The sequence below is a fragment of the Lagopus muta genome, chromosome 1 (assembly GCF_023343835.1).
Source record: "Lagopus muta isolate bLagMut1 chromosome 1, bLagMut1 primary, whole genome shotgun sequence".
Taxonomy (NCBI): Eukaryota; Metazoa; Chordata; class Aves; order Galliformes; family Phasianidae; genus Lagopus; species Lagopus muta.
Genome location: NC_064433.1, coordinates 191,019,161 through 191,141,056, shown reverse-complemented (window position 1 = coordinate 191,141,056; position 121,896 = coordinate 191,019,161). Strand labels below are relative to the sequence as shown.

General features: G+C 44.2%; 4 protein-coding genes across 5 annotated transcripts; 1 reads left to right on the top strand and 3 right to left on the bottom strand.

Annotated features, from left to right (window-relative positions):
* Positions 1 to 473: 473 nt before the first annotated feature.
* On the bottom strand, positions 474 to 61,013 carry RSF1 (remodeling and spacing factor 1). The gene is made up of 16 exons (XM_048933332.1): positions 60,784 to 61,013; positions 40,433 to 40,524; positions 36,208 to 36,300; positions 35,721 to 35,926; positions 33,639 to 33,793; positions 28,302 to 30,022; positions 25,676 to 25,873; positions 24,672 to 24,776; positions 23,227 to 23,306; positions 19,046 to 19,100; positions 17,770 to 17,879; positions 15,076 to 15,143; positions 13,747 to 13,954; positions 12,212 to 12,435; positions 9,897 to 10,088; positions 474 to 8,122 (listed from the first exon to the last, which is right to left on the bottom strand). The coding sequence occupies exons 1-16, from the start codon at positions 60,977 to 60,979 to the stop codon at positions 7,557 to 7,559; spliced, it is 4,269 nt and encodes a 1,422-aa protein (XP_048789289.1). The 5' UTR covers positions 60,980 to 61,013; the 3' UTR covers positions 474 to 7,556.
* Positions 61,014 to 61,266: 253 nt separating this feature from the next.
* AAMDC (adipogenesis associated Mth938 domain containing) lies at positions 61,267 to 68,862 on the top strand. The gene is made up of 5 exons (XM_048933345.1): positions 61,267 to 61,373; positions 62,455 to 62,519; positions 63,732 to 63,882; positions 67,062 to 67,157; positions 67,892 to 68,862. Exons 3-5 carry the CDS (start codon positions 63,751 to 63,753, stop codon positions 68,030 to 68,032), a joined length of 369 nt encoding a protein of 122 aa, XP_048789302.1. The 5' UTR covers positions 61,267 to 61,373; positions 62,455 to 62,519; positions 63,732 to 63,750; the 3' UTR covers positions 68,033 to 68,862.
* An 845-nt stretch (positions 68,863 to 69,707) lies between these two features.
* On the bottom strand, positions 69,708 to 105,924 carry INTS4 (integrator complex subunit 4). 2 transcript variants are annotated; one of them, XM_048933334.1, is made up of 23 exons: positions 105,800 to 105,924; positions 104,385 to 104,579; positions 100,392 to 100,509; positions 99,559 to 99,665; positions 98,871 to 99,056; positions 97,367 to 97,417; positions 96,196 to 96,284; positions 95,817 to 95,937; positions 95,277 to 95,348; positions 94,493 to 94,667; positions 92,113 to 92,318; positions 90,014 to 90,156; positions 88,071 to 88,186; positions 85,383 to 85,516; positions 84,378 to 84,535; positions 82,667 to 82,760; positions 80,734 to 80,814; positions 78,323 to 78,453; positions 77,767 to 77,826; positions 75,916 to 76,075; positions 75,466 to 75,609; positions 74,632 to 74,752; positions 69,708 to 73,029 (listed from the first exon to the last, which is right to left on the bottom strand). In XM_048933334.1, the coding sequence occupies exons 1-23, from the start codon at positions 105,851 to 105,853 to the stop codon at positions 72,836 to 72,838; spliced, it is 2,910 nt and encodes a 969-aa protein (XP_048789291.1). In that variant the 5' UTR covers positions 105,854 to 105,924; the 3' UTR covers positions 69,708 to 72,835. The 2 variants fall into 2 exon arrangements, with proteins under 2 accessions (XP_048789291.1, XP_048789290.1); XM_048933333.1 differs by having other exon boundaries at positions 105,761 to 105,898.
* An 8,276-nt stretch (positions 105,925 to 114,200) lies between these two features.
* On the bottom strand, positions 114,201 to 117,546 carry KCTD14 (potassium channel tetramerization domain containing 14). Its single transcript, XM_048933341.1, has 2 exons — positions 117,351 to 117,546; positions 114,201 to 115,049 (listed from the first exon to the last, which is right to left on the bottom strand). The coding sequence occupies exons 1-2, from the start codon at positions 117,408 to 117,410 to the stop codon at positions 114,378 to 114,380; spliced, it is 732 nt and encodes a 243-aa protein (XP_048789298.1). The 5' UTR covers positions 117,411 to 117,546; the 3' UTR covers positions 114,201 to 114,377.
* Positions 117,547 to 121,896: the final 4,350 nt, after the last annotated feature.

Here is a 121,896-nt window from a genome sequence, read left to right as displayed (position 1 = left end):
TCCTCTTCTTAGTACCACATGGAAACCTCGGGGATGTCTGCTAGCAAAGCCTAGCAGAGGACTCCATGGCCATGGCAGGAAGTACTGCTAAGTGCTGGGTGGGCCCTCACCTTCAAGAATTCACCACTGGCAAATAAAAACCACGCTGTGGCCTCAAGCAAATGCTGAATTCCATCCTCGCTCCTGGTTTTTGTCAACTGACTGCAACATCGCCCTGAAGTCAGGATTAAAAATGATGAACAACTGCAAGAATCGTTCCATCAGGTCTTCCTCATTGTCAGTCAGAGCTGGGCAAGGAGAGGAGAACTGGATTTTAACAAAATTACTGCCAACCATGAATTCTCCATTCCCATGGCAGCCGTTGAGCCACTGCTGGGAAAACGCAGCAGCCATTTCTTGGTGCTTATGTTGAAAGAAATCCCTCCTGGATGGAGGTGACCACCATGAAAGAGCACTCGTTGCTTCAATACACATTATACTTTGTACATCCAGTTATTTCTTTTTTTTTTTTTTTTATTATGACAATTTACATGTCATATTTATATGAAAGAAATGACAGTAGATATTATAACAAAAACATTATGAAAGAAAAGTTACACAATTAGGCCTACAAGCTATAAAATGGCTTCAGGCCCAGCTTATACACAAAGAGTTCTGACCAGACTGTAGTGAGACAACGCTGAACAATTCATTAACAAAAATATTGGCACCAGCCTTAACATTTTTTTTTTTTCTTTTTTTACTTCATTTACAAGGAATACAGTATTTAAACAGTTGTGTACTGCAAATCTAAAAACATGAGCTGTTATTAAACTGCAGTGAACCCTTTGAGCACTGAGGCCACCATGACTTCCGTTATAAAGGTTTTAATGCATCGTGTTTCGCATGCACGTGGTATTTCTGGCGAGGGGGGGGAAGGACAGTGACAGCACCACCCAATTTATGTGCAACAACGACAATTCCAGTTTTTTCAACGTCTCTCTCCCCACCTCCCGCACACACAGTGTGCGTCCCCTCGGTCCTTTCCCTTTGATATTGGAGCAAGTCACGATGGAAGAGATTTAACAATCGAGGTTCAGGACTCTGAAATGCACGGGTTAAGCTCTGCACAGAGCTCGGCTTGCGGGACTTCTAGAGAAAGAAAAGAAAAACGAGGCCAAGCGTGAACGAGAGTGATGTTAACTCCAGATTTCTCTGTGAACGTACAAACAGCACACAGGAGTAAGACAAGACTGTATTTCGTGTAAGCGTGTCTGAGATTTTAACCTATCCGGCAGTTTCGATCTAATTGTGGCAGGAATTGGAGGACAGCCGTTCTGCTAGCAATTACCTGGTCTATGCTATCTGGGACTGTGAATAAACCCAGTGCTTGTCTAGCATCCACCTAGAACTCTGCTCCTATTTGAGAACCATCACACTGCCAACGGTGACATCAGGTGTTTGAATCAGTTGAATGCCATCTCATGGCTGCTGCAGATCTGTGAAGCAGGGCTAGCAACTAGCAACCTGACTGGCATGAAAAACAAATCGTGTTAGTGCAGGTTAGGGGGAGGAGTACCATTGTAATGAATACAGCATAGGCATCAGATACTGTACAAGACTTTAGAGTCCATATAATGAGTATGAAATGGAAAACTAAACAAGGTATATAGCTGTATGGTTCGATTTCCTCTTCTACCACTAACTTGAGTAGCAGATCTGCTAAGGACTTTTAACTAACAAACGGTGCACTGGTAATGAGGCCTATTGCATGTTTTAGTAAAAGGACTTTATCCCCTCAGGATCATTTAAGTCAAGTTCTGACAGACTAATCTAAGTATCACTAATCAGTTTAGTCATGTGGGACGTAAGAAGAGGAACAAAGGACAAAGGAACCTGCGTGGACTCCAACCAACATCCCCAAGGCAAACATTGTCACAGTGCTCTACTGATCCTGATCTTCTCCACGCCACGCTGTGCTGGTGGAACTGCTCTCAAGGAAAGAGACTGTGAACAGTTTGCCTGTTGCTCGGAAGGTCACGATGAGAAAAGGAGGTGTCAAGATGATTCTCCGCACGGAGACCTTCCATTTGAAGTACAGTCTTTAAAGGGCAAATCAGAAGCAGTTTTCAGGCCTGTCCAAGACCCATCTTGCAAATTGCAAGGGCTTGCATCCGCATTTTCCCATTCCGCTTCCCTCCACCCATTCCCCATCTCCTGTTAATGGAAAGAGCATTCCAACAGCAGGAGAAACCAACTCGGTCTGCACCTGGGGAACCAGTGAGACTGACTATACACAAAGTGCTGCCAAGTGCACAAAGTAAACCAACTGAAGGAATAGAGCAACTCTATCTTTCAGTTTTCCTTAGTAACCTTTGGGGTTATACGTAGCAATAGTAGATCTATTTGCAGACACACCTGCCTTCATTAAGCACGTGTCCTCTCTAACTTCTGTATCATCATCCCCTCTCCTGATCACAGGCTCAGGTGCGGAGTGTCAGCATTTACAAAACGACAGTCAAAAACCCAAGCTGTGGGACTTGCTTTTAATTGCAGTTATACCTGGAGCCTTTACACCACATCCTCCATTATAAAAACTTCTTCTCTACTTAAGAGTGTCCTATTCTTTCCCCCAGAAGCTGTACACATTTCTTTTTTAAAGTAAGTGTCATACTAAGCAATATACATCTTCTGCAATATACAAAATAAGTTAAATTATTCCAAAGCACTGGGACAAACAACTCCCAAGCACACGCTTCTGCCATTTGGAACGATCTCATGAGTTATACCTAACCTAAAATGAGAGCTTGGTAAGTGATGCACATTATCAGAAATGACCAGTAATCCTCAGTACCCCGACTGCTGTGTGTCCAGCTGCAGGGATAAGCATTTCTGAAGCCAGAGTGTTCCGTGAGATCCCCAACTCTACAGCATCACAGAGTGGTCACTGAGGATTGCAATTGCTTCAATATATGCTGGATAATAAGTTCTGTTTCTGTTGTTGTTCATTTTCTCTCTTCTGACATATTGATATCATCCCTACCCCACTTGTTCTAGAAGGGGAGGAGGAAAAGATCCCAGGAAACGTGGGCTTCATCCCGCACATTGCAGACAGCAGTCCTAACTGCTCCCATAGATGGCTTAAACACTAGAGGAGTTGCAGTGCTGTGCTCTTTCTGCATGAATTGCTGCAGATCTCCCCACCATATCCAACAGATTTTGTTTTCCAGAAAGTTACCATTTGAAGACATTTGATATTTGTACATACATTTATACACGAAAGGATTTTATGTACCCAGAGAACTGAAAGCAAACCTAAATACGTATCCAAGGCTGCAGGTTGGATGCTTAACACGAGCTTGTGGATAGCATTCACTGCACACGGACCAAAACCAATTCTCAAGGCCCATGCGTTGCCATTTTGAACTGGATGACACAAATCCCTTGCCACCAAAATTCCTCATTTACTTCCCATGGAGAAAAAAAAAAAAAGAAAAATGGTGAAAATAAGTAATTTGAAACAACTTGCTGAAAGTTTCGACCAGGCCTTCCTACTGCAGAGCATTGAAAACCAAGCTGTAAGCACCCGAAAACAGAGCTGTGCAATGGACACCCTGACAATGGACTACTGAAACCATTGCACAGATACCAAACAGCTCAAGTGAGAAACATGAAGACAAACCAGGAGAAGGGCACTGCTACCATAGAGTTTTTCTTTTGTGAACATACATTTCTGCCTCAAGGTTCTTTGAGTGACCCCTCAGAGCGCAGGCCAGCACTCGGAAAACAGCAGTTGACCAGGAAAGAAGAGCTTCACTCATCAGCTCCCACTGCCTGCAGAGCAATCGAGACGTTTCAATCCACAGAAATCTCGCGGTGACGTATTTATACATGAGCAATTCAGAGAAAAGGCATCTCTGTTCTTCCCAAGTGCCATTAGAACAGAGCAATCGCTTCATTAAATGAATCAGGAAGATACAGTAATTTTATAAGGTAATTTGACATGTAGGAAATCAAACTGTCTAAGAGCTCAGAGACTTTGTTCAGTACTCGACTTTCTACAGGCTTTCAACATTATGGGTTTTTTTTGGTAGCTTAATGATGTTGTTTTCCATTTTTAAATCAAGGTTTAGAAGATTCAGTATCTAACCAGAAGACAGCAACCGCAATGGAATTTTGCCTTCTTAATTCCCCACCCTTCTGGTTGGATCAACGCTCTGCATTCCTTAGCACAGAGTGGCCCTACTTTGCACATCCATCCCATGCTCGTGGCAAAGCCATCCTTTATCTTTGTGGCACCCAAAAACATCCATTCCTCAACTCAGTTTACAGTTCCTTCCCTTCTCCAGTGCTTCTTAAGACTCACGCAACCCACAGAAACCGGTTCCCTTTCTTCCTCATCAGTTATACTCTGAAGGATCCGCAGTTAAAAAAGACACAGCTTTCGGTGTCAACCTGTGTGCACAGCACAGCTCAGCCAACAGGTGCTCCTTCTTCTGCTGCCCAGTCCATTGTGTGATAAACCCCTGGCCAGAATGCATTCTGTTCCTTGCACACCCTGAATTTCTGTTTGCCCAAAGCCATGCCTGAAGATGAGCAGTCAAAGACGTGACTTCTGATCTCACAATGCATACAGGAGAGCACAAGCTGCTAAGGACACCACAACACCTGGAGGATCCCACTTGGGATCACGTACATGTGACACGACAGCAGAGCCACACACGGCAGCCAGCCGGCCTCGTGTCTGAAAACATCTTGCCAAACAGATTCACATTTCCGACCATGCTGGAAGCCTTAGACAGGAGAGGAAATGGAAGTTTTAAAATCCTGGGCTCTGTAGAACATCTAGGCAGATTTTCCTTGCACAATATTCCCAACGGACTAACGGGACCCTGGGATCCCAAGGGATGAAATATCCCAGCTACCGAAGGTGACTTCTCAGAAGACAGAGAATTGTTTTGTAAAACCCACCAATAGAAAGTAACAACCTGTCTGTCCACATTGGTTAAACCTGATGCTCTTGACATAAACTTCAGTGCTTCACTTCTGCTTTCTGCTCCGCTACGTCACTCCCGAACACAGTGCTCAATTTCTTCCTGGTTGGTATGTTTGCTGTTTTAACTGCTTTGTATTTTCCTACGTTCACAATGACTCACCCACTACATATCCAGCATTTGGGGCTGCCTACAAGCAAGAACGTTTGCTACAGCACTGATCAGACAGGAAAAGGCTCCATGTGGCAGCAGAAAAGGTGATGGCACTGCCAAAATAAATGAGGAGTCACTGATTACACAGTGTCGCTGCATGGGAATCAAGACAGTTTGCACTGCAAATAGTAAGAATGCTCAGCAATTATTAACAATAGAAAGTGGAAGCCATGTGTTCTTGCTTGTTTTAAAACACAAGTATACTAGAAATGGAGAAGCACTACATTTATGCATCACCTAGGCAAAGAAAAACATTGTAGTAGCTAAAATGCTACATACACTTACAAGAACATTCTAAACCCTGTTTTAATACCTGCTTGTGAGATCTGTTAACAGTTAGCATTGGTAAGGTGGAAAGATATTTAATCTTTAATGGTGTTCAGTTCTCATTTAGAAAGAGCGTGATTTCTCTTTTTTTTCTTAATCACAAGCTTGCTTAGCAGCAGGCAATGAACGAGTTCTGTCTGTCTTGCAGCTCTGACGATTCTAGTTGTAGGTGTGCACTGCTAGAACCCAATCGAGTAACAGTCACGGAGTGGTTCTGATTGAACTCGTGGAGAGACAGGTGGGGAAACAAAACCAAGACTTTCCAGGCCAGAAGTAGGTGTTTTTGGGTGTAGGTACTCTAGAGAGGTATTTAGCAAAGGCCTAACGCCGGTTTTAGTAGAAGAAAACAGAAGTGCTTCATGACTGACTAGGAAATACAATATAATGGAAGGGAATCAGGTGGGGCAGGAAAGGAGAACTCACTCCTCAGTGGCAGCAGCAGTTTCGGTGCGTCCATTGCCGGCAATGGACATCAACACCAGTCAAAAATCCAAATCTCAGAGCAAAAGGAGAAACAGATGTGACCTCCTTGGATTTCAACGTTTGGCAGATCTTTTCCAGCTGTGTGCTACAACATGTACAAATGCTACAGCCTGCATCTTAATTCCAAATGAAGAGAAAACTCAACACCACCCAAAGCAAATGTCAGCTCTGCTCTTTCTTATGTGCCCACATTTGTTGGTTTTGTTTGCAGTCTCCTTTTTTCTTTTTAATGAAAGCACACATCACCTCAGGCCCACTCCAAAGTTGATGAGACGTCTTGGAGTCGAGTGTTTTCTCTCAGAAATACTGCCTTCTTGAAATCAGTTTGGTCACATGACAATTATTAAAATGTATTTTAAGAAAATTCTAATGGCCAAAGGCCAACACTACATTCAAAACCTGCTAATACATCCAGGCAGATAACTAAAATCAAAACAAAAACACACACAAACCCCAAACAGAAAACCTCCAAAAGGAAAACTGTTCCATTTGTTTACTTCAATTTGAAGTAGATACTAAGGACATGAATGGACCAGTCACGGTTTATTGGAAAATCCCTCCATCCTCTGATGCGCTGCAATTCTGTGGTCAGTGCAGTTTGTACAGACACGTTCCATTCCGAATGCTCCAACAGAAGGTGAAACCCAAGTGGCCAGGCAGCTACTGCAGGATTCTTTTGTCTGTAAAAGTTTACAGCACGCCAAGATGCCATCCTGCTTACAGACCAGCTTCGCATCGCTGCGTCCTCCCACTGGACACCGTGCACAGAAGACCAGCTGATGAACTACGCGTGGGATAGCTTTGCAAATTCATTGCTAGCGTGTTTCAACTGTCAAAAACTTCATTACAGTACACTTTACTGTACAAACACTTTAAAGGATGTTTATTAGGAAAGTCTGCAAGTCATAATGGATAGTAGAGTTCTTGTTTATGGTACCTTCTCGGCCTCTAGTAATTCTGTTTGCCTCCTGTATTAAAATCAAACTGCTTCCATGAAGGTGATTACTAATGAGCTATGGCATGTTAACCTACAACTCACAAAATGCGACAGTACAGACGTTAAATTTGAGACTGTCTGTTAAGTTGTAATCTAAGTTGTGAACATTTAAATATAATATATATCTCATATGAAAAAGCTAAAGCACAAGTGCTTCTGCACCCCGCCCACCCCTTGAGCCAAACCCACCCCAAATTTCGGTTTGGGCCCTGACCGATTTGGAATGCTTTCTTAGGCCACCCATTTCCACAAATTTGTATGCACTCAGGAAATATAAAGCCAAAAATATACAAATCTCTTGTTGTGATAAGGTATTTGTGAGTGAAATTACCCAGGACCATGGACTTGGAAGGAGAAAGGGGGGTAAGAGAGGGAATTTACAGCAATTCTTCTTCAAAGTTCAAAACTGGTCACTTCACAGAAAGACTGCAGGACTGGTGAAATTCTTGCTTCTAAAAAGTGATACTGTAGTGGAGAATTTTCTAGGAAAAATAAAACAGCTTTTAATAACTGGCCCGCTGGTATGAGCTACCGTGGAATAAATTAGCACAAAAATGGAAGTCTTATAACTGTTCACTGTTACAGACGTAATCAACAAGGTCAGTCACTCTCAAAAGTTCATCTTCATCTTCCTCTGGCCCTACCACTTCCTGCCCGCTCCCCGTCCCGTTGGGCGCCAGGCTGGCACTGGCTGTGCTGTCCTTGGGGGCTTGGGTCTTCTCGCTAGGTTTGCCAATCAAGTTCTCAATGGTTTTACCTGGGCTCTGTCCGTTGGTGGAAGGCAAGTCCACCAGGCTGTAGTCCAAAGGGCTCTCTACTTTCCCCACGTTATCAAAGTCATCTTCGTCGTCACTTTCTATCCGGTAGCAGTGCTTCTTGGTGTTGTCTTGAGGAGCCTGTGGTGCCGGCAGCTTATTTGCAGGGTTTTCTGCCTCATCGTTTGCATTTTCGCAGTTATCTTCATCGTCTGTTTCAATTCTATTGAGCCGCTTGCGGACAGGCCTCTCTTCATCTTCCTCATCCTCTCCTTCCTCAGAGTAGTCATCCGTACTTCGCCGACGCTTTCGAATCAGTCGCTTCGACTCCTTTGTGGAATCGTCATCTTCGGAGTTCTTGGATGCGTAGCTCTCTGGAACAAGCAGCAGACTTAAAGCCGTTAGCAAATCTGAGGGCACGCGGAACAGCTACACTCCTATTCTTTAATGACTTACACTCATCAAAACGCCATCTCTCCCTGTCTCTCAGCACACACATTTCAGTCTCCTTCCTCAGTCCCCCAACCATGTCAAAACTCTTGCGTACTCCTCACATGCTGAAGAAACTGCTCAAACAGCAGAGTCCAGCAATCTGTTGGTATTCTGCTCTCAGCCTGAGCGTTACGGGAGGCTTTGGAGGCTTCTGCTAGAAGTTAGGAGTGCTGACTACCTCAGGAATAGCACAACGTTACAGCCTTCCAGAAAGTGAGGACCCTCTGCAGAGCCAGGACTTGGACTCGGTGATCCTCACAGATCCATTCCAACATGGGATATTCTATGCTTCTATGAAATAATGGCTGCACTGCCTTCAAAAATATATATATCCATACATATTCATGCACACAACCGCACTCTCCTCCCCTCACCAAATTCTACAGGACTTCTTTCAAGTCATGAACACTGTTTGAATGTGACTGGAAGGCTGCTGTCCCTCAGTGGAAGGCCTTTTCTTTGCAGAGTGGCTTAGGTGAAAAAAGACAAACTGAAAAATCAACCACTGGCTTTTCTCCTTGCTATTTCCATTAGAAATGCATGCAAATTGCCATTTTTAAAGGTATTATCAGTGTGGGTTCAGGTTGCTAGAGACTTCATCAGAGTATTTTCAACATAATTACATTTCCAGTAACTGTTACACACTTTTTACATTAGAACCGTGGGAAACTACTGGAATGGTACTAAATGGCATTGGGTTTAGTATGCAAAAAGCCAGTACCAAAAATACCTGAAGGAATGGGTTTTCATGTACAAAAGACACCATCAATCAGGCATTGTTTAAAGTCACGAGTGCAGGCAGCAAAGAAAATATCAGCCACCATATAGCAGATCGTGAGTGGACAGCCTATATATCCTATCTCTGAGAGCAGACTGTATATTGAAGAATGAGATCAAGTTTTCAAGATACCATACGGCTGCGTTACATACTTGCTTCCCTTCATGGAAGAGGATCCTGTAACATTTTACAGACTCAGGCCAGCACTTCCAAAACTTACCTACAGGTGCCTTGGCACCCACTGCAACCTGTAAAGCTCAGCACATCAGTGCCAAACGGATGGTTCTCATGAGCTGGGCACCAGAATTCAAAGGACCCAAAGCCAGTGGCTGTGTTTGCACAAGCTAATTTGGTATTTAAATGCACATCAGTGGCTCATGGAGTGACTGACAGTACTGTGAGCAGGTTTTCTGTTTGTCATACACACCTGCACTGATTGCAGCACCTTCAAACAGGAGGCTGCATTGGAAAAGGCTGAACGACCACAGAGGAAGGTAGGGTGGCACACCGACCTATGAAAACAATCAGGGCACCAGAAGGCAAAAAAGAATCTTTGAGCATTCGTGGAGAAGGCTTTGTGGCCTCTTAACAGAGAAGTGGCAAAACAGTGACATCAATTACAGCTTCGAAATGCCACCAACTCATTGCCAGACACAGTAAAGTCAGACCCTGTGAGGCCAAAGCAGGGACAGTGAGTCTGAGGAGTAACCATAATGGCACATCACACAGTGGGCCGCTTCACAAGGAAACGAGTTTCTGAGAAACGTCAAGGAACTCTAGAATGAAAAATTTCTGGGCATCTCTGAATTAGACACAGTTCTCTCCTTAGGCTAATGCAGACACACACCAGCTCCTGCAAATCAGACTGTGTGCTTTACCTTCACTATCTGAAGTGGAGAGCCTGCGTTTATGAACTCTTCTCAACTCCTTGCCATATCGGACACTTTTCTGAGAGCCATCACTTTCTGAATCCTCCTTGTAGTTGACTTGCCTCTTCTGATTCCTTCTTGATCTTCTCCTCCTGGTTTCCAGGTAATCATCATCACTGTACTCCGTGTAATCACCACTCTCTGTACAGAAGAAAACAGCCGTGTCTGTTATTCCAGGAAGACAAAACTGTGCTATTTAGATAAGCTTTAGACCAGTGCAGATAAAACCAGGCACATTTCCAGCAGAGGACAGTCTCAGCCATCACACCTCATTAGCCTGACCTGTCCCAGGCTCACGCATCACTTCTCCCTTTTGCTGCCAGCAGCGAATTGCTTACTTTTAAAACACAAATTCTTCTCCATCAATCTCCCCCAGAGCAGGTTTTCTTCCCATGTTTTCGCTCCCTCATATCTACTGGTGCCAAAGATGCTTCCTCTACAATTCCTGACAGTTGAAGTGACCTGAGTCAATGACATATACATTCCCATGTCCAGGAAAGCCCCTTCTTTTTTTCATTTTGTTTTCAATTTAAATGCATTGCACTCTGCTCAAATAATTCTCAGAACAGGTAGATGAATAGAAACAAAACAAGAATCCAGGTAAGATCTGGCTTGGGAGTATTAAATGATTTACAACAAATCTAGGCTTAAAAGTTCACTTCCAACAAAAACTGTGGAGAAGAAACTTACCATCATTCTCAGTTCTTCCTCACCGGACTACTGCACCTATTGGCTTCAAGAATTGAATGTATTTACATTTTTAACAGTTAACATCAGCTCTGAGTCAACTTCTGCTGCTTTTTCACTGAGCCATGCCAGAGCAATTATCCTGAGATCACAGTACATTCCTATATGCAATCCATGCTGTTCTTAAATTACTGACTGACACCAGGGACAGACTGAAGCAGCAATCCTCTTTACCTCCTAAAATATTACAGAAGGGGTCACAGCCAGGCAACCAAGCACTGCCTTCAGAAAAAGCTCCCATCTCTGGAGATTGACAACAAAGTCATTCACAGGGAACATTGCTTCTTTAACTCAAAACAGAGCTCAGGCAGGATCCTGAGGACAGCAACAGAGGTAAAGAAGAACAGCTATGAATATGCAGTTATACATCTAAGGAATTACGTTGGAATCAGTGAGGCAAGGCTCTACCAACCAACACTTTGCTGCAAAAGTAAGAAAACTACACTGCATTCAGTGTTTCCTCTTCCTGCTCTTTTTTGAAACAGGATGCTTCTGGTGGTACAGAACGGGGCCTGATCTTCTTGCAGATACGTGTTCACAAAGAAACAAACTTGCTTGTAGGCATTATGGAGTAGATGGCCAAATTCTCTGGATCTTCAAGGTTCTGCAAATATCTTCATTACTAACAGCTCACATTTCGTGCAGTGATGCGTTCAGGACAGGAAGACAGCAACTAGTGCAAGTGCATGTGACTATCTTGATCTGTTCATGCATTAACCCTCCTTCTGGAAGCCAGAACTTCAAATCAACCTACTTCAACATGATCCTGTCTACATTCAATGAAAACATTTACCTACAATTTACAATTACAATTTATCTACAGAGAAAACAGAAAAGGTAACTAAGCTCTAACAACTGAATGCCACACAAAACTGACTGCAGCTGAAGGAATTAAGTTTTCTACACAAAGTGAGGAAAAATGCTTCTTTCAGAAGAGGATTTTTAAGTTTTTCAGGAGGTCTTTAAGTACATAGAAAGAAGAATATTTCTGCCTCCATCCTTTGTATTCCCTGCAATCATGTTCCAAACAGATCACAGAATCACAGAATGGCCAGGGTTGGAAGGGACCTCAAGGATCACGAAGCTCCAACCCTGCTGCCACATGCAGGGCCACCAACCTCCACATTTAATACCAGACCAGGCTGCCCAGGGCCCCATCCAGCCTGGCCTTGAACACCTCCAGGGATGGACGGGGCATCCACAGCCTCTCTGGGCAGCTGTTCCAGCACCTCACCACCCTCTCTGTAAACACACTGAGACACAACATAACAGGAGCATACATTTAAATATAGACTGATTTTAAATGCCAAGAACCTAGTACTCAGGAACAGTTTCCTTTAGAACACTCACAGCAGAACAAGCAGCAAACAGCTTTACAGACAGGAAGCAAAGATGACACACACGACCAAAGGAACCAAAACCATTAGCGTCCATGTCATGCCAGGAAACTGAGACTTCCACTCTTCCTCTCTCCAGCACAAAATATTCCATACATTTAGAAGACCACTTATACTCACCAGATTCTCTGCTTGAATTGTCCTCGGAATCTTCATCTTCATCATCTTCAGAATATTTTTTCTTGGCTGTTTTCCTTCGTAGCCGCCTGCTTTGCCTCATTGGCCTGGAGAGGTGTCTCCTGGAGATGCGGGCACAGAACTCGGAATCGCTGTCTTCGTTTGATGGTGGATCATCTTCACTTTCGTCCAGGTTTTCCTCTGAGATAACAAACTCATCCTGAGATCTGAAACAAAGAAACGTTACCTGCATGAACCTACCTCTGTTAGGTGCAAAGCAAAACTGCACAGATCTCACAGAAATGATGTGTACTGAAGATCCAGAGCGAGCAAACTGCCATCACCCACATGGAGCTTCTGTTTTCTCTTGGAAGACAGCTTTACAATGCATGACATTACACAGTGGATCAGAACAGTGGCTGGATATGAATGTTGCATCAAAATGTGACCACAGGTGAGATTTAAACTGGATAAATTCTAGAGTGTTCACACTGTGCACTTCAACTTAACGCTCACATAGCAACGCCTTTGCACAGGCATCACTTGTGAGGGAGGAAAACATGTTCTTCTTTTAAAAGAACAGTGGAACACTGCAGGTGCACAGACACTTGCATTTGGTTGCCAGCTGAATGTAAATCCCAGGATTACATTCAGAAGGTATTCAGCAAAGAACTGAGTTGAAAATGCTTGAGCACAATTTAACAGACGTATGTGCTATTAATTCTGACAGACTTCCAAAAGCTCCAATCACAGGTTGGATATTTTCATCATTTTCTGCCTGACTATTCACCATGTCACTGAAAATTCCTTCATGTGGTCATATGAGAAAACAAAGCTCAAGAGATATTTGCATCTGTTGTGTAGGTCACCTATAAACTTTGTACACTGAGTGTTCTACTGCGTAAAGCTCTAAAAGCTTTAAAAGCTCAACTATGCCTCTTCATTGAGGCATAAAGAAAATCTAAAATTATTATTTTTAACCTTACGTGTTTCACAGTGTGAAAGATTAGAAATTCCAGGGAAAAATAATTTCAGTGAACCAAAGCAATATTCATTCAGTCTGTGAAGCTTTGCATAACACACATTTGTTTTCTGCAGTGTAACCCTCTTTGGCTGTGTTCAAACCTTATCTTTTAGAAAGCAAAAGGCAAGAGCCGATTCCAGAACCCAAAAGTCAAGTCTTGTATGCTGGAGAAATGGAGAAATTTTACTTTCCTGATTTCAAAACGGCAACCAGGCCAAATAAAGATCCCAGAGAACAGGACATATTTTCAAAGAACCCTCCTCACTTTAGCTGCATTTTTGTTAAGGATAGGTTTTGCTTAAAATGGAGTTTGGATGACTGCAGCACATGGATTTGAAGTATAGTTTTTCCAGCACAACTAAACTCAACTAAGCCAGGAGCATTTTTGCTGGCACTGTACAGCGCCGTTCTGGATCCGGACACATTCCCCCACTGACCATTTTAGGGGCACTGCAGAGTCACAGAAACCCGAAGCAGGCAGTGACTGGAGGTAGAAGCTGAACTGGAGACTTACCCATCACTGATCTTAAACTCATCCTCGCTCTCTTCCTCATCCAGATTACTGTCACTATCCAGGTCGTTCAGTCGCCGTCGTTTCTTGCGCCGTGCTGCAGCAGCCCTTTGGGGTCGCTTGTTTTCTTTCCTTTCTTCCTCTAGGATTGTGGAAATGTCTTTTCCACGATGTCCTGTGATATTAGACATGTCTTTGCCTCTCCCAATGCCTGAATTCAGTCATAGAAAAGGGAAAAGAAGAGAAAGATTATTTTTGTTTAATTTTGCTCCTAACTTTTTTCCATGCCTCCTGCTTCAGATTGTTTTCTGTAATAGAATCATTTTTTGATGCTGTCTGGAGCCTCATTCCTGACAAGTCAGCCCCAGTTGTGGTCCCTGGGAAACACTGAGGTCAACACAGAAGACAGAAGGTAAATGTTGGCATTCTGCTACTTAACCACAAAGTACATCGTCCCCAATGACAGTGTTCTTTGAGTAGGGCAGGTTACAGAACATACATCTTCTTTCTAAGGCCTTCATGCTCTTCTTGGGAGTTTTGGAAGTGTTTAAGCTGCTGTTTGGCCAATAAGTCGACTTTAAGAAAAGCTGGCTTTACTGTTGAGGATTTAAGTTACATTTATTAAGGTCTTCTGTAACACACCACAGACACCTGAGTTTCAGACTGTCTGCATACATCTGCTGGCCTTCTGAAAACTGCTGTCTCTGTAGAGATGCCATGTAAGGAAGGGATTAAGTTTCACAGCAGTTGTCTCCACAGAAGCCAAGGTGATGCAGAAGCACGGATTCATCAGTCTCAGGTACTTTGGAAGATCTCTCTTCTGTTCCCTGTGGTGCCTCACCAAGCAGCAACGAGTGCAGCTGCACTTCATTCATGTATAACTGGGAAGTGCTCAAGGATCTGCATCAGCACTTCAGGACTGTATTTGCAGACCCAGCCTTCAAAGGGTCCAAAGGTGGACAAGTTTCTGAGCCCAATATTTACAGGTGTTAATGTCAGTGGTGCTAGCTGAACTCTCAAGTTCAAAACATAGTGAATTAATCTCAAAAACTGTCTTGTCATGATTATTTACTTTATTCACGTATTAAAACATGTACAAGTTGAATTTAACTATCAACACCAAATGCTTTTTGGCATCTTCTGGCAGCTTGGCATGGCCATTTCCAAGGGAAATTATTTAGTGTGAGCCTAAAAGTGCAATAGTAAGAACTGTAAATTACACAGTGTGTAATGTGAGGGAGAGGACTCCATTCATTGCCTGTCATACCAAAAGAAATTTGGTCTCAATCTTCATACCACCACCAGAATGAAAAACAAACGTGAGAAACGTACCTCCTCCATCAGCTTCCTTGATGTCATCTTCAATTGCCTCGTCAATTGCCTCATCAAATTCATCAAACCTAAAAGTAACAGTTTTTTATGATTTTATGACATCACAGAAACATACCCCAAAATCTACAACTGCTTTAACCAACCATGCTGCACAGGTGATGGGCTTCATGAATAACACAGACAAAGGGGCAGATGTGTGAGAAAACAGCCATTTTCTAGAAGATCTGTTTATTATTTCTATTTGCAAAGTATTTGTCACTGACAGACCTGTTGGTTCTGATTTACACAGACAGAAAAGCTCTTCAGTTTTACATGGCACACTGCTGAATTTAATGATACATAATTTGAAAATTATTTGCAATGGTATCAGCGGCACATTTCACACCAATGTTAGCAATGCCCTCACACCTTTTGCAGGGATGACACACACACTGCCAATTTGCAAAACAGGCTTCCAGGAAAGCACCTATTAAAGCCAGGGGATAATTATCCACCCTGTTGAAATTTGCCTTCAGGATTTGTATGATGCAGCTTCATTCATTGATGGTTGGACTGGATGATCTTACAGGTCATTTCCAGCCCTTGATTCTATGATTTCTCCTTGGAGTAATTACACCTTATGGACTGGCAGCACTCTAAGCTGAACACAGGAGATGTACTGTACAGAGCTCTCCACAGCAACGCAAATAAACCATAAGGTAACGTTACATAACTAAATGGGAAACAGAGAAGCAGTTTGCTTTTGTAAGCCTGCCTCAATCCCTGCACATGGAGTGGCTCACTGAAGGGGAATGGCAAATGGAGGAGAATGAAGCCAGTCCTCCTACACAGAAGATGACTTCTTTAGATGGTTTCTGCAGTTAGGAATTGCAGTTTTGTAACAAGGGACTGTTACCTGTGTTACCCAAACCCTGCCTTGAGAAATTACATGCAAAAAGTACAACTTGTGTTATCTTTGTAGGAAAGACATTTTGTTCAGATTATTTTCTTCTCATTTCTCTGTTTTTAAAACAGAAATGACTGTGCATGGGACAATACTTTCATCAAAGATTTGTCTTGCCAGGCACTAAAGAAAGATTACTGGTATGTTTATCTCCATCCTCCATTGTAACCTCCAGCAGAAGAAGACAAGAACAGATCTGGTATTACTCTATAACCCAACAGCAGCCATAAAACACCTTTTAAAATGAGGTGACTGATTGCTGGTCTTTCTGTATATCTTGAGAACAGCTGTATGTCACGTTGAAGGCAGCTTTACACAGTAAGGAAGTAAGTCTGAAATTATTCCATCAATAAGGCTTGTCCCACATTACTCAAACACGGTTTTCCCTCTAGAGTGCTAAAAAAAAACCCTTTAAAATGTGAGAAATCACTTAATGCTCTCAAATCACAAATAACCTGAAATCCAACATGGGCTGACAACTGCTTGTCAATTAGCTGTAATGACACATCATTTCTACTGCTGCTGCTGTATTCAGAAAGCAGGGTTTTGCTAACCTTCTCACAAAAGGAAAGCACAGATGACAAAAAAAAGGAACTAACCTGTCTTCAGAGAACCAGAATGCTACACAATACAGATTTGTCTGTAAGCAGAACGAGACATTTAGCATTTATTTTCCCCCTCGGAAGGAAAGCACGCACAGTTCTCACTGACACTAATAGGACTTCACTGCAGACACACAGATTTGAAGTGACACACTGACACGTGCAATGCTTTCACCAGCTCAAAGTTACGTGCGTGATGCAGGCTGTGAGACAGACTGCCATTTTCTATCACAGACTGATTTGCAGGAGCAACATTACAATAAACATTATTTCCAACAACAGTTATTGCCTCTCTATAATGTGTGTCCTGCTGAAGTCATGCCAGATATCCTACAGGTAAGACTCCTGGCCAGCTGCTGCCTGACCTGCTACAGACATAGCAGCAAATCTATCTAACTGTGTCCCTGGCATCACGTTCCTTATAGAGATACTTAACTTCACAAGCCAGAAATGACATTTTTGTTAGTGTGGCTTCTGCTGTTAATTTTAAAGTTACAGAAACTCAATAGCTGAGTAAGGTCAGAATGAGTTTGTAGAGCAGGTTGAAAACCCAACACAAAGGTCACATCTCTCCTCAATGGCACAACCAGACTGAGTTTAACCATGGTTATTTGCTGGAAAATTTTGGAAGTTGTAACGTTCTTGATTATTATGATAAGGGTCTACAAAGAACAAGCACTGTGGGAAAGGCAGGACTCCTTATATTCCCAATGCAGCTGGGACAAAAAACACAAGCTCTTAGGCAGCAGTTCTCTTCTCCAGTCCCCAAAGAGGAAAAAAAGAGATGGGAACTGCAGGCCTTTAGAGAGAAGCAAAAGTTTTTCCTTACAACAGAAAGCAGGAGTGTAATCCACTTGCTTTAACTTACAGCAGGAGCTGCAATAACACCATTTTTTCTCCAGCATTGCTGAACAAAGCACCACATGTGTTTTAACTTCTTATGCATCCCATTTTCAGTATACACAGTAATAAGCACCTCTGTTTCACAAACATCCAGCATAACTGGTATTCAGAGGAAACAACACAGACACTTTAATTTGGCCTCTCTTTTAAATGTGAAAGTGTGCATGAGAAGCAGGAGGTTGAATGAATGAGAAGGAAAATGATGGTATGCTTTATTTTTATAAGCTGCTTAAACAAGCTGCCTACCTGTAGCTTATGCATTTCCGGGTTCTGGTAGACCTCCTTTCAAGCAGCTTTGATTTGTGCTTTTTGGAATCTTTCTTTTTTTCTTCTTGACCTTCAGGGATTTCTGGCTCCTGTTGACATAAGACAGAAGTATCAAGAAGTTCTCTTCACTCCCTCCAGATTTCTCATGCCTGTGCTCACACCAGCACAGACACGTCACTCAAAGGTCCCACTGCACCACTGTGTTAATGCTACAGCAGCCAGGTGATGCTCCCAGCACCTGTAAATGCAGCAAAGCTGAACAAACTGCTCAGGTCAGTCTCTGCGTACAGTGACTCTGCCCCTGTGCCACCACACCATTCTTTGACCCATACAGCCAACAGCATGGGTGTCTTGTGATGGGGCTGGCTTTGGTCTGAGCCACTACAAATGCCCTTACATGGTGCAGCTTTGATGGAATCCACACAGTTTAATTTTATGACGTTCTCTCCAATTTATTCATTTCTTAAAAATCCGTGCCTGGGTTGAGTTTCAGACTCTCAGCCAGAGTCTCTTGCAAGTCTGCAAAATCTGTTACCATTTATCTGCTATCCAGAGACAGAGGGAGAAAGCTGGCTTTATTACTGTCAGAGAGGAAAGTCTATACCTAAACAGAAGTTTTGTTTTAAACTCTCATGGAAGAAGAGATGACATAATTTTGGATGAAGGCATCTGACTGACATGAAGAAATTCACTTGAAAATGTATTCAAGAAGTGAGAAAAGGACAGTCTCCACATCAACAAAAAGATTTATTTTCTCCTTTTCTGTAAAGTCAAATCACATGGGAGCATTTGTTACTAAAACACAAAACGTTGATAGTTTTTCATCAAATGCAACTTCAATATGCATCTCTGGGAGGGAAGTACCTCCCATACCTCTCCCCCCTGTCAAAAGCCAGAAAACACTCATCTCCCTCCATTGCTTCTAAAGGAAGGCTGTGACTCCAGCTCAGACGTGGATACCAGAGTTGATGAAACTGCATACCTACCCTTCTAACTCACAGAACGCCAATGGATTCTACTGACATCCCAATTTTGATGGGAGAAGTTGATTCTGAGATTCTTCACTGATGGAGGGTCCCAAAGCCCCTCCGCTGAACTCAAGTTCAGACTAAAAGGAAGACTCTGGAATTGTTTCTGTCCTACAAATACACTCATCTTTCTTCCCAAGATACTCTTCTAACATGCCGTTCAGAACCTTCTTCCTTGAGAAGTGTAGAAAATAAAAGAATAATACAACACAGACACAGTCACTTACCTGTGGGGGAATGATGTTCTCAATGCTGATACCCACGTACACCAGTCGCTCTTTTCTTTAGGAGAGAAAAAAGAAAATAAGCTCACAGAAAGATTGCTGATATCCAAAATAACACTGCAGTTAGCACCATAACCATCCCAGGAGGATGCACCAACTGAAAAGTTATTACTGTTGGAATTACATATTAAATCCCATGGTATTATATTTTCCTGTATGAATATGGTAAGTGATTTCCAAAGAGTCCTCACAAAGAATGGAGTCTGAAGATGCACGGTGGTTGAAGGATGCATGGGCAAGAGAACAGCCTGCAGGATAATGAAGACATTCTATGATGAGCTGGTAGGAATTACTGGAGTGCAGGAAAAGCTGAAGAAGCATGGACACCTGGTCCAGAGAACCAGGAGAGAGAACAGTGCTCAAATATAAGAAAAACTACTGCAGGCTGCCCTTATGGTCCACAGCAGCTCACAGGATTCAATCAAAGTAAAACTGAGCTCAGGCAGTAGCAGCAAGCTCAGCTTAGCAAGCATCCACTGCCAGCTGAATTGCCATGTCTGGCTCCTGGCCTTTGCTTGCTGCTCCAGTGGGACATCTGTCTGCCCCAAGATGCCTCAGACATCCTAGCACCTCTCCAACATCACTGGGTTCTGATCTTTGGGCTAAGTAGGCAATCTGTGACCTTTTCCATGAACGTGAGAGATAATTTAAATAAATGAAAGTAACAAAGAAAGCTGGTGAACCTGCAAGGACTCTGAAAGTGATCGATACCTCTATAGATTTTAACATTATTTTGAATAAAAGTGATTTAGAACACAGCTGCAGCAGGGACAAGGGATGAACGAGACATTTGCCAGAAGGCCTCCAGCTTTCAAGATCTGGTGAAGCGTCACCACGGTTGAAATGAAATCATGCAAGAACCAATGCTAAACTTTAAATTCCTGATTTCCTGAGATAAAGATTCTGCATTAATCAACTTCTGCAGTTACCCTGCGAGGCTGCACTGAGCACACACCCAATTACAATGGATTTGCAATAGGATGCACACAAGTCATCCACACCTCTACCCAATTGCCCTTCATCCCTGGAGGTGTTAATAGCCAGGTTAGATGGGGCCCTGGGTGACCTCAGCTGGTGACTGGGCAACCTGACCAACGCAGCCTGCAGCAAGGTTTTGGAACCACATGATCTTGGAGGGCCCTTCCAAGCCAAGCCATTCTAGGATTCTATGACCCAACACCTCTGCTTCAAATGTGCATCATTTTGTGCAAATAATTACAGGCATCTGTGAGTAAAAATTTGGTTTCCAATACTTTGATTAATTTGGAAATCTATGTCGATTTTAAAGTAGTTTTCGCAGCAGCCTTCTGCACTGTATATTTTTACACAACAATCTTCTGGAGAACTATCTACTGAAAGAATCCAGCATCATATCTTTTTATTAAATAACACAAACACATATAGTTCCTAAAGTAATACTAACGGAGAGTACAAATGGATTTTAGGTTATTTTAAAGCCAAAAAGACCATAAGCTTTGACAACTCCGTATCATGTCTAAATAGAAAACGTTGGTTTTCTATTAAAGTATTTGTTTGTGCCTCCTAATATCACCTCTCCAAAGTGACAGACCAAAAGAAACGTCCATCCTGAGCACCATGAGAATAATTGGATGAGGAGGAAATTTTACCCTTTGCAAAGTCCCTGTGTTCTAAAAATGCGATCAAGTAGCACCTTGAGGAAAGGAATGCAACTCCTAAAATCAGAAAGGAACTACAAATGAAAACATTTAAATATACAGTGAATGTCTTTGATGGTCTCTTCCATTTCTCATTTCTTTTAATGCAAAGCATGAAGAAATGGGAGGGATGAGAAAAATTCAGCTGTTTTTAAGCATGATCCATGAAGGTTCTGAGATCTGCTTTACCTCCCCTGGCTTAGGCACTCACTAACACTTCAGTAACACCATCCAACAGTGTAAACATCTTCACCAACAGGTTTGGAACTGTTGGATGCTGATGGGCCCCAACTCTTTACAAACACATATTATAAGGATCTAGAAAACACTGCTACAGGGAAGCTAGGAGTACATGAAAGGAAGTGCTCTGCCTGACGTGGCCTGCAAGAAGTAGAGAATCCCCAGTAGGATTTTCTATAAAGAAGTCTGAGAGTCTCTACTAAGATTAAAAGTGGCATCCAGAACAGCTCTGATGCCTATTCTGGCTTGTCATAGCACATGACTACGGGAGTTTAAGTGCAGACACCTGAAATTCAGCCAGGCTGCTGCAGCAGCACCTCCAATTCAGGAAGGGGAGGAAAATAAAGGCATGACTTTGGTGTAGTTATTTGTCAGAGTCGTCACGAAACTGAAAAGTTTTCACTGAACATCTGTGGCACTTTGGGGATGTGTAAGAACACAGCTGAACAGCTGAATCAATTTTAATCAGATTCCTGAAAGGTTGGGAATAACTGCACAAGCACAGCAGTGTCACCAGTTCAGAAACCAACAATGAGTCTGATAACAGTACAAGAAGCTGTTAAGTGTGAGTGCCCATGGTGAGACAGTTGTTCTCCCCAGCAAAACAGACAAGAGGTACTGTGTGATCTTATAGAAACATTAAAGTGTTCCTGTGCCCCAAACAACCAACTGTAATTTACACAGCAATAAAAAAGAGCAGACTGTCATTTCCTCTAGCATCACAACTCTTGCTCTCTTCAGCCTTCTCACCTGGCAATTTACTAAAATACACCACCATTAGGTTGAAAAACTTCGATATTCAATTACTGTATCACAAAATCTTTACAACCTAAACTCACTTCTCTCTTTGTAAAGGAAACCTTTACAACAGAAAACATTAGGTTAATTTGGAATGAGGATCAGATTGCAAAATGGTTGTGAAACATCTGTTTCAGACACTGAAGACTGCTACTGTATTGATTGTGTGCTCTCCTGTAACAGTTAGAAAGCCACATTCCCATGCAATACCACTGAGTTCAAAGAAGTACGACAGGATGGAAAAAAACTGCATTCCAAGTAATGGTTGCCAGCAGAATATTTACCAAAGTAAGACCAAAAATATTGTTCACTAGCAATGAGATTTCCCACCATAAAACAGAGCAGCAGATACAGTTCTTCTGCATTCCACACTCCTGCACAGATGGAGGCTGTTTGTAAGCTGAGCTCACTCACAAAATCAGCTAATTCCTTTGTTCTCACAGCTACAAATTCACTAATTGGCAAACCAAGGGTAATTTCACTATAGTGAATTTTACTAGATCCGCTCTGAGCAGAAGCTGAGAACAGTTGGTACCTGATCTGCCACTGTCACTGTTGCTGCTACAACAGCAATCACAGACAGGAGGGCTGACAGAGGCTGAACACAAGCATGGATTCTGCTCCACTCTCCCAAGCACCAGATCACTGTATCTCATGTGGTGTCAGTGTCATGCTACAAATATAAACCTGCCCAATTACTGTATTAAAGACGTCTCATCTTCAGGTGAATTTTGCCTTTTAAGATACAATTAATGCAAAATTGTGCTTAATAATGCATACAGATGTCACTGAACGTTACAGAGTGCTCAACACACAAGCCGTATATTATGCAAATTCTGTTTCACGTCCCTCTTTACCAGATCTGAAAACTGCAGGTAGGATGTTCAAGCACTAAGGATGCTGCCCACAAACACAGCAGACTGGTTTGCACTGAGCCTTTGGAAATGGCTGGAGTGAATGCAAAATGTCAGCCAAAGCTGTGACTCAGATGCACTATGGCAACTGCACCATCTTGTAAAACAGGTGAAGTTTAACAGAATCTAAAGCAACAAGATTCAGAAACCACACTAATCTGGATTACCTTTATACCAAAGGCAGAGCTTAACCTTGCTGTCAGCAGGATATTTACACGTGGATGACAGTACTAACAACATGCAGCTGAACCAGTGCTGAAAACCACTGAAGTACAGCTGTGGGAAAGCCAAAATCACCTCCTGACACCTTGACCCAAGTTCAACGCAAGCTATTTATCTTTTCTAATTATTGGACTTTTCCACCTTTCTTGTAAGCCCTCCCAGCACTGCACCACCAATAACCACTAATCAGTGTGAAGACAAAGCTGTGCTGGGCTCCAGTTTCCCTTAATGCACGTACAGTCAGTGTGCTGTGAACACAGCCCTACAGCAGTACCTGCGTTCTGCACGCTCCTTCTTTTTTAAGACGACGTCCAGATCTTGTAACTGTTCTTCTAATTTCTCACAGAGTAATTTCTAAGGGAATGAAACACAGGATTAGGTTCTTTCAGAACTGTTTCCATCTCCTGCTCAGACGCTTTGTGCATTATTTATTCATGGCAACATGAATACAAACAAACACGAAGCTTTGTTAACAGTGCTATCTGGTATTGATCTTAACCTTTGGAGAGATGTGAGTCTATGGACACCACAGATAAAAGGTTCCAAATATTTTTAACCAAATATTCCATATCATAGAATGCCATTTAATAATCCAGGAGCCATGTGGAACAATGACCTTTTATGGACAAGCTGTGCCTTGTTTCATGTCCATACCTCATCACACTATTTCCAAGGATGATCATCATCACACTTGCACAAATCTGTGATTTTTCATGTTAAAAATTACTAAACAGCAACCAAGCAAGGAGATGACTTAACTGCAAGCAGCAATAAGAAATTGTTTAAGGAAGAAAACATTCTTGAACATTCTCGCGATTCAAGATCACGACGACTTAACCCAAACTACTTCTCAGAAGACAACTGAAAGCCAATGCACAATACAGCTGTGTCACACCATTTTGCAGAGCAACAGCCATTCTGACAAAGGATTCATCTAAAAGAAAGGAAGATCAGAGATCTTCAGGCAGACTATTCTGAAAACGTGCATAGATGGTTCCCCATTCATTTAGCAGGAACAGCACTGCACTCTCTCTGGCTTATCCTTCCAAGCATCACCACTGCAATTCCTGCTATTTAGATGTACTTAAAATTAAACAAGACATATGCACAACATTTTTTTAACCTTCTTTTTTTTTTTTTTTTTTTTTTTTTAAGAAGCAGCTTGTAACCTTTGTGAAAGTGCTCATACCTGTCTATTACTCAGCAGGGAAAACATTGGGTTTTCTAGGAGATGCTAACCAGAAATGGCAGCTTTCTTTACCAGCTTCTTAGCAAATGTCTCTGAAGGAGGAACAGTACTTCAGAAACAGCTGCTTGCTTTGATCCCTGATTATTCCTTGCTGGACTTGATCCTTAAGGCTCCCTTCCAACTCGGGAAATTCTATGATTCTATGCTTCCCCCTCCTGGATGACAATGTGATGCTTCTTAGGATAAAATTATGATTTTATACTGTTAATGCTACGTTATTCTTTAAGTTGCTTAGCATAAGAAAAAAACAGCAACATGCAGTATTTGTCACTAACAGAAGAAAGAAAGGGAAAGGAAAACCACCTCATAAAACAGTTTTACTAATGGCTAAGGGGGAAGATCAGCATCTCTACGATGCATCACAGTCTGCTTTGTAACAGAAAAAAAAAAGATGAAAGAAGGAAACTGTTAAACTCCCAACAAATCTCCACAACCACAGTGCTGAAAGTGAAGGGGAACAGGAACCATACGTGCTGGCAAGGTGGGCAGAACCATTCTCCATCAGGGATTATCATCAAAGGAGGGCGAAGGCAAGCTGTATGGTATCCACTGTCACAGGAGTCGCATAACAAAATCTGTTGAAACAAAACAAATCATGAATATCTTTTGGCATTCGCAACGTGTAACAAGCTCCAGAACTATTTTCCCTGCCAACACAGAAGCACTTCATAAATACTTTGGACTGTGCCAAAACCAAAAAAAAAAGTCCTGTATCACTTATCACTGGATGTTTCCAAGGCCACGGGTGGTTTTTATGAGCAAGTTTATGTATCACAGTTTTCCACTTTAGCACCAGATTTCATCTTGCGTTGTATTCTCAGGCAACTCAGCACTACTGGATTACACAGACTGCGTACACGTACTATGGAATCCTGTAATGCTTTCCAGACCCTGGACTAAGTAGAAAACTACATCTGGACAAGATGTGGTGGGAACTGTTTTCCCTGTGCACTTACATCCACATGAAGGAAACCTGGCCATGCAGGCCAGAAGGGAAGCACAGCAATCTTAGGCAGTTTCCTCAGCTGTGGTGTTCTTATGTCCAGGGTGGCAAAGACAGACTCACAGACTCTCTGGGGTATGCAGAACCAACTACTGCGATTCCTCCTTAGTTGGGAAAGCTATTTCCACTAAAACTGAGCAATAATGCTCACATAAACTGTGTGACCATCTGGTGGAATACACATCTCTAACATTTTAACTGTCTCAACCGTGCTGGGATATCTTTCACGCATCTGAGAATATGCTCATTTTGTGGACTCACTGCAAGGCTGTATATTCTTCTAATAAGAAGAATCTATGACAGTACGTACCAGTGATGAACCAGGACCATAAACATCAGAAGCACTGAAAGCTTGTTGAGCTTCTACACACGGCCACCCCAAAGACTGGTGTATCAATGGTGTACCTTCAGACACTCCTCTGATCAACCAGAACTGCCTGAATCACTCAGAAGGTTTCCCCCAAAGCCTACCAGCTCAGGGTGGTTGGGAAGGCCACACTTCTTGCACGGTTCATCATCGTCAGCAGGTGCAGCTTCTTCTTCCTCCTCTTCTTCCTCTTCCTCCTCTTCATCTGAGTTTTTTTCACTCTCTGAGCCTTCACTTTCTTCATTGCTTGAGTATTTCCACCTGCCACGTGTTCGTGTACCTGTCCACCGAACTTTGCTCCTCTGAGTGATACCATTTCAAAGAGAAAACACAAAGGAAACTTACAGTTTCTTTCCAGATCCTAAAAGATATTTTTCTCTACAGTAAAGTGATTCATCTCAATCAGAACAGTTGCAATAATTTCACAAGAGAACATTTCAAGGAACAGACACCTTCAATGAGCCCTGAAGTTCAACAGGATACTAAAGGGAGAAAACTACATATCTACCTGCAGAGAAATCTTCAAATGAGATCTCAGACCACAAAGACAGATCAGTGACTGAGGCCTCCTTGTGAACATGGTGAATTCCACATTTGATGTTTTTTTATGATAGTTCTCCATAATCCAAACTGAATATATGTATACGTATAGTTGGCTTTTTTTCTTTTCTAACATGCACTTCATCTCTTTCATTTTGCTTTAGGAAACATGCTTACACTCTAACAAGTACATTAATTTCAGTGTTTTTGAAGCTCTCTTTTATGACAGGCAGAGTTTTCTGAAAGAAAATCAGTGCACCATGTAAGGGCACAGTCTGCTTTCACAGTTATACTTTTCCATTCTTTTTCATAAGGAAAAAAACGATTCATCAGATGCTAGTTGAAAAGGGCATTCACCCCTTTATATCATACCTACCTTAATAAAATAACCACATGTCTTACCAGTGACTTATTTGGACATTTATTTATTTTAAGGACTGGAAAAATGACTTCTCTCATTTACTATGTGAAGTGTTAAGTTTTATCAGACATTTGTTTAAGACATATTTTGGATGAAAAACAGAATTCCAATTCCAATTCAGAATCCCATTTTGCATTAGTTAAAACTACTTCCTACAACCAGGCTATTTTAACTTCACAATAATATACCAAAAATTCAAGTTCTCACAAATACTTTTTACCCTCCAGAAATTGAAAAAGGAAAATACCCTCCCTAGGCTTTTCAGCTCAGAACACTTTTCATTTATGACCAGGTTACTCGCTGTTCTGAACCAGCTATCTAACCAAACTGTACAAAACATTCTGCAGGACACACTCATACTGCAGCAATACATCATACTGGTAAAATTTCATTTCAGGTTCTTATCGTGAACTTCTGTCTCTTTAGTGATGTCATTATTCACTAAACTTTAATAGAAAACTGTACTTTAAATCCATGAGAGAATTAATTTAATTTGAGGCTTCATCATACGTCATCTTTATTTTGAATCTATCTTTAAAGAACCTCTTCAAGAAGAAAAAAAAGATAAATATTCAGTAAAACTGTTCATTTTATGAAGGTTATTCAGAACTTGCTGAGTATGTGCATGTGTTGGTAAAACTACAGGAACAATAAGGAAATGCACAGTAGTGAAATATGAAGAGGATTTCAAGTTGATAGAAAAGAGCATACTTGAAAATACAGGCTGCTTTTTCCTCCTTGCTTTTCTTTGGCATTGCACATCCAGAAACATCAGGAAGTTAAATGAATAAAGCTGTTGATCATTACATTGATTTACAAGCACTATACAGATGCACATTTAACTTTTTGTATGAAAAAGACACCTCTGCCCAGAGCAAATTGTGTATCCCAAACGTAAGAAGTCATAATATTTTGTTTCATAGAGTCATAGAATCATAGAATCACCAAGGTTGGAAAAGACCTAAAAGCTCATCCAGTCCAACCGTTCACCTATTCCCAATAGCTCCCACTAAACCCTGTCCCTCAACACAACATCCAGCCTTTCCTTGAACACCCCCAGGCTCAGTGACTCCACCACCTCCCTGGGCATCCATTCCAGTGCCTGACCACCCTTTCTGAACAGTAATACTTCCTCATGTCCAGCCTGAATCTCCCCTGCCGTAGCTTGAAGCCATTCCCTCTGCTCCTATCACTGATGACACAAGAGAAGAGGCCGACCCCCAGCTCACTACAACCCCCCTTCAGGAAGTTATAGAGAGCAATAAGGTCTCCCCTGAGCCTCCTCTTCTCCAGGCTGAACATTCCCAGCTCCTTCAGCCTCTCCTCATATGGCCTGTGTTCCAGACCCCTCACCAGCTTTGTTGCCTTTGTTGTTTCTTTGCTTACGCTCATTCTCAAACTGGCCAACCAGACACCAGCAAGCATCCACCTAGAAAATCCACAGCATTTTCTCCATTGGAAGAATGGAAGTCTCCATTCAGCCACACAGACTGACTCAGGTCTGATCATGTCATGTTTTAAAAGAACTCACTTGGACTGGTTTGGTCTTTTTTGTTTGGCTTACATGAAAAATGTTAGAAGCTGCTAAGTCAACAGATATTAGCACTCTCTTAGGGGGTGGTTTTAACTTGGTTGAATCCACTAACCAGACTGCAAATCTAGCTCCAGGCAAAGGCTGACCAAAGGGAAGTAATCCTTAATATTCTTATGTAAACACATACTCCTGTTAGGAAAGACTGCGGCAACGCCAGACAGTAAAACTATATTACCTTGTTAACCTTAGAATTTGACTCCTTCTCCTGTTTTTTTGCATCTTCTTTTCTTTCCTGTTTATGTGCAGGTTTCTCCTCTTCCTCTTCAGATCGTTTTTTGTCAGATTTCTGATCCCGAGTCTCCGCAACTTTCGGAGTAGGCTTAGATATCCTTGGGGATCTCCTCAACGTGCGGCCAGCAGTGACGTCTTCTGGCGGTGTTTCTGCCTTTCTCTTCCTACTGGAGATCCTGATAGTTAATTTAATCCCTTCTTTCTGTCTTTCAGAAGTTATTTCTTTATTATCTGTTGTGCAGCTTTCTTCTTCAGAAACTAGTTTATACTTAAATTTGCTTTTAGGTGTTGGGGAATCCTTTTTACTCTCGGAGGAGTTCTCTAGGTTGGACGCATGGGCATCGTCTAATCCCTCTGGCTCTGGCTTGGCAGCTTCAGGCTCTTCCTCTGGTTTTTCAGGGCTGGATTTTTCTTCTCCTTGGCTCTCCTCAAGGAGAGCAGGTTTAGCATCAGAGCCCTCCGCTTCCAAAACAGACTTCTCTAAAGTCAAAGGAGAAGAAGATGGAGGAGGTGTCTCAGCAGCTTTGGGAGAATCAGGTTTCTCCTCAGGCTCGCTTCTGCTTTCCAAGGTTTCTTCCTCAGATGGTGCAGGCTTGGGCAGTTCTGCAGGAGCAGATGCATCTGTGGGCTTCTCCAGCTTCTCTAAACATTCTTTGGGTGGCAGTCTGTCCTTTTGGATTATGGTGGCTAGTTTCTCTTCGGATTTTTTGGCACAGTCTTCAGAGTTTGAAGATTCTTCCACTACCATCTCAGTAGCTGGACTGTCAAGGTTCTCTTTCTCCACGGGACTAGATTCCTCCTTTAAAGGCACTTTCTGATTTGAAACCTCAGAGACCACAGCTCCTAGCTCTTTCACCACAGTTACTGCATTTTTCTCAACCTCACATGCTTTTATAATTTTACTAACAGAATTTAGGGAGTCTGATACCTTTTCCCCACTTTTACCGTTTTTCTCTTTTAATGAGCTGCTGTCTTCCTTTGCACCAACCGAGTGCTCAGACCGATTATTTTGTATGACACTTGGGGTTATTTTTTCACTGCTAACCTCTCCATTAACCAGCACTTTCCCATCGGGACATAAAGCAGTAATTGTAGGGACTCTCTTAAAAGTTTCTTCTTCTGGTTTCCCCTCTTCCTTCAAGACGTCCTTCGTTGGAGTCACACATTTACACAGGGACCCCTTTATAGGACTGTCATAGTCATCTGTCAGCTTGATCTCTCGCTTTTTAAGGGGTATTTTTGCCTGCTGGTCATTTTTAAGTTTCTCGCTTTCTTCTACAGATTTCTCCACAATTTCCTGGGGAGTTTTGACATTAACACAAAATTCTAACCTCTCAGGCTCATGAACTGCTATTTTGTCAGTAGAACTTTTTACTTCCTTTAGGTCTTTTGGTTCTATTTTGTTTTCCTTCACCTCTGCTTTAACAGGCTTCACATTTTCTTTAAAGGAGTCGCTTTCTTCTTTGACAGTTTGTTTCTCTTCGTTGTATTCCGAAGGCTTCTCTAATTTTACTATTACTGGCAATTTTATAATTTCTTTTTCTTCAGCCTTCTCTATTTTCATCATGTTTTCATCCTCTTTGACCACAGGAAGAGGAAGACTTTCCAATTCCTTTGACTGTTCCTCCACCTCGTCTTTTTCTTCTTTGATTTTTAATTGGTTTTCTGTTGACAGAGAAAAACAGTGATGAAACAACCAGGGGACCTATAGGATTACAAACAGTATCCATCAAAATGAAGGCATATCTAAAAAAGTCAACAACCCAAAGCTCCCTGCAAATAAATATTCTTTCCTGGAATTATTAGGAGCCTGGCTTGTCTCAAGCTGTCATTAAGCAAGGAGGTTGCCAATTTTTAGCTACACAATCACCATTTGGCTTAATTACTAGCCAAGATAAACCTAGATTTCAGATGCTTTTAGCAGAATTCTATACTTATCCTCCTATCCACCTCAATTCCCTCTTCAGTTGTAATACAATACCTTCAGAGGACAGATACAGAAAACCTAAGCACAGCGTGCAAGGTTTTGCTCAATGCCTGCTTTGCTCAAGCAGTTTTGAATTAACGGGGCCCAAAGTATAGTTACAGCACTCAGAAGAACCCTTGCATTTATTCTGTTGCTCTGTATTTCATACAATTATTTATCATCGCTGAAGCTACTTAACATCTCAGGTGTTTTATTTTGCCATGCTTTTTGAGTCAGGTAGGGACAGAGCTAATTAGAAAAAGCAAAGATGATGCAGTACAGATAGTGTAACAGCATCTTCTACCAGCTGGAAGATGCTGCAGAACAGGTGCCATAACTCCCAACAAAGCCATGTTTTCTGTCTTCTACCTCTCCCCTCTCCCTCCACACTGGTGTGATTCTTTTCCAAGCGGAGAGCTTCCCAAAGTGATTACCAACATGAAAGGCAAGAACGTGAATTAATTACATTTAGAGAAAATAAACGTTTTACAAAAGAAAAGAGTGGTGAAGAAGCAAGTCATATATTTTAGAATGTTTCTAAATACAAAGAACATACCCAAATAAGCCTCAGCAAGTAGCAAAGGGTGCAAGATGCATCCTCCAGATGCAATAGATGCAACCAGAAGCAATAACACTTTGAAGGCTGAAGGATGCTTGTTTCTCCCTTCGTAGAGGTAATCACCACTCTGAGCTCTTGTAACATTAAAGCCACCTCTCTAAAGACATTTGTCAGCATTTGTCAGTGACACATTCACCATGCACGTATCCTTCCACCTTCTCTTCACATCTTTCTGGATTGACTTACTTGAACCATTTCTTCCTATCATCAACTGCTTTTTCCCAAACTAACATCACCAGAACCCCAAATCTCCTCCTGCGCTAATAAAGCAATGGCTGTGCTAAGATCTACTTTCTAACTCTCCCAGCTGCTCAAAAAGCACTTGATATGCCACAGTGACTCAGCAGGTGCACAAACTGTCTTACAGCAATTCAAGTTAAGAAGGCTAGGTTAAAAACAAAACAAAAAGGAAGAACTGGATCCATTTATTTTTGAAGGAACAACTTTAATGCTATTTGGAAAGCTGTCAAAGCAGCTTTCAGTCCTTCTGATAAATTTTCACTGAACCTTTGAAGGGCTTTTATGCATTCCTAGAACTTGAGGACAGTTTGATGACTAATAGGAAGAATTATTAAACTTAATTGATCAAAGTGCTGCTCTGTGAGTATGTTGGCTGCAATTAAATCACAGCATATATAAATAATGTCATTAATCATTAGGTCTGTGGGACTAGTGCCTAAGAATGATCCTGCATGGCAGCAGAGCCAGTGACTCTGGTGACACTGGAGTGTGCAAAAGGACTTTGGGACTTGCCTACAGCGGAGACTTTAGTTGTTATAAAATGAATTATTTTGACTTCAGTAAAATCATATTCCAAAAGGAGGTCTTGATTACGTTACTTAAGCTGACCTGACTAATTCTTAGACAAAAGCAAGATCAGCACTCTAGAATGAATTCTGCAGTATCAGTAACCACACAGATTGTGTTGTCACATGCATGCAAAGGTAGATACTGGTCTTAGATGGAGACAATTCTCACAGTGTTCATCACAATTTACTGCGATTTCTGCACTTGTCTTTTAACACTTCCAAACTCAAATTATACTTATCTAAACGTTTCATTTATTTCTTCCATTCTACAATGTTTGTTGTGAAGAATAGGAACGAGAAGCATTTCTCTTTGATATTGAGAACCAGGACAGATCTTGCTAACTTTGTATATCCAGTTAAACTGCAGAACCACAGAATGGCACAGGTTGGGAGGGACCTCAAGAGATCATTGAGTCCATTCCCCTGCTAAAGCAAGTTCCCTACAGTAGGTGGCAACGGTAGGTGGATGGATGGATCTTGAATATCTCCATAGAAGGAGACTCCACCATCTCTCTGGACAATCTGTCCCAGGGCTCCATCGCCCTTACTGTGAAGAACTTCTTCCACATGTTAGTATGGAACTTCCTATGTTCAAGTTTTAGGCCATTTCTCCTTGTCCTATTGCTACACACTACCAAGAAGAGCCTGACCTCATCCACTTACCTCCCACCTCCCTTCAGATAAACATTTATCAGATCTCTCAGTTGTCTTCTGAACATACCCAGGTTACTCAGCCTTTCCTCATACGGGTGGTGCTCCAGGCCCTCTCTCATCTTCATGGCCCTCCTCTGGACTCCTTCCAGGAGATCCCTGACTTTTGAACTGGGAAGCCCAGAACTGGATACAGCAGTCTAAATGCGGCCTCAGCAGGGCAGAGTAGAGGGGGAGGATCACCTCCCTTGACCTGCTGGCCACACTCTTTTTAATGCACCCCTGGATCCCATTGGCCTTCTTGGCCACAAAGGTTACACTGCCGGCTCATGGCCAACCTGCTGTCCACCAGGACCCCCGTGTCCTTCTGTGCAGAGCTCCTCTCCAGCTAACAGATTAATTACACAGATTTGAAGAAGCACACATTAACACACTGGAAACTTAACTCTTGTTTCTGATCGAGCAACTGCTTTCCTGTAGCTTAACCAAATGTTAACATTAGGGTAGTAACCAGGGTAAAATTACTTGGGATAACAAGCTTTTAGCTTCTCATAACCTAAGAAAAATCTTGTAACAAAATATTTCAGGTTGATACTAAGTAAAACCAATGCACAAACCACCAAGTCAGGCAAGATATTTAATATGTGCAATGACATGATAATAAGGAAGGAAAATGGGTTCTTTACTAGCAAAAATAACATGGTGGAGGCAGCTCACGACCACTTAATGTATAAATATTTTTGGATTTCAAATTGTTTCAACATAAGCTCATGCCTTCTTCAAGATTGTGAGGAAAAAGCCTGTATTTCTGATTCAAACTTAAAAGTAAAAATAAATAACATACACAGATTGTATTGACTTCAATCATGGCATTGCACAAAGTTGTTTTTTTTTTTTTCTTTTTGAAATTTTAATGTTAATAGAACAGGAAAAGTTGGGCAACAGTTGGGTACTCCACAAAAACATACAATGTCATATTTACAATACTATACAAAATGTACAGCATGAATAAAATTAATTGGAAAACAATTTATACATATCTCTCTTTTTATAAATAACTTGCACCTAAAGATGCACTATAAAAAAAAAGTAATATTTATCAGTGTTCACTTGATTTACTATGAACAGAAATGGTCTTTGATTGTTTTAAAGAGTCCTAATCTAAAACAGTAACTTTTAATCAAGTTCTGACACTGCCACAGCACAACATTTAAAATGTGAGAAAAGGCAGAAAACCTTGTGTAGATGCTTCTTCACCCTTTTTGGTGTCTTCATCTTCTATACTTGGGCTTTCACGTGATGAATTCTCCTGCTGAGAATTGTTTTTCAGCAGGGCAGGATCAATTTGTGCTTTCAGGAGCTCAAGGGTCTCGGCAAGCTCATTTCTGTTTCTGGATGATGGAAGAAAAAACATATTGTCTGATAAGCCACTTACTCACTCACCCCAGAGGGATTCATTAAAAATAAACAAACACCATCTGTTTAAATGAACACTGCCCTGAAAACCTTACACACGAGCACAGTGAAATGCCTGTCCTACCAGAGCAGCTGCAATTTTGCATTCAGAAATCTTCCAACTTCTCCACACCACAACCCAATCACTTTGCTTTGCAGGGTGTTATCTATCCAGACTCAAGTCCCGTTATTCTGGATCCAACCTGCTACCATTTATTATTTTTTATCTATTTATCCTTCTTTTACCAGTTCTCACTGAATCTCTTTGCAATTTCTTCTTAATGTGCTTAGAAAACAATATAGAGATGTCCAGAGGGCTCTGGCTATTTGTGTATCTCTATGTGCTTGAACATCAGTGCACTTTAACTCCTTGCACTGGATATCTAACTAGAAAAACCAAAACCTTAACAGATAATGAGTTTGAGTGTTGATTAAACAGGTTCTTTATTTTCAAAACAGACAAGAATCACAAGACTCTCACATTTCCTTTTCCAAAGTCAACATTCAACCACTAGATTCAATGAAAAAAAAGAAAGAAAGAAAAAAAAAAAAGGCTGGAAGTGCATCAAGCCTGACACACAGAATTACACAGGTTTAAAAGGATCTCAGATGTCATCATGCATTACTGTGTTTTTCTGCACTAAGTATGAGTGTCAGAACTTGCCCAGAGGAAGTCCCATTTCCTCTGCTTTCGGCATTGATCCCTGGAGTCCAGAATGTAGGAAAATGATAAATGCTGCTCAGCAATTGGTTGGCTTGTTTAGATGCATTTCCTTTATTCACCCACAACAGCTGTCTCAATTTCAGTGGTGGTAAGGCTTATCACTTTATGGCCCTTTGACAGTGGTTTAAAACATTCTGTACGACTAACCTGGACACTGAGCTTTGGATATTTAAGTAAGCTATACAAATTAAATTTATGTTTATTTATAAACATGAAAATTAAAAATTTAGATTAAAATTTTGGAAATTAAAATATACAAGCAGAAGAATAAAAATAATATACATGATGTAACTTCTTAAGATCTATTCTTACACCTCGATGTATTAATTTAGTCAGAGTTGATGCTGCTGGGCCCAGTTTAAAATCCTCTTGCAATTAATTAGTCAAAAGAAAAATAAGTTTACATGGAGATGAACTAAAAACAGATAACTGTTTTAGATATGAAATATATGTATATATGTAGAACTAATTATTTTTCTATTAACGTCCATGCATCCTGTGCATAAAGAGGGATACGACAAAGTATTTAACCTAAATCACAAAAATCCATAAGTCTGAGGTTAAACTATCACTAAAATATTATCAGACCAAATATGAAGCAACAGAGACCCAGGGGCACTGAGTCATGCACATGTCACTCTGCATCACCATCATGTACCTCAACTTGAGTTATCTATGAGCTGAATTCTGCTCCAGGAAGGGCTCTGTACCCATTGGGATGGTCAGCAATGCTTTTACTTCCATGAAGTTCAAATCGCAACGTAATCCTCATAAGAACAGAACTGTCCACTTATAACTGTCTTCTTAGGACAGAAGTTAAAGAAGGAACAGTTCCCCTCCATCTCCAAAGGGAAGAAGTGTGACAGGAGGCATTGTCCTTTTTTTCTCTCGGCACCCTTTCCATATATCCTTTGTAGCTTAATTGAGCACAGAAGTCATTAGCTACCATGTACAAATCTGTGAGATATTTCTGGACTATTTTTTCATTAAATCACATATTTGCAGGCAGAAAATCCCACTGTAAGTGAGAAATGGAGACTGAGTGAAATGAATTTCTGAACTCCAGTCACATATAGCCACAAGAATCCCACCCTACAAAACATTGGGAAAAAAAGGGAGAAAAAAAAAAAAAGGAATACCTAACAATGCACTTCCATGTGGATCCATCCTGGTCATCCTGTTCTTCTATGTACATCCTGACATTATGCTCCTGGTCCAGCTGATACCAATACATCAGTCCATCCTTGTCTCGACCAATAGGCTGAAGGCGCATGGCATCAGCATCCTCCTCATTAATTATATTCTTAAACTTCAGATTGTCATCAAATTGACATTCACAGAGATACTGAAAAAAACGAGAAAGTGGAAAGAATGTTAGAACATAAAAACATAAAGAGAAATAATACGTGGAAGTATAAGTAAGAAAAGTAAGCACGATGTTGTTTGGGCCTGTCCCACTACAAAGAACAACAGTCCTGTTCCAAGATCAGCTCCAGATTGAATACATCCAGGTATGGGTCAGCCAAGTGAAATCTGCAAGATGCTTCAGTGAGTGAGAAAGTCAAATCTCTAAGATATCCAAGCGAGTAAGGAAAAAGACAATTAGAAACTTAGCTGAATGCATACCTTCAGAATCCCCAGTTTGCATTCGACGCTCATTTCTAGGTATCCTTTTTTTTCCATCTCCCAAGCCCAAGTGCTGTTGAATTCTTGGCATATCTGTCACAAAGAAAACACTGAGATTAGTAGGCTTAGTGAATAAAAGGAACTTTCAACTTTTATATTAATAGTACCTTACTGCACTAAAATTACACGTGATGTTGTCAGGACTGTAAGTCAAAAAGTCTTGAACAAAAAAAAAGAAAACTAGGATAGGCCAGAAAGCACTGGCAAAACTCCATGGAAGAATATATCACTGAGACCCTGACACCAGCTACTTTAAAACTCTTACGTTTGGCAGCACAACTCTGATCTGTGAAGTTATTCTCATCTTTGCTACGCAAAAGCTTCCATTTTTCTGTATATTTAGAAAATAAATTCTGTTGAGAAGATGTGATTTCTTAGCATATCTTTACAGCACTTAGCACATCAGTTGCTGAGCCCCCTTGGGATCCTGCTGTCCTACAACTGCAGATAAATGAGACTTACACTCTTTGTTGTGGAATTATCGGGCATAATAGCTTGGCCCTCGAGTCATTTGATAAATATTTTAAAATATTTTAAGTGCAGCCAGCCTCAATTTACTAAAAGCAAATAAGTTCCATGCATTCAAGAGGAAAAAAGCACAGAACATGAAAAAAGCAGCAAGAAAGGACGAAGACTGAATCACAGGAACCTCCAATAACAGCAGCACAGAAGGAATTCCCTCTCCTCCCTGAAGGAGTCAAATGTGCTTAAAAGAACTCATGGAAAGGAGAAACACAGCAGGAGCTCTCAATCAAAGCTGCAGCAGTGAGAACTCCAACCTGTTCAGGTGGGAATACCCATCAGAAGGAGGCAGGAGTTTAGCACAGCCACATCTCCAGTTGAGAATACTTTGAAGTGCCACCCCTGAATCACAGCCATCCAAATCAGCACATCCTCTGCACTGCAGTCCACAAGGAGCCAAAGCTCTGCTGAGCAAACTCAATCAGAACTCAATAGCCTGCCACTCACCAAATTCTCAAATACATGATGTTATCACTAGGCTACTGAACAACTCGGAAACCACACATGAAAGCAGCTTTCTCTGGAAACAGAAGGAAAAATGACACTAAATTTCCCCACTAGATGTACTGCACAACTCAGCGTGGGCTACAACCAAAGAGGTGTTCTCCCTCCTCTGTCCCCACGGCCACACTACTCCCAGTACTGACACGAGTTCTTCACTGGCCTAAGTGTAAGTTAGTTAAAGCAGGTAAAATAGCAGAAAGCTACTTCTTTTTGTTATGGAGAGCTGCTTCTCTGCTGGCTCTGTTGCCTAAACTGGCTCGCTCTGGGGTAAGCTTCAAGAGCACCAAGAAAGGGAAATGTGGGACCATGCTTGTTGGCATCAGCTTGCAATTAGGTTGGCTCAGCCACACCATAAATCACACTCTGACTTTGTGACCTACAGGAATGGTGAAGACGTGCTCCGATAACAAGGAATTGTGCTGAGGAGCAGTTTTCCCTAATCTGAGGCTAAGGCATTAACACAGGTCCTCCTCTGGCACAAAGCTCACAGCAAGAGAAGCAATTGTTCCTCAAGCACTAAACAAGCTTATTCTGCTTTCTCCTTCATTTTCAGTACTGGAACACAAAGAACTCTGGGCAACTGTACATCAAACCCCTGCTCAGGGCAAGAGCCAGTCACTGCTCATTGCTTGCTCATTAAGTATGAAAGCAATAATGAGAAGTTTCATGTGCTTCAGAAGCGTATCATTGTCAAAGCAACAACTCAAGAGACATACGAGTTGATAAAGCATCTGTTCAGACTGAAACGACTACATTTTGACAATCAAAAACCAGATGATCACGCTTTCTACTGACAAGTACTGTCACAGCCCTGAACTACAGATCCCACTGACATGGACACCGTCTCAATATCAGTCTCTGACTTCACAGAAAGGACATTTCACACCAAACAAAAGCCTGCTGCTCATGGGAACAGCTGCTTTCTCCACACTGAAGAGCAGTCAGTAGCTCCATACCCTGCGAAAAAGATGTCAGGATGTCTCTCAAACATTTTCCAAGCAGCTACAGCAGCATCCAACACTTCCTATAAGCTCACTCCACACTTTCACTGAAATCAATGAAAAGAGGAAGGTGACAAACATAGCAGAGGAGTCTGCCTACGTGGGACTACCGAGCCCTGAACTCTGAACAACTGGGGCAGAACGGTGTGGTCAGTGCTGAAGGCTTTGAATTCACCAGCCCAGAGAAATTCTATCTGTATAAAAACACAAAATATGTTTGACAAGAGCCAGTGAAAGCATTCTGTTGGGAGACAGAGCAGTCTGAATGAATTCAGTTACACGCTTCCCAAAGCAGCTAAGCTGGCCAGTTCCTCTCAGCTGTTAAAACATGCAGGACAAACCCTTTCTTCCCTTCACTCATACACAACCACGCTTCCTACTGGAGAAATTCAGACCCTGAAACCCTACAGCCATCTGCTTCCAAAAAGAGCAGTATGTAGGCTGGTGAGGCAAAACTGGGTGGTTCACCACCAGGACATACAAGGGAAAGAGCTTTCAACTGCAGTGTTCACTTCCTAGTCAAGAACACTGCAGATATCTCCCAAGAACACTCTCAATGGTTCCACATGCTTTCCATTTTTCCTGGCTTTTGGGACATTTCCCAGAGCTCTTCCTTGTTTTTCTAAACTAATTACACCCTTTTGAAATGGGGGCAATATTAGCATACCTCTCTCATTAGTTATATTCAAATTCCTTTGTTCTCGAGATTCCTTTGAACCACTGGCTAGAATAAGTATCAAGTTAAATGAAGTAGAAGTTATTACTGCTTGCTTGGTCTCAACAGGGGCAGGTGGAAAGGTTTCTTCAGCGCTCTCCCTCCATGCTGAAGGAGGATTTTCCAGACTATTCCCTCATATACTTGTTTTCTCCCCGTTTTCTGCTTACCATACAACTGCTTCAGTGGGATTTATATGCCCCCTGCTCAGGGTTAGGTTTCCACAGCTTGCTGGAATGGCTTCTGGGTATGTTAACAGATTGAATACAATGCAGTATTCACAGTACTTGGTGATATGTGAACACACAGAAGGTGCACACATCACATTATTAGCTCAAAACAGCATCATAAATGCTTTACAGCTGGTGAAGAGGTCAGATCTCACCTTAGGCCCTTCAGCAGGCTATTTCTTGACACAGCCCTGGTGGTCTCACACACATCATTATTTTAAGGCTATTTTACACAAACCTCAAGGCAAACTCCTACCCCAGTAAATATGATAGATAGCACTAAGGGGGGCAAACTGGGACTGGATCTGCTAACATCATTATTTGTTTTGCTGCCATCACCACAATGCTGTATTTCTAAGACAGATGCAATCATGGTTGTGCAGACAATACTGAGGACAGGTTGGATGGGGTCCTGGGGAACCTGACCTAATGCTGGTAACACTGCCCATGGCAGCAGGGTTGGAACCAGATGATCTCAGAGGTTTCTTCCGTCCCAAACCATTCAGTGATTCTGTGATGACTCTAAGACTACATTTTGGCATGTGGAATAAGATATCCAGAGTGCCAAACTCCAAATTTTGAGCATTGTCTGTTTTTATTTTCTGAAGCAGTGTAAATTGTTTGAAATAAAAACTGTTCACACATAAGGTAGCAACAAAGGCACAGCCATAGATAGAATTAGGTAAAAAAAATGGGATGTTCTATTTTTACTGATGTTATACTGATTTTATCTTAGCTGTACCATTGTGAGCATGCTGATCTAAATCACTGCAATGTTCTCATTTAATATTAGCACATGGTACAAGAGCTCTGTATGGTTACTCTCAACCAACTTATTTTAAAATGAATAGTTACCATGTTAATTTCCCTGCTCAATGTAGTCTGTTCGCAGGCTATTAAATCTGCTTCTACACTGAAAGCCTTAATGCTCAGAAAGTTTCTTTCTAGCAAGCATGAAGGTGCACACTCTTATACATGCAGGAGATAACGTTTATTTTTAGAGATTTTTGTGCAAGTCTAGGCAGCCTGAAAGTTAAGCTGGGATCTTATGCAACTGAAGTCTGGGCATGCACATCGGTGTTGGCCACAGCAGAGCCCAAGGCTCACTATAATTCATACCAGGGATTGCTGACACAACAGCTCATCATAAGCATATTCCAGCAGTGCAGAATAATACAACATGCATATTGTACCTTGATCAAATATTTTTCCCATCTGTCTGCTGTGACAGACTTCCCAATCTTTCTCATCAGTTTCAAGTGAAGCTCCACCAATTCTTTTGGAACTGCAGCATTGAGAGAGAGAAAAAAAAAAAAAGAAGTTATGAAGCCTGGTGCAAATACACTTCAATGCTAAACACTGATAACACAGTGAAAAACAGAAATTGTAATAAAACATAGTAACTTCAAGTCTGCTAGGAGCAGCTCTGTAACTCTCAGGCACTGGAATGGGCTGCCCAGGGAGGTGGTGGAGTCACCGACCCTGGAGGTGTTCAAGGAACGTTTGGACGCTGTGTTTTGGGATATGGCTTAGTGAGAACTGTTGGTGATGGGTGAATGGTTGGACTGGATGATCTTGCAGGTCCTTTCCAACCTTGGTGATTCTGTGATAAAATAACAACAGCAGGATGAAAGTAGTTGCATAGCTCTTTTTGTTTAGATTTACATCTACGATGATCATTGCCCTTCCTGTGTTGAGCCAGGAAGGCTCCAACCAACCATCATTTGTCCTTCGTTGAACCAGGAATTCCACCTCAATGACAAATACACCAAACTCTTGGCAGTGTTACACTAAAAACTGCACAGGACCCGTGTCAGTCAAACATCTATGGACACAACACCTCCTGACTGCCAGCAGCACACCTGCAGCTGCCTCCAGAAATGCAGAAGGTATCTGTGCCATGCCTGGAATATCGCTGAATCCCAACTATTTTTGGCTGGATGCAAGCTATGGGGGAAATGTTCTAGGAACTTTATCCTCACGGACACAACCTTGCTATGTATTTAAACTCCTTTGTGCTGGACGGACAGAGAGAGGAACCCAAGATTTGAAGAGCGAGGGATGGAGGCCAGAAGTGCTGCTGAGCACAGCTGCACGAGTGCAGGCACAGAATCAATGCTTCCCACCCGAATTATAGCTTACTACACACTTCTCAAACACAGCTTCGACACCTCGCCTCACATCCGTGATTTGTAAATCAATCTGGCACCACCAAGTGGCAAATGTGCAGAACATCAATTTTATCAGTGGGAAACTTCTCTAACTTGAAAAAAAAAGAGGTGAATGAGAATTATGAATGCAACTACACGTGCTCAATGGAGAGAGCTGTCTCACAGTCTGTTGAGAAGAGCTTAAGGAAGTGAAATTTTTACTCCTTTCTTAGATGCTGTTTGCATACCCCTTTATTTTGTGAAAGCATTTTCGTTCAGCTCCACACACACACCTGAAGAGCTGAATTAAGAACTCTTACGATCGCTACTTACGTTTTTCTGCTCATTCAGCAGTATTCTTTGACACATGATAAACATCTGGGACATAAAACACCTTCATTCTAAAGCAGACGTTACTGAGATACTTCTTTTCCTGGTCTTTTCAATCTTTGAGTCTCTTTGTGAATCCTTCCATTATTTGACTTGATTTCACCTCACTGATGTCTTTCAAATGCCTCTGTTTTCAGGTGAGTGTGAGTTGGTAAAGCATCAGTTTGTTGAAGATGCTTGCTTTAATTTCAGAAGATCATTGCTGCTGGTTTGCAGCCAGCAAGTTAATACACAACCACAGTTCCCATTAAATACAGAAAGAATCAGCCTGGTAGCCATAAAGAGACCTCCCATAAACCTAAGCAATTCTCAGGCAACGACTCCAGGCCAGTCCATACCTCTTCTCTTTCACTCAGTTACTATTGTTTCCATTACCACTGCACACTGAAGAAACTTCACACATCTCCTCCTTGATTCTCCCCAAAATTGGTGCATTTCACAACTTTAAACCACCACATATCTTAAAAAGAATGAGATCAAAAGGTCTTAACCCCAATGGATGCTGAGCATTTGGCACCAACAAAATTAAGCCCAAAGCACTTTATACACATGAGCAATTCTATCAAAGGCAACTCATACAATTAAACCTCAGCTTGTGTTTGTGTAACGTGGAACTGAGCCAGAATATTCAAAACCTTGCTGGATCAAAGCTTCTGTTCTGCTTTTTTTTTCTTTCTTCTTTTTAATCAAATCTCTCTTCATAGGTACGTATTGATTGGAATCCTGGCTTAAGGAAGCACGACTGATTTGTTCTAAATAATCAAATTCCCAGTCACCAGAAAGTCTTTGCCTCAGAAGAAATGGGAAATTCAGACCCTGGAAAGTGCTTTGGTACATTCATCCTCGGGCAGCACCTACTGCCACCTCACTCCTTTCCCAAGGTTTTAGCATTTCAGGTCCTGCACTTCTGGGATCTTGGTGATGTACTCACACAGTTACTTTCACAAAGAACCTTCACAGCATTTTGAACCCTTTATACATGTATTTATCATCACTTCTGTTTTTTTAATGCACTGTAACAGTCTTCATGGAGAGAGGAGGTGTTAGGAAGGCTGAAGAGTGATGGAAGATCCATCCATAGGCAGAGCACCCAGTTGGAAACAAGGGGAAGTGCACCAGCAAATCAGACCATCTCAGCAACACACTGGACCTGCATGGCTTTAAACTTGCTTACCTGTGCTCAGAAGATGAAGTTCCAGGAAGAGAGAGATTGATAAGGATCATTTTTACAATACTCCTCTGATGCTACTTGGAATAGATTCAAAATAAGGAACATAAGATGCAATTACTCCTGGGTAATCACTCATTCACTTTTCTTAAGTTTCACATAAGGAAGGAAAAATTCATGCAATCTTCCTTGAAGAACAGTCATTTCTGGTAAAGCTATTGCCAAAATAGTGTGACAGTGTACACCAACATGTGAATGACATACCCAGATGTTCAAAAAGCATTGGTTTCTCTGCAAAGCAATATAGTAGCTCTCTAAAATCATGAGGCCCAACTTGACAGAGTACACTTCAGTGGTAGAGAAGACTTAGGACTCCAAGTGCAAGGCTAACGAAAAAGTGTGCTATTTTAAAAGAAAAAATGCCTGTTTTAGGAAAACTTGTAAAATTAAGCCACGGCCATCTGCTAGATATTCAAAAATATAGATTTATCATGGGAAGAAGAAATGAGTCAGAAAGAATGAGTCATTGGGTACAGAATTTTTGGACTTCTGGTGCAGTTCAGGCAATTCTGTCAAGTCCTGCACTTTCCTGGAAGGCATGCCCCTGTCTGGGCATCAGCAAACATCTTCTGAACATCATCCATCCCAGCATTTCAGGGAGTGTTCCCTCCATCAGTTATTGCTAATAAACTTGGAAAAGACAAAAAAAATCTCAATGGAGAAGAAGAAATAGGAACACAGGGAAGACCTGTCACCTGCTTAGAAAAGCCTCAGCTTCAGCACCAGCATAGAGCTGGCTGTGGTTACCCATCAACACCTCCCCACACAACCTCACCTGACCTCCTGTCATCTTCCCTGCCAAAATTAACCCACTCCTAGCTGAATGAAACCAGAAGAAATAATGGAGGAAAACAGAAAAAGCAGCACAAGGCCCCGGGCCTGGAGGAGCAGGGGGAAGGGAGCAAGAAGCAACATTTTGGGATGCAAAAGCAGCTGACAGTTTGCATGCTTTGCAAATACAAACAGGTCCTCCCAGTTATACCAGTAAACCCTTTTACTATGCTAACTTCCTGTGCTATGCGAAAGAAAAAAAAGTGAATCCAAAGATAAACTGGGCAAGTATTTCCATTAACAGTTTGCACCTTTCTGTCTTCCTCCCTTGGCTGATTTCAGATGACACGACTGCTGTGACCTCAGCATGGTAGGACTTCACTGTCAAATAAAACCTTGCTAAGCATGCGGGCAGTTGAGATCAATGGGATCATGAATATCTCCCACCTCTTCTGCTAGCTCGCCATATTCAATCATATAAAACTGATATGTGTGTAGTAGCACCCTATGTTAGCAATTTAATGGCAAGCAAATATCAGTCAGCTTCTACCATCCTGAAGGTCCTTTCCAAGCTGAGCAATTCTGTGATGTTCCAATCTCCTCCACTGCCAGCTGGAGGGATCAGGACCAGAGCACCCAAACAGACAAGAGACCACATTTCAAACAACTTCGCTATTTTCTATTTTTGTGTGCACAAATCTGAAGGCCCGTGAGCAGTTTGGGGTGGCAAACACCACGACATCCATGTTAGTTGCAACCAAAGGTAAGTTCTCCATTGGATCGGTTGGAGTGGTTGGATTTTAGGAAAAAAATGTTCTCAGAAAGAGTAGTGATGCATTGCAAAGGCTGCCCAGGGAGCTGGCAGTCACTGATGCTGGAGGTGTTCAAGAAAAGGATAAATGTGGCACTGATGCTGGCCATGGACTGAGGGCTATGGCTAGTGGGCTTGGTGGAGATGGGTTGAACAGTTGAACTAGATGATCTCAGTGGTCTTTTCCAACCTTAAGGATGCAATTATTCTACAGGAAGTGAAATACTGAGGATAAAAAAGAAGCTGGGATCTTCAGCAGCAGCACTGGTTTATGCCAACATAAATGTTCCCCCCTAGGAACTACCTCACTTGTTTCTCACCCCAACTGTTAGAAGAAGCACACAAAGATCCCTGCAGTTGGGATGTGTTATTAAAAACTTCATGGATGAGACAGAAAAATGATGGTCTTGTCATGAATGTGCTGAAACTGAAAGCACAGAAAACATCTAGTGTGAACCAGGCAAGGAGTTACAGTGAACATCTAAAAAATGGCTATTGATAATGGGATTTATGGAGAACATTGTGAGCTCCACTCATGTGCTCATTCAAGCCTGGCATAAAAAAGAAATTGATGTATTTGATGCCTATGTCATTTCCTAAGATAAAAAGCAGTAGTTTCTGTTCCAAAGGACAACCTAAATATCTCATCCTCCAGTTGATTCACTTGATGAGTATTCCTATCCTACCTCCAAGCTGTGTGCCCATAAAAAAAAAAGAGATGCAGGAAAGGGGGGAAAATGTACTCCATCTTCCTAGTGAGAGCAAAAGAGCAATCAAACAAGCTGTAATTAAACAGAAAATCCAAACAGAAAGAACAAGTCACCAAGCAGGTTTTTTTATATCCTGTTCCTAGAAAGATTTTGGCAGGAATGAGCAACAAACAAACCACGCTCACATTTAAATGACACTGCTATCCTTTGAAATGTGGATGCTCAGCAGTTAGATCATTTCAGACACAGCAAGCACCTTCCTATCTCTTTTCTGTCCAAACACCTATTGGAGATGTCTCTGCTTCCCCATGCTATGCAGACCATGTGCCATTCTGATACCTGCTGACTGCCACCCATCCCACAGACCCCAGGACACACCGTCCCTTTCACCACCACACACAGCTGCATCACAGCCCACAGGGTCTCTGAACAGAGACACAGAAGCCTTTCCCCCTCCCAAGATCTTTGACTAAGCTGTGTCACCAGCCTACAAGGCCTTGCTGTTGCAGCCAACCAGGTTACGACCTTAGAATTCAGCTCTACTTTTAGCGATGAGATTATTTTCAAATATTTGGAATTTATGACCCATTTGTCCAATGTGTTACTAAGCACCTTTCCCTCCCATGTTTTTCTTCCTACCCTCTCCAACTGCCTGCAAATCAATCTCTCTTGCTCCCTAATGCCCACAACACCATCAGTCACGCACCAGAAGAGACATAACTCTGGAAGCTGAAGAAGTAGACTCGGCCACAAGCTGCAACTATCAGAGAACACAGGATTAAGGAGGAAAAGCACATTGCACTACACAGAGAAAACGAAACGGAGATAGAAAAAGAAGAAAGGAAAATGACTTTGAAAACAACACAAGAGAAAATAGCACACCGTTTATTTTAGAAACTGGAAATTGCCCAGGAGAGGAAAGACAGCAAATAAAAGTCCTGCTTACTGTCTCAAAAAATGTACTGAATCCAAAATGGGCCCAAGCCCACACACTGCATACGGGAAGAGAGGATAAGAAAAATGAGACTGTGGCAGCAGTGTGCATGCAAGCTGACCACACGGAAACAGGTACTGAAAGCAAATGGAAATCGTAACAAATTGCTGCTGTTCAATGGGAAATCACTTCCAATGACCACATGGTGCACTTGAGCAAGTCAAGTGGTCTTGATTTGAAATAACTGATCGTTAATTCATGCACAGGCAAGCACTTGACTCTCTGAAGCTGCTGGGAGCACAGCCTGTAAATGTGAAGACATGGCAAAACAAGCAACTTTCATTCTGGCTAGCAAAAATCAGCAGGTCAGGGCCTCTCTGGGAGGATGGATGTTATCTGCTGAGGCACCTGGGTCTCCATTGTAAGAGTAGTAACTATCCAAGACTTTCAGACCACGAGCAAAAAAATCTCCTCGTTTCCTTCCTTACCACTCAATACTTCTATAATAAAGAGAATCCACGATAAAAGTGAAAGGAAAAAGAATGTTGTGCACAATAAACGCAAGGAACCAGCCATGTAAGGGCAGCAGTTCTGGCCTCAAACCAACTGAGAAAGGAAAGAAGTGGGTGTGAATCCTGATGGGAGGTGTTGCAGAGCGCTGAGCTACTTCTGGTCAGCCCATAGACAGGACACTCCTAGAGTCAGCTCATCATACAGCAGGCATCTGACATCAGCCAGAGGGGCTGAGCTCAAACGTGGGGAGGTTCATTCTGTTGGCATCAGGCAACCAATGCATGTAAGGTCTTGGGGGGTATAAGAGCCTTACCAGCTACTGAGATGGATTAGTCTCACTCAAGTAAACTCTTACACTCCCCTTCAGACACTGAACTGTCACTGCAAGCGTGGTCTCAGTTCATGAGGTTTACCTGTGTGCAGAAATTTCTGCTAGACAAAAATCAATTCTCTAAGCATGGCAGCATTTAACTTCCAGAATAAGCTCATAAGCCCTGTTATATTAAAATAGAATTGTAGTATTCTCAGTGCAGAGAAAAAAATCAGGATGAAAGACATGATCAAAAAAGTGTATATTCAGTAGCTGAGAAGCCTCTGGTTTTGTTTTAGAGTCCCCTTTATGCACATGACAAACGTAACAAGTTTATGTACGTACTGTTAGAAAGTAAGTTGAATGCAAGTCATCTTTTAGTTCATTATAGGAAAGCAAGAACAAATTTAAATGGTTTTTAAATCTGGACTTTGTTTAGTTACTAGAAATATCCATCTGCTGGCAGTTCTGCTAAGTTTCTCAGGTATTGGCTGACAGTTTTCTTCATCATTAACAGAAGGATGCTGATTGCACTATAAGCCAACCTTTGCAAACAACTCTCACCTCAACAACAAGGCAACATTAATTAAGAGATGCAGAGCAGGCTGAATAAAACCACTTTTCTACACCAAGTTTCATGGCCCAGGTTATGTTACCACTCCTCGGTGGAAAACACAGAAAACGTTCAGAATTCTTTAGTTTGTTTTTCCATCTATCAGATGAGTTCTACCAGACAGCTATTTCTGCCCTTTTGGGGGTTCAAAATGGAGGTGTTCAGGAACCACATGGATGTGGCACTGAGGGATGTGGTGGTGGGCAGGGGCTGATCGTTGGACTCGATGACCTTCAGGGTCCTGGCAAGCTCACTGATTCTATGATATAGAAAGGCAAGTATTTTCTCTTGTCATTGTTGACCTCACATGCATTTATCAGACTATTTATATGCTGGGGTTCACCTGTGGGCTTATTTTTTTCTGCATTGCACTTTCTATCAAGTCTTGTAGTTAATTAGAAAACTTGCACCATCTCATCCTTCAATTACACAGCAACTGTACAGATATAATGTTTCTTAGCAGTTTCAACTCTTTGACAAGGTAGATTATAGCAGGAAAGGGAAAATGGTTTTAAGTTGAGGGAGGGAAGACTGAATTCGGATGTCAGGGGGAATTTCTGTACAGAGAGAGTGGTGAGGTGCTGGAACAGCTGCCCAGAGAGGCTGTGGATGCCCCGTCCATCCCTGGATGTTCAAGGCCAGGTTGGATGGGGCCCTGGGCAGCCTGAGCAGGTATTAAATGTGTAGGTTGGCAGCACTGCCTGATTCTCTTTGACTGTCAAATATTGCAGATACCACTTCTGGCAAACTCAGGTGTCACAGCACATAAAATGTTGTCAGTTCAGTGGATCTTAAAGAAATCCCATGGTGTAACCAAGCCGTGAATTTATCATGAATATATGATGACACATATGATGAATTCATGTAGAAAAGGGAGTACTGTGACTAAGCATCTGGTATTTTACAAACAGTAGCATTACGTGAGACTTCTTTAAGGATCTGCAGAAGCAAAACATGAGGGTGAAAACCAAGGCATCCTGCTGCACAGAGCACACTTCCCTGTCAGCTGGCAGGGAGCAACTGCACATTTGTTCTGCTCTAAGGTAATGTCAGCTCCTGACTTTATCAGCAGTTCAAGTGAAAATTTCTAACGTTTCACAGAAACAGAGATCCAGAAAAAGATGCAGCACATGTTGGAGGTTTGGGCAAAACACTCACAGAAGTGCAATGTTTGCAGCAGCTGACAAGGAAGGCAGCCATACAGCTGGATGAAAGTCATTCTGCAGATGAAATCACAAGCATAACATTTTATGAGTTTTATCCAATTAACACAGAATTTGAGGCTTTTTTTTAACAATTCTTTCACAGCTAGTAGCAACTTTTCTCCATTACTTCTTAGGAAACCTAGGGAGCAAGTGAGAACAGAAATGTTTAGAAGTACAACTGAGATAATTGCCTGACTAAGTGCTAGTAGTAAATAGAAAACAGGTGCAGGGTTTGACCAACTTTCTTAAGCTTAGGTCTAAAGAAAATACAATTATTCAGACATACAGAACAAGCAAATTGTATGTGAGCTAACAGAATCCCAGACAAAGTGAGAATTCACAGAAGGTTCAACCCTTGAAACAAAGATCTGAAGTCAGAACTTCTACAGGCAAACTCAAGTTCTCACCTGCTAACAACATCAAAATATGTACCCTGATGAGGTAACTTATTGCAAGGAGCAGTTCTAAGCTTGGGGCTGTCGCAGCTTCACACAGCACTGCCAGCTTTGGGATCAGTGTTATCTCCCATCCACTTGGGCAGACTTGAAGCTACAAAGCTAGAAGGAAAGACGGTTACACCCTGAAGGGACACTGGGTTTCATTCTAACATACGGCCATTACTCAGAAGTCAGGTTTGAGATATAAAGCCATAACACAGCCAAGCACATAGGGACACTATCAGGAACTGGAAAGAGCCGAGTAGGCTGGGCTGCAGCTCCAAGGAAGGTGCTGCAGTTTAACAGTCTCCCTAAATCTTTTCCTGCTACACAGGCAGACAGAAGGGGAACAAACCCTGGCAGTGGAAGCTGCGTTCACGCACAGCACTTGGAACAGAGAAAGATGAAACACATCAGAGCCACAATGAACACAACCCAGGTCTTGGGCAGTGACCACCATCTGCTGCTTCAGAATGTGGGCAAAGAAACCCCAAAGCACAAGGCTGAGAATGCCTACCCCCAGGCACCTTCAAATACTCCTCTTAGACAATGCCTGGTTTAACTTTGAAGCAAGAAACTTTATGTTCTTGCTTTATTTTTCAATATTTTTACTGCAACTCAGTATATCTTAGCACAGAATCACAGAATGGCCAGGGTTGGAAGGGACCTCAAGGATCATGAAGCTCCAACCCCCTGCCACATGCAGGGCCACCAACCTCCACATTTAATACCAGACCAGACCTGGCCTTGAACACCTCCAGGGATGGACAGGGCATCCACAGCCTCTCTGGGCAGCTGTTCCAGCACCTCACCACTCTGTGTGAAGAATTTCCCCCCTGACATCCAATATGCACCTAAATCTTGTTTGCTCTGGCCTCAGTAATAACTTGCAGCAATCAATTGCAATTATGCCACATGTGAAAGACATTTCAATTTTAATCACCTTTAAGTTTTATTCAATACACCACTGTTATTTCTACAAGGCCAGAGGAACACCAATATGTGGGAGCCATAGTGCACATCTCTGAAGCCATCAGCATCCACTTATCTCCTTCTGTTTTCTTAGCAAGTAAAGTACCCATGCCATAGAAAATAATAATGATAAAAATATGAAATTCCTCTTTACTTCCTCTTTAGTTCTACCACAACAAGAATTTTTTCTCCAGCCTGCTTCCTGTTGGTTAATTAGTTTGTGCTTGGGCGATTACCACTACAATGCTGATACATGTCAAGAGCTTGCTGGCTACAAGGGCTGAGTGCCCCACCATGTCTCTTCCTCTGCCAGAGATGGATATGAGCAGGGTGGAGAAAGCAGAGACCGCTGGCAACATCAGTGTGCATTACCACGTCGGGCTGCAAACGGTGTGGGCAAACTGCACACTCCATGGCTCACCTGATTCCTCCTGCCACAAGGAATCACGTCAAGGATGGGCATGATAGTTCCTGTTTTGGACACACCAGGTAAAGCTGCAGCAGAACACATGTCAACCAGCGTAACCAGTGACCTCCTTGAAAGACTTTCTGCATATATACCTAAGTATTCCATCAGTATATCCATGCTTAAAAGAAGTCAGAAAAAGAGAGTATATCATCTTTTTCTCTGGAGAAAAACTAATGTAACATCAGAAGTATGAAACCACAACTTCATAAAGTTTATCAAAAACAGATGTAAAAGCTTCTTGAGTTTGATCCCCTCAATCTTTGTTAGGCTCCTTGCTCTGTGCTAGCTGCTCTGTTTTCCACTTCTGCACTGATTTCAAGCCTTTATATTTTTACTACTTGTATTTCTAAACTCTTGCAGAAAGCCAGACGACTATCTGAGCCTGGCAAAGCAGCACGCTTTCATACTATTAGCACGTACATCATTTCCTAACACATCAGTTTTATCGTATTTCATCTTTATTGCCAGAAACGCAGCAGAACTAGAACAAGGATATCACAAATTAGCCTAATAATACATTATGCAAATAGGTTACTTAAGTTCTCAGCAGTGTCCTTATTTTAATTATTGTAGCTAACGATTTCAGACATCCGTTTCCCAGCCTGCTTTCTTTTCTCTACGCCTTTTCTCTCCAAACCCACCTCAGACTCGCTAACTTCCTTCTCACCACTGCCAGCTCCCAGTACATCCTCCTGGGCTTTGTCAGGATTCAATTTCCACCCCTCAAACAGCTTCTGCTTGGCATCAAAACACCCTGCTCTGAAGCTTATCTTCACTTATCCTGCTTCCATTTTGGCAGACATGAATTCAGAGACCTCCTTTAGCTTTGCAAGCAGGCTGTTCCTAGGACACATTCAGCATTTTTCCTCCTTGACCTCTGACTGCTTCCGGGCTCGCTTACCTCTTCCAAAAGCTCTCTTCTACTGTATCAGTTTTTTCCTACCCACTGTAACCTTTCTGAACCAAAGCAGATTGCTACTGTGTCACTGAGGGGGTCAGCAGTTAGCTGCAGAATGCCTAAGTTTAAAAACATGGTTTAAAGGACAGTTTCGCCCCTTTGTGGCAGCTCCTCCAGCAATGGAGGAATGTTTCCATGCCAGTTCCCTTCCAGCAAGCCCTGCAGACAGCCCTGCTCTTCACCCGGTGCAGGGGAAGCTTTCCAGCTGAACGCCCAATATGCAGTCCTCCACCTTGGATGCTTTCTTGGGATGTGTTAACAGCATCACACCACAAGCTCTGGGGTCAAACTAGGATTTTATACACTTCTACCATCCACAAATTAATTGGCTTTTGTGAACCATCGTCATTTTTCTCAGGAGGAAACCATTATAATCCTGGTAGTCATTAACACTAAAAGGCAACAAACGTGCCCTGGCACTTCTGTTACCAGATAGCTGTAGATGAGCTGGAAAACAGCCAGGTGTACCAGAGGGACACAGAACTGAGGAGGAAACAAAGTGATTATTCACGTCCAAGTTCTGTTTAATAACCAACTTCATTCAACATAGCACTGCTTCAGGACTCGGCCAACTAGGACTGACTGCAAGGTGAGACAAGTGGCACAGCCTAAGACAATCAAAAGGCAAAACATTTTTTCTACAAGGCCTAACTGATCGTGATGGAAAGAAATCTCATGCTTATGGGGCAGCTGTTGAAGCATAAAAACCTTCAGAAATGGGCCCTGCCACGCTTTGAGAAACAGTTTGTTTTTTTCCTCTGACCATTACAGGCCTCAACAAGGTCACAATTTCTCCTGTAGTTCTCTGAAATCCTCCAGCACCTCAGCTGTAAGAGCTCTGTGTCACTCCTGGGGAAGAGAAATGACTGCATCAGGCTGATGGCAAACTGTGAATGGGAGACTGACAAATGCTACAGGCTGCTAAGAAAACTTGTTAATGCCAATGTGTTTGTGGAGCTTTGCAGAACAACCAGAGCAAAGGAGAGTTCATTGATTGGGGAAGAAGGGTGGGGATGGAAGGAGAGAAAATGAAATTAAACAGGCTGGAAAGAACATCACAGTGTTATCAACAGCCACAGACCTGGCTGTGTTCTACAGCCGAAACAAAACCTATGCTGTTTTTGCAAGGCTGGAAGGAAGCACAAAAATAAAAATACACACTTCTATCCAGATTTTATTATTTATTTCCCAGCAATTTTAGTATCTCGATCAAAATAGATAATTTCATTAAGCTCCAAAGCCACAGACACAGAGCTCTGTCCCACCACTGGCATCCAAGTAGGGACTGGTCACAGCAGAGGGCGAGCACTGAGGAACGCCACCATGCCCACTTGTCCCTCTGATGAGCAGTCACACCAAGTGCTGAGTAAGTCCAAACAGCACAAACCAGAGGAATACAGCCATAGCTCATGAGTGCTGCAGGGTCCTGAAGAGATCTTCAGGTTGACATGAATCCTTCCAGAGAACCCCAAGAAAGCCAGCTTTGAGGAACCAGTGAGCACACTGACCCAGTACTCTTTTTAGGACCATATATATTCTTCCTCCCATCACTTCTTGCCAGCTCGATGGCTCTGGTCCCTCCTTTGCACCACCAAAAGGAAACCTTGCTGTCCCTCCTGCCTTCTGCCTCCAGTGGGACATTACTACCAAGCCACAAACACCCAGACCTGCCAGGTACTCAGGCATATTTCTTCCTGGGAGCTGTCATCTATCAGCTACTGCAGAGCACAGGGACACCACAAATAGACATTCTGTTCTAATCTTCATATCAACAACACCATGCAATTTCCAGAAGTTCTCCTGGGTTTCTCAGTTTAGCAGGGGCCATAAACAAGCTCATCTAAATGCAACCTTCAAAATGAGCTCGGAAGTGGGGATACCAGGCAGGGAGCACAAGTAACGGCACACGGCTGACCATTCTCACATTTGATAGTATTACCATGAACTAACCCCAAAGAAAAAAAACAAAAGCCCTGTTCAAGTCCACTGGGAAGGACAAAAAAAGAAAAATAGATTTAAAATAATAAAAGAGAAGACAAAAAACCTCTGGGCTATAAGCTACTGGATGCTGGAAAAATACTTGGAGAAACTCTTACAGCTTTTGTCAATCCCTGCAGTTGACCAGCGCCAAGGACACAAGACTGATGGATGGCTGATTCCATCTGGAAGGGTTTTCCTGCTGCTGTCAAATCACATTCTGTAGCTGTTTTCCCACAACACACCCAACTGGGACCAGCAGCACCTACCTCTAATACACAATATAAAACAGGTGCCAATCATGATATGCCCTGAATTCTATGTTCCTGAAGATTGGGATGAAGCACAGCTTAGATTCCTTTAGCCGCCAGGCTGTTTAGTAGTGCTCAGCATCTTCTGCCAGGAAAGAACCTTGTTGAAGCTTAAGTTTCCCAGTGGGGATGCTATTTTGAATGTGCCAAAATAAGGCCAAGGGCTTGACAATACGTAACTCCTAGCTTCCATGTGATGGTGTCACTGAAAACTCAGTTTGATGTTTGTGAAGTTCTTTCATGCAGATATCCGACAACAGGGCCCATGAGCTTCTTTCAGTAAACAATTTCACACCAGTCAGAACTTCCACTTGCATTCTGAACTTCACACACTTGTTTAGAGGTAAGCAATCCTTGAGACTCTGTGGCTTAGGAGTACCACTGCCTTTTCTGAAAAGCTTTTCTCCAGCTCTGCACCATCTGAAGCACGTGTGAATTGAACAAAGCCACCCACCAGAAGCACATCACCCTTCCTCAGGGGAGGCACAAAAACCTGAGTTAAGTCCTGGTGGGGCTGAGTTCTAGCAGGAGGACCCCGGTGTTCTGTCAGGGCAGAAATCTGTGCTCCGAGTTCCTTTTCTTCATTCAGTGTGGTATTTTGTGATCTTCTTCCCACGAGCAGTGTTACTGACAGAAACTGGACCTGCTCAAGTACTGTGTTTGTCCATCTTCCATACAGGATCTGAAGAAATGTGGAGCCCAGCTGGAACTCACAGTGGTGTTCCCAGCCCAAGTTCCAGGTGAGATGACACGCCGATGAATCTACAATAGTGATAAGAAGTCTTGCCATGGAAAACTAGCAAAATAGGAATAGTTAGAACAGAGATAGGCATCCATACTCTGTTATGAAGCAATTAATTCCAAGATAACTTAATTCATAAAGGAAGAAATTCAAAGTGCATGTTGGTAAGACACACTGATCTTAAAGTCACACTAATCCAAAATGAATGAAATGCAGACAAGAAAAATTTATTATATAGGAGAGTATAGAGAACAACTATTTTTGATTCCTACCTCCTCCAAATGTAGCCCTGATGTACTCTGACATTGAGCTCCAAGCAGCTGGAGTCCACCTTCAGCAAACCAGTTACCTCAATGACTAGAAACGTGGTGCTGCATAACTTGAAATAAACCTCTGTGCAGAGGGGCACAACCTCTGTCATCCTCCAGAATGAAACAAGGACAGCAGTAACACAGTATGTCCATAAGTTCACTAGGTACACACTTATTTGCAAGCCCACTGATCAAATCTGACATTCTGATTCTACAATACCTTCTTGTTAAGTTAAATAGATTGCATTTTCCTAACAGGTGGATTAACAGCTTTGACAATGTTTAAAATTTGGTTCAGCCCCTCAGTACAGCAGGACAGCAGCCGTCTACTTCACATATATATATTTATACATGCATTCAAGTTTGACCTGTGTTTAGGTGACAGCTAACTGATTTAAAGCAGCAGTTACATGTATTATTCACACAGGGCACGACAAGATACAAGCACAGCCCCACAAAGCTGATAAGAGAAACTTTGGACTACTTGACAGATCCTGACGGCAGCAGCAACCCTAGGATATTGTTATACCCACACTTAACATGTCTGATGATGAATATCCAGCATTACCTGATGTGGGAACAAACTCCTCCCACCCAGTAAAATGACCATCACCAATAGTAGATGCCAGAATTTTACAGTCCACATGAGAGGGCAGTACATGAATATACAGAATCACAGAACTACAGAATTGTAGGGGTTGGAAGGGACCTCTAGAGATCATTGAGACCAACCCTCAAACACCTTTCTGCACTGAAATCAGACAGAAGGTTTTAAGCACCATATTAGTCACTCAATTAGCATTTGACTACTTCCATATCACATTTATTTTCTCCTTTAAACATTAAACAATCCTCCGTGGATTTTGAAGGCTATGCAGTCTATCATGACTTCTGCCTGAAGTCACATCAAACCTCATAACTTCTGATCAGCACTGTACAAACAGGCTTGGTCTCAACTATTAAAAACAAACAGAAATAATCACACCAACGTTTTCTTCTTCAAATGAACACTCCTATTCTTGAGCATGAAAGTCTGTTAGACTCCTAGTCATCAGGTCTTGTTGGCTTTCGTTTGCTATATTAAACAGGCACAGAGCTCCAGGTATGCTTCTCCCATACAAGTACTCAGCAGCCATATAAAACATCGTTAATTTCTTCAGGGGTGGTGAGAACTATTAAGCTTAAAGCAGTAAAGCTTTCCAAAGCTATTGGGATGACAATAGGAAAACCGACATAATCCACTGAAACAAAGGGCTTCAGCCTCCAACGTCCTCAGAAAAAGAGAAAAGATACGAGATGTCTAGGAGATGTAGAAAAATAAAGCAGCTTATAACACTTAACTTACTGACCTGAAGCATGGTAGCTCCAAGGAAAACATACTTTGAGTTCCACAATGTGGTATCAGGTATACTTTAAAAAATTTAAAGAAGCCATAAATGACTTGCATGGGTTTCCCACTGCCTCTAACCTCAGCTCCCATTACAAAGCTAAACAGGGGGAGGAAAGATTTACTAAAAAGAACCTACTATGGAGCACCTGCATCTCACTGCACCTCTTTACACCACTGAAATCTGAGCCGGCACACAAAGAGCGCTGTTATTATCAAACTCCAAACTCAACACATTTGGTTGGTAATGAAGAGACAAACATCAAGGCTGGCTCAATCTATCAGGAGGAGACTGCCAAGGATCTAAGGAGATCCAAGACATCTTCTTTTTGCTGTTCTCAAGATCGCCTTTAGCTTGATCATTGCTGGGAAGACTCTGATGCTGCTTTGCTGGAATACACAGAGCATGCAGACTTGTTACCATTCTATCAACAACAACTGAAAGCCCACAGTGCTAAGAAAAGCCTGCAAAAACTGGGGAGCTAACAGAGCCTAAGAGGCTTTGGGAAAAGCCATTCACCTCAGTGAGAAGTTCTCCCATTCATGCACTAGGGAACCTGGCACACCAGCAAGCCTTTTGAGTAGTCATGTGTAAAATTACATCTCTGTTGTGCAAGCTAACGTTCTACTAATATTTCCATTCATGAGAGACAAAGTGCTTAATTAACATTTATACCAATTCTCAAGCTATTTACAAACACAAAGGAGGCGGTGATTTGATATCATGGTTCCTTAAACACAGCCCCAAATGCAGATATAGTCCTTACTCCCCTTCATCATATATATTAAAATATTGAACTGTTCTTCTGTTACAATTGAAGCTCCTGGTAAAACGTCCTAAGTGTGTTCATGAGAACAACTATTGTTTTACTGCCAGTATTTGGTCCAATGTGCAGTTTTGCTCCTGTGAGCAAGCAGATACAGGGATAAGGTACTACCCCACATCCTAGAACCACCTTATTAGGATTAGTTCTGCATCTAAAAGTACTGTAACACGGGGGGTAACGACAGCTCAGTCCTCATAATTCAGAGTTAACATAATACACTGAATCCCTCACTAAATCCTAAGAAACAATTTACTGTGAGGCATGTCAATTAGCAAGCATTTAAGAGAGCAGTGCCACAAACCGAAGAAACAATCAACTTTCTTCATTTCCAAAGAAGCTGAAGACTGTTGTAACTGTAACCCAAGCCTTGATATTGTATACAAAGCAAGAACCACGATTTTTAAGGGCAAGACCATTATTCTTCCTACAGCAAATTATTCACTAAATGACCATAGTCTCATGACTTTAATTGAACAGTCACGTCCTACAAATGAACCACCAGCACTGGTTGAGCTCCTGTGTTGTCCAGATTTCTGAAGGCTGCTTCCACACGCACACATTCATCCCATCCCATAAGACCACCCAACGACGACCAGCAAAACCAGCGTCACGTCACCATTTTGCTATTCAGGCACGATTTATGCTGCCCACCAGATCCCAAAGCACATCTTTTAAGTTGGTTTGTACGTTTTGACAAGACCACGCCTCTGCCCACACAGTTAATATCCAAGCAAGCCAAACAACTGAGGAAAGACACTCATCCTCCAGCACTGTTGTCACTGTAGCAGAGGTAATACGGCACAGCCCAAACACTGAGCGTGAATGAAATCTCAGAGTCCTATCAGAAAGATCTGCCCTCTTCCTAGCTGTAATGCCAGCTCTACATCCACGCAGCATCCCTTCCTGCAGGAGGTTACACCTTGTTTCTTTAGCAATTAGAACAAAGAGCTTGTTCATTATTAACAGGAAAACGCAAGGCTGTTATACAGCTAATGAACAATGCTCAAACTTGAGCTCCTTGAGGTGCGTGGTTAGAAGTTACACTGACATCTTCCAACATTAACTCTGCAGACGTGAACTAAAGAAGAATCAAACACAAACTTATGGAGCAGCTGACCATCAGAAAACCATGAGCTCTAACCACTGTGCACCCCAAACTATTCACTTCTCTCCTTCATCACAAAATGAACGTGGAGAGAAGCTCCTCAGAGACATTACCTGCAAGTTGGGATTTAAAACCCATTCAAGATTGAAGAAAAAAAACACTGAAGTTTTGTGGCTATTTGTTTAGGTTTTTCAATACATATATTTCTGTCAATGTAAGTCCACTGTCCACTTGGTAGCAAAAGTGAAATTGCATACAACTGAAATGCAAACCTCTTTTGTTCTCCAAAGAAAAACTACACACTGTTGGTGCAACGGATGCTCAGGAGAACATTTCTTCAGTTTTCAAACAACGCTTAGCAACTTTCTGACTTACACACATCAGAGAAAAGCACTTGGGGAACTAACGTGTCAAAATCACACAGAGAAATGCACTGTTTTTCCAAAAGCTTAAAATACTGCGGCCAGCAGCTACCAGCCATGTTCCCCAATCAAGAGAAAAGCAAAGAGTTGGCATCTATAACATCCATAACTCACCCCTACCATGAACTTCATTCAGCAGCTACTCAAGAGAAAAGCTGAGTTGTCTTTCTACTGATGCCCCCCCAAACACATCAGGAACTGAAATATTTTTATCAAATATATACATTTAGAACACAGCTCACTACCTCAACCTTTAATTTTACTTTATTCTGCAGTCTGCACACAAGAAAAGTTACATGATAATTGACATTGTTTCACACATTAAGCTTAGTTATCTTTACAGACATAATTTCAAATTGATATTTTCATTACATATTCAAACTTTAAGCATGACAGTGGCTTTTATTCACAAGTTCAGCAAAACTTGAACAGAACAATACTTCTGTGAATTACCTTTTATGTAACAGGCAGAGGAATGCAAGGGAAATTTAAAATAAACACCTATGTTTCCATAAGTTAACCCTATTTTTGGATCCCACTTTTTCTTTTCATATTCATTAGGTACAGGACAGCACAAGGAGCAGTAAATGAACTGCATTACATTTTGGCTGGGATGAACTCACAGATAGGATGCTTGCACTTTATATAAAGAAAAACAATTTCATTCCATGGGGAAGCACACCCACACTGATTTATCCCCAAACCCCTACAAAGAGGGTTGTATGACAAGGAAGGAGTCAGATCTGGGGGGAAAGGCATTCTTTTTGGCCCCAAAGCAGCCCTGGGCTGGGATTCTCCAGCAGCAGGAAGTTTCTATGGGGCCTGCCGAGCATGCGCTGTGAGCCCAGCAGTCTCCCTATGTGGCAAGAGTGCAGAGGCAACAAGCAAACCAATAATCGAGGCAGAGAGCAACAAGCACCTTCCTCTCCGAATCCCTGCTGGCATCCCTCCCCTAGGCCCCCGCGCTGCTGCCCAAGGCCCTCCTGCAGCCATCACAGGGAGATCAGGGTCTGGCAACCTAATCCTTGGTGTGCTGAAGGGAGAGGAGAGGAGAAGCAGGCAGGACATCCCCTGTCTCTGCCAACTCAGGGGGTGTCACTGGGGGTGAGCAAGGAAGAAGCTCAGAGCCACCACCCCAGCTGTGAGAGGAGGAGGAGGAGGAAAGGGGGGGGGAGGAAAGGATGGAGAACAGCACAATGGCTGTTGGGGGGGGGTGGGAGGAGGAGGAGATCACCCACAATAGCAGCGCTGGAAGGGGGGGCGGGGGGGGGGGAGGCCCTTCTGCGTGCCCCCCCCTCCCAAGTATCAGGGAGCAGACCCCTCTTCATTCTCCACCCCATGTAGAGGAGAAAGGAAAAGGGGGAGAGAACGGGAGAGGCAGAGAGAACTGCCCACTACCACTCCGCACTCTTTTTGGTTTAGGGAAGAAGTAGAAAGGGACGCAGGCTTGGGGAGTAAGGAGAGGGGAGAGGCAAAGTGGCAACCCTCAAGCAGTGAGAAGGAGGGAGGGGGAGAATACTAGATGCTGCCACCATTGGCCTAAACAAACAAGCAAACAAACAAACAAATAGTTATTTAAGATAAGCTTAAATAACAAGGAGCTGATGGAGGGGGGCACAGCACTGAGGGGGGCCACCACCTTCCAACGCCTCACTGAACGGCTGGGGGGGGCAGAAAGGCAGCACCCCCCCCATCCAACAACTACCCCTATATGAGGGGGGCAAAAGAGGCATCGGGAGGCTCCATCCTTCCCCCCCCCACACCCCGAGGCTTCACTCCGGGAATCCCAGGCCCCTCCTCTCCCTCAGCGCGCTCCACCCCCGGGGCTGGGAGGAGGCGGGGGGGGAACAGCCCCGGCCCCCCCCCCCCCCATACACACAGCCCCAGAGCCCCTCACAGCGCGGCCTGCCCCTTTCCTGAGGCGCGGGGACGAAGGATGGAAGGGGAAAGGGGAGGGGAGAGCTGAGGGAAGGGACCCCCAGGCCGCTCACCCTGATCTCCAGGTTCCTGTGGAGGCTGTAGGACGCGCTCCAGATCGGGGAAAGGCAGCTCGGGGAGATCCAGCAAAGCACCGTAGCGTTCGAGGAAAGAGCAAACGACGGCGAAGTTAGGCCAAGAGCCCGGGCAGCACGGGCCGGCGGGAGGAGGGGGAGGCGGCGATGGAGCCGGAGGAGCCGCCGCCGCCATCTTGGACCCGGGGATGGAGAAGGAGCTGAGGAGGGGGCGGGGAGGGAGGGGGCGCTGCCGAGCTGCGCGCCGCCACGATCCCACAGTGCACCGCGAGAGGCGGGGAGATGGGGAGGCGTCGGCCAGAGCGTCTCCGGGCGGCTCCTCTCCTCCGCGTGCGGCACGGGAATGAAAACAAGGCGGGGCGCAAGGAGGGCGGAGGGGCTATTTATAAGGAGGCGGGGCCTCAGGGCGCCGCGGCCAATGGGAGAAGGCGGAACGACAGCGCTGCGGAGAGGGGGTGGAGCCGGCAGGCGACGTTGGCCAATGAGGGGGCGGTAGGCGGGGCTTGGCGCTCCCCACCCGCGTGAGGCCGAGGTGGCGGTTTTTGGGGTCGGGGTCGCGCGGGTGGCGGGTGAGTGTGGCGCGTAACGGTCGTAACGGCTCCACGAGCGCTGAGGGGACGGGCGGGAACGGGCGGGCAGCGGCGGCCGCGGGGCACAGGGAGACCCTGGGACCTGAAGGGCTGCCCTCCGAACGCTGGGAGCTTAGGCCTTGCCGCTCAGCTAGCGTTCCCGTGGGGTATCAGGAGCTCTCTCCCCTTCGTAGCTTTTATCACGTGATACCTCCAGATTTTTCGGTGCACATTGCGGTAGATACCATAGCATATAATTAAAAGCCAGTATTTGTTGAGGAAATCCTTTCCGATCCTTGCTGGTTGGTGATTGGACTGTGCCCTCTGTGAAGAATGTCCAAAGGCCACATTAAGAAGTTCATTCTTCCTCGCTTTGGTTTCACATGCTTTCCTTCACACTTTGTCGATGCTCCCTGTCAGTGCTGTGGAAATATTTTTGCTCTCTGGGTCATATTTGATGGCTTTGAGGTCTGTCTCAGCTCCTGCCACTTCTGGGTGGTCGGTTCTGCCTTTCCCCTCGGTTAATGGGCAGCTTCTCTCAGTTGGGAGCAGCGCTGTTATTTCACCACGCTGTTGGGAAGGTGGTCCAATGAACCATTGTGTGAACCCATCTCATTGCAGATGAGCGAGGAACAAATCAAGAACGTATTAACCCGGGCAAATTGCACTGCCCTGTAGCTGCGTGCCTGGCTTCCTCTTTGGCAGAGCACCTGTCTCACTAACTCACAAAGCAGCGAAGGAATAATTGCCCTCTGTGCAATTCTCTGGCAGCCTCAGAGCTGCGCTGAATCCAAAGTAATGCTGCTTTTCCTTCATGTGCTGCTAGAAGCAGGGCACTGAGATGGATGTCACGTCGTGCTGCCGCTTGTGGTAGCGCGTGCAGCATAGGAAGACAATCCAAAGATTTCTCTTTGCTGAGGGCTCTTCCTTTAATGGGTGCCACCGGGATTCTGAGAATCTGGATGCCTGGAAGGATCTGCTGCTGAGGGTTTCTGGGCGAGCCATGAGCACAGTTTTGCTGCAGAAATAACCTTCTATCTTTGTCATGCAAGTTTCACACCATCCTCTTCTTCCCTTACAGTTCAGAAGGCCATTACCTTCCAGACGCAGCAGCTGGCAGCTGTGCTAATCTAAAGCATTTCCAAGGTACCTCTGATTTGTGTCTTGCCATCCAGTGCCAGAATCCCATCAGCAACCAGACTGCAGTTCCTTGAAGGGCTGAGAAAAGGGTGTAAACTCCCATGGTGCAGTGAGACGATGCTTTCTAAGGCATAGTCTCTGTCGTGCTGATGCCCAGCTGTGACTGTGATAGCTGGTCTGAAAATGACTGTGGTTAATACCAGAAAGCAGTTGCTCTATAGCAGCTCTGATAAGGCCTCAGCTGGAGCACTCTAACTGGTTTTAGGCAGCAGACTTCAAAGGAAGATGCATACCAATTGCTGGTTGTCAGGAGGGGGAAAATGAGAAAATAAGCAGAGATTTAGAAAATGCGACTGATGGAAAGGCCAAAGGGAACAGAGATTTATTTAACCTAAAAGAAAGGGAGAAAAAAAGACTTGAGGATGGTTATCTTAAGTCTTAAGGAAAGCAAAAGATGGTGGAAAAGACAAAGACTAAGCTGTTTTCCTTGTCTACGACAAAAATGTTTGGAAATGATTGATTGCTTTAATCTGAAACAATGAGGACTGAAGTATGAAAAAAGACATTATTTGTGTGCTTAACTTATCCTGAGAAGTGACACAGGGAGACTTGGTGTCTGTAAGGAATGCCATGGGAGAGAAGGCTTCGTCCTTTGGGTGTCTGAAAGTCTTTTGCTACAGCAAGTGGGAATGCCATGGTTTTGTTTTCTGCTGGGTGTTGCCTTTTAGCAATAAAAGTGCAAAGATCAAAAAAATCCTTTAGTTTAAAATCCCTGTTCAAGATCCAAATCTTCTCGCTTCCTGCCAAGGCTAAGAAAGCAACAGCATGTTTGATTGTTTGTTTTAACCTTATTAATTTAAATTAATAAGCCTGTACGTAAGTATGGTTTAGAGGGCCAAAGAAACAGTGTATGTATCAGAGATTTCGTTGTATCCTAAGGGAAAAGATTAAAACCCTGATTTGAAAGGATACTCAGGCACCTCAACCCCATGGATTGTTTTGAAAGTTGATTTGTAGAATGATTTGCTCAGAATCCTACCAGAACCCTCAGGAGGACAGCTGGTAATTCAACAGATCTGATCCATCATTCAGTTCTGGTGCCACAAAATGACACGGATCAAGTCTGTCATGGGGGTTTCTTCTCAGCTGCTTGAGGCAATGACAATACTTAGATGTGTACATTGGCCTGATGTTATGCATCAAATATCTACTTTTCAGACTTTGGTTCAACTCAGCAATGTCTTCCCCTGAAATTGCTTCCCTTTCCTGGGGGCAGATGAAGGTGAAAGGCTGCTCTACAACATACAAGGACTGCAAAGTGTGGCCGGGAGGAAGTCGGACCTGGGATTGGAGAGAAACTGGCACTAGTGTAAGTTTGCTGTTTCTGCCCATCCCGTGCTTTAAACAAGACTGTGAGAGTAGTAAATAAAGATTGTCTTGTGGGATAGAGACTAATTAATGTGAATAAAAAAAATCCACAGGAACTGAGCTTACACGTTTGGAAGAGAACCGTGCATGCAGGTTAGTTTATATCGCTTTCCTTGAGGTTCTTAGTGATTTTTGAGTAAAGGTGTGCAGATACAGTGTCATATGTGCTAGTATCTCCATGAAAAGCTCTCAGTCTGGCTAACCACACAAGGACTTGTGTTCATAGCCCTTTACCAAGTGAATACCCTTATAATTTTTGTATCCCTCAAGCTTTAGCTTTAAATGCTATCAGAATGTATCCAAGTAAGGCAATAATATTGATGTTTTGGACTTAGAAGCAGTGTGATAACTATTGTGTTAGGAATTAAATGTTGATAAACTCATCCCATATCAGGGCTTACACTAAGATAGTTGTATTGGCCAAGAAGAAAAACCTAATCCATAAGGGTCAAAGCAAAAAAGACCTGCAAACGCATCAGGTCTTAGAGCCAGCTGTACCCATGTAGGCCCTTGCAGTCACTGCTGTATTCATTTTGGCAGAACTTTGGTTTTGGAACTTCCAATATAATCTTCTAGGGAATAGAATTTGTTAAGCTGTCAGAGTTCAGTCTATAAAGAGTGTATAATGCAAAGTGAAAGGTAATGTTGCTGTATAAATGGTTTGCAGAGAGAAATACAGCTGTGTATATAACCTTTTCAATAGCCTTTCATTTATGGCCTGATTAGCAAAAGTGAAGTTTTCACTTTTGGGCTGTTTGAAGGGCCTGAGCTGAGAGGAGCTGTAACTTTTTTGTTTGTCAAGAGGAATCCAAGTTTCAACAGTAATGATTTCCTGCTTCAAATATTATATGGCTGGAGATGCAGAGCTGAAAAATTCCCAATACTTTCCAACTCTATCACATTTTTATTTCCTTCCAACCATTTGAAAACTCCGTTTCAGATTACAACCACCTACTAACATTTAGGGGGACATGTCTTCCTTTTAAGGTTTCAGACAGAAGGTGTCAGGTGATAGGGAAGACTTGAACTCAGGATAAGTTCCTGGATGAATCCTCCATTTCACCAGGAGAGTTGGATTTGTTAAATGAAAATGAGAGAAGACTAGCTGGGTTATTCAAAGAAGCAGATATTCTGCGTCAGCATTAAGTGAAATAAAAACAAACCACTTCAGGTTTTCCCACAGAGGCTACTCATAAAGCTTCTTCCTGAGGACAGTTCTGTTGCTCTTACAGCTATGGCAGCCACAGAGTTTGGTGATTTCAATTTAAAATTGAATGCAAGCAACAAATACAGAAGCTTTTTAGACTGCAACTCCGAGTCTAGAAAAATTACAAAGGATTTAATTTGATCTTTGCTGGAAACATCAGAATTCACTGGGTTCATTTGCTGCGTATTTCTTCACGGTAGACTGCGGTGTGTCTGCATTTGCTGGGTACGTTTTACCTGGGGCTAGGTGGAGCTGTTCCCCATGTTTGGCAGAAGGGCAGTGCTCCTCATGTCCTCCACTCCACCTAGAAGTAAACCTTTTCCTTCTCTGCTATCAAACCGATGCCTAGTAGGTAATTATTTCATCAGGAAGAACTGTGCAACTTGCTGTGCAGGATTCTGTTACTAAGCGCTAATAAATAGCTCATATGACCTTAACCCTTGGGGATAAAAGGCAGCCTCCCTGACTGGCTGCATTTCAGTGCCATCTGCTAATGGGAGAAAAAGAGTCCTGACGAGAAGACCGGAGAGCAGAACAGGCAAGAAATTCTGCTGCCCTTTCTCCTTCCCTCCTGCTGTCACAGGAATTGCCTGCAGTGACACAGTTATTCCATCATGTTGCATCTTTTCTCCAGTGATAGAATTTTCCTACTGATGGAAGGAAGCCCCCTTACCAGAGTGCCTCGTGTAACAAGCTCAAATCCTTTTGTTCTGTGGCTTTCATGGCTCAGCAGTACCTACTACAGGATAGCAAACTTCCCCAGCAATCTAATCAATGTAATTGCAGTAACCTACCCCTGTTTGTCCAAACTTTGAGTCTACCTTAAAAAACCCCAGTGGCAAATCATTACCTGTTCTGCCATAAACGCATACGTGGGATGATTTGGCCTGATAAAGCTCTGCTGCTTAAGTGGCAGTTTAGGTATGGATATCTAAATGCACCTACAGAGAATGCAACTTGGAGAACCAGAAAGGTGAACCATCTCTTGCTGAAATGCCAGGCTTCTTGCTGTTAATTCATTGAAACAACGTAGCAGTGAGTGCAGGGGATAAAGATTTATGGGCATCCCCATAAAAATAATGTTCTGCAAAAGTCCGCTATGGCATTACTCCCTTCATGGGAGAAGATGGTCTCAGTCCTCCCAAAAAATACTTAAGAATCCTGTTTAAAAAAAAAAAAAATATATATATATATATATGTATATATATATAATACATTAAAATTGAAGCTAAGGAGAGAATTAGTGTGACATAATGATGACTTAATTTAATATCACGTGTCTATTTCTGGATTTGCATGTTTGAAGTGTATTAGTACTATAATGAGCTTGCAATCAAAATCCTGTTACAGATCATTTTTCTTTCTTTAGAAAAAGTTTGGTTTCAGAGTTTCTTTCTCAAAATTGAGAATAGAGCAGAAATTGAAGATATCAAGTGCAATGAAGCCAATCATCTTCTGTAAATGAGATTTACAAAGTAAACAAGCAAGGAATTTAATCATTTTAGTTACAATTCAAGTGAGTAAAGTTGAGCTTGCCACAGTCCGTATTAAAAGCAGGTTCTGTTCACTGTGAAAACAAACAGCAGTGCACTGCAATTTATTGATCTCGGTGTTAATGCTGATAGAATGCCAGTTGTTAGACGTAGATGCTTTAGGTACGTACCACATATCTTTTCATTTTTACCTACTTAAGAAAAACATCTTTATTGCCATCCATTGATTTACTGTCATCCTTCATCTGAGGGTAAAATACTTCTTGAAATTGCCACCGTTAATGTGCACACAAGAGCTGGTTTACACCTTGGGATAGCTCCTTGATCCTGCTACTCTAAGGACTGATCCAAACACAGGCACATCCTTCCTGGCTGATGCTGTCAGCACACAGACTATTGCTTTCTTTTCCTGGCACTTAGCATTCTCCAGGAGTGCAGCCTGCTGACCTTGAAGAAGTTGTCAAGAAGGGTGTTAAAACTCTCGTCATTGGCCGTGGCATGAGCGAGGCTCTGCAGGTAGGTTTTTGTTCCCTAGTAAACATAAACTAGAGCTGTTTGTTTGCCTTTCTCTTCTGGAGGATGGGTTAAAAAATCCACGAGGCTTTACTAAAAGCAAGGAACTTGGGGTTGCTGAATTAACCAGACTGAATTGCTGCCAGGAGTCATTCTCTTCCTGAAAGCAGCAGCATTTGAGCTCCTCACTGTTGGTGTCAGAGTCAACAGAAAATAGTTTTACATTCTGCTACAGAAGCAAGTTAAACAAGGAGCTTTTTTCTAACAGTGTCATTAGTCCCTGCTCTTAGAAGAGGTTGTGAACTAGCTCTAGCCTGCTGTAAATACTCTGATAATTAAGGCCTTTTTGTCACGGATGTTGGCAGTGTCCTTGCAGCAGGTATGCCAGTTACAGAAGGCTGAGAAGGGCTGAGCTTCCCTTCATGAGAAGCAATTCTTCAGGTTTTTGTGAGCTGAGTAACACCTCATTTCTATTATCTTTAGCTTAAATTCTGCTCCCTTCTGTAAGAACAAGCTGCACTTTAAACTGCATTCAGGAAAAATGGGAAGTTTGCATATGCTGGGTTTATTGAAAAGCAAAAATGGCATCAATCTTAAAAATACATTAGCAGTTTGTCTACTATCAATAACTTAAGTGGACCTACGAACAGATGGCATCAGTGCTAAGCAATGCCAGCAGCCTCCTGCTGCAGATCGGAGAATGAGCTGACGATTGCTTTCTCCTTTTCTCTTCTGAGGTTCCTCCGTCTACTGTGGACTACCTTAAGAAGAACGGGATCGATGTGTTGGTGTTGCAGACGGAGAAGGCAGTGCAAGAGTACAATGCCCTGGCTGCTCAGGGCGTCAAAGTGGGGGGAGTCTTCCACTCAACGTGCTGAAGCAGCGCCGCTCTGCAGCCCGCCCTGACCTCAGCCAGCGCCGGGCGCGCCTCGGCTGCATCGAATTACAGCCGGCGCAGCGGGGAGCTGCGTGCCAGTGCATTAATGTGCGCTGCACAGCTAAAACGCGAGGGCACTGTATGAGTTCAGGGTTTAAACAGAGTGCTGTTAATGAAAGCTTTTAACTGCAGAACAATTTGCATACGATCTTGGGACTGACCTAATCTTCCTCTGTAGACTGCGTGCGTTCTGGTTACTTTTGGGCTAAATTCATGAACTCTGGTTGATTTTTTGGCTAAATTAAGACACTAAGTTGTGAATGCTTTCATTAGGAAATGGTGCAGAATTACATTATCAGTTACTGCAGCGTAGCCAGAAAATATCTGATAATGACAGTCAAGTGGTAGCTATGAAGTGGTGGCAAAGGATCACTTTATAAATGAGTTCAATAAAACAAAACACAAGGCAGCCCCGAGCAACAGCTCTGCCTCCTGCTGGTGAACTCGCTCAGGGTATCACTTGACACTTCTCTTTACACGGGACATAGAAAAAGCTGCCTACAGGGAAGGAACAGAACCTGTGCCTTGAAGATTTTTATCACTAATTGAAATGTGAATGTCGAGTTGTGGAATATGTATGTGTGTGAAGCTCCCTACCTGCTTAAAATGATCAGGAAGATCTGTCACAGAATTGCTTGTAGGAAATCAGTCTAAGTTGTTGCTAGCAAGCTGGGGACAGAGGTAGAATTCCTACCCAGCAGTAGCTGCTAATGTAAACATGACAAGTGTGTTGTTACACTGAAAAAAATTAAAATTCTTTTAGTTGCTGTTCTCCTTTTGTTTCACCTACTTCTATTAATATTACCAGTTACTTATTGTGGGTTCCTTTCTTTTCCACCAAACTCACTAAATTCTTCATTGGTGCAGATGAAGTCTGTGCCTATAAGCAAACGAACAGAGATGATGCTGAGAAAAGCCCTGAGGCACTTGGAGCTACCAGGGGGCAGCACAGAAGCTCGGATGGGTGTGAGAAGTCAATTACTTTCCCAAGCCCTAAGAATGACCCTTTGCAAAATGCTCCACTCTCTTACTATTTGTTCTAGTAATCATTTTATCCATAAAACACAGCGTGGCATAAAGGCAAAGGAAAGTTGAGTGCCCGTAAGTTTTATCTTGCCATCTCTTAATTGCAGCAATTCTTTCTAATAGTGTAGCTGTATTTGAGGCACAACCCTGAGCTAAACCAGCAGGAACTGCCTTTTCAGCTACATTTGTGTTCCCTCTTTGCAAACACCATGATATTTTTCTGAATAACGGAGGCCCAGAATTCTGCAGCCTCAAGAGAATCCTAGAAACCACCTTTGCCACTGCACTGTGTGCAGCCCTGTGTTTGTTGTGCTGGCTGATAGTGGAAAGCAGCTGCTTCTTGATCACAGTTCGATATTTGTGTTATTTCATCATCTTTTGGGCCTTGAACAGGAAGAGGCTTTCATTAAGGGGATAATTCCAGTTTCTTAAGCACTGTTATTCTGCTTGGAGAAGTAAATACCTTATCTTTTCCCTGCAGGTTTTGTTTGTTGTTTTCTACTTTCATACGGTACTGAAATAGTTTTTTTGGATGAAGCCTCCTTCAAAAGCACTGCTTGGCCCAGCCCTGCACTGAGAGAAGCACCACGGGCTCCTATACTGCTGCTACACACTGTGTCCTTCCAGAGAGCAGGAGCACAGCCTGCTCTGCACTGCCAGGTGATTTTAGAGGTGTGCCCTGCCCAGCTTTGTGCTGCAGCCTCTTCACTGTTCCCTTCATTTGGCAACCAGTAGCAGACAGAAGATTCCACTTCTAAAGCGGGGTGCTGCAGCCTGCAGAGGAAGGTTACTGCTAGGTCTTGGTTTCCCTATTTCAGAGTAAATTGCGAAGCCTCGCTCCTGTCTGTACAGAATTTCAAGGAGAAAACCCACTGCAGGTCTTCTCCATCTTTACCTTCTGTCACTGCTGCCTGAGTCAGTTTGTTGCCACAGCAGCTTTGTCTGTTGCCACAGAAGTCAGCCCAGCTTGGGCTGCTCCGCTTACCCAAAGCCCTCCTTCCTCCTCGATGCAAAGTGTAAACAGCTGGGACTGATTCATCAAAATTCAACCCGAGCTCAAAATGCTCTATTAAGCCCCTGCTTTCAGCTAAAGCCATCAATAATTTGTTAGAACTACAATCTCATTGCCCAAATCTTTCTTTGTAGGGCAGGGCTTCTCCATTGCTTCTATGCTTCCCCCAGGAAAGCGATCTCCCACCCCGGCACCCTCATTACACAGAACAGGGCTGGGCTGGCAGCCAGTGAGCTTCCACCCAGCTGTTGCACTGCTGAGCCTCCATCCGCAGCCCTTATCTGTGAGGAGCAGCACGCCTGAGCTGGCAACAGGGAGACACAGGCCGTAAAAAGGCTCCAACAAACCGAACGCATCACGAGCAGCATTTTTAAGGGATGGCAGGCAGCATTTATGGGCCTTCAGACTTGTGTGTGAGCCTTCAGTAACAGAGCATGAGTGAACTGCAGGCTAACTGCAGGCTAACCCCAGCCTGCACCCCAGCCTAGCGCCTGCTGCAAGGACTAAACAAACACGAGTGACGTGAGATAAGAACAGTGATTGTATCTCTGATTTTTTCAATTGATTTGAGAACTCAGCCAAAGAGGAGACCGGAGGAAAGCCATCCCCATGCTCTGGAGCCCAAGAAGAGGCCACGTGGCTGCATTTCAATGCGTGTCCCATTCTTCCTTCTTTGGGGGGGATGGGATGTCTTTTTTTGCACTCTTTGCAGCGTGCAGTTTTAAAAGCATGTAACTAAGATAGATGAAAGTATGGTTCTTTGGAAGCCACGCTGCATCTGAGTTAGTACCTGAACCATCAACTCTGTTCTTAATGCATAGATGTATTCAGCATTCTTGATAACTGCATTATTTACTTTCCAAGTTCTAAGGAATTGACCTCAGTAATTCCAGTGAACTTAAGTGGCTCTGGTTATGAAGCTCCCATTAAAGGCAAATAAAGCTAGGCCACGTTTAATTAAGGTAAAGGTAAGCATAGCAACACATTTGTAAACCACTAACCCACACCCCTTACAACAGTGTTCAGCAGAAAAGCCTGAACGGAATCAGAAAACATCCCTGAGGTTGGAGATGACCTCTCAGATGAAGTCCCATCAGCACCTGACTGCTGTGCCCACTGACCACATCCCTCAGTGCCACACCTGCACCTCTCAGAGCTGGAGGAAGGAAGGAGGAAAAAGTCAGTACTGAGATAGAAGCTCTAACAAAACCTTTTATAGACTGGATGTGTATGAGTCTGATTATCGAAGCAGCAGGGAAATCAAAGGCAAATGAATTTTGGGAAGATCACAATAAAGAAAAACACATATGGTACTGAATGTTCCAGTCATCACAGAGCGTTACTGGACACAGTTCAGCTAAAGTGATGAATCAGACACCTGCCTGAATGGGGGAAAGCTATGATGAAGAGGAGAAGCTCCAATTTCTTCCACACTTCAAGTTAGGAGTCAGAGGAAGCTCCAGGATGGTATCCAGCACAGAAGCCAGCTATGGGATGCTCTCATCACAAGACTGGAAATGTGTAGCAGTACAGTTTCTAATAACATGCATCAATCCCTGCCCACAGAGAAATGAACTGAGGATGCTGAAGTCCAGTGGTAACAACTGAGCTGCTACACATGCAGCTTTTCAAGCCAGTGCCCTAAAGGTGAAACACAAACAGTTTGTAAGAGGGTTTCTTCATTTTACTGCTATTTGATGTTAGAATACTTAAAGCAGCCAAATGTTTGGATCTGAAGCCTCATAGCCATAAAACTGTCAGTCCTAAAAAAAAAAAAAAGTCACAAGTATCACAAAAGCCTCACAGTAATCTCTTATTCGACCATGCAGGCTGGCATGTTTACTCTTGTAATAAACAGATTAGGATCAGTTTTCCAATTTTATTGTAGGAAAGCACATAATGAGTTTTGCGTAACCATTTATACTAATCTCTGTGTGACTGAAAAGTACTTCTTTGCTCTTTGTTTAGCCACTAGCCCTCCTTCCCCCAGAACCTCTTGCTTTCCTCCAGGCCTGCTAGAAGTGCTGTGTGTCCTGCTCACCAAGTTCTGCTCCTTGCACCAGCTCCCAGCATGAACAACCCATGCCCTCCCCCAGTTGTCCCAACTCCAGCACAGCTGTACAGGGCACATCTCAGGATGTAGCCTGCAGCGACTGGCAGTTCCACTTGGAGATTCATTTCCTACACCAGGACAACAGCACTTCAGAATTATTTTTGCTTTTGCTAAAAAAAAAAAAAATTGATACCAATGCACAAGTTTCTGAGAATTACAAAAGCCTGGATTTATGTGCCTCAACATTTACGTAGTAAATATTGGGAGCTATTGGGAATAGGTGAACGGTTGGACTGGGTGATCTTTTAGGTCTTTTCCAACCTTAGTGATTCTATGATTCTATGATTCTAAATAGCTTCAGCAGAAAACCCAGAGGCCGGGAAGAGACTTTGGCCCAATGCAGTTATTGCTGGAATGCTGACTGAGAATTGTCTTTGTTGATTCAATATAGGAAAAAAACCCAGTGTTTTCTTGAAACCATCCTGAATTATCTGAATAACTCCTCTATCGGCCCACCTGCTGTGTAGCAGAGGAGCCCAATTCATCAGCTTTACTTTTATGGCTGATGTCTGGTTTCAGTACCTTGGAACACAGAATATCGTTTTCAGTTTTATCCAACAATCCCACAAAGGTGTTTCTTGTAGTGTCAGACTTCACCTCCTGGCAGGTTTGGGCATTATGTACACTTTGACAGGTTTGCTGAAGGGGATCGTCCCCTCGATGCCACTTTCTGGCTGTGGCAGAGCCTCTGGGCTCTCGTTCCAGGTGGATTTGGCAATCTTGGCTGCTGCTTTGCTCCTGTTGGAATTGTAGGCCAGCAGCAGCCGCACTTCGATCTGACACGGCTCTGAAAGGAGAGAACAGAACAAACCATACATGGAATCACAGAGGTTGAAAAAGACTGCTAAGATCATCAGCTGTCAGCCCATCGCCGCCGTGCCCACTGACCACATCCCCAAGTGCTGCCATCATCAACAAGCAATGCTGAATGTCTGATCACACAAACTGACCGGATGGAGCACAATAAATAACCTTTTCCCACAGTTACACCACAGCTCAGCTAACAGTTCCCTAAAACTCATCGTTCTGCCACAGCATCAGCTCTAATCTGTAGCTTTCAGTCACTGCTTCTGCTATGCAACAGTTCATCTGTATTTTGTGTTTGGACGTCCTCCATCGTAAGCCCATACTGTCCTCTATGGTCTTAATGAATTTCTTTTTCATGCATTGAGGTAATTTGCCCACTTTGTCAACTGACCCTGTCCTCTCAGCCCCTCCCAGCTTGATTTCCTCACCACCTGTGAAATGCCTAAGCACCAATGTCCAAGTTCTTAACTCAAATAACTGCTAAGGGAACAGAACAGAATCCCATAGGTCCCCATTTGAAGTGCCCTTCCAGCACACACTGCAAAAGCAGAAATAAGGACCAAGTTCAGCTCCTGCTGCGTTGGCAGAACCAACTTTTAAATCCTGATACTCCTGACAATTCCATTTTTCTTCTCCAGAAATGAAAGACAAGCAAGGTGAACGAACGCACCATGGAGGTGCTACGTAAAATGGAGCAACTGAAAGGGAACATGGCACTGAAAAAAAAAACCACTAATTAAAAATATAAATCACCAAGTCCTATTAAACAGGAGAAAGCACTCAAAAAAATATATACCCTATACTTGAATTATGTGAAGGGTTTAAAAGAAAACGGGAGGAAGGCAGCTGCAAAAAATATATTTGCTTTTGTTGTCTGAAGCCCACAAACCAATTACTGCAGCGGTTTCATTGAGAAGTGTGAATGCCATCTATGACTGAACGTGGATGTGGGAGTCACCAGAGATACAGGGTGTTTTTTTAGGACATTCAAAGGGTGAAAGTTCAATTAACAGTGAAATTATGCTGTTGAATACACACAGTTCCAAAGGTTCTCTGCTGTGCTCAGATACCTGTTAGATCCAAAACAATGAATGACAATGAATCAGTTCGTTAGGACTCCTTGCCTTTAAATAAGGATGCAGACCTGGCTCCTACAATGAATCCTGCTCTGCACAGCTATGGGTAACGCGCTCCATTTAAAAGCTTCCAATGCTGGAAGACTGCATGTGCAGCCCCTGGTGCACAGCAAGGGCCTTCTCTTTAGGACAGCAGCCCCTCTGTCACCTGCAGGACCCCATATCCTATCAAACAACATGTCCCTGCAGATACAGGTGCCCCTGTTCACTGCAGGGTAGTTGGACTACATGACCTTTAAGGGTCCCTTCCAACTCAAAGGTCCTCTGGTAAGATGCAACTGCTCAGAGGCTGTAAGAACAGAAACCTGAGCGATGCTACACCCCCTGTAATGCCCCACCATCCTCAAGCTCCCAAGGCTGTGGGCACACAAGAGATGGGAATCACACACTCCCATCTTTCAAATATGTAGCAACACAATCCCATGAACTCGTATTGATAACATTACCTGTCCAGGCTGTGTGTGAGAGGTAGACCTGAGTTATCAGTCTGTGCCTTCCAGGACCAGGATTTCTGAAGTCAGCTGGCTTAGGATGGATTAACTGCGCTTGCCCATCCGGATACAATACCTATCAAAAAATAAATAACAGATGTATGACAACTGGACTGGGCTTTTGTACAACGTACAGAATTTTGGGCTCTTTGTTCAAGGTCTGAAGGCAGGAAGTTGTGCTTTAGCTCAGAACGAGGAGCCCAGTTGATCTAGATGTAAAGAACACATGATTCTGTGTTGGCCATTTAAACCCATGGCATGCAGGAGAAGGTATCACCTTCTTCCTCTACACTGTCAAGCTTCTAGTTTCTCTGCTGAGCAGCGCATCTGGGTATTTACTTGAATCACACCATACCCTTCTTAGCTGCAGCTTCGTTGACGGTAATGATTCAACAGCAGGAAGAAAACTGAGTGTTAAATACAGAGAGCCAAAGGCATACCAACTTCTGTGGTGTTCAGAGCACCTCCTTTTGCTCCTCTTCCCAATATACAAACTGGTGGAAGTTCACCCCCATGTTTGTCCATAGTGTGCTGGGCACACACGTGAAAGCAGTGTAGCACACACGGAGCACAGAATGCTTTCAAAGGGCTCAAACTCCCAAGAGCAACAGAAGTGAGCCCAAGGCACTATATGCAATACAGTTTTGCATGTGAGGTTACACCACAGAAGTCCAAGAGTGTTAAGGAGTACAACTGTTTGCAACCAGGAAGTATTGACATCCTCATGTCCTCATGAAAACTCCCCCCAAAACAAAATCTTGTCTGCAATTTTGTCAACCGGCTGCTTACCTGAACTTTAACAGTTCCTTGGGGATCCTGCACGTGTTCCAGCGTTGCATCCACATCCAATGCCACCACTAACCCTGATGTAAACCTCAGAGGATTGTCTGATTCACCAGTCGGCTCAATGATGTTTGCACTGGCTCTGTGGAGCTGGAAGAGGCAAAATTGTTGGTGAAAATAAAGGAGAGGAAAAAGAAAACAAAAAAAGGAAAAAAGAATCACTGTTGTTCTTAACAGAGGAACTATGCATGAGCTTTACATCATTTGACATGCTGCCAAGAATTAATATCTTGAATTTTAGCCATAATCCCGGAGATGATTGGTGAGGAGAAGCGATCGCATCAAGAACCAACATTTGCAACTGAGCAGAAAGCTGCAGCATAAAAGCTTTGTGATCCATCATGAACTACGTGGCAGCCAAAGACAGCCTGCAAAGCTACTGCATTCTAAACTGACCTGCTCTGGAAGAGGAAGGTGGAGGAAGGTACTTTGTCGCAGCGTCGTTTGAAGAATCTTGACCACTTCTGAAGGCTTGGATGTCACCAGTCTGGGCATTAAGTCCAGCAGCTTATCTACAAAACTGCCCTGCATTTGTGGGAGCTCAGAGATGAAACATCTGTATTTTAAAAAATAATTTAAAGAAAAAAAAATGAAGTCCTTATTTCAACATTTTCAGTGGTCCCATTATCTTTAGCCAAGCTGATCTTTATGGTTAGTTACAATGACAACATTAGATACGGAGATTCCACTTCTGATGCACTCTCATATTAAAAATAATTTTGGCTACTTATTTTCGAGTTGTCAACACCAAGGGCTTTGGAGGACACATCTCTTAGGTCTTGCCTCAATACAGAGCCCAGCAGGGAAGATTTACAGAACAAGCTAGAAATGTTGAGGTAAATAAAAGCCTATAAAAACACACTCATGGCAGCTCACTGCTGTAAGGATTAATCTATATGAGACTGCATGTGCAGCTGTAACACTGTTTTGATAGCAAGAATGCTAATTGAATGAAGTGACAGGTCACAGGCAATTCCAGCACTCAGCATTCAATCCCTACGTCTCAACAAATAAACACAGTCAGGTGAAAGTGCTGCTCCTATCACCGCTGCCTTGTAAACTTCTGAGATCAGTACATCTCAGGAAAGACACTCATCCTTTATGCTGTGCACTTCCATCCTGCTAACCCAACAGCTGACTCGTTGCAGAATGTAACTGCCACGTGAACTCTCTGACCTCCCTGGAGAATGGTTTTGCTCTCCCAATATTTGTAAGGGAGTGTTACATCTGTACTGTGAAATTTTAACAGTAAACTAGAATCAGTTAAAAAAAAAAGAAAGCCAGCTCTGGAGGTGAGGAACAGAAAACAGAATTCATTTTATATCAAGGGACAAGAGCCTCTCAGATCATCCAGTATTGTTCTTTATATAGAAGCAAAATCGGTCTTCTCCTGTACATCCCCACATGCAGAAAATGCTGTTAGACTGACTCCCTGATGGCTTATTTGTCACTGTTAGCAACACGCCTGCCACATTCAGCAGGACAGCTTTGTAAGCCTAGTAAATGCCTGGTGCGATCGGTGAGAGACGTGACGTGCACCATTCCTGCAGGTGAGCAGCCTCTTGGGCAATGGGCTCTTCTCTGCTCATTAGGCCCAGCACTGTGCTGTATTTTCACCTCCAGCTGAGTCTAGAAAAGCCTGGGGAGGAATTGTGGACTCACCCCCTCTCCCCACCCCCCAAAAAAGGAGTCTCTGGTCCTAAAGCCCTACAAGTGAGATTCTCCAAGATCCAATTAATGCTCTACACAAGTTCAAACTCCCTAAACAGAAGCTTTGGCAAAGGCAGAGGAAAATCACGTGCTCCTTTCTATGTTCCAAGAGTGTGTAAGCAGCACCGTGCGCCCTTGTGCTTCTGTGATTGCCTCTACACAGGCAGCACATTTCTACTGCTCTGTCATGCGGTGCAGCCAACATCTGTCATGCTGAGGCTGCACAACCTACACAGGGGGATTTTGTGTGTACAGGCATTTCTAGGTGACCTTACAGCTAAGCAACAAGCTCTGCCAACGTTCAGATTCCTGCTTATGGAATTCATCGCTGCTGTAGGGGTTGCATTCCTAAGATAAAGTGATGCGTTTTGCTGATCCTGAGGTCTAACGAGAGGGAAAGAAAGGAAGGAAGTGAGCAGTTCTGCTCCCTGGCTACCAGTGGCATATTCAGTACCAGGTTACATGTGGAAGAAATATCATCAGCTTCAATACAAAATACAAAAAAGCACAAAGAGAAGAAGCAATGCTGTTCCTCACCTCTGAAAGGAATCTACTTCCTGAAGGAATTTCTCACACATCCCAAAAAGGGGTTCCACCCTGCAATGAGATAACATTGCTTGATCCAGAAATAATTAAGAGAACTGGCTCTACAGCCGTAAGCATTTGAGTTTTGAAATTCAGTTCAAGCTCCTAGAAACTGTAAGACCTTAAAGACAATCTGAGACCACAAATGGATTTCCCACAGGAGAAAGAAAAAATGAACTGTCATCTTCTCCACACCCATAACCCCCTCCACAATACATCCTTCTCATTCGCATTCACAGGCATTAAGTTCCCAGAGCCACTGTTGCAACACAAACTTTCCACCTTTAAAACATAACAGATCTTATGGAACTCTATGACAGCACAGCAAATCAATGCCAACAAACATATTTATGTTCTCCTACGTGCACTGAAGAACGAACTCAACTTCATTCTTCAAATGCTCATCAGCATTTCCATGGTGTTTTAGGTGTCTAATTTAGCCTTGCTGCTTCTTAAAACAAAGCTCAAGGATACAAAGCTTGCAGGTGACCCTTGGCACCACCCTTACCCTCTGGTGGTGCGTGCAGTCACTATGAGCTGTAAAGCTTTTGCTTGCAGTCTCATGTGGTGGATGATGACCACTTGTCTACTTTCCACACCGCTGTACATGAACTCCATTTTGTAAGTTTCTTCCAAGATCTGTCAGACAACACAAACAAACAATGACAAACCATCAGGCTCAGTTAATTGCTGCCCAAGCACGGTCACAAGATTCTGCACTTTTCCTCACGTGAGGAACCATCAATCCATGAGCACCATCCTTGTGATGAAACATTTCATGGTGCAAGGCAGTACTTAATACTAAAAGATATCCAAGAACCAATCTGTGACTCCTCGCCTGAAATCCATCACTCCCTCTCTTGGCAACACACCCTGTGATGTTGTATTTTACATTTCTGGGCTGGAGCTCTCACCAGCTCCTGCTGGTTGCACTGGAATACAAACCAAGCAGCACAGCAAAGCAGCACCAGTGGCTCTGCTCAGGTTCAGTTTCAGAGCCAGACTAAACAGAAACAACTTCACATTCAACAACACCAAACGTGCTGCAGCTAGAAATGGGAACCATCACAAGGTTAGCATCCTCCTGTGTTATTTTCGACACAGTTAAAAGCTTACACAGCATGCTGTGGCTTTACTGAACACCACTGCATTCAGTGTAACCACACAGAAGCAAGGACTTTATTTAATAAAGATCCTCTCACCTTGCTTGATGGAAAGTGATCTACATTCACAATCAAAACAGATAAACCTTCCCGGGGGGGCTCACACACTACTAAGAAGGGCACCCAAGAAAGACAGTTCAATTAGAGAAGATTTAAGAAGCTGATAGGCTTTTGTATCTACTCATCTCCAGGGACAATTGTCAACAGCAGAGATGGGTTTGATGCACAGCAGTAGCTGCATCTTAATACATTTTAATTAACTGGAAGATCAAAATGTCAGCGTGGCTTCCCAGCAGACCCACAAACTTGCTTTTACCCTAAATCCAGATTATTTAAAGCTTGCTTTCTCATTTCTTTATTTAAAAAAAATAGTTTTGCTTTGCTTTTTTTTCCAGGATCAGCCAATCAAATACCAGAGAATAAGAATAACCTGGATTGTGTGGAACTACTGGAGCTCATTTACCACAGTCCCCTCCTCAAGGCAGGTCTAATTAGCCCAGTAACCCAGAGCCCTGTGTTCTGTGAACACTTCCAAGATGAAGATTCCCCACTAACAGTCTGGGAAATCCATTGTAGCACCTAACGACAGTCACAGCAGTTTTTGCTACCTTACATCTACTCAGAATTTCTCATATTCCAACTTGTATCCATTGTGCTTCTTGTCCCACAGCAGCACATCTCAGAAGAGTCCTTGTTTGTGCGATCCATGTCCTCAGATAAGGCAGTGGTGTAGGGCAGTACATCAGCCTTGAACCTTCCCCAGGCTGAATGAGCCCAGATCCCTCAACTTCTCCTCGCAGGAAAACTGCTCCACTCCTCAGCCACCTCAAGGCCCCCTGCTCAACTCGCTGCAGTTTGGCATTACCTTCCTTGGATGGAGATGAGCACATCACTGCTCCAGATGTGATCTCCTCACAACCAAGTGGAGGGAACAGATCACTTTCCCAGATCTGCTGGATAAGGCATGCATGCTCTGACAGCCCAGGATGCAGTTGGCCTTCCTTACTGCTTCACGTTCAACTCCTTGCACACCAGGACTCCCATGCTGCTGTCATGAGGCTGCTGTCATCCCCTTTCTTCAGTCTGCTCCAGATCCCTTTGAACAGCAGCCTTGCCCTCCAAGCATACAGACCAGCTCCTCAACTCAGTTTTATCCACACAGTTGTGGAGGGTACTCTGGACTTTGTGCCAGTATTTGCAATGCTTTAAGCCAGGCAGTCTGGCCAATTTTCCATCCCCATTATCATCCATTTATTGATGTGGAATCTTGCCATTTTGGTAATAAGTAATGGGAGGCTGTGTTAAAGGGTTTGAGAAAGTCAGGCTTTGTGACATCCAATATCTAATGTCTACAGCACCAGTGCCATCACTGTGGAAAGCAGTAAGGTTGGTCAGGCATAATTCACCCTTCAAAATGCATTTCAGCTGATCCCAATCACCTTCCTGATTTTCATCTGCTCACAAATGGCTTCTAAGAGGACTCACTCCATGGAGTTCCCCAGAGGCCAACAGTCCACTGTTCTCCAATCTTCTTTCTCATTACTCTGGAAGATACGTGGCATGTTTGCTTTTTTCCTGCGGTCCTAAATCTTCAATTGCTATTTCATTTGATCTTTTGAAACTGAAAGAAATTACTTCACTTTGGGGAACTAGGATTGACTTGGACAGGCTACAGCATAAAGTCAGAAACACTTTAGTACTGCAAGGCCATGGAGGCTGGAATCCAAGGACTCGCCTTCAGGTGCTTCAGCCTCACCTGTTTTGCTGCAGCAGATGCCAACGCATTCTGTTTCAGGTACAAAGGAGCTGCCACGTTCCACAGCTTCTCCTGCAAGGCCTACAGAAGAAAACCATTAAAAAAAAAAGGGATGACAAATAATCATTTCAGTCTGAGCACTGTAACACTGTGTGAGATAAACAGCGCTTGGGGGCATGCCCTGTCTCTGCTATATGCCAACAAGCTGTCAGAGAGCAGGCTAAAGGTTTCTTCTTGCTTTTAAACACAGTATGGGAAACCACAGCTTCCAAACTACACATTTCTGTATAAACACCCACATTAAAAAATCCTACACAGAGTTGGGAATAATGTTAACCAAACTACGATTGAGAGACTGGCTAAGCTGCAAATTCTTCAGTATTTAAGGATAATATGCAGTCACTGATCAGAGAAATTATAACCCATTATCACCTTCTTGAGACTAAGAGCAGGGCATCCTCAGACTGCACCCCTGGAACTGGAATACTGGAAACAATAATTGTCCTCAGAAACACACCCACACAGCCAGTATTCCTCAGCCTTCCTGTTGACAGCTCCCACTCCCTGCTCCCCCAGCAAGATCCTGAAGTTACTGAGTGCAACAAAGCTGCTGGTATTTGCACAAAAGAAACCCTATTTGCTCTTTGGTTTATGTTAAGAAAGGATTAAGAAAGCTTGACTGGAAAGAAATCTACTGAGAAGGGTGTTCTGGCATTGGTGTTCTCTCTGTCACACTGAGATTTCTAACTCTGTGGCATTAAAACTCACTTCTAATTTCAGCCACATTACTCGCTCTGTATCACCCATGTATTTATTGACTGCTCTGCAGCTCAAGCAAAGAATGTTTGGTGCAGTGTTCACCCACTTCTCCCAAACAGAACACTCATCTCTGCCAGAAACACAAACGTTCACGTTCTCTTAGCTAAGGCAGGATGGCTCAGTCCAGTCAAGCCCTGGAGAAAGGCAACAAAGCTGCTTCGAAATGCCAGCCCTCTGCATGGACTGCACATTCTGTGTTGACAAACCTCTGCATTTCATAGAATCAGAGACCAGCATGGGTTGGAAGGGACCTTAAAGACCATGAGTTCAAGCTCCTGTGATGGGCACTGACACCTCCTGCTGCATCAAGATACTCAAAGCCTATAACAGCTCTCTAAAATACTTTTTCTGGGTTATAAATGTATTCTGAGGACTTGAGGGCTGCTGTAACACATCCCAACTGACAGTTACTCATTCAGCTAAGAAACTCAAATCACTTTTGGTTTTACACAACAAAGCTTTTACCTTATTTCTCTTGGAAACTCATTTGTGAGGTCCTGCTTTACCTACCTACATTCAAACACCTTAAGAGTATTAGGAAACTCAGGTAAATTGCCAGCTTATAGCTCAAGAAGGAAAGCAAAACAAAAATCCAGTTTATGCTTCAGCAAGGAGCTGACTTTGAAGAGGGCTGCTGCCACAGTATCAAAATAACCACTTCATCTGCTTATACAAAGCAGACAGGTCGTTTCAACACTGCAAAGCATAGCTGATATTTCCCTCACTCAAGTCTAAAGAACTGCACTGGCACCGGTGCCAAAAATGCTGTCTACAAAACACACTGCAGAAACTCCACTTTCAGGAGCAGTTTTACCAAAAGCATTTTGGTGGTCGCCAGCAGAGAGAAAAGCACTCTCTCAATGTGAAAGGTTGCAGAGCAGTTCTCCACAGTGTGACTGTCAGAAAATAAACTCTGCACTGGCACAGAAATGCAATGGTGCATCAATTACTGAAGTTACTTTATCAATTCTCTGCCCCAGAAGTGAAGCAGGTACCCCAGAAATCCACCAAATCTGCACTTTCACCAGGGATCAGCTCTCAGCTCATCACCACAACAGTGTGCAGCTGACTGGACGTTCTGAAGCACAGTCCACAACACCCTGCTGAATCAGACCTTGGTGAGGAGCAGCTGACACTGAAGGTACGTCGCAGTGAAATCCGCCATCCCTGCCAGCTCTGACTGCAGCTCCCCAAGCCTCTGAAGATCACTGAAATAAACAACAGAGGGAAAGAAAGCGTTGAGACAGCAAGTAGGTTAATTTAAATGCGCTCAGAATGTAGCAACAGCAATGCTGAGGCCAGCCATTCCCGCATCTTGTTTTTCCTTATCCCTGGTACGAGCACCAGAAAAAGTAGGAAAGCATGCACTACAAAACAGCCTGCACCCTGGGAATTGGCAGCTCCTTTTTTCTTAGAGGCTGACACAAGCGCAGCAGTGGAAGCAGTAAGCCTGTCAACCCACACTGCTCTGCAGCCCTGTGGGAACCAAACAGGGCAGCAGTTCCAGATTTAACTTAAAAAAACCCTCCAGGTTTCTACAGCAGCCAGTGACCCATTTGTGTTCCGCTGCTGGGAAATCCAACTACTGATATTGGGGAAGGTTGATTGGAACATGGTGGGCTCATGCAATCAAGCACGTTTGAGGCATGGCCTTTCAGTACCCAAAGGGAGCCTATAAACACAAGGGGAGCCAACTCTTTGAAAGGGTAGATAACTGCAGGACAAGGGGAAATGGTTTGAAGTTGAGGGAAGGAAAATTTAGGTTGGATGTCAGGGGGAAATTCTTTACAGAGAGAGTGGTGAGGTGCTGGAACAGCTGCCCAGAGAGGCTGTGATGCACCGTCCCTGAAGGTATTCCAGGCCAGATTGGATGGAGCCTGGCCTAGGACTAAATGTGAAGTTGGTGGCCCTGCATATTGCAAGGGGTTGGAGCTTCATGGAGCTTGAGGACCCTTCCAACCCAGGCCATTCTGTGACTCTGTGATAGCTGCCACTGTAAGACAACCTTAAACCTGAGGAACAGATACTCAATCGGCTGCTGTGTGTGGACAGGCTCCTTGGTGCTTAATTCCCACACCTCACAACAGGGAACAGTAACAATTTACACCAGCTCCAAAGCACCACTCTCCTGTGCAGTACACAGCTGTGCACGTGGCCATCTCAGACAGGACTGCTGTGAAGGAACAAAGGCACTCACAGCCTCTCAGGTGCCCAGAGTTTCGCTATGCCTGTCAGATTCTGGATGCTCTGCCAAGTTAAAAGCGTTTTGTGCACTGGATGCTGTGAGATGATGTTCTGGGCTGTGCACCATAGCTCTAAAGCAGCTGAGGATAAAGCTCGTTGTTTTCACGGTCAGGATTTCTACTGCAGATGGGTGCAAAAGCAGTTTACAGCTACACATATAAAAAAGGTGGCAATGTAGGGAAAAAGGGAAAAGCCTTTTCGGGATTTCGTGTTCCAAATAAGGGATCTGAGCCTGTTTTTCTGGCTTTCAAAAATAACTCTCTCATCCCCTCTGCAATGATCCTTTTCAAGTGTTTTGTTTGTCTAAATCAGCTGAGATAAATGGAAAAGGCAGAATAGGCCCCTCATGTATGCAACAGCAGCATGCAATAATATTGTATATTTCAGGAAAATCTCTGAATTCCTAACTCATGAAGAATACCCAACCCCTGTATAAGCAGCACTGATGAAAGGAACCCAGCAAGGCAGCAGAAGCAGCTTCTCTCCCATGCAATCAGAGGCCATGGGGCCTGGAAACTGGGAGACCAAGGGGGGAAAAACCCTTCTCTCCATCCAAAACCGACTCCTCTGATGAGCCTTACCGAATGGTGAACTCCAGCAGCTCCTGGATGCCCTGCGGGTCGAGGTGCTGGAGGTTGTACACCCTCTCCAGGCTCTGGTGCAAGAACTGCTGGGAAGGGTCCTCATGTGGTGCAATGCTGGGAGAGATGGGGGAGGAGACCAGCTTCCTACCTGGCAGCTAAGCATAGACAAACATGACACAAGAGACAAGTCTACCATCAGTAACAGCACTGCAAAACGCTGCTGTGTTATTTAACAGCTACGCACTGAGATCTCCGACTTCATTTCTCAGATTCAACATTAATGCCAGGGCTTTATTGGTTAATACTCTCTATTTAAAACCCACTTGTAGCTAGAGATCTTGAGATTAAATGTCAGTGTGCCTTTGAGCATCCTCCTCACCTACGAAACAGTGGAATCAGAGGAAGACCACATGCAATCAAGTTTATGAACTGCACTAAGGCTTACAACTGCCTTCAGTCCCACCTGTACTTCCATGCAGGAAAAGCATGCTCTAAAGGAGCACGGAACGCACCACTGCCACTAATAAACTGTTTAGGTGAGATCTAAGTCAAATCATAGAATCCTTGGAGTTGGAAGGGACCTCTGAAGGCCGTCTAGTCCAACTCCCCTGCAATGAACAGGGAACCACAGCTAGAGTTGTAATATGTTCAATGCTGTGAATTGTTAAGCGTGCTAAACGTTGTAACATCGACAAAGGCTGAGCTCCCCTTCCCCACGCAGTGACAGCTCCTAGGAATCCTGCCTCCCAGCATTCTTTTCTAAACAGCAGAGCATGTGCTATTCCAGCTCAAGAGCAATAACATTTTTCTTCAACAAAATATCACCAAATCCCTATCGTAACAATCTAATGTTTGGCTCTCCCCACCTAAGGTACTTTTCAATATTCACTCACTGGTGCTGAGGGGAAAAAGAAATCCAGAATCAAATCGTTACCCGTTGGCAGACATGGAAGAAACCAACAATACTCCCAACAAAGCAAAAGCCTTGGTGGTTCAACTTACTCGTAGTGGAGGGACCAGATGAGAGAGGCTGTCACGAAGATAGGCGTAATGTCTGAACGTGTGATCAGAAAACAGCGCTGGCATTGTTGGGCAACTTTTAGCAGCATTGAAAATCAGAACCAGAACAGCAATGTCTATTGAAATGGATTGTCAAAGAAAAATAAACAACGACCAGAAGAGTTCTTTGGGGATGGCGAGGCCAATAGCAATAACTCAACAACCCTTTCTTTGCTGGTGGGTCTTTACTAAGTTCTTCACTGCTGGAGAATGCTGAACAAAACCCAAGGAGGCAGCTGTCTGAGCAGATGCAGCTGAAGTACAGAGTGCAAACACTACAGGCAGGGCCATATTGGAGAAGGGCTGCTACTGCCAACGGGGGATGGCTCAGAGGCAACACACAGGATAGGAGCCAAGGATCATAAATGCACAGCTCAATAGGTGGAGCTTTCCCTGAGGCTCACGCTGTGCTTACCAGTTTGGCACCCAAACACTTAAAATTAAACGTTTGCCTCTGAGGTTTTGAAAATCGCTGCAATTCCTCCCATGCAAACACCCTGAAAAGCATCATAGAATCACAGAATCATTTGAGTTGGAAGGGTGTTTGAAGGTCACCTAGTTCACCTCCCCTGCAGTGAACAGGAACATCTACAGCTCTATCAGGTTGCTCAGAGCCCAGTCCAGCCTGGCCAGCAGAATTACAGTGAACCAAAGAAACACCATAGGATGAAGATTCTGGAATGGGAAAACCTTTTTCATGGTCTGAGAGCCACAGAAATACAGAGGGCAGCCAAAGGCTTCAAGCAACAGGTCCAAAGGCTGGGACATTCACCTGCAACAGCGTGCCCCAAAACATAAGATCTCTAGCAGGAGTAAAAAGATTCCAATGCAAAGCAGATGAGGTCAGGGCACTTGCCTGTGCAGAGAAGAAATAGGTTCAGATGCACTCCTAAGCACAGCAGAGATGTGAACGTAATTTCTCATCTCCTGAATATATTCTCTATCCGTGGGCTACCAAGCATAAAGACTTTAACTTGCCAAACCAGTTCCTCTCCTTCACCCAAAATCCCTTCCAGGTTTTCAGCTGAAGTGATTCAACTTTACTGTTGATTAAGATTTGCTGGCCACTTGGAATCTAAAATCCTCACATTTTTAACTACCAGTTCATTCACTGAAGGCTTTCCTTGTCGTTTCTGGCTCTCAGCCTGGCTTCCCAGAACACCTCTCCATAAAACATGGTGGTGAGTTACCTCCAGAACATTTCTAATCTAACATCCCCTGGATTCGAGCAGACAGGTGGTGGAGTCTCCATCCCTGGAGGTGTTCAAGAGCTGCAAAGATGTGGCCCAAAGGGAAACAGTGGGGATGGGTTGATGATTGGACGAGATGACCTCAGAGATCCTTCCCAACCTCAACCACTCTATGATTTTAAGGTGCACTGAGGTAAACTAGAGCTTTTCACCCCCCAAATTCCTTAAATCCCAAACTCACAGAACAGATGTATGACACAGCTATCCGAATAAAGATTAACTTCCTCTCCACCTGATCCCAGCCTTTGTCAATCCTCACAAGCTACTCATTTGATCTGTTAGCTGGTGGCCTCCGAATGGAGAGAAAAACAAGGAGCAGCGTGGCAGTTCAAACGAGCTGTTCCCATCTAACATCTCTCAGCATGCACCATAAATAACAGCACGTTCTGCAGCTGCACAGAAAGAGAGGAGAATGAACAATAGAAAAATGGTATTTCACATTTCTGAGGCATCTCCCATTGTTAAGAGCAACGGTACAAAAATCACAGTGTGCACTCGGAAGCACTGAATTTAATATAAGGATTTTGGATTGACTTCATTCAGAAAGCCAAGTTCATAGCATTATGGGAATTCAGCCACTGCTACACTAAGTGACAGCGCTGTTCTATAAACTGTACAACAGGGAGAGGAGTAGAAGTTTCACCAACAAGCAAACAAAACAGAAAACCACTCTTATCTAAAAGTGAAAGCATCTCCCAAAGTAGTGCAAGCTAATTTTCCCATCAAAGGGCTCATCTGCAAAACCTCAACCTTGAGACACTGCTTGATAACCAGATCATTCACACAGCACGAAAAAGCTAATTACACCACTCTGGTATTTACGAAGATTGTTCCAGATGATAAAACGGCCTGGGTTGCAAAGGAGCACAATGCTCATCCAGTTCCAACCCCCTGCTGTGTGCAGGTCACCAACCAGCAGCCCAGGCTGCCCAGAGCCACATCCAGCCTGGCCTGGAATGCCTGCAGGGATGGGGCATCCACAGCCTCCTTGGGCAACCTGTTCCAGTGCCTCACCACCCTCTGGGGGAAAAACTTCCTCCTAAGATCTAACCTAAACCTCCCTTATCTCAGTTTAAAACCATTCCCATTTGTCCTACCACTGTCTACCCTTGAAAACAGCCGTTCCCCCTCCTGTTTATAAGCTCCCTTCAAATATTGGAAGGCCACAGTGAGGTCACCCAGAGCCTTCTCTTCTCCAAGCTAAAACAAGCCCAGTTCCCTCAACCTTCCTTGCTGACAGTGAGTCCATTGCTTGCTGAGTCACAAAGGGACAGCTACAGGACTGTGCTGGTTTGAAACAGCTTAACAAATTCAAGCACTGGGAAAACACCACTAAATGTTTGACTGTGAAACAGATCAGCTGCCTTCTCCACAAGGATACAAGCTGGATCATCCATGTCTGGTTCTGGAGTGTCAAAGAACGGGTGCGTGCTCAGCAGCTCCGGGACCAGAGGGAGCACCAGAGTGGGATGCCTGCTCCCCAGGAACTTTAAACACCTGTAAACACATGGACCAAAATATTTCTTAGTAAACACATACACTGTAAAATACAACATATTAAAGCATTACTGTTTTGTATTACAGTGGAACTTTGATGTGTTGGTCAGCACCAGAATCCTACTGCTCAAGACTACGTGCAAACTCATGGCAACTTTGCCTCTTCAGGATAAAATCTGTTCACTTAAGCCATCCAAGAGACAGTTAACACCTGCAGGCACACAACCTAAGGAAAACTTGCAAGTTAAATGCTAACAAGCACATATATTTTTTTGTTCAGAAAAGCTAGAAGTGTGAGGAGGTAAAAGGACCACAAAACAAGATCCAGAAATCCAAACTCCAACAGCACTGTAAGAATACACTAGAAGAAAAAGAAGACCCAAAAAAAAAGAGCTTCCAATAATAACCAACAATTCCATCTCAAACCACGCGTGTGGAAGCATTGCTTCCTTTGTTGCCTCCATTAAACAACCCCAAACCCCCAAAACGCTCATTATTTTCACTCACAGACGAAAAGAATCCCTCCAAGAGCACAATACCCTTAGCCAGCCCACTTCTCACAATCAGCACAAGCAACTGCTAGAGAATATTGCCATGTCATGGAGCACAAAACATTAGTTATGTGGAATAGATGATGTTTCCTACTAAAAGTTGGAAGAACCTTTTCTGGAAACTCTGAGAATGCTTTGCTTTCAATAAGGTTTTCCTTCCACGGTCATCAGTTCTGAATGACCACCAGCAACACTGGCAAGCAAGAACAGTACAGTGTCTCTATGTCAGTCAGGAACACATACAATCTATGTACACACCTGCTATTCCAAGTATTTGCAGAATAATAATAATACAGAATAACTGTCTGCATGAGGAGCTAAAAGATTTGATTTAGTGGCTTGTGGTAGCAATGGTAACAGAAGGATGGTTGGACTAAGTGATCTTATAGGTCCTTTCCAACCTCGTGATTCTGTGATTCTAACAGAATAACCTTAGTGCTGTTACCTCCTTAGCTAGTTCAATGTTTGGTTAATCACAGAATGGCCAGGGTTGGAAGGGACCTCAAGGACCATGAATCTCCAACCCCGCTGCCACATGCAGGGCCACCAACCTCCACATTTAGTCCTAGACCAGGCTGCCCAGGGCCCCATCCAACCTGGCCTTGAACACCTCCAGGGATGGACGGGGCATCCACAGCCTCTCTGGGCAGCTGTTCCAGCACCTCACCACTCTCTCTGTAAAGAATTTCCCCCTGACATCCAACCTTAATCTTCCCTCCCTCAACTCCAGACCATTTCCCCTTGTCCTCTGCTGTTATCAACCCTTTCAAAGAGTTGATTCCCCTCCTGTTTGTAGGCTCCCTTTAGGCACTGAAAGGCTGCAATGAGGTCACCCCGCAGCCTTCTTTTCTCCAGGCTGAACAAGCCCAGCTCCCTCAGCCTGTCTTTGTAGGGGAGGTGCTCCAGTCCCCTAATCCTCTTTGTGGCCCTTCTCTTGACCTTCTCCAACAGCTCCCTGTCTCTCTTGTACTGGGGGCTGCAGACCTGGACCCAGTACTCCAGATGGGGCCTCACAAGAGCAGAGTAGAAGGGGACAATCACCTCCCTGTCCCTGCTGGCCACCCCTCTTTGATGGAGCCCAGGATCCCATTTGCTTTCCAAGCTGCAAGAGCTCACTGCTGGCTCACATTCCGTTTTTCACCCACCAGGACTCCCAGGTCCTTCTCTGCAGGGCTGCTCTCAAGGATTGCTCCTTCCAGTCTGTATAGAATTAATGCCCCACTTTATAACAAAGCAGAAAAGCAAGCAGACACACGAGGACATTGATCACGCTCACTTCCATATGGATTCTCTGTCTGTGGGATACTTGGTTAGGTTTTTCAGCAGTTCCACCAGTGCAAGATGGATGCCTTCTTTAGTTGAGACGTTGGTGCAACACAACAGCTCGTGAAGAGCTTCTCGAATGTCCCTTGAAGAATCCTAAAAAATAAAAGCAAGAACCCTCAAATCAGAGCCTCTGAATGCTCAGAGAGAGAGAAGCCTGGGTATACACTTATTTTAAAGGCAGGAGATCCTGTTCCTTGGCTGAATTCATCCTAGAGGCATCAGTGAGCAGTAAGAGAATAGAAAGAACTTGACCCAACTATTTGTTTATAGGTGTACAATAAAAAAAAACAACCACATAACACAAGCTACAAGTCTCATCATCAGCTTTGATATGACAACATCCTTAATGCATCACTTCTGAAGCCACACTGCACCTACGCTGAACTTCAGGCCAGTGATATTGCAGAGAGAAGCTTATGCAGCCTTCAAGCCGTATTTCTGGAAGCAGCGTGGCTGAACTCCAGCTTCATTACTTGCCTCCTGCCAAATACCACCTTGCAGTTCCAAATTAATACAATAGACTTCCTTGCTGTCATTTTTGTGGCACTGGCGGACAGAATGTGAAAATTTGACAGGATACAAGTCTTAGACACATTTCAATAGAGGATTTTTTTAAAAGCATAATTTGCTAAATATCAACAGCACATTCATTACTGTCTTCCACAAAAAGAAAGAGCAGCCCCCTTCGTAGAGGCTCTTCAACGACAGCCAACATACACAAACAAAGGAGGGAAACGCAGCGGTTACGCTCATCTGGTCCTTATTTGGGTGCTGCAAGGCAGGCTGTCACTGAGTGAGACGACGTGCTCTGAAGGCTGATGCAGTGGCTGGGGAAATAAAATAATCCAGGTGTGTTACATGGACTGCTGGGAAGGGAGAATGGAGATGAGCAAGGCAGAAGACTACCATGGGCCAAAGAGGTGTACAAGGTGACAGGAAGTGAGAACCACAACAGCACGACATGCAGAACGCGATGCTTGGTGAAAAAAGCAAGGAGCAGTTGATAGTTATTCAGGTAAAGGAAAAGCAGATGAACAAAAACAAAAGTTACCATCACCATTAACAATTCAGACACCAAAGTTCATGCTGCTCTCCTAAATCCTTTATTTTGGTGTCAAAAGCTGGATTTTACTGCTGAAACAGAAAGCAAGTAAGCAAGCACCTTCCTGAAGCAAGCACAATGAAAATGTGATAATTCTCATATTTCAGCTATTGTAATATAGATGACAAATCTATAGCTAACGAAAGCACAAAAAGGAACACCAGTGTAACTGCCCTACACGTTTATACCTTAATGCAGAGGTTCCCAAGTGAAACAAATATGAAATAGATGCACAAATACCAGAGGCACCCAACACTCATTGCTGTGTTTTCAATCTCAGGTTGTATCGTACAGCCTTTGTTACAGACAGATAAGCAGATTATCAGAGAACCATAGAATGGCTTGAGTTGGAAGGGACCATCAAGCTCTAACTCCCCTGCTGCAGGCAGGGCTGCCAACCTCCATATCTAATACTAGACCAGGCTGCCCGAGGCCCCATCCAACATAGCCTTAGTTTGCTTTATCCTGGAGCACAACTGAGGGGTGTCACTGTAGCACAGGGTCAAGCAAATAGTGGGTAAAGAGACACACAGAATGCATTTTGAGTACCATCCAAGGCTGAGATATTGTCCCAGAGAAGCAGAGATTTGTCTACCATGTGCAGCTGGGAACTGGCTGAGATAGTGATGGTCAGGAAAGGCCAAAACTATTCCAAGGAGTGCGCTAGAAATCAAGGGCTGGAAGAGTAGAGAGAGATCTCAGACCAGTGTGCTGGCTCTGTTCAGTGAACAAAAGGTACAACTGAAGAGGTAGAACAAAGAAAATTAAGTTGTATTCAACGTGAAACGTCACAAAGATGGACCAGAAAATGAGACAGAAGGAAATCCACGTGACACACCAGCAGTTAGCAAGGACAGCGAGCCTTTAATCTGAATATCATTTATTAAAAAAAAACACCACAAAGAAAAAGCAAGAACGTAATGTTTCCCCCCTTGGGAAGGCCTTACCTCCAGAACAGCTAACACAGTATCCAGCTGGTCCTCCCGCAGCGTGATATTGTTGGAAATTTTCCTCATCGTGTGTATTGACTGCAACCTCACCTCCTCAATTTCATCATTAAACATGTCCACCAAAAAATCCAGGCATTTTTCCGCAAAAGAAGGTGAGGACTGAGCCAGCATGCAGAGGGCCTCCACTGCAGCAATCCGCACCTCTATTAGGAGAGGGGGAAATCAGGCATTAGTGCTGTTTAAGAGGACGTGCCACCAACAGCCAGGCCCTGTAGCAGTGGAGCACTGGGCTAAGGACAGGAGCTCACAGAATGGCCTGGGGTGAAAAGGACCACAATCATCATCTTGTTTCAACCCCCTGCTGTGTGCAGGGCTGCCAACCACCAGACCAAGCTGCCCAGAGCCACATCCATCCAGCTAATAAATGTTATGCATTTCATGGCACGTTTTGCAAGCGTAGCCGTAACTGTGGTACCTTAAGCAAGCTAATTTAGATAATTAAACTGCTCTCTTCATTCTTCCAGACATTTTAATTGCTAAGAGCATTCACTGCATTTTTAAGTAGCCACGTAGCACTTTGTGAATTGCTGAAAAGCCCAAGAGTACCAGTGTGTTACCAGCACACGGAATGAGCTTTCCCTGCTTCCTGACTTCCTCACAAGAAAGGACAAAGGTGTGCCCTAATTATCAAAATGACTCATAATTCAAGCAAAAGTAAAAATAAACAGAGGCGTCCAGAGAATGTTTCTGCTGTAAACCATAGTAGGAATTGAAAGAAGACCCAAATATAACAGACTTGCATGAAGATTCTTCCCCCCACAGCCATTCCTGCTAGCTTCCATAACATTCATGTGCTGGGATCATAAAAGGGAAGATTAATTAGACGTCTTGCAAACACTGTTTAAAACATACTTCTACTTTTCATTCAAATTAGCTCATCTTGCAAACATTCATTTCAACTTGCGTGTAACGTTTAGGCCTATTGTTCTTAAAGAACATTTTGATTCCTGATGATTCTGATTAAGCAGAGAAATGCAAACACAGCGAGCCTTCCACTTCCACAGAACAAAGCCCGTGTCACAACGCTGAGTCTCCATGGTCATTAAGACCACGGTGCTGTTAGAGGCATTAGAGAAGAAAAAGCCCCAAGAAAACATTTGCCAATAGTGCATTCATGAGCTGACACATTCATTTAGATTGAAGTTACAGGATGGAATTGAAGAAACGAAGCAGCGCCGTGGGTAAGGAAGAATACAGCTCAGCAGTATTTAAAATACCACCATGGAGACATATGTACACTCTTCAGAGTTCTGGTTATTTTCCACATCTGCCCATTTTACTGACATTCCCCCATAATCAAACTGGAGAATGCTTCACAGACAATGGATTGAGCCACACTGTCAGTCAGAAAGAAACAAGGCTGCGTGCTCGAGCTTCAGGGAGAGTGCAGCTATTGGGAAAACGTGGTTTAATTTGCAGGAGTCACAGAATAATAAATCAACTTTTACACCACAGCTTACAGAGATATTTTTGTTATGGTGTTTTTCTGCTGACTTCTTTACTGCCATCCTTCCAGCAAGGTTTAAAATTGAATTCAGGAACGACATTAGAGCTGCACCTCTTCATGGCTCTCGATAGCTTTTGCAAACCTTTGCTCTACACAGAGGAAAGCTGGGCTAGAAAAGGCTGAACACAGACATTCCTGAGATCATCAACACAGGCAGCGCTACAGCCATGCTCAGAAGCTGAAGAATGCTTGTGTTCCTATTTGACACTCATAATTTCCCCTGTTTAAAAGAGCAGGCCAGATATAATCTGCTGGAATGGGTGAGACAAAGGCCTCCACATCCATCACAGCAAGACCATGAGACCTGGTGCAACAGCACCACAGAGCAGGTAAATGTGATGGTGAAATGCAGGCATTTCCATTCAAGAAACAGAGCTACAATAACATGACATAAACAAGCCCTCACCTGAAATCTATGTATCTGAAAACACAAGAATCCAGTCATTAATTTTCAAGTAAAACATGTTCCAACTGCCCAAGAACATTCATGCCAGCAGGGACCAAGAGGAGCTTGGCCTATGCAGCCCCCTGTGAGATGGAACTTGTCTTTTACTTCATTAGGAAAGCCAGACCTGATGAGAAGCAACTAATTAACCCGAAAGTACCACTAGCTAGGAAGAAATGGGCATTAGCTGGCTAGGCACAACCTGAGATTGGAATTTGTAAGAAAACTTGTGTTCATTGGATTCTGAAACATCTTGAAGGACGTGGTGTGCCTCCCAACACAAAGGTTCTAACCTCCTGACCCCCAAACAGACAAAAGGCCCCTCCATATATCCCAAGCAATGCAGTCACCGCATTAACACTTACCATACATTTCATCTTCCAGACCGTGAACAAAGGCTCCACAAGCTCCTGATTCAATCAGGTTCACAGCACCTGTATCGATTTCTTCTTTGGGAGCATCATCTCCCCATTTTCTGCCACTTGAGAACTCCCCAGAGCTGTAGAGCTCCTTGGCTCGCTCGTGCGCCGTGCGCTTCCTCTGCCCAAATACATTTCTCACAGTTACAACCATGGGAAACATGAAAGGTGACTGATCAGAACAGCAAATGGTTTTCTGAATTTTAAAACAGGCATAGCTGGAAGCTCTTGCCTCCTTACTATTTTGTAGGCCTGAGAAACTGAATGTAATACCTTCAGAAAGTTGCTTCAGGAAGGAGTTTTACTGAAAAGCTTTTTGCACAAGGGCCCCATTCTCCAGCTACTCACTGCTCCTAGGATGGGAGATGACTACCAGAGAGCTCTTGCAGGATGCTGCAGTAAGTTTGCTGCCAAAACCAGGATGCCAACTTTCTGTACACAATAAAGCTTAGAGCCAAATGGCCGTCAGAGGAACGCAAACATTTACCTCTCATCCACAAAACCTGAATGGCCTCAAGCTCTTCATTACACAGCTCGGTTAATGAAATCTAAAACTGGCAATTGCTTCACTGACTTTAATCTAACAGAAAACCTGTCATCATCAATTAACTCTCAGCAGCCCTGAGGCAAGGACGTGCTAAGCAAACAGGCTCTGCATTTCCACACCTGTTGTGTGATTTGAGTACTCTACACACAGCCAAAACAACTCCAGCACTGAGTGTTTACGTACCCGCAGATCTGACATGAGCTTCTTGTCAAGGGTCTGCTCTAAGAAATGAGAGCTCACTTGTTGCATAGAACCCTAAAGAAAAAAAAGAAACATCCATCAAAAGGAAGCAAGAGGATTACTCTAAATTTCACCACACAATTTCTGGATATATCCCAACTCAGGGCCTGACAATATTTGTCCTTTCTAATAGCTTCACATGGTGCTCAACACTCAAACTCTACATCAGAGTTTGCTGAGGATTATCAGAACAGCTTATTTTCTCACTGAATCTAATACAGACTTTACTGGGTTCAGTTGTTAAAATGTGCTGGGGGGCAGTTATTCCAAGTACTTGTTTTAGGGATACCAACCCTGCAATCTCAAGGAGGGAATCACCACAGCGTTCAGCCAAGAGAAACAAAGCCAACACCCCACACTCAGCTTTTCTCCTGCTTCGAATTCTGACATGAATTTATGTGAGCAGTTTCCAAATTCCTCCCCATTTCTTTTTAAAGAGTTAAGTAGTGCAACGTGAACCCCTCAGAGAAGGATGAGACTTACCAATAACTTGGCAGCTTGTACTCTCACAACCCAGGAACCATCGCTAACCATGTGGCAAATTTTCCCAAACGCATCATCAACCAACCGAATCTCTTCATTAGAAGAAGGAATGGGGACAATGCTAGCAGAGGAAAAAAAGTCAGTCAGTTTGCTGGCTTCATCCAGCATGGCATACAACTAAGAGCTGTGCTGAATTCCCATCAACACACAGTAAGCATCAGGAACAAAAACTTCAATCGAATGAATGCGTTCTCATCAAGTGTCAGCAGCTGGTACACAGCATTCCTCTAACTGCTTCTCCTGAGACTTTCTGGCACAAAACACCCAAGATTAAGATACTGCAGTGGCACCGTTGAGTCCCTCTGTGTACAGCACATACCTTTCAGGGTACAGTTGACTGAGGACCCAAATTAGCTGAACTGCAGCACTGCGCACTTGTTCATAATCGTCTGCCAACAGCTTGCAAGCCTGAAAGAAGATTTGCAGCCAATATAATCAATTTCCACTGATTTATGATCCTTAGCACATATCAGTTCAGATCATAAATAAGGACAAATTAAATCTTCCCTTCTACTAACAAGTATTTCCAAGTTTGATCATCCTAATGAAGACTGTTAACCACATGAGGTATAGCTCCAAAACTGCCCGTACTCTGCAGGCAACACAAAGCATGAACATTTCCTAAGAGTAATCTGATACAGCCTGCAGCTCTGCAACCTTTTTGCCAGGACAAAGGGTGATGGATTTAAACTAAAACAGCAGAGATTTAGAGCAGATGCAAGGAAGAAGTTCTTTACTATGTGGGTGGTGAGGCACTGGCCCAAAGAAGCTGGGGATGCCCCATCCCTGGGCAATGTTCAAGGCCAGGCTGGATGAGGCTTTGAGCAACCTGATTAGCAAAAGATGTTCTGGTCCATAACAGGGGATTTGCAATGAGATGATGGTCTCTCAAGTTTCTTGCCAGCCTACACCACTCCATGATTCTGTAACAAACAGCCACAGAATAGTAGAATCATGAAGGTTGGAAAAGACCTTCAAGAAGACAAAGTCCAACCCCACTCCCACCACTGACCACATCCACACAGTTCTTGAGCACCTCCAGGGACAGCGCCTCCACCACCTCTCTGGGCAGCCTGTGCCAGTGCCTGATTACTCCTTCAGAGACAAGATTTCTCCTAATACCCAGCCTGAACCTCTCCTGGCACAACTTGAGGCCATTCCCTCTCACGTAACACCCTCCAATGCACAAGGATTTAACACTGAGATTGCAAGATGACAGTAAGAATTATGCAATGCCTTGCACCTCCTATGCTCATCTCCCCCCAGCAAACAATCAATTTCAGTCACAGCACACACATTAGTGCACTTGAAGTTGTAAAGCTCATTTTTATTTGCTGCCATGTGGCACTGCAAAGAACACACAGCATGCACATAAAATGCCCTCCCTCTGTTCAGAGCCTTCCACCTCTCGAAGCACGACGTCCCAGAATCATGAAAAGCAAAGTATGCAAACCAACACAAAATAAATAGCAACAAAAATGAGGTTTTACCTGACCATAAATGGCCTGCTGCAGTTTCAGTCCTCTCTCGTGAAGCTGAAGCTATGGGGGGAAAACCAGAACAACAAAAGAAAGAAACAACAATGAAATCAAACGATGGTTTTAAGTAACACACAATAAGTTTTCATCACTGTTTTTCCTGCTTTGCATAAAATTAATTGCTTGCATTTCTCAACTGTTATTGTAATTCAGCTGTTTCTCAAGCTTGGCTGTATCTTAAAGAAAACCTTGACTTCAGTGTAACCTTAAACTTCACAGCCACTTACACTTTGATTGCTTAGGAAAATACAGTTCATATGAACACTCTGCCCATTCTCTCAGCCTTCAAGCAATTTTTCAGCACTGGCCAGTTTCAACCACTCCCTGAGACATGGACCCAAAAGCAGCACCACCAGTGCATTTTCACAGCCAGAGGAACAGCAAAACCTGCCCTACTAAACACTCCTAACATAAACAACACAGTAGCAAGGAAAAACTGTGATTAAAAACCCTAGGAACAGTGAGGGACCCTGAATTCACTCAGGATGCTTCCAAGCTCCAAACTAAAGCAAAACAGCTGACATTGTAGTGAAACTATTAAATTGAAGGTCATAAATCTTGCTATGGATTTGATTCAGTGTCATTGCAGAAATGGTGGCAGGTGTAAGAAGTTCTATGAAAAAAAAAAGAAAGCAACAAAATAGAATGAAAATGAAGGATGAGTGCAGCCTCCAGCAGAGGGAGATCCCAGACAGACTCACACAGTCTGATCCTCTCTAATGCATCTTGTTTCCTTCTTCACAGTTCAATGGTGTCAGTTCAAATACCTTTGATCACCATCAGCTTAGATGGGGTAACTCTATAAACTTTTAAGAGTAGCAGAGAAAGTGCTACACCCCCATACAGTCACAGGAACTCACACTAAGCAAAGTTCTTAATGCACTGCCTATGCTTCTATTGCTGCAAAGCTAGAAAGTTCTGAATTTGCTGAATCCCACATGAAAATCAGTAACCAAAACATTGCCAAAAAAAAAAAAAGCACACAAGTTTTCAGATTTAAACACACAAGGTTTCCTGTCACAATCAGTTTTCTATTAAATGCTGAATAGGGGCTTATTATTGTGGCAACCGACCCTGAATCAAGAAATGCAGACTTCTCACTAGACCTTACCTGCAATCATACCACGATATCCTAAATTAAAACGCTTCTTCAGCTACAGCAGAAGCAGATCTCATTGAATCACAGAATTGCTCAGGGTGGAAAAGACCTTCAAGATCATCAAGTCCAACTGCAACCTAACCATACTGCCTTAACATATCATTATGAATCACTCTGAGATCTCATGAACTTCTTCTATTCATAACTTACCTTATTTCTCCAAGTAATTTTGATATGTTAAACTGGCACTAGTTCAAGTCAGCTTTAGTCCAAACCCCTCTGGATTAATTTTCACATCCTTCCCATCTTTCTTACCAAACCCCAAACAATTTCTTCCATCACACCAGCACTCCTTACCATGGCTTTTATAGCTGCTGTTCTAACACGAGGGTCCTGGTCATTAAAATGATCTCCTATGATCTTCTGGACATCTTTGGCAGCCTGGCTTTCAGCTTCTTTTGCAACACCTTTTTCCACCGGTCCAAGACAGCCAATTAACTGAAGACACTTATTTCTTACACCGTGGGAAGAATCTGTCAGGTGCTATGGGACACAAGAGAAGAAAAGATCTAACTGGGTTTTTAAATTGTTCTTTTCTCTCTTCAAAACAGCCAGAGTAAAATTCTCAGCAATTATGAAATGTTAATATTTGAGTAGAACAAGATTAAGTAAATACTGACAACGTACTTTTTCCTCTGGCAGAGATAAATATTCAAACAGATTATTAACACATTTGCTTAATGCTTTCTATCAATAACTTATTAACAGGAAGAGTGTTTCTAAATAACAGCTACAGAAAGCAGACATGCTTACAAAAGCATACGAAGGAAGAGGCAGTAACTGAGAGAGCAGTGAATCCAGTGTTGTTTACAGACTTGTCAACTGCACCCAGTGCTGTGCTCACAACACATTTGGTTTCAAGTTGCTCTCCTTCAAAATTTAGTACCTTGAGCTCTCTCCCAAAACAGACTGAATCCAAATTCAGCATGCAAGAGCAGAGCTTTGCCCTTCAGCAGTACTGATGTCCTCAGGGAGGCAGCCTTACCTTGCAAGCTACCTCCACCAGCCTCATCCTGACAGATGGGTTCTCTGGGAGCTTTGTGCCAATCACCAGCAGGGTGTCCAGCAGCTGAGCAAGGACTTGGTGAGACTCTGCAAAACAAAGCAGGGAAAGGTTATGCACCTCTTTGCTGAGCTCCAGAACCACAGAATCACTCTGGTTGGAAGGTCCTCCTGGAGCCTTTTCCTTCAGAGGAGAAAAGAAGCCCAGTTTCCTTGGCTTCTCCTTGCAGATAACATACTAAAGCCATCAATCACCTTGGTACCAGGCCAGGCTGGATGGGGCCCTGGGCAACCTGGTTTAGTACCAGATCTGGAGGCTGGTAGACCTGACTGCAGCAGGGGGATTGGAGCTTGATGATCTTTGAGGTCCCTTCCATCCCAAGCCATTCTACGATTCACCTGTCACTAAGTGATACTAAAATAAAATTAAACTTCATCAAGAACATACAAGCAGTGAATATTTTCAAAGAAAGAATATGTTATGAATATGTTCAAGGAAAGACTGGATGTTGTGTTGAGGGACATGGTTTAGTAGGAGCTATTGGGAATAGGTGAACGGTTGGACTGGGTGATCTTTTAGGTCTTTTCCAACCTTAGTGATTCTATGATTCTATGATTCTATAAAACAGAAAATAAAAACGGACTTCAATGAAGACACAAACAGAATCACCTGTACTTCACTGTCTATTAGAAAACCAATGTTATTACACTAATGCCCTGATGAGCTGCTTTGCAGTACACTAAGGAAAAACAATGCTCCTAACAAGATTCCACTTCAAGCAAGGCCTGAAAGGCATCTGAAAAAACTCAACTTACTCTCATTCTGAAGTGTGTTAATGGCATCATCCACAATGCAGTCTGGGGAAAATCCTGGAGTCTTCGATAACAAACCCAGCAAGGAAGCAATCTTCAGTCTTACAGAAGCATCATTCTCCTGGAAGGAAGCAACAGATATGAGGAGCAAGTTTTCCCCCAGAGGGTGGTGAGGCACTGGAACAGGTTGCCCAAGGAGGCTGTGGATGCCCCATCCCTGCAGGCATTCAAGGCCAGGCTGGATGTGGCTCTGGGCAGCCTGGTCTGCTGTTGGTGACCTGCACACAGCAAGAGGTTGGAACTGGATGAGCACTGTGGTCCTTTTCAACTCAGGCAATTCTATTATTCTCTCATTTTTCAGCTGGGAGAGCAAAACACTCTGCAGGGAGGCAGGATCCACTCACGTTTCAGCACAGGGGACCAAACTTTGCCATAAGGTTCCTTCCTCCTCTATGCTCCACCTTGCAGTAAGTCGATCACACCAAAATGTTCCTCTTGCAGCTTCCACTACACTACAAATTAACTCTTTTACCACTTAATTTCTGAGTAATTACTCATTACTGTTTGAAAATAAAAGTTTAAATAATCAGAGTTTCAGGATTCTGAAAAACTCCCTGTTAAATGTTCCTATCCTGTAAGTTAAAATAAACAAATGGGAGGATTTTAGAAGATGAACTGACACTGATGGTCTTTGGATTTCAGCTAAGCGTTGGGCTCCATCACCTAGAGAAAAAGTTCACAGCAAGGAGGAATCCTGCTAGAAAGATATAAGCAGATATAAGATAGAAAGATACAAAGCAAACAAACCCAAGGCAGCAAGGTTAAAAAAAAATAAATAGGAGCACATGTTAGCTGATACATCTCTAAATGCTGTCACATGTGGTGATTACATAAATAAGCTTCACAAATTATCATTAATTTTAAGTTCTTTAAGAGCTCATGCATTTTGAAGGGCTGTAAATAGGAGTATTCCATAGACCTGTGCACTCAGCACTTCAGTCCTAATTGGGAGCCCTCTTCCATCCTCACATTGCATGGATACCCAACAGAAGGCAGGACACAAAGGAGTCTGGATTTTACACTCAGCTCTCTCCAATGCACCTCTGTATTCAGCCCTGCAATTCTGCACCTCTCTTATCACAGCAATGACACCTTTCAACAGCGTTTAGGAGAGATTCCAAGAGCAGCAGCAGGCCCCTAAGTCACTGCATCTCTAACCCCTCAACCCAACAACCCTCAACAGTTGGAAGGAGCCCTCTGGGATCCATTCAGGCACTGTCTGATGGCACACCATTTCTGCCAGCAACAACCAGCTCAATCTGTGCCACCAGCCCAGAGACAGTGATCCAACTGTCAGCAAACTGTCAGAAAAGCATAGAGGAAGAGGAAGCGGCAGATGATTTTTCTGATGCTTTTCAGAGGGCAGATCCCAAACTGTCCTGTTTGCCCATCATATTGTAAAGGAAACAAGGAACAATAACAACAGTCAGTCACACTCCAACAACAAGTACAGAGACTGACAAAATCCTTACAGCTCTAGCATCAATTCAAAGCTTTTCGGTACCTAAGGGGAGCCTACAAACAGGAGGGGAGTCAGCTCTTGGAAAGGGGAGATGACAGCAGAACAAGGGGAAATGGTTTGAAGTTGAAGAAGGGAAGATTTGGGTTGGATGTCAGGGGGAAGTTCTTTAGAGAGTGGTGAGGTGCTGGAACAGCTGCTCAGAGGTTGCAGATGCCCCGTCCATCCCTGGAGGTGTTCAAGGCCAGGGTGGATGGGGCCCTGGGCAGCCTGGTCTAATATTAGATATGGTGGTTGGTGGCCCTGGATGCTGCAGGGGGGGTGGAGCTTGATGATCCTTGAGGTTCTTTCCAACCCAAGCCATTCTATGAAAGTAGAGAAGATCCAATAGAAAAGAAAAGAAAGAATAGCAGAAGGACGTTTACAAGAAATAGCATATATCTCTGTTAGCAACAATCAAATTTGAGTTATCAAGTGAAGGATCAATATCTGGACAGCATAAAGCATCTATTCTTTTATCTTGTTGTTCAGAATTTTTTGTTGGTTGAAGAAAAAAAAAAAAAAGTCTACCACTTCTGCTTTTCAGCAGTGTCATTTAGAAGTGGTCTGCATTGTAAGCTATAGCTAAAAAATTTCCATACTCTTAAAAGAAATTAAGCAGGATTTAGATAAAGTTGAGCCAGCTTTGGACAGCTGGGTTACTTGGAAAACTTCTTGTCATGCTGTCTGCTCCTTGTTAAGCTGATGCAAACTAATCATGCAGATCACCTGCAGGAATCATGGAATCATTAAAGTTGGAAAAGACCTCTAAGATCACCAAGTCCAACCCCAGCCCGTCCCACCATGCCCACTGACCACGTAATAGAATCATAGAATCACAAGGTTGGAAATGACCTGCAAGATCATCTAGTCCAACCGTCTCCTCATCACCACTGCCACCACAAGCACCAAACCACATCTCGTAGCTCCTCATCCAGATGCCTCTTGAACACTGCCAGGGATGGTGACTCCACCACCTCCCTGTGCAGCCATTGCAGTGCCTGACTACTCTCTGAGAGGAAAAGTTCTTCCTTATGTCCAACCTAAACCTCCTCTGATATAACTTGCGGCCATTGCCCCGTGTCCTGCTCATTGCCTAGGAGAAGAGGCCAAATCCCTCTTCACCACAGCCTTCCTTCAGGAGGTTGTAGAGAGCAATGAGGTCTCCCCTGAGCCTCCTCTTCTCCAGACTAAACAATCCCAGCTCCCTCAGCCGCTCCTCATCAGCCCTGTGCTCCAGACCCTTTACCAGTTTTGTTGCCCTTCTCTGGACACGCTCCAGGACTTCAACATCTTTCCTGTAGTGAGGAGCCCAAAACTGAACACAGTTCAGTTTTGGGCTCCTCACTACAGTTCGAGGTGCAGCCTCACCAGAGCTGAGTACAGGGGATGCTCACCTCCCTGCTCCTGCTGGCCACACTGTTTCTAATGCAGGCCAGGATGCTGTTGGCCCTCCTGGCCACCTGGGCACACTGTCGGCTCATGTTCAGCCAAGCACCAACCAACACCCCCAGGTCCTTCTCTTCTTCACACTCATCCAGCCACTTATCCCCAAGCTTATAGCACTGCATGGGGATGTTGTGCCCAAAGTGCAGAACCTGACACTTGGCCTTGCTGAACCTCATCCCATTCACCTCAGCCCAGTGGTTCAGCCTGTCTAAATCCCTCTGAAGGGCCACCCTGTCCCCAGGCAGATCAACACCACCTCCCAGCTTGGTGTCATCTGCAAACTTGCTGAGGGTGCACTCAATCCCCTCATCAAGGTCATCAATAAAGATATTAAACAAGATGGGCCCCAGCACTGACCCCTGGGGGACTCCACTTGAAACAGGTTGCCAGCTGGACTTCACTCCATTCACCACGACCCGCTGGGCACGGCCCTGTAGCCAGTTCCTTACCCAAAGAAATACATATCTGTTCAGACCATGGGCAGCCAGTTTCCCCAGAAGAAGCCTGTGAGGGACCATGTCAAAGGCTTTGCTGAAGTCTAGGAAGACTACATCAACAGCCCTTCCCTCATCTATCAGACTAGTCACCCAGTCATAGACGTCCCTCAGTGCCACATCTCCTCCATGGCTTTTGAACACCTCCAGGGACGGTGATTCCACCACCTCTCTGGGCAGCCTGTGCCATTACGTAAGCACACTTTCAGGGATTTTTTTCTAATATTCTACCTGAACCTCCCCTAGTGCAACCTGAGGCCATTACCTCCTGGCTCACTTCCCTGTCACCGAGTCCTGAAACTGCTAAAACCAAGTGACGTGAGCTGTAACCACACAGGTGAAGGACTACAACCACTCACTGTCCTCACACAACACTGTTGGCAAGTGAGATGGCAACACAGGAAACAGCAGCTTCCCATCCTACCTCCAACCCTATCCAAAGATAAAAGGTCAGAATGGGGTTTCTGGCAGATCTTTGGCTCCCAGCTTCATTACCTTATAATAATGCTCCAGCAGAATTCGGACAACCCCTTCCACGCTTTCCACTTCCACAGGCTTCCTGGCAAACTGCAGCAGGTACTGCAAGGCATCTGCAGGCGAGGTGGCTTTACACAGGTCGACGTGGAGCGCTGCTGACTTGCTGGGCTTGGTCAGCCGCAGTTTCTTAGCAGACAGGTCCTCATGCTGCTGCTGTGGGCCAGAAACAGAGCAACACAATTCAGAAACACCATGCAAATCCTTCCCAGAGCAAACTGCTTCCCACAAAGGCAGACCGAGGGAGTTCCTGCACCCCACCACAGACACAGCAGACACCGCCCTTTCCCTTACCTGTCACAGAACAGCATCTATTCTGGAAGCACATTCCATAGAATCATTAAATGGCCAGGGTTGGAAAAGACCTCAAGGATCATGAAGCTCCAACCCCCCTGCAAGGCTGCCAACCTCCATATTTAATAATACACCAAGCTGCCCAGGGCCCCATCCAACCTGGCCTTGAACACCTCCAGGAATGGGGCATCCACAGTCTTTCTGAGCAGCTGTTCCAGCACCTCACCGCTCTCTCTGTAAAGAATTTCCCCGACATTCAACCTCAGTCTTCCCTCCCTCAACTTCAAACCATTTCCCTTTGTCCTGCTGTTGTCTACCCTTTCAAAGAGTTGATTCCCATCCTGTTTGTAGGCTCCCTTAAGGCACTGAAAGGCTGCAATGAGGTCGCACCACAGCCTTCTCTTCTCCAGGCTGAACAAGCCCAGCTCCCTCAGCCTGTCTTCTGTCTTCATAGGGGAAGTGCTCCAGCCTTCTGATCATCTTTGTGGCTCTCCTCTGGACCCTCTCCAACCTTCTGATCATCTTTGTGGCTCTCCTCTGGACCCTCTCCAACAGCTCCCTGTCTTCTTTGTACTGGGGGCTGCAGACTTGGGCACAGAACTCCAGATGGGGCCTCACAAGAGCAGAGTAGAAGGGGACAATCACCTCCCTGTCCCTGCTGGCCACCCCTCTCCTGATGGAGCCCAGGATACCATTTGCTTTCCGAGCTGCAAGAACACACTGCTGGCTCACGCTCTGTTTTTCATCCATCAGGACCCCCAGGTTCTTCTCTGCAAGGCTAGATTTCCCAGCCCAGTGGGGCAGCTCCCACCCTCAGGTGAGCACTACATCTCCTCAAGTTGCTCTGCCCCTTTCAACCCCTTCTCCTACACCTCCCAGCTGTCCTCTCCCTCCCCGAGCTGAGGCCACCACATCCCCCGCATCTCCCCCAAGGCCTGCAGTAACCCACCCCAAACCTGAGGCAGCCCCAACGCTCCCCTTATCCCAGGAAGCCACACCTGGGTTAGGCCCCAGGCTGCTACCACCGCCCTTTCCGCACTCACCGGTATCACCCTACAGAGCTCGGAGCTCTCCTCGCTCACCTGGACCACCTTGGTGAACTCCTCGTACACCCGCTTCTTCAGGTGTGCCGCCATGTCGCGGCCGCCCTACGCGCCCCTCCCCCCGCCACCAAACCATAGAGTCGCCTTCTCGTGACGTAGCGAACGGAGAGTACTCTCTTTCCAGCTGGAGGTTGCGCTCTATGGTCAGGAGGTCTGGGCTGGGAGGCCTCCTGTTGCCATGGGAACGCGCGCTGCGTTCAAGATGGCGGCTGCGGCCTGCTCCGCCTCGGGGTTGGTGTCGTCACCCAGCGGGTGCGCTGGAGCTCGGTTTTCCTCATCAATACGCGCCGTACGGAGCCGAGTGTCAGCAGCTCCGACGGGGGATGCCATCACACAAACCCCAGCGAGTCTGCTCAGGGTTTATTATTTAATATTATGTGTGAGAAGTGCTGGTGTCTCCCTCAGGTTTTTCCCAGTGCCCAGTAAAAGATAACGCAAAACCACAGGGACACACAAAGAGCCATCCCTCCTCTTCCCAGTTGCAACAAAATTCTTCATCGTGTCACAGAACCATTAAGGATAGAAAAGACCTCTAGGATCCCCAAGCCCACCCCCATCCCAGCCCCCCATGCCCACTGACCACGTCCCTCAGTGCCACATCCCACCTGAGCACCTCCAGCAGCAGTGACCCCTCGTATGCTCCCAGCTCCTCTAAAGATCATCTGCTCCAACTCCCCTGCAATGAACAGGGACACCTACAGCTCCACCAGGTTACTCAGAGCCCCGTCCAGCCTGACCCTGTGTGTCTCCGGGACATTAAAGGCAAGCTGTGCATTGGACACAGCCAAACACATAATGCAGCCTTCAAGTGTGTCTCCTTCAAGGAGAGGGGAAAGGAGGGCAGCAGCACCAAAGAGCCCCTGTGACAAGTATCTGTCCAGAGGCAGTTAGAAATACAGCATGTAAGATAGCCAGGGATAGCTGCACGTGGACATCTTAGGGATATAATGATCTGTGAAGGGATTGGAGTATAAAGCTTTTCAACTTGTCTATCAGTGTCACTGGTATCAGCTAAAAAAATCATAGAATCGTAGAATATTCCGAGCTGAAAGGGGCATAAGGATCATCGAGTCCAGCTCCTGGCTCCACACAGCACCACCCAAAGATAGAATCATAGAATCATAGAATCATAGAATCACCAAGGTTGGAAAAGACCTAAAAGCTCATCCAGTCCAACCGTTCACCTATTCCCAATAGCTCCTACTAAACCGTGTCCCTCAACACAACATCCAGTCTTTCCTTGAACACCCCCAGGGTCGGTGACTCCACCACCTCCCTGGGCATCCATTCCAGTGCCTGACCACCCTTTCTGAAAAGTAATACTTCCTCATGTCCAGATCAGACCATTTGAGAGCATTGTAGAGGAAATACATCCATAATCAAATTAGCTGTGATGACTTGAACATCCCAGAGTTATTAAAACCATCTTAATGGCCGTCTCCAGTAAAAAAAGTACAAGACAAACAAACAAAATACCAACTTTGGAATGCTCAGATTTTTTAAACACAGTGTAGGAACCAACTCGTGTTCTGTTAAGAATCGCCTCTGGGCCCCAGGCTTTCACTTCAGTAGCATTTCCTTCCAGTCAAATCACAGGGGGGTTTCCCTAAACTTACACATTTAAAAATAGTGTTGTGATAACAGTGAATGGCACAAGACGAAAGGTTGAAATAGGGTGACATGAGAGAGAAGCATGGTTCTTTAGGTTACATTTCATCAGTGATTTTTACCTCTTCTTCATAAAATTGTAGAATCCCCAGTTTGAAGGGGCCCATAAAAGATATAATCGTAAGATCATTAAAGATCCAAATCTAAGTTGAGCAAGTATTTACAGAGCTTTCCACTTGAAATGGTGCAGATGCAATTTTTTTTCATCAGAGAGGTCATGCTTGGCAATACATGAGAAACATAAGTGAAGCATTAATCAGAAGAAAGCTTTTATGTATTCCCCTTGTTTCTCTCAACAGTAGTTCAAAATCTGATCTGTTGCTTTTCAAAGATGTTTTTTTTTTCAACATTGCAGCTGTGAGCTAGCATTTAAAGGTTAGTCTGTGTGCTTTATGGACAGACCATTGTCTGTCTTTACCTAGAATAAATCTGTGGACCAGACTGCTGCACTCCATACAGCAGATCCTAACTTATGAGGAGTATTCACCGTGAGGAGAAGGCTCTGAGGACAGCAGGTTAGGGTGAATGGGCTCTGTAGCTCTCAGTATTTATGACTCAAAATAAGGCAGAGTAGGAGACCTGTCCACGTGCTGCTCCTAACCCTACTAGCAACTCTGGACTCTGAGGTAGTAATTAGTTCCAGTTTCTAGTGAGAGACCAACTTCCCATGTCCAAAAGACACATTTGGACATACTCATTTCTCTTAGGTTGAGTGCAGTTTGCTCAACTTCAGGTCTGGCTCCCAGTTCAAAATACACACCTTGAAAATTGTACACTTAACAGTTAATGCCTGTATGGGAACTGCTGAGTCACGGCCTGAACCTCTGATTGATCACCTGAGGTGAGCCATGAGTCAGCCAGAGGAGCACAGGTGAAGGCAATTCACCCCTCCTGGACCTATTTAAGAGCTGGCTACCAGAGGGGAAGGGTCTCTTCTGGAGATCCTCCTCTTTGATATCTTCTAGTGAGCTCAACCCAAGGGTAAGCTCTTCTACTTATTCTCTTTTGTGATCCTTGTTTGCTTTGCCTCACTCTTTTGATTATATTGCAATTATAACATCTTGGTTATACACTTGGCGAGCCAGGCAGGCTGATTATACTGAAATTAACATGTCTTTCCTGTGGAACTTCTATAAATGGGTCAAGGGGGAGAACAATACTCCCCTAGAGAAAATGATTCCAGGGCAGATCCCAGGATTTGAGGGATCGCCCTATTACGAGTTAGTTGCCATCATTGAAAAATGGGGTCCCTTACGTGTTATGGGCAATCTCTCCCCATATCGCATGGCAGACTATTTTCAAGGACTTGGCAAGGACATTCTCATTACCAAAGAAAGACAATTGGCTGCCTCCATGGTGGCATGGCCACTATTAACCGCTTTAAATCATGCGGACTCAAGAAATAATACTTTAGAAACCGAAAATCAGCTTTTGAAAGATTGCATTGAAAAGTTGGAGCACGAACTTGGCGTTTTAACGGGGAAGAAGCCAATTCTACATCTTCCTGTAAGCCAAATTCGTAATATTTCAATAAATGATGACCAGGCTCCTGAATCAACAGACTTCGTTGATCAGGACAACAAGAAATCCAAATCAGACCTTGAATGTCCAATTCAAACTGATCCATTGGAGGTCCGTCCTGTGATAACCCAAAAAACAAAAAAAGTACAGGACAGACCGGCAGGGGTGCCACCTGATCAATGGCCCCCTGCCCAGACTCATTTACATGTGACAGCTCGGCCATACACGGCGACAGAATTAATGGACTTAGTACAACGATTTCGGCAGAAGCCCAGAGAAAGTGTGCCGGCTTGGTTATTGAGACTGTGGGATTCTGGGGCAGAAAGTGTCATGGTGAATGGCCCAGAAATAGCTAAGTTGGCCACCATGACTGTCCATCCTGCTCTTAGGCAAAGGTTATACGTGGGCAATCAATATCGTGATGAAAACCATTCCATATTAGAATGGTTAATGGCGGCCTGCCGTATGGTATGGCCGAATAAATCAGACATACCGTTACATACAGGTATGTGGTCCTCCATGGAGGACCTTCAGAACTATATCCGTGAACTGGGTGTAAGAGAGGCCATCTATGAAGATACATTTGATGGCCCTGATATGGTTAAATTTTCAGCAGGGATGAGAGATTTAATTCTACAACAAGCTCCCTCCCATCTGTACGGTACCTTAGTTTCAATATTAAATCCCCTTGTAGCATCAGAAGCCGTAGTCCAGCAGGTTGCCCAGTTAGTTGCCGATTTGGGAGAAACAGAACGCCTGCGGACTAGGCGCAATATTCGGTTTTTGGAGGAAGCAGAGGTCCTGCCGGTAAATAAAACCAGAATGCCGGCTACTCGAGCTCCTCGATCGGGACCCATAAGGGTATCCCGAAAACAAATTTTTAATGATTTAATTCGGGCTGGGGTCCAATTTGCTAAGATCGACCGCCAACCCAATCACGTCCTTCTCCAGCTCTGGAGACAACTAAAGGACAATCAAAAATTCCAGAGCTACCCTAAGAAATCCAGGGTAAGAGCTATAGAAAGGGTTCCAACAACAACATGGAACCTAGAAGATTTTATTGTTCCAAACAGGAAAAAGAAGCCACCTCAGGTGTCTCGGGCCACAATGCCTGAGCCATCAGAAGCAAAAGAACTGGCCCTAGCACAATTCATGCAGTGACAAGGGGTGTTAGTCCCCGTAGGGCCTCCAGACGGGACCGGAGGCCCTATGTAGAATTAACGATTTATTGGTCCCGAAAAAATATTCAGAGAGTGATGGCACTAGTAGATACTGGAGCAGAAACATCAATTATCTATGGAGATCCGGAAAAATTTCATGGCGACAGAGTGATGATTGGTGGTTTTGGGGGACAGACTATTCCTGTCACCCAAACATGGTTAAAATTGGGGGTTGGGCGTCTCCCACCCCGGGAGTACAAGGTGTCTATTGCCCCAGTCCAAGAATACATCCTGGGCATAGACATTCTATGGGGTCTGGCTCTCCAAACAACTGTGGGAGAGTTCAGACTTCGACAAAGATGTATCAGTATCCGGGTGGTGCAGGCAATATTAAGAGGCCATGCGAAACATGAGCCTGTTTGCCTGCCGAAACCGCGCCGGATTACTAACGTTAGACAGTATAGACTCCCGGGTGGGCAAGATGAAATATCGAGAACGGTGCAGGAATTAGAAAAAGTGGGCGTTATAAGACCTGCACACAGCCCGTATAACTCCCCCATATGGCCGGTGCGAAAGTCGGATGGCACATGGAGGATGACAGTAGATTACAGAGAATTAAATAAGGTCACGCCGCCTATTCATGCGGCCGTACCCAATATTGCTTCCCTAATGGACACATTGAGTAGGGAGATAAAAACCTACCATTGTGTCCTAGATCTAGCAAATGCATTCTTCAGTATCCCAATTGCTGAGGAATCGCAAGATCAGTTTGCGTTTACGTGGGGAGGCAGGCAGTGGACCTTTCAGGTCCTGCCACAGGGGTACGTGCATTCACCAACGTATTGTCACAATTTAGTGGCGCGTGACCTGGCTGACTGGAGAAAACCTGATGATGTTAACCTATATCATTATATTGATGATCTCCTGTTGACATCCGACTCACTGGAGGTAGTAGGACAGGCAGCTGATTCATTAACTGCCTATTTGCAACAAAGGGGATGGGCTATAAATCCCCAAAAGGTGCAAGGTCCAGGCCTGTCCGTAAAATTCCTGGGGGTGGTTTGGTCAGGAAAGACCAAAGTGCTACCCAGTGCTGTTATAGATAAGGTTCAGGCATTCCCAGTCCCTACAACATCAAAGCAGCTGCAAGAGTTTCTAGGTATATTGGGTTATTGGCGTTCCTTTATACCTCACCTAGCGCAGCTGCTAAGGCCACTATACAGACTCACAAAAAAGGGGCAGCTATGGGACTGGGGGAAAACCGAACAGGATGCTTTCCAACAAGCAAAACTGGCAGTTAAACAAGCTCAGGCATTGGGTATATTCGATCCTACCCTCCCAGCCGAGTTGGACGTTCATGTTACTCAAGACGGCTTCGGTTGGGGCCTGTGGCAGCGCCAGAATTCTGTTCGGACCCCCATTGGTTTCTGGTCTCAGGTTTGGCACGGAGCAGAAGAAAGATACAGTATGATTGAAAAACAGTTATTGGCTGCCTATTCGGCATTACAGGCAGTAGAGCCAATAACTCAGACAGCTGCAGTTATAGTTAAGACCACTCTGCCAATTCAGGGGTGGGTGAAGGATCTGACCCACCTTCCTAAGACAGGGGTGGCCCAAGCACAAACAGTGGCACGATGGGTCGCCTATCTCAGCCAAAGGAGCAGTCTGTCTTCATCCCCCTTGAAAGAAGAACTTCAGAAGATCCTAGGCCCAGTTACGTATCACAGTGATGCACCAAAAGAAATACTGGTCGCTCCACCAGAGAAGAGTCCCGTTCAGGAGGGAAAATATCCTATCCCTGAAGATGCCTGGTACACAGATGGGTCCAGCAAGGGCAACCCGAGCAAGTGGAGAGCAATAGCATACCATCCTTCCACCGAGACAATCTGGTTCGATGAGGGGGATGGCCAGAGCAGCCAATGGGCAGAACTGCGAGCCGTGTGGATGGTTATAACCAAGGAACCCGGTGATGGTATCCTGAACATCTGCACAGATAGTTGGGCTGTGTACCGGGGGCTCACTCTCTGGATTGCACAGTGGGCCACCCAGGAATGGACTATCCACGCCCGACCAATCTGGGGCAAAGACATGTGGTTAGATATATGGAATACGGTCAAACACAGGACTGTACGTGTCTACCATGTTTCTGGTCATCAGCCCCTACAGTCACCGGGAAACGATGAAGCCGACACATTGGCCCGAGTTCGATGGATTGAGAATTCACCATCTGAGAACATCGCCCGCTGGTTACATCAGAAGCTACGGCATGCTGGACAAAAGACAATGTGGGCAGCTGCTAAAGCATGGGGACTGCCCATACAACTATCTGATATCGTCCAGGCATGCCAGGATTGCGACGCTTGCTCCAAGATGAGACCGAGATCGTTGCCCGAAACAACAGCCCATCTTGCTAGGGGACACAATCCTCTCCAGCGATGGCAGGTCGATTACATCGGGCCCCTTCCTCGTTCCGAAGGGGCAAGATATGCCCTGACCTGTGTCGACACTGCAAGTGGGCTACTGCAGGCCTATCCAGTACCGAAAGCAAACCAGGCATATACCATCAAGGCACTCACTAAACTGATGTCTGCCTACGGGACACCTCAAGTCATCGAGAGCGACCAAGGGACTCATTTTACTGGTGCAACGATACAGCGCTGGGCAGAAGAAAATAACATCGAATGGCGATTCCACCTGCCATATAATCCAACAGGGGCAGGCCTCATCGAACGTTATAATGGTATTCTTAAGGCTGCCCTGAAGACAGACTCACAGTCCTTGCAGGGGTGGACAAAAAGACTGTATGAAACCCTGCGGGACCTGAATGAAAGACCTCGAGATGGCAGACCCAGTGCCCTGAGAATGTTGCAGACGACATGGGCCACCCCGCTTAGGATCCAAATTACGGGCACTGATCATCAGGTAAGACCCCAAATTGGTAATGAAAATAATCTTCTGCTCCCTGCCCCTGAAAACTTAGAGCCAGGTACCCATAAAATAAAATGGCCCTGGAAGGTGCAGGTAGGACCCAAGTGGTGTGGCCTACTTGCACCTTGGGGGAGACTATTGGAGGTGGGAGGCTCAGTAGTCCCTCCAGTAATAGGTACATGGCCTACTGATATTATGGTCAACACTCCGATCTTTATTGCTAAAGGGACCCCCATCATGTCCCTATGGCAGATCAGGACACCTCCTTTGGTGCCTGATATCGTTATGCAGCCGCAGATATCCGGCAAAAAGGTGTGGTACAGGCGGCCAGGACGTGCCCCAGTACAAGCGGAAGTGTTGACCCAAGACAGAAATACGGCCTGTATCTTGCCCTGGAGAGCAGACCTTCCCCTCCTGGTACCTGTAAAACATCTGTATTACTCCCCGTGAGTCTGTGAGCCTTCAGGACCACCGGAAGGAACAAAATGCCATCAAGCGTTCCAGTGTTGCTGTCAGATCACGTACAACACCCGGTGATGGTCTGCATGGGACTGATGGAACATAGAATGGACTTGCACCTCAGGACTTCATACCTCCAGGCACATCATCGAGCACTGGCCCATAGAAGAATATGGACATCCACTGATCATCACTTGTCTTGAACTGTACCAACATACGTCGCGATAAAATTGTATAAGCGTCGCGATATACCGGATCTCTGTATTAGGGAAAGCTTACCCTTTTGTTAACCTGATCATTGGTTCATGCCGTGAAGGGGTGGAGTGTATGGGAACTGCTGAGTCACGGCCTGAACCTCTGATTGATCACCTGAGGTGAGCCATGAGTCAGCCAGAGGAGCACAGGTGAAGGCAATTCACCTGTGCTGCCGGAAGGGGTGGAGCCAGGCTCCACCCCTCCTGGACCTATTTAAGAGCTGGCTACCAGAGGGGAAGGATCTCTTCTGGAGATCCTCCTCTTTGATATCTTCTAGTGAGCTCAACCCAAGGGTAAGCTCTTCTACTTATTCTCTTTTGTGATCCTTGTTTGCTTTGCCTCACTCTTTTGATTATATTGCAATTATAACATCTTGGTTATACAATGCCCAACAAAACAGTGGCTCTCAAATGTTCTTTAATTTGGTAAACCACCAAAGAAGAGACTTTTATGGGCCCACGCATTTCTTCCTGTCCCTCCAGTATTCCAGGGCTTAGTCTCCACAGCCCAAGTTCGTTTGTTTTGATAACTGGTTTCTTCCACTCTCCATCAAGAAAGGCACTTTGCTACCACCAGGTGAACCGGATTATGTGGAAGAAATCCTGGGATTTGAAGCGAAACCCTTTTTCAGCACCGTGAGCATGTAAGGAGATTTTGTACCCTTTGTCTTTCACGTCCATTTGAATGCAGTCCAGTAAATCATAAATAGTTGGAGCTGCCTTCCAGGGGCCAAATTTCACCACGGATTTTTTATCCATATCCAAGCTGTTCAAGGCATCCTGACACCTGGCCACGTCTTCCTCCGTTTTGACAACACATATGATAACGCTGGAGTAGCGGGACGCGACCGCTTCAGCCCGCGCGATGCGGATCATCAGCTCCACGTTCTCACTGTAGCTGGGCACACGGGCCAGGAACTGCTTCCTTGCCACACGTTCCCCAAAAATCTGAGGGGAGTCCTCCAGCTGCTTGATTAAGGGTTCAATGTCGTAGAACAAAGCTTCCTTGTAGACATCCTGGATGCACTGGGTGGGCACCTGGTTACTGCGCAGATATTCCAAGATGTATTTGAAGTAGGTCCCCGGCCTGTCAATGAAGATCCTCCCTTTGGAGTCTGTCCTGAGTTTGTGCTGGCCGGTGAACATCTCTGCCAGCTTGGAACCGGGGTGTTTCTTCAAGGTGCTCAGCGTTGTCGTGTACATCTCCCCGCCGACGTTCAGCTCCACGATTGGTGGCAACTACAGATGTCACAAGGGGAGAAAAACCACACATGTAAGACATTGGAGGTTGCCAACACGGAAGAATCAAGGAAAAAATACAATTGCAACTGGGAGCTCTCGTGGCAGTGTAAAAAGCAGGATGAGTCATAGAATCACCAAGGTTGGAAAAGACCTACAGGATCATCCAGTCCAACCATCCACCAATCGCCAATACTTCGCACTGTACCACGTCCCTCAACACAACATCTAAATGTTCCTTGAACACCTCCAGGGTCGGTGACTCTACCAGCTCCCTGGGCAGCCCATTCCAGTGCCTGTCCACCCTCCCATGGAGGACAGGTGAGAATATCTACATCACACACCACGTATTGCTAAAAGCAGCCGCAGGTTATTTATATTTGGCCCTCGTACCCAGATCAGCAGAAGCATGGATATTTTTGAATGGATTCATCTTCACCATACCTTTAGGACTTAGGAAAGGGTCATTTTGCTGATATCTGAGGTGCAGTGCAATATCTGTTTAACTGTGCATTTGATAGGAAGTAAAGAGAATCATAGAATTATAGAATCATAGAATGGCTTCCATGGGCTGGAAGGGACCTCAAAGATCATCTTGTTCCAGTTCCTTTTTTTGCAGACAGGGTTGCTGATCACTAGATCAAGCACGAGATCACATTGCTCAGGATCCCATCTAGCCTGGCCTTGAACACCTGCAGGAACAGGGCAAAATAGTTTGTGCAACTGATGTGGATTTAAGAACTAAGATTTAATGCTTGGATTTTTACCTCTATTTGTTTTATTTCACTGTGCATTAATGCCACTGCTATTTGAAACAGGAGAGGCCTGAATGCCCAGAGAGCTGAACCTGGAGTCACTTCTGACGACATTCCTGACTTATTTCAATGCTGAAGAATTTTAACAGCCATCTTTGCATTTTTGTAGCACTTGGGAGAGCAGGAGGAGAAGGAAGAAATGAGGCAGTTCTTTTCCCTCCCTCTGCCAGTCCAGTAATGCAAGTCATATGCCTGGCCAGGACCGCACCTGTACTGGGAAGGCTTGAGTCAATAAACAACCCTTTTCTCCAGGAGCTCACCTGCTCGTTCTTGGATCTGATCACACAGCGATCTGCTTCAGTGCTACCAGTCACATGCTTCAGCGTGTACCTAAGAGCTTAGCTGGATCCAGCCTGTGGTGCCCTGTGGGTACGTACCCACAGGATGAGATGACATGAGCTGATCTCACTGTTACACCAGGGCAAAGGGGAGGCTCCTGCTGCCCTCTCCCCTGTCTTTCCTTGTCCCTGCTTCTTACTTTGTGCCAGCTCTGTTCCTCCTTCATTTTAGCAAGCTGAAGTGGCTCGCAGAGGATTTAATTAGCACGAGAGCTAGCAAAATGAGGGGACAGGAACAGACAACTCATAGCAGAGGGAGATTATGTCTTTTAAATGACAGCAAGCTATAAGGTTTAGCAGCAATGAGTTCACAATGTAGGGAAGCCAGGACACAACAGGAGATTCAGGACAAAGACCCAGCAGGAATATTGCTTTGCTCTAATGTAGGTGGCTTCATCTCCAGGGCAATTATTTGCACCAGGGCCAAGAGAACATAAAAGGATTCTGTCTGACAGTATGTAGTGTAAAGAGCATGGCCCAAAGCTGTTTCTGTAGCAAAGCCTAGCAGTTAGAAAATCTGCCATTAGTCCAAGTGATAACAACAGCTTCTCCTGTCAGGCATCGTTTGTCAGGAGGGTCTCATGCTTTTGAGCCTCTTTTTTTAAGATGGAAGGTCAAGGCAAACCAGTTAGGAATAGGTCCAGGGAGGGAAAAGTAAAACATTGTCTGATTTCTGCTCAGTAAAAGGCCCCTTGTCTTGTGGTTAACACTGATTTTCCTTAAAGCTCGAAAAACCACTGCTCCCACCTGCTAATTCTGCACATCTTAAGCACCGAGCAAATTATTCATCTTTGGAGACCACTGAAAAACCCCTGAATACACAGAGGGCTTTTACTCAGGGATCTGGCAAATTAAAGTCAACATCAAATGAATTACATAGTCTGCAAAGGAGAAAAATAACCAGGGAGGTTGTTTGCTGTAGCTTTGTGCGCCTCCAAGGGACATTGCCTTGCTTTAACCAGGCTGGTGCAAACAGGTTGGAGTCAAACACAGCTTTTCACCTAGAATTCCCGCCTTGCTCACACATCTGGCATGCCCCTGTGCCTTCAAAGTATCAGATGGACGCAAAAGAATGCTGTAATTAACCCAAAGGGGATGCTCTGATCCCAGAAGAAGGGGCCATGCCCCCAAACCTGCACTGTACTCACCATATGCTGGCTGCCAGTGACCTGTTTCCCGATGGGCTTGTGCTCCGAGGAAATGCTCATCTCTCCTCGTTGTGCTCCAGCCCTCTTTTCAGCAGATTCTCCTTCAGTGGGTCAGGCTCTTGCCCAACTGCTGCCCCTCAAACTCGAGATTGCCCCACGCACAGCACGGGCTGCAGGTCTGGCCAGAGGGGAGGGAGCAGCACGGAAGCGGAACTGTTTGCTCTTTAGTTTTCTGGCAATCAGCAAGCAGCAGCAGGGCGGATTTGGGCTGGCTGCCATCACTCATTCACCTGCAGATGTCAGAGCTGAATCAGCCCTTCCAAAGGAGGCCCAGCTTTCCTGAGGAATCCCACAGCCTCTGCCTGAGTTGGATCAAAACCTGTACACACTTTTGGTGCTTGTTAGCATTTGCATGCTGCTCTTTTAGTGATGCATGTCCCGAACCATCTCACCGATCCCACCGTTGTGCCTGGCAGTGTCAGAGCAGGGTGCTGGCCATAAAGCCAGGTGATGTTATTTTCTTCATTGCCAATGCAGTCTCCAGGCTCAGAGTTAATTTGTGCAAGGTAAATAAAACCAGTCCTGAATCTCCACTGGTACAGATGGACAAAACCATGCGGGCTCTGATTTCTCTGTCAGCTTCTCTTTCAGCTTACTTCACAGAATCACAGAATCACAGATATACTTGTGTGCTTTTTCTTTTTTTTTTTTTCCCAGTTTTATCTGTTGGTCTCATGAAAAATGTTATCTGCTCAACCAGCCTCGCTGTCTTTCATTTCAGGCTGCTTCCTTTACCAGCAACAAAGGGGAAAAAGGGAATCAGTGTTGTGGTTTAAGCCCCAGGTGGCTGAGCACCCACTGGGAGTTAGAACTCATGGACTGAGATAGAATTATTTACTAAGATAGAGAAAAGGATAATAATTATGACAAATATTTATATATATGAATGTATTTAACAAGTGATGCACAAGCAATTGCTCACCAGTCCCCAACTGGTGCCCAGCTAGAAGAAGAGAGCGAGATCAACTCCCACCCCCTTCACACGCATGATGTCATATAATATGGAATATCCCTTTGGCCAGTTTAAGTCGTCCCTCCTAGTTCTGTTCTCTCCCAGTTCCTTAGGCCCTTCACTGAGAATGGCCTTGGCTCTGTTTAACCTCATTAGCAGCAACTATAAACATTGGTGTGTCATCAACATTGCTTTTCTCCTAGAAACAAAACATAGCATCATACAAAGAAAACAGTTCAATCCCAGCTGAAACCAAGACATGCTTCCAAATCATCAAGACAGGAAAAGACCTCTAAGATCATCTAGTACAAGCCCACTATATCATCTAGTACAACCCATCCCCACCATGCCCACTATGTCCCTCAGTGCCACATCTCCACAGTTCTCGAGCACCTCCAGGGAAGTTATTGCACCGCCTCCCTAAGCAGCCTCTTCCAGTACTTGGTTTTTTTTTTTTCTGAGAAGAAATTTTTCCTAATATCCAACCTGGAGCAACTTGAGGCCATCACCTCTCTTTCTATCGCTTTTATTGGATCTCCACCTCACCATTACTTGCTTTCAGGGATTTGCTGAGCAACAAGGTCTCCCCTGAGCCTCCTCTTCTCCAGACGGAACCATCCCAATTCCCTCATCCGCTCCCTGTAAGACTGTGCTCCCGACCTTTCACAGGCTAGCTGCCCTTCTTCAGACACATCTTTAAAAATGAACACATTGGAAAAAAAGCTGGAAGATCTGAGTGTTCTTAGTCTTTAATTCCTGCAAATCCCATTCATTCATCTTGCTCATCCAAAAGTGTCCTACATATGACTGACAGAGGTGGAACCTCTGGGATGGGGGATGACCTGCTGGAGGGGAGCTCTGCGGAGAGGGACCTGGGTGTCCTGGTGGACGACAGGTCGGCCATGAGCCAGCAGTGTGCCCTTGTGGCCAAGAGGGCCAATGGTGTCCTGGGATGCATTAAAAAGAGCGTGGCCAGCAGGTCGAGGGAGGTGATCCTTCCCCTCTACTCTGCCCTGGTAAGACCTCATCTGGAGTACTGCGTCCAGTTCTGGGCTCCCCAGTACAAAAAAGACAAGGATCTCTTGGAAAGAGTCCAGCAGAGGGCCACGAAGATGGTGAGGGGCCTGGAGCATCTCTGCTATGGGGAAAGGCTGAGTGAACTGGGTCTGTTCAACCTTGAGAAAAGGAGACTGAGAGAGGACCTGATCCAGGTCTATAAATATCTGAGGTGTGGGGGGCAGAATGGTGAGGCCAGACTGTTTTCAGTGGTGAGTGGAGACAGGACAAGGGGAAATGGCCAGAAACTGCAGCATAGGAAGTTCTGCACAAATGTGTGCAAGAACTTCTTTACAGTGAGGTGACGGAGCACTGGAACAGGCTGCCCAGGGAGGTGGTGGAGTCTCCTTCTCTGGAGATGTTCAAGACCTGCCTGGATGCCTACCTGTGCGACCTGCTGTAGGGAACCTGCTTTGGCAGGGGGTTGGACTCGATGATCTCTGGAGGTCCCTTCCAACCCCTACAATTCTGTGATGCTGTGATTCTGTGAACCCATACCATTTTGACACGGCTTCAGTGCTGGAGATGACAGCCTTCTCTTTTGCAGCTGTAGAACTGGATGGATGGACAGAATGTGGACAATTTCCCTGTACTACAACCAAAGGAGATTGGTGTGGTTGAGAACAAACATTCAGTGCTACAATCAGATCCTTACCACATCAGCACAAGGAGTAGCTGCTAGCTGTCATCTACAGCTCTTCTACCCTACAAGGCCCACTACAGCCATTTCTTCAGTCCGATGGACATAGTGGACAGGTTCCCTCACTCTCTCACTCCTTTTTTACATCCTGGACACTTTTGCCAGCACACTATAGAACAAAGAATCGGCATTTTGAGATATTTGGCTGGAAGTTGCCACCTATGTGGAAAATCTGATTGTTATTATTCAGGCTTCTTCTGGAACTTCTTAATCCCACTCGCTTGAAGATGTCATTTTTCAGTCCTGCTATGCACATTTTTTCTCTCTTTTTTGGTAAGGATTTGATTTAAAATGCCATAGTCATCTGATCTGAGAAGGGGCCTGAGGAAAAGCTGTCTCACAGCCCAAGCCATTGGCATACCACTACCTACCCATTGGGCCTCTGTGCCTTTCTTTTTGGCAGTCACATCAGAGATGGCAGCCTGGATTACTGGGACCACACATCTGATCTGTATGGTGTCCCAGCCATGGAAAGCTTTGCAGGGAGTCATCTCTCTGCATCAAAGCCCTCTGGGCCTGCACTAAAGGGAAGCAGTCACTTTTGTAGTTCATCACTCCTCCTTTTACCCCCATGGTCAAAGTGATGCTGAGGAAACCAGTGGGTGGGAAGCAAACACTGAAAGGCAAAAGTGAGATCATGGCTCTGGAGGGGGCTGGAGGACTCTCAGCACTCCATGCTGCGGGTATCAGCTAACCCAGGCTGGTTCAAATTCCATTCTTCCCTTGGGAGAGAAGTGAAAAGCCAAAAGCACGAATGTCTCCGTAGCCTTGGGCAACCCTGTCCTGGGATTCCCACAACCCCATTGTGGCTCTTGCTCCGCACTCCCTGGGAGGCCTTGGCCACCACTGTGCTGTTTCTGGGACTTTAGCTGGCTTTCTCCCTTTGGGGAATGAAATTTGCTTTGTATTAAGCTGGAATTCCTACCCAGGGTCTCTGCTGGGCTTTATTGTTACCGCTTGACTCGGATCCCTGAAATCCCTCATCCTTTCTGAAAGCTGTCTCTGATGCACTGATGGTTTTTTGGGGACCAACCTGCTTGCTGCAGAGCAGGGAAGGAGATCTCTGAGGAAGTTTGCTGAGTAGATTGAGAAGAATCAGCAAGGTGCTGATCTGAGAACTTGGGAATCTGGGGAATAGCCAAGGGGAAACAAGATGTGGTGGTGGGTGAAGGTCCTGGTGTTTGTTTTCTGTAGGTGCCATCGCCTTTCATCTAGAAGAACACTGGTGCTTCTCCTATCAAAGGAGTGAGCTAGAATGAGAAAACATGGAATTGCTGTGGTTTTTGGGGCACCCTATGAATGAGAGATTAGCCAGTAGGATGGCAAGAAGCTCGAAGCGCTGCTACAGCCTTCAGCTGTGGCACCTTTACAGATCCCTTCCTCTTCTCGTAGAGAAAGTCACCATGACCAATTGGAGAGGCTGGCTGCCAAAATGGGCCATGGAACCTGAGGAGGACGAGCAACAGGACCATGAGATGTTCTCCATTCCTCTGCTGGCTCCATGCACACAATAATGCTTCGAGCCTCTTGCCTACCCTTAGAGCAGCTTCTTTTTCTGACATTGCTTTTGTAGGCATTTCAGAAATAGGTCTCCTTCTGTCCCCATCTCCAAGGACATCTCCAAGAGTGCAAGCTCTTACAGGCTTCCTTCCATTGCTGAAAAGGATTACCCTGCAGCTGAGCCATGTGCAAACAACCGGGCTATGAGTCACAAGAATAGCTTTATTACAAGCTGAGAACTTTGTGCCTGCTGAGGAAGGAGGAACTTGACAATGGCT

What these genes read in the sequence shown, in the direction of transcription:
- INTS4 (XM_048933333.1), bottom strand. Translation starts at nt 105,853, where the DNA reads ATGGCGGCACACCTGAAGAAGCGGGTGTACGAGGAGTTCACCAAGGTG. An exon ending in AGCTCATGTCAGATCTGCGG is followed by an intron (nt 94,668 to 95,276) that starts GTACGTAAACAC and finishes GTATTTGGGCAG; the next exon opens with AGGAAGCGCACGGCGCACGA. An exon ending in ACTGCACGCACCACCAGAGG is followed by an intron (nt 77,827 to 78,322) that starts GTAAGGGTGGTG and finishes ATCTCATTGCAG; the next exon opens with GGTGGAACCCCTTTTTGGGA.
- KCTD14 (XM_048933341.1), bottom strand. Translation starts at nt 117,410, where the DNA reads ATGAGCATTTCCTCGGAGCACAAGCCCATCGGGAAACAGGTCACTGGC. An exon ending in TCACTGGCAGCCAGCATATG is followed by an intron (nt 115,050 to 117,350) that starts GTGAGTACAGTG and finishes TGACATCTGTAG; the next exon opens with TTGCCACCAATCGTGGAGCT.
- RSF1 (XM_048933332.1), bottom strand. Translation starts at nt 60,979, where the DNA reads ATGGCGGCGGCGGCTCCTCCGGCTCCATCGCCGCCTCCCCCTCCTCCC. An exon ending in ACAGGAACCTGGAGATCAGG is followed by an intron (nt 40,525 to 60,783) that starts GTGAGCGGCCTG and finishes TCAATGCTGCAG; the next exon opens with TTCCAAAAGAATTGGTGGAG. An exon ending in TCTGCCCACCTTGCCAGCAC is followed by an intron (nt 23,307 to 24,671) that starts GTATGGTTCCTG and finishes TCATTCCCTTAG; the next exon opens with AAATTACTCTGTGAGAAATT.
- AAMDC (XM_048933345.1), top strand. Translation starts at nt 63,751, where the DNA reads ATGTCTTCCCCTGAAATTGCTTCCCTTTCCTGGGGGCAGATGAAGGTG. An exon ending in GGAGAGAAACTGGCACTAGT is followed by an intron (nt 63,883 to 67,061) that starts GTAAGTTTGCTG and finishes CCTGGCACTTAG; the next exon opens with CATTCTCCAGGAGTGCAGCC. An exon ending in GCATGAGCGAGGCTCTGCAG is followed by an intron (nt 67,158 to 67,891) that starts GTAGGTTTTTGT and finishes TTCTCTTCTGAG; the next exon opens with GTTCCTCCGTCTACTGTGGA.